Raw genomic sequence first — 132845 nt, 5'->3', positions numbered from 1 at the left:
AAATGGCAGAAAGGATGAGCACCTCTTAAAAGGTGTGTTTTGGTTCTGCTTTGGTTTTATTGCACAAAACAGAGTTTTGTCTCGGAGGTTATACACGACCGGATCTCCTTCCATTCAACCAAATGATTTTATATACAGCCCGATGAATTTTGTCCCTAGACAGAGCAAAGCCTAACAGAGCAGTTTTCTAGAGAAGTGCTCTCCTAGGCAGATCTGGCTGCTGTTTATAGTTTATTTGCTTTTATCTCATAATTTGTTAGATTCAACTTTAATTTGACTAAATCAATTCACTTTTATAATAACTCTCAACTCCCTGTCTTCTATTCGCTCATTGTTATAGTAACTTTCGACCCCACGTCTTCTATTAATTCATTATTGTGAATAATTTCCGACCCCGCATCTTCCTATCTCTGTTATTTCTATGCTTTCCATGTATGTTCTAAAGTTTCATATTTTATTTATCATATTTATGCTTTGCATCCATTTTTCATGCATAGGATTTCCTTCATCTAAATTTGTGGAATTCGTCAATTTTAAACGGGTGATTTTGTGCGCTATGTCATGCCTAGAAATGATATGCATGTCACGTGTTAGTAGTTGAGTCCTTAGGTACATTTTGTGTACGTATTGCATTAGCAATTAATTCATTGGATCATGCATATACTTCTAACACGTTCTTTTCGCTTACCATGGAGGAGTACTAAGTGAGCAATTTTTTTTTTTTTTTTAATTTTAGCATCCTGCATGTACATGTTACTTACTATGTCCAACATTATACCATGCGGCCACGTGCTTAAGTGGAATATCTGGTCGATTCTTGTGCTTTTGAACTCCTTGTTATTGTGAGTTGTACAAAAAGGTTTTCCAAAATGTATGAAATCAAAGCAAAACCAATATGAGCGACACAATCTATAGTTGCTTGCTCCACATAGTAATGATAGCATTATTAAAGTAATCAGAACTTGAGTATATAAAGATTATAAAACTCATATCATGACTTAGTAGAGACCGATCCTTTGATCAGGCAAGCGAAGGTGCTTAATTCATGACATTTCCCTTCATACCTAAGTTCCTAAGTCGAGACACTTTGGTTATGACGAATAGTGGTCGTTGGTAGTGGCCGTTGGTACGAGTCACGGATTTCTTAGTTTTCTTACAAGATTAGGTGGCGACTATAAGATCTGGCGATGTAGTTCATTTATGGCAAAAGTTTTGCAATAAATGAATTTTCTGTACAAATTGTCAGATCTGGACTCTCATTTATGTTTTATATTGCATTGTGAGACTAGATCAGGAGTTCAAACTGTTGGGCACACTCGGTAACCCCAAAAAGCATCCTACTGTACCTTAGTTTCCAAATCTAGATTATTTGCTTGTGATGGATTAGGTCTTTTGCTTAGTTTTCATTGTTAAAAGTTTCTTAATTCCCATAAAAATTAATGGTGACTCTATCGGTTAAAAAAGCAAGTTAATACAACACTTGTGTGGAAACGCACCTAATATCCAAAAAGACACAATGTTCACAAGTAGCTGGCTGGGAAGCAGTTTCTTAGTCATTGAGTTTGAGTAGAGTTGTTATTCTACAAAAAGTTTTTGAATGAGAATCAGTCACTTAGACATTGTATTTGAGTAGAGTTATAATTCTACAAGTAGTGTTAGAATGAGAGACAGTTTCCTAGACATTGAATTTCGGTAGAGTTTTGTATTTACAAGTGATATTTAACTAGGTGATAGTTTCTTAGTTATTGATTTTCAGTATAGTTTCGATTTTACCGGTAATGTTTGAGTGGGAAGTGATTGCCTAGTCATTCACTTTGAGTAGAACCCTAACTCGAATGGAAATCTTTTTTTTTTTTTTTTTTGGATGAATAGAATGGAATTTGACTGGGAAACAGTTACTTAATTATTCACTTTGAGTAGAACTATGATTCCTTGAATGATATTTGACTAGGAGACAGCTACTTAATCTTTCATTTCAAGTAGAATACTAATTCCTCAAACAATGTCTGACTGGGAAACTATTACCTAGTCATTGATCATGAATTAAGTTCTTGTTGTATATGGTAAGTTCAAGCAGTGTTTGGCTGGGAATCATCCACATATTTCTCAGAGTTTTTGCAACCATCATTTTGAGAAAAGAAATTCTTTAATTCAAGTGGGTTCGTATTAATTATTTATCCCATACTCAAAGCAAGCCTTATCAGTCTCACTCAATTATAAACCAATAGGTCAACAAAATGAACTAGTGGATTTAACTGTGTTTGTCAAGACCCAAACCTGCCCCTAAAAGTTTGGTCCATGACTGGCCTGTACTTGGGCCTCCATACAAAATTTCAAAAATAATATTTATTCAAATACGGGGCCTTAAGCGGAAGTAGCTATCAAAATAATACTGTCCATTAACCTTGTGTCTGCATGCTAGGATCATTATACAAATTATACAGATACATATAAGCTAATCCACGCCATGTAGGTATATACAAGGGTTAGTAACCCAAACTTTTACAAAGTAGCCATAGGCTTGACAAAAGCCACCAAAAAATTTGGCAAAACATGTGATGTCAAAAGGAACCAAACAAACAGCTTCAATTGTGGAGGCTAAACACAACAGACCATCAAAAAGGCTCCTGAAGCTGACCTAGGACTGTCCTCCAAGCTATTCTCCTACATGAACATGTATAAATAAAACGAAATGAGCAGGGCTCAGTGAATAATAATAATGTAAAGAGATTCATGTGAATAAGCATGTGTCTTAGAGAATATTTATCTGACGTTTATATGTTTCCTTCGTCATATTCCAAGACGGCCTCGGGCCCACAGGAGACGGAATAGCCTAAGGCCCAACGTATGACAAAACGGCCTCGGGCCCAACATATAAACAGTTGTTCGGAACATTAGAGGGCAACATGTCTCCACCTCCCTTGGCCTTGGGCCATGTGTCATAAACAATTCATGTCATTATAGGGTAGATGGAACATTGGCATGTCTCCATCTCCCTTGGCCTTAGGGCCACGATTAATAAGTAATCCATATCATAACGGCCTCAGGCCCATCGTTATTAATAGACAAAACGACCTTAGGTCCATGCCGATGCCATTTGAGTCATTTCCATCAAACCATAACCCACATGACGTATACCATTGCAATAAACACAATTCGTATCCAACAAAAATACATGAATTCTAGCACAACTCATCCCAATATACCATTCACAGTCATAATAGGTAAACTATAGCACAATGATTCCAACATGCCAAGTACAATTAGGGTATAATAGTTCAGAAGTAGAAAATGCAGGAATAGATATACATCATTACACTATTATTACTCACAGTGATGCGGATGAACAATCTCTCCTCCGGTATGTGCCCTATACATAGCGCATAACTCGTAAGTATATCATTTCTCTTTAGTTTCCTTTTATTTCTCGTTATTTCTCAAGCATTCGATTCGTTATGTTCTATGAAATTAAATGTATTGTAGGAACATCAAATGGGCATTGTAACACATGCTGAGGGTCAAACAGAACAAAAGGAGGTTACAAAATTTCTCAACTTTGGCCGCACGTGCGGAAGTCTCAGCCGCACGTGCGGGCAGCACGTACCTTTTTAGCAGTGTGGTTTCATTCCTCTCCCTTGTTTTCCGCACGTGAGGTTATGCCTCTCGCATGTGCAGCCATGGGCCTCGCACGTGCGGTCGTTTGTCCTGTTTTCTGTAGTCCGAACATCACCAAAAAGCCAACTTCCCAAACACATTCCTAAGGCTCAATTCAAGCAAATTTCACTTTAAAACGTCATATATGATCATAGTAAGTATAAATTTCAAGTTCAATTACATCACAACTCATTTATTTCATTTCTTCATCTTTTCATAGTTTATGCCACATATCCTCATATATATATATATATATATATATATGAGCTCTAAGCATGCAAAGATGCAAGACTAAAATTAACAATAAGGCAATTGCTCATAATCTAAGTCAATGTAACTCAAAACATGAGGATCAACTCTTTAATTAATGGAATCTAAAGATCACATGCTCAATTTCATGGAATATACCCAACCAAGACTATAATTCATAAACGCTCATTTCAAATAGTGTAAAGCTTTATCTTAGGACTTGATTCTAACCAATTCAAGAAAGATTAAGAGAAGTTTAATGGATTTTCACTTACTTTGAATTATATTTTAGATTTCCTCTTCCAATTCTCAAGTCTTCAAGCTTTGATTTGTGCTCTCTTCTTCTTCTCTCTTTTTTTCTCTCTTCTTCCCCTCTCTTGGTGACTCTCTAGATTTTTTTTTTCCACTCTCCCCAAATGAGAGAAGATGGACTCAAAAGGCTTTTAGTACATAAATATGTATATGGCTAAACATGCTTGCCAAACATGCCTAAGCAAATCAGACTGAATCAAATTCCAATTTAATCTCACAGATGACTCTAAAAATTATGCTGATTGTACTTATGTATTCTGTTCTGGTTTCTGAAGCCTCTAAGGCCTTCAATTTGCAATGCAAAGTTAACCACCCAAACATACCTTAACGAATCAGACAAAATAAATTTTCAATTAACTTTCCCAAATGGCTCTAAAAATTCCCATTAGCATATTCATGTATTCAATTTCAATTTTTGAACCCATGAAGGTCGGTAATTTCAGTTTTAAAGTTGTAACTCAACAGATAATTCCTCAATTCAAACAGATATCATTAAATTAAAGCACATTAACCTATAATTAAATAAAGATAATTTCTGATACGCATTTTGGGGTCGTTACATTCTCCCCACCTCAAGAAATTTGGTCCTCCAAACTTGATTTACCTTGTTACAAGTCCAGTTCGTCTCAGATATACAATATCCCTCAATCATTTAGCAGCTTATAGTCTTACACTATTAATCTCAATAAGGTTTGTTCCATAAATCACAATTAATTTGTTATTTACTAGCCAATTGGTAACCCAAGTGATAATAATACTCAGTGACATCAAAACAGCATCTTGTTATTCACAACCCTCCTACATTTTAATTTATTGATCCATAAGCCATATACCCCAAATGGTAAAACCTTAACCCCAAGGTGTTCATAATCTAATTCTTTTTAAATATTCGTTTTCATGCAACTCGTAAATCATCAATCATAATTCAAGTTGCTTAGTTCCGCAAATAGTCCCAAATACCATAATTCTTCGAAGAATAAGGAAATATCCATTACTCAATCGTGCTCCCCTTGACACATTCATTCTACCATAATTGAACCAAAATGAACAGAGAGGTTTTGAATCAATAACTTTAGGGCTCTATGCTCACTATTGGTTTAAGTATTCACAATATCTAGATAATTCAAAGCGTCCCCAGCCTATCTACTTCCATACTGCATGGGATAAATGAGGTCTAAACTGTCTACCAACCAAAGTTAGGTTCCAGTCCTCTTGTCTCCACTTGTTATCAATGTACTTATTGATTCCTTTTACCACAAAATTTCCTTCCCCAGTCCTTGTCAATTTCTTACTTCCCTTTCCTATTTAACAATTCTTACCAATTGATTTTCTTATCATCGGAGTTTAACTCATTATCATCTATGTATAGATTATTAATCCAATTTGATTTAGCCACCAAAAATGATCTTATAATGTCATAATGATTCACAGAGTCGACTTCATAGTAGTAAAACACAAGCACATTGTTTATGAACTCATATAGTTTTGCATTACTATCTACATATTCCCAATTCATATAATTCCCAATTCATAGCTCAACCTTAAGTGCCATTCATACTTACACTCTTATTTTCCACAACTTCAAGGTAGGCTAAACATCTAACATAACCTTAATATCAGATGTAGCCTTGGTCTGCAAATTTTTTATTTTTTTTTTCACTACATTAGTCCAAGTAGTAGTTCCTGTACAACTTATATGTCTTATTGGTAAACCCATTAGGAGGGTCCGAAAGTCCAAAGTCACAAATAACTCACTTAGGCAAGCTAATAACATTTACTCACCATTTATTTCAATATTTTACATAAAGGCATTAAATCAAATCCGTATAACATTTCCCATAAAATAGATCCTTCGAGTGACAAAGAAACTTTTAACATATAGCCTGATAATCAACTCATCCCATAACTAAATGCGTTAAATAAACGAATGGATTCTATACTACTATTTTGCTCACAATAGCTCGAACACATGTAATACTGATCTTAACACATCGAAGTGTCCTTAATTATCTTAGCATTTAGCTCAAGTTTTAATTATTCACTCAAAAGAAATCTAAACACTCCAATAGTCGTTCAAGCATACATGGGAACACTAATTCCAACGTAACACTTTGTACATTCATTAAATTTCTTGTCATTGACCTTTCGTACCATAACACTTCCTAACACATTCTTTGATTCATTTATTGAATTCACAATTAAATTCTTCTTTTGGTCTCATTGCTTCTCATGACATGTTCATATAGGTTCCGTCATATTCGTAAATCGTCCTTCTACTTTATCCAATTGCCTCAACAAGGACTTAACTTCCATTTCATCTCTACTTCTCATCTTCTTCTAGGGTCACGAGCTACAGGCCGATGACACGTGGGGTATCATTTACTAGCTACAATATGGCACATAGTATCACATATTTAATCATGAAACGTAGAATCATACAATCATACGAAGATATGGGTGGAACAATTTCTTCATCTCATCAACCCATTTCCTATCTCTCACTCACATAGTCCCATACTCGTTATCAATCATCACGTCTCTCAAGTGCCATAACTCCTTACACTTTATTGATGAACAATAGTCTTAGCTTCCCAAAATTTCTCATAGTCTAATTCCACATGTAACCTATATAGAAGCCAAGATTTAATCTCTTTCACATAATGTTCCTACAAACAAGTTGATACTACCAATTTCAATATCCTTATAACACCAATATTCCACATCTTTCATAACCTTAGCCTCAATATCATACTCAACACATAAACCCATTCTTAAAATTCTACATATGGAGTATTCCATATCACACAAGTCAAGTTTATAAGTCTAATAAGTTTCTAAGTTCAGTCAGTACGTCCCCAAGTTATATCAAATGTTCAATTCCCATTCTAATTACTATGCAACCATTGTGCTCGTAATCTATGTCAATTGTTTCATTTATGCTCATAGTAAAAGAAATAGGCATCATAATAACTTGCCAATTATAGTGTGAGGGCTAACCATCCTATTCTGCATACCCACAAAGTCAAACATAAAAATTGTCAATCAGTAGAGATTCAAAAGTGTGCAATTCTAATACCATTTCGCATTAGTAATATCAAAGTGTCAAACGTAAAATCAATCATCCTATTACCATCGTGTTTCATGCCAAGGACTATACGATTTTTTTTTTTTTTTTTTTACACATAAACATCGCATATAGATAAGAGATTAATCCTATGGGGCTAACCAATCTAATACACGTGTCACAGATATCCGTATCTAATAACATCTGAAGCAAGAATATACACATGCACTAGCCCAAAATCAATCAACACATAGGCATTCAATTATGAACAGTATAAATACCTAGAGAAACGAGTTCAGTGTTCTGAGTGTTTTCCGACACAAATGTAGTCACTCAACCCTAATTAGCAATCCAAGGACGATTCCTTACCATATGATCCATTGCACCATACCTATAACAAGCCCCTTGGTGTTTCTTACCACATTCATCACACCGTGCTGTATTATTTGTAGAGTTTGAAGTGCTTGATGATCCCACCTTCTGTCTTTTAAATGGTCTTTTCCCTGTGACTTTTAACATATTCACTTGGTGTTCTTGTAGTGATGGCAACAAAGATTCTTGTCGTAACTGTAACTGATGTCGTTATCTTAAAAGCTCCACCATTTCTTGTACTATACCTTCCAGTCTATCGAGTCGGGCTATGGGAGAGTCCCCTAACTCATTTGCCCTTGTTTCCTTCATGATCTAGACAAGCTCGTATCACACTGTGCCAAGTACAGAAATAACCATAGCTACACATCGATGTATTTGCACATAGCCACACATTTTACATATTGACAAAACATAATAAGCATATGCATAACAGATAATTGTACATTTAGTAAATATCACGTGCTGATTATGTATGAGATGAGTGCACACCTAACCATATTCGCAGTCCACATATTCACCTGATTATGAAATCAAGATGCATATACGCAACCAATTATACTTCATAAGTTCACATACTTGCATCATAACAACAACAACACTTGTTTGTACACATTCACATGATGATTCATGTCTCATATTTGCATAGATGATAAGGTCAGACTCATACATGTGGTTACATAACCTTCGTATTCATGCTAAAACGGCAATCATTCTTCTACATTTATTCCACATAGTTCATGTTTAATATCAAATTAGCATAATATGAGTACATGTTCATTCTCGTTTCATTTCAAACATATCCACACAATCTACATTATGTTGCCCTTCCGTTGTCCGTTCCCAACGGCACATTTCATAACCGTAGGTTCTTTTCACATATTTCAGTTCAATCCAGATATATTCCTTCAATTCACAAGCGCTCACTTCATTGCATTTTCAGATGCCTTCACAAAAGTTCAGATAGTCGCGTTCATGACAATTCACATATGCACACATGCCAATGCAATGTCCCTAAGCCTTTTTAGGACACCCTGCAGCTCAAATGGACTCGTGTGTGAGAGAGTGACTCGTGCTCTGATACCAACTATCACGACCCAAACCCGTCCCTAAAAGTTTGGTCCATGACCGGCCTGTACTTGGGCCTCCAAACAAAATTTCAAAAATAATATTTATTCAAATACGGGGCCTTAAGCGGAAGCAAATATCAAAATAATATTGTCCATTAAGCTTGTGTCTACATGCTAGGATCATTATACAAATTATACATATACATATAAGCTAATCCACGCCATGTTGGTATATACAAGGGTTAGTAACCCAAACTTTTACAAAGTAGCCACAGGCTTGACAAAAGCCACCAAAAAATTTGGCAAAACATGTGATGTCAAAAGGAACCAAACAAAAAGCTTCAATTGTGGAGGCTAAACACAATAGACCATTAAAAAGGCTCCTGAAGCTGACCTAGGACTATCCTCCAAGCTGTTCACCTACATAGACATGTATAAATAAAACGAAGTGAGCAGGGCTCAGTGAATAATAATAATGTAAAGAGATTCATGTGAATAAGCATGTGTCTTAGAGAATATTTATCTAACATTTATATGTTTCCTTCGTCATATTCCAAGACGGCCTCGGGCCCATAGGAGGCGGAACAGCCTAAGGCCCAACGTATGACAAAACGGCCTCTGGCCCAACATATAAACAGCAGTTCGGAACATTAGAGGGTAGATAGAACATCGACATGTCTCCACCTTCCTTGGCCTTGGGCCATGTGTCATAAACAATTCATGTCATTATAGGATAGATGGAACATCGGCATGTCTCCATCTCCCTTGGCCTTAGGGCCATGATTAATAAGTAATCCATATCATAACGGCCTCAGGCCCATCATTATTAATAGACAAAACGACCTTAGGTCCATGCTGATGCCATTTGTGTCATTTCCATCAAACCATAACCCACATGATGTATACCATTGCAATAAACACAATTCGTATCCAACAAAAATACATGAATTTTAGCACTACTCATCCCAATATGCCATTCACAGTCATAATAGGTAAACTATAGCACAATGATTCCAACATGCCAAGTATAATTAGGGTATAATAGTTCAAAAGCAGAAAATACAGGAATAGATATACATCATTACACTATTATTAATAATGGTCTCCTCCGGTATGTGCCCTACACATAGCGCATAACTCGCAAGTATATCATTTCTCTTTAGTTTCCTCTTATTTCTCATTATTTCTCAAGCATTTGATTCGTTAAGTTCCATGAAATTAAATGTATTGTAGGAACATCAAATGGGCATTGTAACACATTTTGAGGGTCAAACAGAACAAAAGGAGGTTACATAATTTCTCAACTTTGGCCGCACGTGCGGAAGTCCCTGCTGCACATGCAGGCTGGTGCGCTGCATGTGCGGGCCGCATGTGCCTTTTTAGCAGTGTGGTTCCATTCCTCTCCCTTGTTTTCTGCACGTGTGGCTGTGAGCCCCGCACGTGCGGTTGTGCCTCCCACACGTGCGGCCATGGGCCCCGCACGTGCTGTCGTTTTTCCTGTTTTCTGTAGTCCGAACATCACCAAAAAGCCAACTTCCCAAACACATTCCTAAGGCTCAATTCAAGCAAATTTCACTTCAAAACATCATATATGATCATAGTAAGCATAAATTTCAAGTTCAATTACATCACAACTCATTTATTTCATTTCTTCATCTTTTCATAGTTTATGCCACATATCCTCATATATATATATATATATATATATGAGCTCTAAGCATGCAAAGATGCAAGACGAAAATTAATAATAAGGCAATTGCTCATAATCTAAGTCAATGTAACTCAAAACATGAGGATCAACTCTTTAATTAATGGAATCTAAAGATCACGTGCTCAATTTCATGGAATATACCCAACCAAGACTATAATTCATAAACGCTCATTTCAAATAGTGTAAAGCTTTATCTTAGGACTTGATTCTAACCAATTCAAGAAAGATTAAGAGAAGTTTAATGGATTTTCACTTACTTTGAATTATATTTTAGATTTCCTCTTCCAATTCTCAAGTCTTCAAGCTTTGATTTGTGCTCTCTTCTTCTTCTCTCTTTTTTTCTCTCTTCTTCCCCTCTCTTGGTGACTCTCTAGATTTTTTTTTTCCACTCTCCCCAAATGAGAGAAGATGGACTCAAAAGGCTTTTAGTACATATATATGTATATGGCTAAACATGCTTGCCAAACACGCCTTAGCGAATTCGACTGAATCAAATTCCAATTAAACCTCACAGATGATTCTAAAAATTATGCTAATCATAATTATGTATTCCGTTCTGGTTTCTGAAACCTCTAAGGCCTTCAATTTGCAGTGTAAAGTTAACCACCCAAACATACCCTAACGAATCAGACAAAATAAATTTTCAATTAACTTTCCCAAATGGCTCTAAAAATTCCCATTAGCATATCCATGTATTCAATTTCGGTTTCTGAACCCATGAAAGTTGGCAATTTCAGTTTTAAAGTCGTAACTCAACAAATAATTCCTCAATTCAATCATATATTATTAAATTAAAGCACATTAACCCATAATTAAATAAAGGTAATTTTTGATACACATTTTGGGGTCGTTACAGTATTGCTTCAGAAAATGGCTTTGGCCTAGGAGGACCACAAAGATTAAGCGAATGCCATGGTAACTGACAACTGCCTAGTCCAAATAGAGGAAACAATGCCGATTGAAGAAGGTATCTGGTGGAAAGATGAAAACCTTTATCTAGCTCACACTGAGACTTGGGGGGTGTTAAGTCAGACGACACCTGGTATATGGGGGAAGTGGACTACCTCACTCGTAGTAGATAACATTTTAAATCCTCATTTCTTGAGCAATGTGAAGTTTTAGACATATCCAAAGGGAAATGTAAGGAGCATGAGGAAGACTGTTTGCTTCGACAATTGATGAAGATTCAAGCAAACATCTCCATTTGGGGTCTTCTGATGGCCTCTCATGAACACAACCATGCTTTCCTAACTACTTTGAGCAAGCCCAAATTACCCATGGATACAACTTTGAAACAGCTAGTGGTGATGCCCGCACCTGTGAACCCTGTCGTCTCTTTCTTTGACAAAGATTTGCCTGCTGAAGGGGAAACTCACAATTAGCCCCTTTATGTGTCCTTGAAGTGTTAAGAGAAATGGGTACCAATGGTTCTAGTTGACAATGGTTCAACCATAAATGTGTGCCCAATCAGAACTGCCTATGCTTTGGGCCTATGACTTGGAGATTTCACTGCAACAACACAAGTGGTCAGAGCTTATAACAACACCAAGCGAGAAGTTCTAGGAACGGTAAAATTGAGGGGCAATGTGGGACCAACATAGCATGATATGGAATTCCATATCATGGATGTCCCAGCTTCATTTAACATGTTGGGAAGACCTTGGTTGCACCAACTTTGAGCCACATCTTCGACTGTGCATCAACAAGTTAAGTATATCAAGGGAGATGCTGTGATCACCATCTATGGTGATACTTCTATACACCCACAGCCAGATGTGACTACCCCATTACTTAAAATCCAATGTAGAGATGAAGACATTTTCATTTCTGGCTTCACTCTGGCTGAAGCCTAGTTGGTACAATCCATTGTGGCTAATAAGAAGGATAAATATGTTAGTTCACCTTCCATTCTAATGATGAACAAGTAAAGGTATATCCCTGGTGTTGGTCTACGAGAGAATAGCGAACAAGGGGTTACGAAAGTAGTAGAAGTTAGCGGCCATCTATTCACTTTTGGACTAGGTTATCAAGCGACAAGGGAAGACTTGATAGCGAAAGACAGAGCATGAGCAAAGAGAGATGGCAGAAAGTATGAACTCAAATACAAACCCCCTAGCATCAAAATTGGACTGTGGAAAATGTCTTGTTTATGAATATGATAGTGAGTCTAGTAATGAGTCAGAATTTCACCTATTAGATTCCAACGCGTCTTCTAAATCAAGTGACCTAGAGTTTATAAATCTAGGAGTAAAGGTGGAGTCTAAGTTTTTTTTTGTTTTTTTTTATTTTGAGTTTGAGTCGGATGTAAGCATCCCTTTAATCAATAATATGGCTAGTGATTCTGAGTACTTCGCGATGCCAATAGTTAATTGTGTTGATCCCATAGATTTCAAAAATGAAAATGGAAAAATTGATTTCAAGGAAGAAATTCCTCAAAGTATAAAAGATTTAATTGAATGGGAAGAGGAAAGATGAGTTAAACCTGTAATGGATGAGATTGTGTCAATAAACCTAGGCAATGAGGAAAATCCTCGCATGGTCCATATTGGTTCCATACTATCTTCATAGGAACACAAGCGCTTAGTTGCTCTTTTAAAAGAATTCAAAGATGATTTTGCATGGTCCTACGAAGATATGCTTAGAATTGATCTTGAGATTGTACAGCATAGAATCCCTTTAGACCTTGAGACTGAGCCAGTAAAGCAGGAACTAAGGAAAGTTCACCCTGATAGGGCACTTACAATTAAAGAAAAAGGCACTAAACAAATCAATGTTGGGTTTCTATTAGTGTTAAAATATCAAACATGGTTAACAAACATAGTTCCGGTTCCTAACAAAAATGGTAGAATCAGGGTCTGTATTGACTTTAGGGATTTGAACAAGGCTAGCCTAAAGAATGATTTTCCACTACGTACATCAATAAGTTAGTAAACTTCACAGTAGGACATGTACTCCTATCATTCATGGATGGATTTTAGGGTATAATCAAATTATGATGGCACCAGAAGACAGAGAGAAAACAACTTTCACAACGCCTTGGGGCATGTACTGCTATAGAGTTATGCCATTTTGGGTTGAAGAATGTCGGGGCTACCTAGTGCTGTGATTATGCAACCGCACATTATATTCCACAAAGAGGTCGAGGTATATGTGGACGACATGATCGTCAAATCCAAAGAAAGGGAAGTCAAGACAGTGCACTAGAAAAGTTCTTTGAGAGAATCCGTGAGTACAGACTAAGGTTGAATCTGCAGAAATGCACATTTGGGGTAACTGTTGGAAAGATGTTGGGGTTCTTGATTACACAAAGAGGCATAGAGGTAGATCCGTCCAAAATCCAAGTTATCTTAGAAATGCCTCCACTAAAGACTAAAAATGAGGTAAGAAGCTTTTAGGAAAAATGCAATTCATAAGTTGATTCATTTCAAAATTGACCTTGATTGTGAACCACTGCTTAAGCTTTTGAAAAACGAAACCAATTTCATTGGGAAGATAGATGTTAGTTTGCATTCAAACATATCAAACACTACCTTCAAACTCCACCAATGTTGTCACCACAGAAACCCGAAAAACTCCTAATTTTGTACTTGACAGTGACAAATTTGACCATGGGATGTATGCTAGCACAAGAATCAGAATCGAAGATAGAAAAAACCATTTACTATATCAGCAAGAAAATGTTAGACTATGAAGTCCGGTACACATCACCAGAGAAGACCTGTCTCGCACTAGTGTGGGCCACTAGAAAGTTATGACATTACTTGCTTGCTCACTTAGTGGTGTTGGTTTCGAGATTAGACCATGTTAAGTATCTCTTTGAGAAACCAGCACAAATTGGTAGGTTAGCACGTTAGTTGCTGTTTCTAGTTGAGTTTAACCTCAAGCACATAACCAAAAAATCGGTAAAAGCTAGAGCAATGGCAGAATTCGTGGCCAATGGACCAGTTAACGGAGAAGACTACTCAAAGTTCTTGTTCCTAAATGAAGAAATCATGCAACTATTAGAGGAAACATGGAGGCTATTCTTTGACGGAGCTTTGAACCAAATGCACTATGAAATAGGGGTCCTTCTCATAGCCCTCAATGAATCCCATGTGCCTTTGATTTTCAAGCTCCACTTCGAAGTTTCCAACAATCAAGTCGAGTATGAGGCATGTATCGCCATATTAGAAGCAGCCCTTAAACTAGAGGCAAAGCGATTGGATGTCATAGGTGTCTCAAATTTAGTAGTCTCACAAGCCAGGGAAGATTGGAACCAGGGGAGATTGGAAGGTTAAGGAAGAGATAATGAAAGTTTACCATCAAACTCTAGATTGTCTGCTACCAAGATTTGTGAAAATTACCTTCACCACACGCTAAGAGAGAACATCTGGTTTGCCAATGCCTTGGCTACCTTGGCCTTTATGGTTGACATTCTTAAAGGAGTCTGAATGAGCCTATCATCATTGAACAGAGATATGCACTTGCTTATGCAATGATTGCCACATCCAAAGAAATTCAAGATGGACATCCATGGTATTATGACATGGAAACTTCATAGAAAAGGATGCCTATCCTCAAGGAGCAACATAAAAGGACAAGAGAGTGGAGAAAAGTTGTACAAGAGAGGATACCTGGGAATGTACAAGTTATGCATGGATGCAGGAGAACGGAAAAGGATCATGGAAGTTGTGCATGTTGAGAATGTGGAGCTCATGTAAATGGAGTGATGTTAGTAAGGAAGATTCTTCGATAAGGGTACTATTTATGAGATTCACACCAACCTCATGAACATACCACCGTCATAGTTACATAACTTGACATCACCTTGGCCATCTCTGTCTAGGGCATCAATGTAATCGAGGCAGTCATGCCAAATGGACCGAATGGACATGAGTACATCCTGGTTGCTATCGGCTATTTCACCAAATGCTCGAAGCAACATCTTACTCAGTTCTTAAAGCCTCGCATATGACAAAATTAATCATAAACAACATCATCTATAGATTTAGAGTGCCAAATGAGATAGTGTGAGATCACGGTTCCCATTTCAAATGAGAATTGACCGATTTGCTTGAAAAATACAAGGTGACTCTTCATAAGTCATCACTTTACTGACCGCAAACCAATGGAGCCGTTGAAGCTACAAACAAGAACGTTAAGAGCATTTTGCGAAAGATGATTGGCAAATACAAAGACTGACTGGACAAGTTGCCATTCACACTTTGGGGATATCAGACATCAATTAGAACTTGAACTGGGGCAACTCTCTCTATTCCTTAATCTATGGAATGGAAGCTATCCCACCTATCAAAATCAAAATCCCTTCACTGCGAGTGTTGGTTGAATGTCAAATTAAAGAGGGTGAGGCCTCGTTTGCGAACAAGCTATTTTAGTAACTTTTTGACTAAAATATGAAGTAAAAAAAACTTATATATTTGAAATGATTTTTTAATTTTTTACAAAAAGATGTGCAAAAAGTAGAGAGAATGAAATCTTTAATTTTTTGGTATAGGTTATAGGCTTTTTGATTTTTTTAGTAACTTTTTGACTTTTAGGCTAAAACTATTACTTTCCAAATAAGGCCTGAGTGGCAAAAAAGCAGATTTGAAGAATCGATACTATTCAATGAGAGAAGACTTCAAGCATTGTATTATGTTCAAGGTTATCAGCTCAGGATTGCTTGAGCATTCAACAAGAAAATAAAGGCTAGGAATCTGAAAGAGGGAGATTTAGTGCTCATGGAGAACTGAGCTCTTATACATGAACCTTGGGAAAAATTCAAGCTGAACTGGATATGACTGTACATTATCGAGAAGATCGTGACAAAAGGAGCAATCATTTTGATAGATTTGGATGGGATAGAATCCATGCAACCTGTTAACTTAGACAAATTGAAGAAATATTACCTTTGAGAGAGCTTGTTGAGCTGAAAACTCAGAATGGTGGCCCAAGCAAAATTTAGAGCATGAAAAATGAAAAATAAAATAATGAAATCTCACAAGGTTGAAAACCTAAAAAGGCCACTTTAGCAAAAGTAAGAGCGCAAAAGGAGAGAGTTAACACTCAAGTGAACCTTCGCCTGAATTACGAATAGCTTGATTGCCTTATTCGAGATACATAGGCAACTTCACATCGAAGTTTGACACTATCTCATCCAGATTCTATCATTTGTCAATATCAATACTAGTTGTTGTCTCAAGCACATAATGTCAGAGCATTAAGGAATTTTAGTTGTACAACTCCTGAGATTCGATTTCAAAATTGTTTAACTGACTGATTTGCAAAAATGTTGTTTGAAATGTTTTTAATGAGAAGAGTAACTTTTTTTGATTAACCAATTGTGCATAGTAGTATATATATGCATACTAAGCCAAAAATCAATACATAATCCCTAATCTCATATTGTTATTCTATACATACTGAAATATTTTGAAGTATATATATATAGAGAGCGAGAGACAGAGCGAGAGAGAGAGTTGGCATACTCTATTCCATTTTATTTTGCTTCACCAACTCTATATTTTCATCTCAATTTTGCTTAAAAAAAAATAAGTTTCAGGATATCACCATTCAGTCGTACAAAAATTAACTGTCACCTCGTAGCACAATCAAGCCTTCTTCAAGGCTGAAATAATAATCAAAGTAGTTAGTTAATATCCTGCCTGCAATAGCTCATTATATGAAGAATGTAAAACTTGCACGGACCCCCCCCCCCCCCCTCTCTCTCTCCAACTATAACATTACAAGTCTAATGAAATCTACTTCCTATACATTTCAAAAAAGCTTTTATTTTGCTCGTCCTGTCTCTGTCCACTCAAGTTTTTACCCTCAATATCTGCAAACCTCCTTGAATAATAAACTCATTAAAAAACTACTCATACCAATGTTAAATTTCCCATTTGGGAATTAATCCAAGCAGATTTGTAAAGGCAGTGAATTAGAGTTCAAAAACAGCACTGCAAATCAGACATCACTGACTACCCAGACTAACGAACCAATGTACTGCAAAACTGGACATTATGTTATTCTAAATCAGAGGGTAGAACAAGCAATAGCAGTACAATCTTTGAAAGGGAAGGTGCAAGCAGTTTATAATTAAATATCAAAATGTTGCAACTTGGAACGAGCGGGGTACTTCTTTCTCTCTCTCTCTCTCTCTACAAGTCAACACGGTCCCAGTCAATTGTTCTATCTTCAAATAGCCTGTTTCGAGCAAGCCTGCTCATCACTGCAAGACCTAAACATAAATAAAAACAAATTTTAGTCAGGAAAAATCATTAAAAAGTTCTTCAGTAAATTCTCAATTTCAATTTTTAATAGCACCAGGAAAATAAATATTATTTCTAAGGTTTTACTAAAATGGTTAATGTATCTGAGGATATTTAATTTGTACCTTCAACCATTTTGTAGAGAGATGACCACCATCTATCGCTAGGAACCTGGTACTGATTAAGGGTCTCTTCAATGACCTTGTCATGCTTCCCCTCCAAAACTCCCCGCAGAGTTATAACTGCATCTTTTGTTTTTGTGAGAATATTGCTCTCATCTGCAATTTCCAACTGTATAAGGTCATTGTGTGACGAAGTGAGGCTGACAGCAAGAGCATACTGGGCAGCTGCAGCCCAACGAGAAGAGGCAAGCCATCTTCTCTGCCCATCTAATTGCCAGCTCTCTTCTCTCTCCACTCCGTTCTCTCCTTCCCCACTGAGTACTAAGCTGCGCAAATACTGAGCATTTGCGGCGCCAGTACTCTGAACCATCTTAGAGAAAGCACTCTCGTCATTTTGAAGCAGCTCCTCAGGGGTTGCATATTCAAGAACCTGGACATAAGGCACAGAAACACAAAAATAACAAATCAACAGAAAGTCGCACTAAACCAAAGATCAATCATCAATTTATGTCTTTCGATGGATACTGTAATGTGAATTCAAATTGGGTAAACTTCTAACTAAGACAATGCGAGGGAATGATAAAGTAAAACATACCCGACCAGCATCGAGCAGAATAATTCGGTCACAGTCAATGATGGTATTAAGACGGTGTGCAATAATGAGCATTGTACACGATTTGAATTCTTCCCGAATAGTCTTCTGAATAAGAGCATCAGTTCTAACATCAACAGCAGCAGTTGCTTCGTCAAGAACAAGAATCTTTGATCTGCGAAGCAATGCTCGAGCAAGACTTAACAGCTGCCTCTGTCCAACACTGAAATTTTCCCCTGCCTCTGAGACCTGGACACACCACAATGAGAATAGTCTAGTTAAAAGTTGAAATTTCTTTGAAATTTTGAAGCATAAGAGTTTATATATAGCTGACCTGCATATATTGTCTAATAAATCCATGTAAACTATACTGATCATAATGTATGATCAATATTTTTAGTGCTAAATTGATGATGAAATGAAGTTTAGCAAAAGTTTTTTGACATGATGGATCGGTTCATATCCAAATTAATAAGAGAAATAACTTAACTACGCTAAAATAAATCTTGCCTCCATCAAACATATTTCATCCAAATTCTTTTTGCTGCATCTTATTATATACAAACGAGTTTTGAAAATTAAAGGAAGAAGCTCTTTTCAAAACATTTGGGTGAAAAGCAATATTGAAGACTATCTCTGTTAATATTGTTAACAAGGGGTCATTACCGGCCCAATCCTAAAAGCTCAAGCTGCCGAGCATGAGAACTCAAATTTGAGTTCAAGGGGTCTACTTCTCCCAGCACCTGACACTTGCAGGACTAGCATTGAGTAATGCCCCTATATTTGTTTATCAATAACTTGGTTGTGGTATTTTTCCTGTCAAGACTAACCCATGAAAATAGATGCAGCAACGCAAAACACAGTGGCAGGTATCAGCAAAATTAAGGTAGGGTTTGGTTTAGTTTTAGAATCATGATTTGAGAATGAAATTGTATTTTGAGTTTGTAAGTTGTGGAATCATGATTTGAGAAGAGAAAATTTGTTTGGTTATGAGTTTTGAATTTTTGAAATGAGTTTTGAAATAAGAATAATTGTTTGGTTATGAGTTTTAAAAAGAGATTATAAACTTAATTCAAAAACTTATAATTCATAGCCAAACACACAACTCAAAACTCTATTGAAAATTCTATTCAAAGCTCATAACCAAACTTTTTTTAAAATTCAATTCAAAAAAATAATTATTGCAAAAAATAAATTTTTTATTTAACAATTCAAAACATTACGAAAATATTTTTTATTTAAAATATTAAATATATATATATATATTATTTGTTGTTAAAAAAAATATTCAGCTAGTGCTTTAAAATTACTTTTGATTATATATTTGATTGGAAATTTTTTGTTAATTGTCTTGTTTAAAAATGTATTTTTTTATTTTTTAAAAATTACTGTGACAAATTAATTTTTATTTAAATTTTTTTTTGTTAATTTTAAATAACTGGTCAGATAATTTGTCATTTTGGTCAAAAAAAATAGGGGATTTTTTTTTAAGATCCCTAGTATTAAGATTTTATAGCGTAAAGGACATTCAATATTTTCATAATGTCTAAGGTCCCTCAATATCAATCCAGAGAAAATTCGATCCAAAGAAAATTTGATCTAGAGAATTTCTCTGGACAAATCACAGAGAAAATTCCGAATTTCTTTGGACACATCACAGAAAAAATTCTAAATTTCTCTGGGCAAATCATAGAGAAAATTCCAAATTTCTCTGGACCAACACCAAATTTCTTTGGACACATCACCAACACCAAATTTCTCTGGACATATCACAGAGAAAATTTTACACACCACCCACACCAAATTTCTCTGGACACATCACAGAGAAATTTTACACATCTCCAATACCAAATTTCTCTAGAAGAGAATCTGAGAAAGAGCACAGATTATGATATTACCACCACAAAAGAAGAGCTGAAGAAGAACCCAACCCATCAAGTAAATTGAGAGAGAGAAAGAAAGAGATCTTCCAAAACAACTTTCAAAAAGTACCCATAGATATCTGTAAAAGCTCTCATCAACAATGGCCTTTTTTAATTTTCCCTTCCAACCCAGAGAAATTCACAAAAACCCAGAGAAAATTCCTTCCAACCTAGAGAAATTCACAAAATCCTAGAGAAAATTCCCTCAAACCCAAAGAAATTTACAAAAAACCAGAGAAAATTCCTTCTAACCTAGAGAAATAATATTGTGAATCAAAGAAAACTCCTATTACATGTCCAAATATCAACTAAACACTGTAACTTTAACTTTGGATGTCCAATAACAAGCATTTTGTGGTAAACTCAAAACAACAGGACAACAACAGTCATGGAGGCACATTATATGTGCACAATGCTGATTTTGATACATTTAGGGATCCTTGCATTTATGTACGGTGCAACACAATACAATAATTAACTTACCATATCCTTCCACGGAGATGGTTTGCAAATCCCCTCCAAAATATCTGGTATATAAGCGGCTTATTGGAATCCCATATCCATAACCAGCCATTGTTGCTACATTGGTTGTTCCAAGTTCTGACCACTCATCCATGGGATTTTTGGCAGTACTGTAAAGATATGTAAACATTTCTCTGGATTCTTAGAATTTCTCTGGAGGAAGAAGATGATGAAGGCTTGAGTTAAAAATTTATCTAAGAAGTCTCGAATTTATCTAGAGAGAAATTTCTCTTCAATTTTCTCTGAACAAAGTCAAAGAAATTTGTGAACAAAGGCAGAAAAATTTCAATTTTCTCTGAGTAATTTTCTCTGCCTTGTTTAAAATTGTGAACAACACAGAGAAATTTTTCCCTGGTTTGATTAAAACAATTTCTCTGAACTCACTCTTCCCATAACCCATTTTCTTTGCTAAGAAAAAAGTTTCTTTCATTGCAACAAGGGCTTTGCTCTTAACTTCTAAAGGAATAGTTTTAAAGGATTTTCATAAAAGAAGAACTCACAAGGTATTTTTCATGAAAAGGATTTTCATGAAAAATGACACAAGAGCAAGCAAGTAACCCCCCCAATGTCACTTTCATCACTCTCTCTCTCTGTCCTTCTCTGTTTAATGGCAATTTTGTGGCCTCCCTTCCTCTCCTTCTCTATTTAATGGCGATTTTGTTGTGGCCTCCGTTCCTCTCATTATCACAATCTCACACCCAGAAGAAAAAACCCATCTCAGTCTCATCATTAATCTCTTACTATTATATATATATATATACCCACATAAATGGACTTACCCAATTCTTTTCACATGAATGAATCGCTATAAGGATTCTTGACTAGGGTTTTGGATTTTTTTCAGGTTGGGTCTTTGACTTAATTGTTGGTTATTATGTACATACGTATACGAAGATATGAAAGTGTTTATATGATTGAAAGTTGGGAATTGGGTGTATTGGACCGAAAGAGAAGACATTGTCCAGGTGTCTTTAGTGAGTGAAAGCCATGAATTTCACTTGCTTTAGAGGATTCAAAATTGAGGAAGGAGGCTCGCAAGATCAATGGCGATCTCGATGTCAAGCTCTCTTCTTACGCAAAGCTCGACTCTAGGTTCTCTCATAGAGATTTCCTTCTCTCTCTCTCTCTCTCTCTCTCTCTCTCTCTACATATACATACTTACATATGTATCTATTTATGCATCTTTGATTCTCAGATCTTGCCTTATGAATTCAGTTTGCAAATGAGGTTTGATTTGAGTCAAATTTCTCTATAATATATGGGTGTGGGAGTTAAGGGACCTTAGACATCATAAAATAATATTGTTGATCTCTTCCATTACTAAAAATGAGGGGAGGACCTTAGACTAATTTACCCAAAAAAATAATATCTATATTTTAAACATATCAAAAACAAATATAATTTTTTTTTTCAAATAACAGGTGACAATTGCAACAACAACAAAAAAAAAAAACACTATTCCGATCAACCTGCTGGACGTCCCGAAGGATGTCCAGACGGATGACCGGGTACACCCAAAAATTCAAAAACTGTCCGGGAGGATGTCTGGGCGGACGACCGGATAGACCCAATTTCAAAATTCAAAAACTCACTCTACCAAACATGTTCTGAAATGAATTTTCAAACATGGATGTGGAATCAGTTTTTGAAAACTACATCCAAACACAGAACTGAAATAGGAGGGTGGAATTATGATTCTACCGCTAAACCAAACACAACCTAAATCATTCTAGATCTGGAGTATTTCATTATAAATATTTGAAGTAAATACAAAAAATGAAAATTACTAGATATTTCAGCACCTAACGATAGGGTTGAATGTTTATTATCTCTAACACTCTCAATCAAGATGAGCATAGGTCCCAAACAAATGCTTAACTCACTTGACTAAGGTTTCTGTTAAACAAAGAATAGCAATTATCTGGAGCTTGAAAATAATTTTCTGACAAACCAAACATTGCCTAGTAAACACTTCTCTTCCGCATGCATCCTTATTTTTCACGGATATCTTAATTATAAAAATATCTATACATAGGATTGAGCACATCAAAGACTATCATCTTTTTTTTTTTTTTTACAAAAAAAAAAAAAAAAAAAAAAGAGGGTAAAATATATAATACCACATAAAATTCCCAACTGTGTAGAAGATATAAGATATTATTGAAATAAATGCCCAACTCCAACAGACCAGACTTAGCAGAAAGAATCAAGGATTACCCAAAAAAGGGGGAGGCACAGAAAATAGTGCACCTTCTGTGGTCTACATTATGCATTAGACAAGAATGACTTTCAGTCCCCAACAGTAGATCCATGAGGTCTAATGAGAAAACGAGGAAATCCATGGACTATTCGAGCAAAAGTTCTTCCTCTAGAATAATTCAGCTGAACAATTAAAAGAATATACTTTAAGCTGCTGACTCACCATGGAAGAAAGGGAAAAGGGATGGGAAGGGTACCTCTAAGGAAAGGAAGCTGCCTACCCTTTTTTTTGTTTGGTTTAGCAAGGAAAGAAAGAAGTGATGTATGCTTTCACCACTATCTTCTTGCATAGTTAAGAAGACTACTTTTCAAAGGTTAAAAAAAACATTGCTTTCCTCCTCTTCTCTTCAATCTTTCTTTCCATTCATCCACCCTACCGAACAGTGTAAAAATGACATACAAGTAGAGAGCAAAGGATGGACCAAAAATTGAAACTAATATCATGAAACCACCGCAATTGACAACTGTAACTTTCAAGTAAAGAAATTCTCCATAACCTTCAAGCAAAGAATGTCTGCGTATCTTCATCAATAGTTCATAATAACCAAAAGACAATAGAATCTGGATGACATGTCAATTAACATCATTCATGGATGGATAACTATTGAGAAGAAATTGACCACACCAAACCAAAAATTATAAAGCTTTAGTGAAGCAAATATATGAGCATATACCTCAGCATCCAGCCCCAAAGAATTCCTCCTGATGACATCTTTCAGGTGTGCCCTTTCTAAAGCCTCCCAAAGGTCAGCGTCATTGTGTTCGCTGAAAGGATCAAGATTAAATCTCACAGTTCCTGAACAAATTTAAAAAAAAAGAAAGAAAAAAAAAAGGATCACATATACAATACAGGAATCATCATTTAAACATTTTTGTAAAATCATGACGACTTGGAAAGATATATATATTTTTAAATCAATTGACAAGGAAACTTAAGGATTCGTGTAGCCGACCCTATTTGATGGGACTTAAGACTTGGTTTGGTTTGGTTTTAATTGTCAAGGAAACTTAATATTATTATGGAATAAATAATTTGGCATGGATGCTTGGACCTAAGGAGTAACTAAAGATCAATACAAACTACTCAATAGTTTATAGGCTTCAGTTTATTTGAGGAAGCAAAGATGATAGAAGGTTTTTCACCAATATCTTAGAATGATGTCAACACAAGGGCTATCAAACCTTTTCTCATCACAATAAATACAAACGAATCACAGGTGATCTCTAAGGCAAAATACATACAGATAATGCAAATAGAGGTTAGCAGAATACTACAGTAGGTGTGGAGTAGTTGACATATAAGGTTTTATTATTTTTATGTCTATATATATTGTCTTTTCTTCCTTTCGAGTTTTCACGTAAGGTATTACAGTAGGATATTATAGTTCACAAACACATTCCTCCAAAACAGGTGGCCCCTTGTTCTCAATCCAAAATTTGACAAAGTTGGAGCTAATTCAATTCCAATCCACTCCCATAAAGTTGGCAGGAAAATCGAAGGCACCTGTACCGTACTCTTAATATATTGACCTTAATATTTTACAAAGTTTCTCACTCGTGCTTCATGTCATATTATTTTTTAGCAATTAATATGGACAGACATGTGATACATGACATGTATGGTATATTCATGCATGTATAGACATCCATGGGATCTAGATACTTCTGGACACCAAGTTTCTAGAAACCTCCGCCCTCATGTTCCCAACTAAGTATAACTGCCACTTTGGTTGCATTACATAACAATAAAAAATCAGTAACAGAATCAAATTTCTAGCTTAGTTGATAAGTGCCTGGAGCCATTAAAATTCTGCAGTTCCCTATTAAGATTAACAAATATTCAAAAGAAAACCATATCAAATACAATGATAGAGAAGATGATACCATATCAAATCAAGTTACACAAATTCAGAAGGTTGACTAACTACAAAGGGTAACTATTCCAATGAACCCACAATTGACGAGAGTCATACCTGAAAACAGAACAGGTGCTTGTGGTATTATACCAAGAACCTTGCGGAGATCTGTCAATCCAAACTTTGCAATATCATAGCCATCAATCAAGATTCTACCTCTTTCCAGTTCTACAATCCTAAATAAAGCATTGAGCATGCTAGATTTCCCAGCCCCAGTTCTCCCAACTATTCCCACTTTGTCACTTGGAAGTACTGTGAAGGACAAACCATGCAAGACTGGAGGAAGTTCAGGTCTATAACGGAGGACAACATTCTCAAATTTAATGGATCCTGAGGAAGGCCACCCAGGAGGGGGACGATTGCTCTCAATAATAGATGGACCCTCAGAAGGCAAATCTATATAGGTGCCAACCCGCTCAACAGCATTTAAACTATTCTCAGCCAGACTTGCAAGTCTCAGCACACCAGTTAATAAACTTGTAATATTTAAAGCATAACTGAGAAGCAGACCCATTGTAGAAGCAAATGCCTCCTGGTTTTCTGCTCTTCCATTCTGCATGACTGCAAACGTTGCAGTAAGCCAAATCATGAGGCCTCCTAATGTTTCCAGACGGATTGCAAGCCAGCGGTTTGCACTCATGTTCACAAGAGTGTATCTGATATTGTTGTCCATGGACTTCCCATTAATGTTGGCCATTTGATCATATGCTTTGTATGCACGGATAGTTGACAGACCGTTCAATGCTTCTCCAAATTGTGCATACACTGGAGATCTAGTAATAGAATCTAAGCGCTTCACCTCACGGGATGTAGTCTACAAGAAAAGAAAAAGCTTAAGTGGAAAAAAAAGAAGCAATATTTTCAAGGGCTTAGTGATTTTGACTTATAGACATGGTAAGCAGATAGTGTCCCAAAGCATATGAATCACACATTTGAAGAAACCACATATAGCCATTTGTGACAACTGTGAACTGAATAAGACAAAATCAAACCTTGTATTCACACAACACGTACACAAAAACAAACCGTTAGGAAATGGACCAAATAATGTATATCAAGCTATCTAACACCTTCCCTCACGTGCAACCCGGTCTTGTACATAGAGAGAAATAGAGAAGCAAACAGCCAACAAAGAGGAAGAAACCAAATGGAGACATGATACCAAATGCTAACAGAGAGAGTTGAACCCAAGACCTCTCCTAACCAAAGTTCTGATACCATGTTAAGTCAACAATTTTTCCAAAAGCCTAAGCTGTTAGGCTGTGTTTGGTTGGGGGATTTAGGGAGGGATTTGGAAAGGAAAATGGAAAGGGAAAAGGTAGGTGAAACGTGAATAAAATATACCTACATTTCATCTAGTTTCACACACCTTTTCCCCTTTCCCCTTCCCTTTCCAAATCTCTCCCCAAATCCCCCAACCAAACACAACCTTAGGAAATGGGCCGAACATGTATATCAAGCTATCTAACAAGGTCAAGCTTACCAGGCCACTCCATGAAATTGAAAGCAGTCTACAACCTTGTTCAAATTTATTTACAAGTGTGCGAAAATAAGAATGATGAAAGGGATAACTGGTAATACGGTAAAGTTTAAGAAATAAAAGCTTCAAGAGAAGTTGTATGATGTAGTAATTTAGGAAAAGGTTGGAAAATGATGAGCAAGATAATATTTTTGGGGGGCAAATTATAATAACAAAAACTCTAGAGTTTGACCTTGTAACAAATTTAACCCTAATTTTTTAATGTTTTCAATATAAAACCTCTTTGGACTTGAAAACAATTGCAATCATCTGTCTCCATCCTTAAGCTTGCTTAAGGAGGAAAATCTTACTTCCCCTCTTTTCCTTCCTCTATCCTCACATGACTGATCTCTTTCTCTTCCTATCCTTCTCACCCCTTTATCTTCTTCTATTTTTCTTTTGTAATCCATTGTATCACCACTTCACTACACCATATCTGCTACACCACAATCTCTCATGTGCCACCACCTTCCACCAACCCTCCATCAATACCCTACCTACCTCTCCCTACTCCACTTGCAGCACCAAAAACACCAAGAAAGCCGCCCACCCCTCCTCCACTACCACAACCCCCCACCCCATGTTCCACCACTACCATAACCCCCACCCCCCATCCTCTGCAACCCGAAAATAAATTTAATAGAAATTGGACACCAAATTCACACAATCACCACAACAAAAAAAAAATTACACAAACATGGACCAAAAACATATTTTTGAGTGGCAAAATCATAATAAGGAGACAAATTTGACATATATGTTGGACCATTTGGTAAAGTGAAGTTGCATGCCATGGAGACCAGTTCAACTTTTTTTTTTCTCAATTAAAATAGATTTGCATTGAAAGAAGACCGAAAATTGTTAGCTGCATATAGTATTTTCTAGAAAAAGTGAGTCATTATCAAATGGGTATATCTCCTTGGTACAAACCTAAATTTGAGAAAAAAATAGAATCTAAATTAAAGCTCTAAAAGTTTAGTTTCTAATAGGGCTGTTCAAAAAATTAGACAACTAGGTCAAACCAACCGACCCAAACCGAACCACCATCTCGCAGTTGATTTCACTACTTTATTATCATTCAAAAAATTGAGTCTTTGTTAGAACATTGGATTTGGCATATTTGACCTAATTAACACCGGACCGACCATGAACATTTATTACTTGAATTTTGAATAGCTTCATAGGTATGCTTTCACCTACAGAGCCATTCCTCCTCGTTTATTATGCCACGCTCGATTACAGAGCTTCTCAATTTATCATTCACAAAGAGCTCTCTCTCTCCCTCTCCCCTCATTTTGTATCTTCTCCGTATCTTTATTTTTTTGGACCAATATCTTCTGTGTCTACCTAATATGAGATGGTACTGACGCTAAGCTCACAGCGGAGACAACAATATTGAACCCCCATACCCTCTGTATGAGATGGTGGAGATGGCTCTAAGATCGCAGCCCCGATAACGATATATTCTCTCCCTCTAATTCTTCCTTCCCTCCCTCTCTAATCTTCCTCTCCCAAAACCCTCATCCCCTCCCTTCCCTAAAAACCCCCACCCCCCTTCTACTTCCCTTATGGTTTCTGTTCAGTTGAGGAAGATGGAAGAGTCGCAATACCAACTGAAGGCTGACCATTTATTTTGCAACCCAAAGACATTTCAAAATATTATTTGGATGAGTTTGGTTGATATGTTCTTCAAACGGACCTTCTCATTTCAGGTGATGGCTGGCCGAAAAAAGCGATATGGTCTGATTTGATCCGCAAATAACCCCGGTTTCTAATTGGTAATAGTGTCACACCAAAATTCCATTTATTTTAGACTCTATTTTTTCCTAAATCCAAGTCTGTACAAATAAGATATGCCATAGTGTGCACAAACAACAATTTTAGGTCAACTTTGAGTGCAAATCTGCTTTAATTGGGAAAAACAAATTGTATGGCCTAAACCATTGATAAACATATACAAATCTAGTTTCTAACACATAAAACGAAGCTTGATTTCAATTTTTGTAGTGAGAGATATGGTTGTTTTACTAAAGGCTGTCAATGCTGCATGCACAGTTCGAATTGAACTAAAATGGATTCAACCTCTTTTTCTTCATCCAATTCAACTCCAAATCAAATGCAATTTAACTCTAACATGTTTTGGGACGTAAGCACGGACTTAAGCAACATTTTTGAACATTGGCATTGTTAAGTTACCAATTTTCCCAAAAAACTAAGTTGTTAGGAAATGGGCCCAACAATGTATATCAAACTATCTAACAAAAATATTTTTTTTTTTCTTTTTGATAAATAAACAAATTTTATAAATTTAAAAAAAAAAAGAAGCATCAAGACGATGCAATGAATACAAAACCAAGGCCAAAAATAGGCCGAAGCACTAACTAATCAAGCTATCTAACATATATACCTTAAACAAATTAGTTTAAGGAAATGAATTTCCCTATTGAATCAAATTGCTCTAACTTTGTTGAAATGAATTGTGTACCAACATGTATTGCTTAAACTCATGTAGGCCGATAAACTTTGAGGTGAGTAGTATTCCAGAAAAGTTACGTATTGAACCCTATTTTAGAATTCCAATTATGTTATGCTATGAACTACATTTAAATATTTGATATGAATGGATATCCTATGTTATTTACATTTGAAAGTATATAAATGGCATCGTTGGTCAATCCCTGCAAATAGGAGATAGCAAGTATACTAGTATCAGATATTTGAGATCTCTTTTGCGATATGCATGTGGGTTTATTTAACTTGAGGAAGAATGACATGCTTTAGGCTTTCTAAAGGAAGAATGTGATGTCAAGATCATTGTATATAGTTGGCTTTGAAAGATAAGATGTACTTTTCTTTCTAATTGCAATAGGTGATAGTTTAGTGGTTTCATCTCACTTATTTACGCACCATCTATAAATGTATGGGGTAGGATAATTGGTTAAATAATTTAAAGACTTCAGTTATCAAATCAAATTATATCCAAAATTTTAATTTTACAGGAGCACTACATGTCTGTTGAGTTAAGCCTTCAGTAGTCTTTGACTATTGGCCAGTTACTACTCTATCTCACTTTGTTGTGGGATATGGTTATGACAGAGTTGATACATATATAAATATATATTGACGAATGGGTTTTTGTTTTCGGCACTAGCACTGGTTTCAAACTTTGAATATGTCAAATTGGGTGAAGGGGAAGGGATGGAGCGACGGTGAGTAAGGGAAGGGTAAGGGGGGGCTGATTCAATGCAATTAGGTGTATGATAGGATTGAGATGGGTGGTTCAGATAGTTGATAAAGGGTGTTTGTGATTTGGAGTAGTTAAATTGAATTTGGGATTGGCATCAATTAGAAAGAGGGAATGAGATGATGCCACATGTATTGCAAATTTTCCTCTTTTAGTGAATGTAAAAGAAGATGGACAGATGATTTGAAATGGAATCAGTTTAGCAATTCAAGGTTTATAGTGAATTTTTTGTAGGGTTTAACTTATTACAAGGGTCGAACCCTAGAGATTATTTATTTATTTTTCTGTTTGTTGATGGGTGCATGAGGTGAAAACGGGCTATGTTCTCAGAAAAGCATAAAAACACAAACAAATAAAATAATAACTTTTGCATACCTGATAGTACAAATAGGCTGCATAAAACAAAAGTAAAAGTGGCAGTATCGCCCATAAGGACATGGTGCTCACAATTCCTATCAACACAAACGTTGACAAGAGCTGTGATACTTGGTCCAGAAACATATTCACAAACACTGCAACATTCCGATCTATGTCACCAAGATCCTTAGCAAATCTGTTGATAATCCGTCCAAGGGGATTTGTGTGAAAGAAGACCATTGGAGCTTGTAGAATAGCATTAAGCATTGCATCATGCAACCTTTTTGCTGCATAAAGGCTTGAGGTGATCAACCAAAATGAATTTGCCAGAGTCACCATAACCTGAATCCAAAAAATGTATAATCAGCTATGACATTATGCTTTCTTTGCAGCACTAAAATTTTAAATCAAGGCACCAAAGTTATACAAGAAACAGTAGCATTAGAGAGTTGATGTCAGAGTCATAGGATAGGTCAATTGAAATTTAATGACAATTAATTTGAAATCTAAATAACACAAATTAACATCCGACTGAAAGACATACTTGACCAAATGATAGAAGTGCATAAATCAGATTGTAAAAACCAGGCCCGTAGCGCTTTGAACTGCTTTGATCTGTCCACTTACTTAACCATGTGCTACCGGAAATTCGTAGAACTTCTGTTAGGACATAGCACGTGAAGAGTATCATAACTACCCATAGGCCTCCCAATGCATCCTTATACCTGCAAAAAAGAATATCGAGATTGACAAAATCAATAGACAATTTCATCACACAGTCAATTGAATCGGACATCTCACAACATTTGACATTTGCGTCAACAAATTTAACCACTAGCATTACTAATATATTAAACAACATCATTTTGACACCCATCACGGCATCATGAAACTAAAAGATTAAGGTATTTTTTACTAGTTTCTGATGCAGCAGATGTAGATAAGTTATTCAGGCACTGCACATCCTAGGAAGACCAAGCTAAAAGGTCACTTTAATATAATCGGTCCATAGTCCTCTCATTGGGACTTTGTGTCTTTTAGTTCCATCAGATATCTAGTTTTTCTATGCAGAACCTATACTTAGTTTAGTGGGTCAGCTGCTTAACTCTTAATTAGGGATTTTTTAGCCTCAGCATTTTTTTTTTTAAATTTATTTAAAATAGGTCATGTAATTTTAATTTGGGACGTAGGATCGTTAAAGACAAGTTTCATTATGTTAGCCTAAATTGTTTAGTTGGACAGAATAAAATTGCTTAGATTAGATAAATAAAGCTGAGATTGCTATTTTGTTGGGGCTACACTGTGAATTGTAGTTTATATTTTTCATTAAGGATAGTTTAGTCCTTTAAGTTGTTAGTGTTTCATTCTATTAGATTAGGGTTTTATATATTTGTTCTTCGATTGATTAATTGTAAGACAAGGTTTTCTTATCAATTATCATGGCATCAGAGCCAAGTTACAAAGGTTAGCATACCTTTCGCAGATCATCATTGATCATCGCAGCCCCTGTTCTCTTCGTTTCGCAGATCATCATTGATCATCGCAACCCCTGTTCTCTTCGTCGCACTTCGAAGCTTGATCATCGCAGCCCTTGTTCTCTTCGTCGCACTTCGAAGCTCGATCTCTCAACTGCTTCATTTGGTTCGATTGAAGCTCTCTACCTCTGGTTCGATCGATTCTCTAGGTGACTCTAATAGGTTCAGTTCTCTCTCTCTCACTATGTGCTTTGCCTTGGTTCTCTCTCTCTGATTGCTATTTGAGGGTGATTGGGTTTGGTCATTATACGTTTGACCTTGGGTCTGGTTATTATAACTTTGGCCTTACGGGCTCTTTAATTATAGCAACAATAACTCTAGTTTTGTGATTATCTCTTTGCTTTGATTTTACTGTGTTGCTTAATTATAGTCTCATGGCTGATAATAAATTACAAGCTATCACTACTAAGTTAGATGGTACTAATTATTCCTATTGGTCTCATGTAATGAAAAATTTTATAATGGGTAAAGGCATGTGGAACTATGTTATTGGTGTGACTATTAGACCTATGGAATCTCAAAAAACTGAGGCCGATGTTGCTAAATGGGATAAGGAAAATGCACAAATTCTTATTTGGTTTCATAATTCAGTTCAAACTACCATTGGTATGAATTTTTCCAGGTATTCTACTTCTAAACAAGTTTGGGACTATTTGAAAACTATGTACCTTGAGTCTAACTTTGCAAAACAGTATGAACTTGAGATGTCTATTCGCAGTGCTAGTCAGAAAGATAAGTCCATTCAGGAGTTCTACAATGAGATGACTACTTATTGGGATTAGCTTGCTTTGATGGAACCATCAGATTTGCAGTTACTTGACAGTTACACCAAGTATCGGGAGAAACAACATCTGGTTCAATTTCTTATGGCCCGTCGTGATCAATTTGAGCCACTTCGGGGAGCTATTCTTCATCGGTCTCCTTTGCCTTCTGTGGATGGTGCTGTCCGTGAACTTACTGTGGAAGAAACTCAGTTTAAGGTTGGCTCATGGGGCTCCTGCTTCCCAGTCAGTTTTTGCCACTCATCCGCTCTTGCCCACCCCACCTTCTCCTTTATTTCAGGTTACTGGTAAGCCCAAGCCTCGGGTTTCCATGGACGAGTGTAGCTTCTGTCATCAGAAAGGCCATTGGAAACATGCTTGTCCAAAACTTTTGCAGCCCAAGGGTTGTTCATTTGGTTCACCATTCGCTAAGCCAACTTTTTCAAGATCTCGCTCATCTGCAGCCTTTTCTGTACCAGTTATTGAGAATGGTCCATCTTCCAATATGTAGTCTATGTTTGAGCAGTTCAAATCTTTCATGGTGGCCAATCCAGATCTTTCGTCTCAGGCCTCCGCTATGATTACCATTCAGTTAGGTTTGTCTGGTTCATCCTCTTCAGGTAATATCCACACTTCGTGGATTTTTGATTCTGGTTGTTCACATCATATGACCCCTGTTGCATCTCTCCTTAGTAATTGTGTCTCACCTTCTTCTTCTATCACTATTGCTACCACTAATGGTTCTTCTATGCTTGTACACTCTATTGGTTCTATTTCTTCTTCCCATTTGTCTCTTTCACCTGTATTTTATGTGCCTCACCTCTCACTCAGTCTTATTTCTATTAGTCAATTATCTGATTCTGGTTTTGATGTTTTTTCTTTTTCTCATTGTGTTGTGCAAGATCGGGTATCCAAGAGGCAGATTGGGATCGGGCGTAGAGTTGGAGAACTATATATCTTGGATAGTTTGCATGTTCCTCCAGAAGCGTCTTCTACTGCATTGTCTTCTTTTTGTTTAAACAATAAGTCCTCTTTATTTTATATTTGACATTCTAGGTTAGGTCATATGTCGAGTAATCATTTGAGGATGTTAGTTCGGTCTGGACATGTAGGCAATTTTCCCATTGATGATATTTCTGAGTGTTGTGGTTATATATTGGCTAAAATGTCTGCTCTTCCTTTTAATAGAAGTAGTTCTATTTTATCTTCTCATTTTCAATTGGTTCATACTGATGTTTGGGGTCCTTCCCCTATAGTTACCAAGGGTGGTTCGCAATATTGTGTGTCTTTTGTGGATGATTACAGTCGATTTACCTGGGTTTATTTGATGACTAGAAAATCTGATTTTTACAAAATATATTCTAATTTTCACTCCATGATTCGCACTCAGTTTTTCACCACCATTAAAGTTCTTCATTCTGATTTGGGGGGTGACTTGTTTGAGTTTGAGGACTGTTTAGCTACTCATGGCGCTATTCATCAGTCTTCGTGTTCTGACACTCCTGCACAAAATGGTCGAGCTGAGCGCAAACATCGCCATCTCCTTGATACAGCTCGCTCTTTGTTGCTCTCGTCTTTTGTCCCTTCTGTTTTCTGGGAAGAAGCTGTGCTCGCTACTGCATATCTTCTCAATCGGATGCCTACTCTTCTCTCAGGCTCATCTCCTTATGAGCATCTTTTTGGTGTTACTCCCAATTATTCTCTTCTTCGTATTTTCGGTTCTGCATGCTTTTTGCTCCTTCGTAAATGGGCGCGCTCTAAGCTTAGTTCCCGTTGTGTCCTATGTGTCTTCTTAGGGTATGGCATTAATCAGAAAGGTTATCGGTGCTATGATCCTACCACCAAAAAACTATATGTGTCTAGGCATGTCACCTTTTTAGAAAAGCTACCCTACTACACTATACCTTCCACCCCTGTCCCTATTACCAAGGATGAATTGGTTTATGTTGACCAATTTCCTCCTGATGTTTCTCTTGATGAGTTTGTTTCTGATCTTGAGGTCTCTGCTTTGGCTCTTACTAGCACTTTTGATATCTCGTCAGCTACTTCCTCTCCAGCTCCTGCTTCCCCTGCTCCTCTTCTTGTTTATCAGCGCCGCAAAGCACTTCCGAGCTCGCCTGTCTCTCGCTCTATTGTCCCTCCAGCTGTTTCTTTGGATCCTGCTCCTCCTGCACACCGCTTTCCACAGCGAGACCGTCATCCTACGAACTGGTATGGTTTTAGTAATACATGTTTTTCCCTTTCCTATTAGTCTTTTCTTTCTTGTCTTCATACATATTTTGAGCCCAGGTCCTATAAGGAAGCTTGTCATGATCCCAATTGGATTGCTTCCATGAATGACGAGTTAACTGCTTTGGCTAACACTCAGGCTTGGGATTTGGTTCCATTACCTCCTGACAAGAATGTTGTAGGCGGTAAATGGGTCTATAAGGTCAAAACGCTTTTTGATGGGTCTTTGGAACGGTACAAAGCTTGTTTGGTTGCCCAGGGCTTTTCTCAGGAGTATGGGATTGATTACGATGAGACTTTTGCCCCTGTTGCCAAGATGACTACTGTTCGCACTCTTATTTCTGTTGCCACTGCCCATCATTGGCCTTTGTTTCAACTAGATGTCAAAAATGCTTTTCTAAATGGGCATCTTGCTGAAGAAGTGTATATGCGCCCTCCACCGGGTCTCTCTCACCCTCCTGGTGTTGTTTGTCATCTTCGTCATGCTCTATATGGTCTCCAGCAGTCTCCTCGTGCTTGGTATGAGCGATTTCACTCTGTTGCACTTCAGCTTGGTTTTCGCCCTAGTCATCATGATTGTGCTCTCTTTGTTCGGCGCACTTCTGTTGGCGTTGTTCTCCTTCTCTTATATGTGGATGATATGATCATCACTGGCTCTGATTCTAGTACTATTGAGGAGGTTAAGCATCAGTTGTTTCAGGAGTTCGAGATGAAGGATTTGGGGTCTTTTCGGTATTTTCTTGGTATTGAGGTTGCTACTTCTCCTACTGGATATCTTCTTTCTTAGACTAAATATGCCCATGATATTCTTTCTCGTGCCAATCTCACTGATGACAAAATTGTCAACACTCCTCTTGAGTTGCATGCTAAGTTTTCTGCTTCTGATGGCGTTCCTCTTGAGGATCCTACTTTGTATCGCGAGTTGGTTAGGTGCCATGTTTATCTCACTGTTACTCGCCCGAATATCTCCTATGCTGTGCACATTCTCAGTCAGTTTGTTTCTGCTCCTCGTTCCACACACTAGGCTGTCTTACTTCGTACTTTGCGCTACCTTCATGGCACTTTGTTGCAATGTTTGCTGTTATCTGCCTCTTCAGACTTGACTCTTCGTGCCTATGTTGATGCTGATTGGGCAGGTGACATCTCTAATCGCAAATCCACTTCTGGTCTTTGTGTTTTCCTCGACGATTCTCTCATATCCTGGAAGAGTAAGAAATAGTCTGTTGTTGCTCGTTCCACTGCTGAGGCCGAGTATCGTGCCATGGCTCATGCTACTTCCGAGATCGTTTGGCTTCGGTGGCTTCTTTCTGATATGGGTGTCTCTCTTTCTGATCCAACTCCATTGTATTGTGATAATCAGAGTGCTGTCCAAATTGCCCATAATTCAGTCTTCCATGAGCGAACCAAGCATGTTGAAATAGATTGTCACTTTGTCAGACAGCATCTTCAGGCTGGCACTATTACTCTCCCTTTGTTCCCTATTCTCTTTAGTTGGTCGATTTTTTTACGAAGACTCACACTGTTGCTCATTTTCGTTTTCTTCTTGGCAAACTTTCGATACTTTCTGCGCTCGCATCCTCAGTTTGAGGGGGTGTGTGAATTGTAGTTTATATTTTTCATTAAGGATAGTTTAGTCCTTTAGGTTGTTAGTGTTTCATTCTATTAGATTAGGGTTTTATATATTTGTTCTTCGATTGATTAATTGCAAGACAAGGTTTTCTTATCAATTATCAACACTAGTATCATACAAAGGTGGTTCCAGAATAATGAGTCATGAGTCATACTGAGAGAATCTAGAAAGGACTTCATGCTGAGGCATTAAGAAATTAATGCAATAGATTTTGAATTTATTAATTGGTCAAATGAAAAACCTAAAGAAAATGTCGGAATGGCATTCAATTGCATGATTACCAAAGCAAAAATAAAAAACTAAATAATCAGTACCAATATATGCAGACTAGTTATGTTCTTGAAGCAAACCAAGTACAATCACTGTAATTGCTTGATCCACCAGTTGCACATGGACATTTTGGAATGGTCAGGAGTATAGGAGAAGGTGAACTGATACCACCATCATAAAGTTAGACAAAGGAATTGTGACAACTCCGTTCCATATTATACTCGTAATTGTACTTGTGATTATATACTTTATGTGATCTTGGATGCTAATCATGTGATTATGTATGTTTTTGAATTCATATATGTTCATCGTGGGAAAATATGTTATGTATTCTGTAATAAATTGAAATTGAGGGCTGTGGAGGCATTAGAAACCGAAATTGAATAGGCCATTGTGATTACCATAATTTTTAGAGCCTACAGTGAAATTTAATTAAAAATTGATTTGGATCAAATTAATTAGATCAAATTGATTAAACTAAGTGTAATTAATTAACCTTAAGCATGTTTGCTTAGTCTAAGCTAATTACCTTATATAAATATGAAGAGTGATGAGCTTAACTCATCTTTAGAAGCTCACAAATCTGCTGAGATTCATTCTAGAGAGATATTGAGTCAATTTAGAGAGAGAAAGGAACTCAACTTGGAAGATTGCTTAGTAGATTGAAGGATAGTGAAGATCAACTCAAGAATTGTTAACACAAGTGTCATTCAAGCTCTAGGTAAGCTTTTGAATCTTAATTTATGAGCTCAAGTCAATAAGTATGTGTATTCAAGACGATAATGAACCAAAATGCAAGAATTGAGCTTGGAATGCGGAAATTGGTGATAAATCATACATGCATGCATGAATTTGTTATGTTCTCTCATATTTCTTGCATGAACTTTGTAATCCATGTTGAATTGGGAGTTGTCACTTACACATGCATTCATGAATCATAAAGTTATGTAGATTAATTCCATGTTCTGAAAGTCTTGGAAGGGAATTGCGGTTGAATTGATGCATGTATAGAAGTTTTGATCTCAATTTTGGCAAATCAGAACACTTTTGAGCTCATGGTTTCAACTTGAGCTCATACATATGTATTTCCATGTAATATCAAGAGTGTGGTTCAAACATGCAAGCTTATACAATTTGGAGTTGAGTTTTGAGAAAAGAGTTTGAAAATCTTGCATCCGTGAGAGTTTTAAGCTCAATTTTGCCAAATTGATGAGATTTTAAAGCAAATGGTTTTTATGCGGTCATGTATATATGTATTCCCAAGGCTTTGAATTTGTGTTTAGAGCTCAAACTTTCTATTTTAGAAACCCATAATTTCACAGATGGCTTAAGCGATCAAGTGGTGGCTCAAGCCAACATTGCGAGCTCCTAGTAATTTTCACTCTGCAAAAGTTGGCTCGAGCGACCAAATGATGGCTCAAGCGATGATGGCTCCAGCGACGAAAAGATGGCTCTAGCCATCAACTCATTTTCAGCATGTTTTCAAAAGGCGTTTTGAGTTCATATCTTCGCTCCTATCTCTTTCCGAACATTCTTAAGCATGAATTATGACTTATTAAGAATTAATAAGCGAAGAAAAAACATAAGTAAATGATTAGAAAAGAGAGGAAAGATTCATTCGTTTTGAACATTGAGTTTCATCCTTTGAGCATGAACCTTGTAATCCATGTTTTTGAAAAAATTTCCAAGTATGCGTTGAAGTTGTGGATAAGCCCTGGAAGTTCATGATTTGGAACTATGTGTTTGAAGTTTAACTCTGTTCTAGGAATTCTAGAATTCTGCCTCACCGCTCGAGCGAACAATTTGCCGCTCGAGCAAACTTTGCATGCATCCAGTACCTTTGCAGACCAAGGGGTTCGCTTGAGCGACCAATGTTGCGCTCGAGCGAAGTGCCTTGTTTCAGGAAACTTTGAAAAGTTGTTTTATGTTTCAATTTCCGTTCTATTTTATTTCTGAGCGTTCTTAGACATACATTAAGCATTCCAAATGAACAAAAGAGCTAGAAAGAAGCCTAAGAAAGATAAACGAATTAAAGAACAAACTGAATTGTATTGTGACCCAATTTCTATATATGTTACGAATTGTGTAGGGTTAACTCTGAAGACAAATCAGCCAACTGAACACTGTGAGAAATATCTTAGTAAAGATATTTTCATGTATGTTATTTTCTAAATACTGCCTATGTGGTAAGTTTTCCGAACCCATGAATTTGTATTATGAATGAGTATTCTACCTGTCTAATTTGTTAAGAATCTATAAAGTGATTGATAAGTACGAATACAAAGTGGGCCCAAAGCCGTTTGGTATGTTTAATGAGAATATAAAATGGGCCCAAAACTGTTTGGTATGTTTAATGAGAATATGAAATAGACCCAGGGCCGTTTGGTATGTTTGATGAGAATATGAAATGGGCCCAAGGCCGTTTAGTATATTTGACAAGGACACGGAATAGGCCTAAGGCCGTTTAGAATGTTTGACAAGATAGACCTAAGGTCATCTTATATAAGAATTGGACCGAAGATCATTTTGAATATGAATACACTCAGAAAATATGAGGAAGAAGAACTCCGAAAATATGAGGAAGAAGGAATATATTTATGTTATATTCAAAACTTCTTATCTTACAAGACCAAATGACACTCCTTATATAGGAGATATTACAAACATCATCATAACCCATTATATGCCACTTACATATTATATATTACCACTATCTACCACTATCATATTATATCCATGCCACTATCTACCACCAACACCACTATCATATTCTATACATGCCACTATCTACCACCAACACCACTATCATATTCTATACATGCCACTATTTACCACCAACACCACTATCATATTATATACATTAACATAATTTCCAGCACTCCCCCTCAAGCTGGTTTGAAGATATCTTCCATGGCCAGCTTGCTAGTCAGCTTATCAAATTGCTTCTTGTGTAGTCCCTTCGTTAGCACATCAGCTAATTGTTCACCTGTTGGAAGGTAGGTCATACAGATTATGCCAGCATTGATTTTCTCCTTGATGAAATGTTTATCCACTTCTATATGTTTTGTGCGATCATGTAGAACTGGATTATGAGCTATAGATATAGCTGCTTTGTTGTCACAATAGACCTTCATAGGTGTCGGGTGAGAAAGCTTTAATTCTTCAAGAATTCTTTTAATCCACATTACTTCACAGATTCCATGGGCAACAGCTCTGAACTCTGCTTCTGCACTACTTCTAGCTACCACATTCTGTTTTTTACTCCGCCATGTAACTAGGTTCCCACCTACAAAGGAGCAGTATCCGGATGTTGATCTCCTGTCTGTAACACTTCCTGCCCAGTCTGCATCTGTGTATACTTCAACTTGAAGATGTCCATGTTTCTTGAACAGTAAGCCTCTCCCTGGAGTTCCTTTCAAATATCTTAAGATCTTATAAACGGCCTCAAAGTGCTCTGCCCCTGGTGAGTGCATGAACTGACTTACCATGCTGACTGCAAAGGCAATATCAGGCCGCGTATGAGACAAGTAAATCAATTTCCCTACAAGTCGCTGATATTGTTCCCTCTCTTTGACTTCTTCAGCCTTAGCAGCTTGTAACTTCAAGTTAGGCTCGATCGGAGTCTCCACCATCTTACAACCAAGCATACCTGTTTCTCCAAGGAGATCAAGAACATATTTTCTCTGATTAACGAATATACCTTCCTTGGATCTTGCAAATTCCATTCCGAGGAAATACTTGAGGGCTCCCAGATCCTTAATGTGAAATTCTTTTGCGAGTTTCTCTTTGAGGGCTGCTAACTCTGCTTCATCATTACCAGTTAAAATGATGTCATCAACATAAACAATCAAAATTGCAATTTTACTGTTTTTTGAATGTTTATAAAATATTGTGTGATCTGCTTGACTCTGCGAGAAGCCACAACTGATAACTGCCTTCCCAAAGCGTTCAAACCACGCTCTTGGTGATTGTTTGAGTCCGTATAATGACTTGTTCAATCTGCATACTTTGTCGCTTCCAAGTCTCTGCTCAAATCCCGGCGGTAGGCTCATGAACACCTCCTCTTCAAGATCACCATTGAGAAATGCATTTTTAATGTCAAGTTGATGTAGAGGCCAATCTGAATTTACTGCAAGAGATAACAGTACTCTGATGGAATTTATTTTAGCAACAGGAGCAAACGTCTCCTGATAGTCGATCCCATAAGTTTGAGTGAAGCCTTTAGCCACCAATCTCGCCTTGTATCTCTCAACGCTTCCATCTGCGTTACATTTTATCGTAAACACCCATTTACACCCAACTGTTTTCTTGTCTTTGGGTAGATCAACTATCTCCCAAGTACCACTTCTCCTTAAAGCATTCATCTCCTCCATGACTGCTAATTTCCAATTCGGATCATCCAATGCTTCCTGTATATTCCTTGGAACAAACAAGTGTGAAATCCTAGATGTGAAAGCTCTATGTTTTTTAGACAGTCTTTGATAGGAGAGGTAATTTGCAATAGGATGTTTAATGCAATTTCGGACACCTTTCCTAATTGCTATAGGAACATCAAGGTCGGAAATAGAAGGAATAGGATTACCTAAAATTTCGATGCCAGAACTCGGGTGGACATTCGGGTCATTAGGATGGACATTTGGGTCATTATTCCTCAGATGAAATCGCTTCCTAGTATAAACCTGAAGCTCAGGATTTAGATCATTTTGTAGTACTTCTCCCCCTAAACAAGAATCTTCTTGACTAGGCACCATAGAACTTGGTTCTCCTAAGTGATCATTATCAGACAGATGTGGTTTTTGTGTAGGATAAATGACATTGGGGAGCGGGATAGAAATATCCCAAAAACGGTCTTCTACTCCCCTTGTCTCCCCCTGAAGAGAAGTGTTGGGGAAATAGGATTTTGTTTCCACAAATGACACATCCATACTCACATGAAATTTCTTGGTTTGAGGATCGAAACACTTATACCCTTTTTTGTTTGAGGAATAACCCAAAAAAACACATTTTATAGCACGGGGGTCAAGTTTTGAACGAAATTGACTGGGAACATGAACATAGGCAGTACATCCAAAAACTTTGGCGGGTAAATCAGAAAACAACCTCGTGTCAGGAAAAAAAGTTTTGAGACAATCAAAAGGTGTTTTGTATGTTAACACCTTTGTAGGCATCCTGTTTATCAAATAAGAGGCTGTTAAAATTGCTTCACCCCATAAATATTTAGGAACATGCATGTAAAACATTATAGCACGTGCTACTTCAAGTAGATGTTTATTTTTTCGTTCTGCAATGCCATTTTGTTGAGGGGTATCCCGACATGTAGATTGATGAAAAATCCCATTTTTTTCCAAAAACTCACCTAACTGCTCATTGAAATATTCTGTTCCATTATCAGAATGTAAAATACCAATTTTGGTTTGAAATTGGTTTTCAATCATATTGTAAAAATTTGTGAATAAATTTTTCACGTCAGATTTTTTATTCATCAAATAAATCCAACATAAGCGGGTATGGTCATCAATAAATGTAACAAACCATCTTTTACCAGAAAGAGTAGTGATTTTAGAAGGGCCCCAAACATCACTATGAATCAAATAAAAAGGTTTGGAAGCCTGGTAAGGTTTTGGCAAATAAGTAGAGCGATGAAATTTTGCAAAAATGCAACTTTCACAATGAAAAGAAGAACAATCAATCCCTTTAAATAATTCTGGAAATAAATGTTTCAGATAAAGAAAACTAGGATGTCCTAGCCTATAGTGCCATAGCATTATTTTTTCTCGAACAGAGATTGAACTAGTACTATTAAAGCTCTGAGCTTTTTTATTACTAACAGGTATTTCATCAAAGTAGTAAAGACCTTCAAGCATCCTAGCACGCCCAATCATCATCCCCGAGTTCTGGTCCTGAAATTCACAATGGGATTCAAAAAATGTAACACGACAATTAGAATCCTTAGATAGTTTACTGACAGACAAAAGGTTACAGGCTAAGTTGGGGACGTGAAGAACAGCATTGAGATTAATTTTCTCAGTTAGTTTAATAAATCCTTTTCCTGCAATAGGTGAAAAACTACCATCGGCTATTCTGATTTTGTCATGACCAGAACAAGGGAAATAAGTACTAAATAAATGAGAAAAACTAGTCATGTGATCGGAGGCACCGGAATCTATGATCCACGGAGAGAAGTTTAGGCAAGAGAAGGCTTTAGGATTTCTACCTGTTTGTGCCAACAAAACACTAGGAGTACCGGATGAGGAGTTGGATTTTATCAGCTTTAAGAGTTGATCAATCTGCTCTTTGTTGAAGGGACCTGAATCGGCTTCATTAGCGGTAGGAAAGCCACGATTCTTCTCTCCTTGTTTGCTGCTTTTCCAGTTGACAGGTTTGCCATGGATCTTCCAACACGTTTCGCGTGTATGGCGAGGCTTGTTGCAAAAATCACACCAGACCCGTGGCTCGGCAGGGGTTGAAGTGGTTTCGGACGTAACTTCCGACATGACTATGACGGTTTTAGGGCTGCTGTGTTTTTTTGTTGCTCTGATACCAACTCAGAAAATATGAGGAAGAAGAACTCCGAAAATATGAGGAAGAAGGAATATATTTATGTTATATTCAAAACTTCTTATCTTACAAGACCAAATGACACTCCTTATATAGGAGATATTACAAACATCATCATAACCCATTATATGCCACTTACATATTATATATTACCACTATCTACCACTATCATATTATATCCATGCCACTATCTACCACCAACACCACTATCATATTCTATACATGCCACTATCTACCACCAACACCACTATCATATTCTATACATGCCACTATTTACCACCAACACCACTATCATATTATATACATTAACATAATTTCCAGCAAATATGAACATGATCATGATTATCAAAATGACCAAGAAATTGATTGGACCAAAGGTCGTTTGAGTATAAATACAAATGTGAACATGATCATGCTTATCAAAATGACCACGGAATTGATGGGACCAAAGGTCGTTTGAGTATAAATACGAATGTGAACATGATCATGACTATAAACGTGCGCACGAAAAATGAATTTGAAAATGGACTTGAGGTCGTTTTGTACATGTGTTTTGAAGGACCGGATGGTCATTTGTGTATGGATCCATTAGACCTGAGGTCGGTCTATGAATGAGTATTGGTCCCGAGGTCGTTTTGTATAGATGGACCCAAGGTCATTTTGCATATAATGGACCTGAGGTCATTTTGTATATGGGTATGATGTACTGAACTCGAGGTCGTTTTACTTTGTTATGATCTATAAATCTGATATGAATGAGAATAGTATTTCGAATGTTTAAATTATAAGTATGATTTATTTATGTAAGAATCTCATTCATTAACCTCTTTACTCTGGGTATTATTCACTGGGCTTTAGCTCACTCCGTATTTATATGTATGTAGGTGAGCAGCGGGATGTCTAGCCCTAGATTGTAAAAGGTTACCGAGGTTTTGGAGTTAGCCAAGGTTGCCTGACGGACGAGGCTTTTGTTTTGATTTTCTTTTGCTTACTTTCGAGATGGTCATGTAAGACCAGGCCTGTCTATAAACCTTGGTTTTTAGTTTGCCAGTTTCTGAATGGTCTTGGACATTTATAATCTTTTGTGTTCTGTTGGGTGTGAGTTATTACACATGTGAAAAGTTTTTGTTATGCCATATATGCACAGTTCAATAAACAAAATTTAAAGTTTTGCTTCTGCATCTGGCCCCATATTATTAATTTTTAATTGATTTTTGTCTGAGGCCGTACGAAATCTCATGATTATTAGCCGGTTATGATCCTAACCTATAGGGGCCGGTTTAGGTCGTGACAGGAATTGTTTGAACAATGTCATTATATGAAGGCACATCTCTTAACAAATTCCTATTATGTCAGTAAATTGAACAAAAACCTAAAAGCTATTACTATTTTTAGGCAAGTAAAAATTTCATCAGAATTGACAAAAACTAACGAGCAGCAAGTACACAAGGGGCTGTACAACAACTCAACTATGTATCCACCAAAATGATGAAGCACCTAAAAACTAAAGATAACAATATAGAAGATTGGAGAAGCCAATGACAACAATTTTTGAAAAATGCAAGACCGGGCACATGGGGGACACTCAAATTATATAGTTGTATATATTTGATATATATCATATATATGAATATATCATTCAAAGATAATAAAAACGCAATGTGACACTAATTTTCTAAAGTTTAATGGAGGAGGGATTAACAATTTAATAGGTCAATAGGTATAAATTTACATTAATTTTCTTTTATCATTGTATACCAAGTTATTTTGTTAGAAGTTATAATTTGTTATGCATGTCTAAACTATGGCCACCTGTGTCCCCCAAGTGTTCGAAGCGTGTTAGAGAATTAAAAAAAAAAAAAAAAAATCAAAAAATAACAGTACATGTTTAATGAGTGTCCGGCATGTGTTAGGAAGGGTACGACACACACAACACTTTCTTACAATTGTCCGTGCTTAGCTAATAGTTTAGACTTTAGAACAAGCCGGGGCATGTTGGTAATTCAAAAGAAACATTTTTTTTTTTAGGCATCAGTCTAAATTATAGCAGATAAAAAGAAGACAAACAAGAGAGTGTATTTTGGTGTACATGACAAGTTGCTCATTGTCTTACCTCTTCAAAACTTTTCGGCTGACAACACCCGTTTCCCTCTCTTCCTGCTTAATAAGAATAGATTTTCCTTCTTTTTTCTTTTCTGTTTGGGCTGCATCTTTAGGCAACTCATTGGTCAATCCACTAGCAACAGGCTTTGCGGTTTCATGACTGGCTTTTTCATCATCTTCCTTTTCTTCCACATATTCTTCCATTTTTCCCGCATTTTCCATCAGTTTTTGGAAGAGCACACCATTATTTGAGAGGTACTCAAAGGTTCCTTCCTCTTTCACCATACCTTCATGGACCAGAATAATTCTATCAACTTGTGAAAGAAAATGGAGCTGGTTCGTGACTAGAACTCTTGTTTTTCCTCTTAATTCTTCTTTAATGCATTTTTCAAAAACCTGCAGGTGCAAATGACACTGGTCAATGACAAAGGAAAGTGAAGAAAAAGGAAAAAGAAGTTACACTACATCCATACAACAACTCCTTCCACGCAGCAAAAATTTCATAATTATAGTTTACAAAGAAACAGTTAACATCAGTCATACAGTAGCTCTTTACAAGGGTTTTTACTTAGGCTCCATTTGGTTTAGTTTTGGAATTATGATTTGAGTGTAGAGTTGTGATTTAATTGTGGAATTGTGAGTTAAGATTTGAAAAGAGAAACTTGTATGGTTATGTTAGAATTTCCCATCTTTACCTTCACCTACTCCACTACACACTCCACTTCACCTAACCCACTATCACCTCCACTACACCTACTACCACACCTCCACTACACCTACTACCACATTTTCTTCTATATATAGATTGTATAGGAATTGTAATTAAACAATCTTGTAATCAATCAATCAATATACATCAATTTTAACTTGGTATCAGAGCAAGGTTAAGCACTTAGTATTTTTCGCTTCACCGGCGGGCGGCAACCTCGCTTTGGCCGCCCGCCGAACCTCAACCTAGTCCACTAAAATTTTCTACACATACCTTCACTCTTCTCTGTCCTAAAGTCTGATCTTTCATTCCGATCCGATCCGACCAGCCCCATCTAGACCCTGGCCAGACCACCCTTGAAGACACTGCTTGGAGCCTTTGGCCTATGAATCCCTCTCAGGCTGGTACATCCAATTCCACCCTTCGTCCTGCTGGTTCTGTGGGGTTACATATGAGGTCTACCTCACGAGTTGCAAATGACAACATAGCAAACGTACTTGCCATGGCCGAAACCGTACGGGAGGTGCTTCCCCACATCCCAGGTGAATTAATTTTCCAGGATTTGCAGCGTACAAATTCTGTTACTGTTACCGTGAATAATCTGCTCCCAAGACCAGGCTTCCCACTCTATGAAGCCCGTGCTGCATTTAGCCATCTTGAAGTCCGCCACTATGATCTTCTTCCAAAGAAAGGTTGGGAGGTAGATCTTGATGCAGTTGAAGCTCTAGCAAATGAAAATACTGTCGCTATGGCTATTATTAATCCTGGCAATCCTTGTGGGAATGTCTTTACATATCAACATTTAAAGAAAGTTGCTGAGACTGCAAGAAAGCTTGGAAGATGGTTCTCTTCCAATCCCATATGATATTCTTAAGCTGAGGAAGCTCAGATTCAAGAGTGAGGGATGCGGCATAAATCTGAGGAATGCCAGCACCGAATTGGTACTCTGCTCACAGTTCTATTGTCGCTTTCACGAAGACGTATTGGGAAAACAAGTGTGAGTGGATCTGACACTCACTCTCCATTCCATTAATCAACCCTTCTCACAGCTCATATTTTATTAATCTATTAACATATTCTCCACCCACATGCCTTCTCTCTCTCATCTTTTCACTTTCCAACCCACTTTGCATCCACCGCCACTTTCCCCACTTTCTATATTATATATATATATATATATATATATATCTCTTTTTTTTATTATTATATATTAAACAAAAAAATAAAAAATAAAAAAATCATCTCTCCTCTGTTTGATTTCACACTCCATTATTTTTATTTATTTTCTCCAACCCACTTTCCTTATTTCCCCCATCTTTCATTTTTGATTTCAAATATATTTTTATTATTTTTCTTTCCCATTATTTTTAATCTCTTTCCAATTCCATTCATCCCATATAGTTTTGCACACCAACCATATTTTATTCATCTCCGGGATCAACCCCGATCACACTTTTACACCAAAAAAAAAAAAAAAAAAAAACAGAAACAAACCAAACAACCACATCCACAGACGGAATTTTTCTCTACTCTGCCGCCGGTCTTTTCTTCTTGCCTCCGTCTTGGGCGGTCCTTGCCGGTGTTGCCTCCGTGTTTCCCACTCCACTGGGCACGATCACTACTCCCTGCTCCTCCACTGCAGCATATGGCGGTCCTCCAAATCGGAACATCACGGTGGCCTTCCGCTTCAGCTCCTTGTTTTCTGCCCTTAGCACGCTTATCTCTGCTCGCGCATCCTTATACATGCTTTGGAGCAGAGCCAGCTGGGAGTTTAAATGCTGCACCTCATTTGTCCTACTCTGCAGCCGGTTCGACAAATTTGTGACCGCCGTCATGCTTTCCACACATACCTTCAAAGTATACTGATTGGCCTCCACATCCGACAGCACTGCCATTCTTTGCTCCACAGACCGCATCGGAAAGTTCAACGGAGTATACCCAGCGGTGTTTGGTTGAGGTTCCAGTGCCACCGCACCAGTTCTCTCTCTCGTTGACTCGTTGAGGTCGGGAAAGAGGGTGAGCAGTCCACGGGAAGACGAGGACGAGGCCATTTTTCTGGGCAACAGAGTGTTACAGCGTATTACAGAGTTTCTCTCTCAGCACAACAGTGTTACAGCCTCTCTCTCTCAGCACAACGAAGAGTTTTACAGAGGATTTCGCAGTTTTTTTTTGCTTCTGCCTCGGCCTCAGGCTCTGTCATGGTTAAATAGCCGAGGCAGCCACGCGCATCGCGCGCCTCTTGCCGCCCGACACACTGGCACGCCTTTTCATGGCACATCTTTTGATAAAACAGGCACACCTTTTGATGAATTGGGCACGCCTTTTGATGGCACGCCTTTTTGACAACTTTGGGCACACCTTTTGAGGGTGCAACTTTTTCAGGGGTCCGACAAGACTCTGTAAACTGTCCCGACATTGATTCCGGTTAGCTCCTTTATGGGTCCGACAAGACTCTATAAACTGTCCCGACATTGATTCCGGTTAGCTCCTTTATGGGTCCGACAAGACTCTGTAAACTGTCCCGACATAGATTCCGGTTAGTTTCTACAAGGGTCCGACAAGACTCTGTAAACTGTCCCGACATTGATTCCGGTTAGTTTCTACAAGGGTCCAGCAAGACTCCGTAAACTGTCACAACATTGTCTTCTACAACGGTCCGACATGACCCCATAAACTGTCTTCTACAACGGTCCGACATGACCCCATAAACTGTCTTCTACAACGGTCCGACATGACCCCATAAACTGTCTTCTACATCGGTCTGACACCACCATACAGTGTCCTCTACAACGTTATGACACCCCATACAGTGTCTTCACCAACGGTCTGACACGACCATACAGTGTCTCCTATCCTTTTTTATTTTTATGTATTTTCTTGTTTTGTTACTCTCTCCAAACTCAAGTTGGTTAGTTTCTCTCCTCCTTGAGTTTGCGGGGGGCTGTTAGAATTTCCCATCTTTACCTTCACCTACTCCACTACACACTCCACTTCACCTAACCCACTATCACCTCCACTACACCTACTACCACACCTCCACTACACCTACTACCACATTTTCTTCTATATATAGATTGTATAGGAATTGTAATTAAACAATCTTGTAATCAATCAATCAATATACATCAATTTTAACTGGTTATGAGTTTTGATAACTGTTTTGAAAAGAGTTTCTGAATTTTGAAAAGAGTTTTGAGTTTTGACTTGAGTTTTTGAATTTTAAGTTGTATTTTGAAATTTTTTGGATTTATTTTTTTAAAATATTAAAAAATGTTTTTAAAAAAATTATTTTTTATTTAATTTTTTTTATTTTAAATATTTTATTTTATTTTGAAAATATTTTAATTTTTTTAATTTTAATATTTTAAACTCAAAATACAACTTCACACTCAAATCGTAACCAAACATACAACACAAAACTCAATTCAAAAATTATTCTCAAAACCCATAATCAAACACATAACTCAAAACTCCACACTACTTGCAAAACTCCACACTCAAATCATAACCAAACACATAGCAAAAAAATTAAAATATTTAAAAACATATTTATAAAATAAAAATTATATATTTAATATAAAAATATAAATGTTTTAAATTTTAAAAAATATTTCAAAAAAAATACAACACACAAATGTATGGAATATAGCGCACATTAAAATAAATAAATAAATATTTAAAAATATAAAATATTTGCCCTAAAAAAATAAAAAAAAAAAGAAATTTGTTAAATATTTATAAAAAATAAATCCAAAAAATTTCAAAATATAACTCAAAACTCAAAATATAACTCAAAACTTTCTTGAAAACTCTTAACTAAACAAATTTTATCTTTTCAAAACTCAACTGAATTCTCAAAACTCAAAACACGACTCCACACACAAAATAAAAAAAATGTTGAATTTTTATTTTTAAATTTTAAAATAGAGTTTTGAAAAGAGTTTGGTTTGAGTTTTGAGAAGAGTTTTGAGTTGTGTGTTGGTTATGAGTTTTGAAAATAATTTTTGAATTGAATTTTGAGCAGTTTTGAGTTGTGTGTTTGGTTGTGAGTTTTGAAATTTTTTAATTAGAATCATAATTCCAAAAGAGAACCCAACACAACCTTAATCTCTCACCAGAGACATTTCCATACACATACACATAAAAATCATCTATATGATGCATTTGCGTTAAATATATAAACTGAATAACTTGACTGAAAAATGATTGCCCAGAGGTCAAGGAATAATGTGGCTGTAACATAACAGCATATTGCAAAATTAAGAGTCAACAAGTAGAAACTATATGCAACAATGATAGGTGATTTGAAGTGATTATAATATTATTAATTAAAAACAAAGTAATTACCTGCCGACCAACATGAGCGTCCAGAGCACTTAAAGGATCATCAAATATGTAAACATCTGAATTAGAATATACAGCTCTTGCCATTGATACTCTTTGCTTTTGACCACCGCTAATATTAACCCCTCTTTCACCAATTTCAGTAAGATCACCTCCCTAGTAAATAAGGCACGAGAGGCACACAAGACATTAGGTTACAAGCAACTCATCAATAATAATATAAGACTACTGCGCATTCATGAGAGAAGTAATAATACTCTGCATTTGTACTCACAGGAAGCAATTCAAGGTCATGCTGTAATGCAGTAACATCTATTGCCTTCTCATATCTTGCAGACTCAAAGACAGACCCAAATAATATGTTCTCACGTACCTGAAAATGAAATTGAATGTCACAAACTTATAAGATATAGAGCCCTTAACACCAAGTGGACAACATACTCTATATTGCCTAAATTGTTTAAAAAATAGAGATCATTTTCCACTTGAACCATGTAGGTTACATATTTATAACTTCTGTTGGCTTGGTGCCATCACCAATGACTGATCAATCACAGAACCCAGGAAGTATTAAAATGGCAGATATTTTGCTTTGACACTTGGATCAGTACAAAACAAGCATGTTTTTTTTACTTACGGTTGAATTGAAAATCCATGAAACTTGTGGGACATAAGCCACTGTTCCTCTGATAACAACACTTGCATCTGCTACTGGAGGAAGCTCTCCAAGCATTGTCGATACAAGTGATGTCTTTCCTTCTCCAGTACTTCCGACTACAGCAACCAAGCTACCCATTGCTATATCCAAATTAATATTTGACAATGTGGGATTCTCTGCCTGAATTCAAAGTAAAATAAAAAATTAATAAGCAGAGTTAACCATTGTGTAGCATTTCAACAAAAATATATATATATGTATTTTAATAAGTACAATTTCATTAAATATCATTCTTCCAATAGACCAAATTGAATCCCATCTAAGTATCTACAGGGACATACAACTCTTCCAAAAAATCAACAAATTTGTGCAACAAGAATGGAAAATTGTCCATAAACCACAAAAGAATAAATAAAAGATAATAATAAATAAAACAAACAGGGGGACAACCAAAGTGCCTTCCAAACAAAAATAGACTTCTCACAATTATCAAAACATCTCTGATTCCTTTCACTGCATAAGAAGCACATGAGGCAAAAAGAAGTCACCTTCCACGCCCTTCGATATCTACCTCTCGGACAACCACCACTCCATAATGCAAACAGATACTGGACTGAGCAAGGCATCACCCATTCCACTCCAAAAATGAAGAACACAGAGCTCCACACCTCCCTAGCTACTAAACAGTGAAGGATGAGATGATTAACACTCCCCTCACCTTTAATGTAGCACCAATCTAAGTTCTCCCACACAAATTTACTCATACATCCAAATTATCCATCGTCAAGATGGCTTCCTTGAAAGGAGCCTTGGGTCTCCAAATCCTCTTCCAATGGAAATTCATAACACACCCTCCAATCAAGGAATCATAGAAGAAAAAGACCCCCAAAAAACCATTCAAGGTCCCTTTCCAAACTAACTTGTCCTCCATGCCAATTCTCACCTGAGAGTCTTGAAGAATACGAAAGAATGTGTAGATTTTAAGGTGTTAGAGGTGGTTGGTTGTTGACCTCTAGGAAGATAGTAGGCACTTCAATAAAGAAGTCCAAGGTAGCATTAGAGATATAGAGAGGGTGGGCCTTTCGTCCTTTACTATGTGTCTGTTTAATAGGAGAAAGCACTTACTAATGCATATCTTCACAGTGATTTGGAAGAAGTGATATGGATATCCCTCCTAGTTTTTCATCTCAGTCTACTGAAGGGAAGGTTTACCAATTGAAAAAGGCATTTATAGATTGAAACAGTTTCCTAAAGCTTAGTTTGACAAACTTCTTAAGGCTATGCTGAGATTTGGATATAAGCAAAGCTATGCAAATTATACTATGTTCAACATACAAGATAGAGATAAGATCACTGTTTTTATTGTGTATGTGGATGACATAGTTGACAAGTAATGATATGAAGGAAGTGTCTCAGCTCAAAATACTTCTAGCCAAGGAGTTTGGGATCAAAGATCTAAGTCCATTGGAATACTCTCTTAGGATTGAAATTTCTAGATTAGATAAGAGCATTATTATCTGTAAAATAAAATGCATCTACATCTTTTTGAAGAAATAGGTATGTTAGGTTATAGACCAACGGATACTCGTATTGAGGACAATCATTAACTCAGTCGTAGTGTGTGTTGGTGATCTAGTGGATAAGGGAAAGTGCCAAATACTTGTAGCGAGATTGATATCTCTCTCTCACATACTCAATCGGACATTGCATATGCAGTATGGGTTGTTAAGCAGTTTATCCATAATCCTCATATGGTGTGTCTATATTTTCATTCGATTACCTTAAATTCACTTTAGGTAAACGAATCTTGTTCTCCAACCATGATCATTTGAGGCTAGAGGCTTTTACTAATGTAGATTAGGTAGGAATATTTGATGATAGGAGACCTACCTCTGCCTATTGTACTTTTGAAGGAGGGAATTTGGTACTTGGCGAAATAAGAATCAAGAAGTGGTGGCCAGATCCAGTGGCTTATGGAATGTGCAAGCTTATGTGACTTCAATTTTTAGTGGGAGACTTGGGAGTGAATGGTGATGGACCCATGAAGTTGTACTATGATAATAAGGAGTCCATCAATATTGCTCATAATCAAGTTCAGCGTGACAAAACCAAGCACACTAAGATAGACTAGATTTATTTTGTTATTTTGTTTTTTTTTTTTCCCAGCAAAGTTGAATAAGGGTTTGATTTGTATGCCCTTTTTTGAATCAAAAGATCAATTGCCTAATGTAATCATTTAAGGGCTTAGTGGCGAAGTTTTTCATCCCGATGCACGCAAGTTAGACACGAGATATCTGTGCTGCAACTTAAGAAGAGCGTTAAGCTGTGTTATGAGGATATTTGATGCAGAATATAAGAAGCTCAAGGAAGGTGTCCTGCATTAGTATTTTTGTATTTTATCCTTAATTAGTATAAATACATTTATAAGGGAGAGAACCTATATTCTGGCTATCTCTCTTCATATCGTATTACATCATTTTTCTCTTCTATGTCTATTCTTCCTCTTCTCTTTTATTTCATTTTCTTCATTACACTGAATTTAAGTTCCTCCAAGGTTGAGATCACATATCATATTTATCAATTAAGAACTTGAACTAGCTCGACAAGGGCTTCACATACATGTGATAGCAAACCATTAAGAAAAGATCATATTTTAAAAATTGAAAAATTAAATTGATCAATAAAAAAGCAACCTTACTCCTAGAATAGGACTATGTATACATGTATTATATGTGTGTGTGAGTGTATCAATAAAAATCAATAAGGTTATAAGGTTGACCTTTGAATCCCAAGAGAAATATCCGTCTTTGACTGAGATGGCCGGAAGTCCCAGTTCAATGGGTGGGTTGGGTAAAAGAATTCTCTCTTCAGCTAAGAGAAGTTCCTCCAGACGTTTTAAGGAGACATTTGCATTTACAACCTATAAAATTACAATGGCATCAAATGCAAAAACACATAATCAGTTTTTATAAGGATTTTTTCTCTAAGAAGAAAGTTTTGACCAATAAATCGAGGAAAGGATAAACGTGAAAAAGGTATACAAGAATAGATAAACCAAACCAAACCAAACCAAACCAAACCAAGTCTTAAGTCCCATCAAATAGAGTCGGCTACATGAATCATTCTTCTCCACTTGACTCTATCCAAGGTCATTTCGTTAATCAAATTAAGGAGGCTTATATCTCTATTTACTACACTAGCCCACGTCAATCTAGGTCTATCCCTTCCCCTAACAATTCCATTTACCGTCATTATATCGCATTTGTTCACTACCGCTTCTATTGGTTTCCACGGTATATGACCAAACCATATCAATCTATTCTCTCTCAACTTATCTTCTATCGATACTACTCCTACTCATTCCCGAATATACTCATTCCTAACTCTATCTTTTCTAGTATTGCCACACATTCACTTAGCATTCTCCTTTCAGCAACACTCATTTTATCTATATATTGTTTCTTTGTTGCCCAACATTCTAGCGCATACAATATCGTTAGTCTAATAGTTATTCTATAGAACTTCCCTTTTAGTCTAATGAGTACTCATTTATCGCATAGTACCCCAAACACACTCCGCCACTTAAGCCACCCTACCTTAATTCTATGGCCCACATCCGCTCCAATCTCCTTAGTTGTTGTTATCATCGATCCTAAATAATGAAAATATTCACTCTTAGGTAGTTTTGGTTCTCAATTTTCACTTCTCCTCTATTTCTGCTATTACTGTTACTAAAATTATACTCCATGTACTCTGTCTTAATTCTGCTAATCCTAAATCCTTTAGATTCAAGTTCTTCTCCCCAAGTCTCCAACTTAGTGTTAACTCCTTCTCTAATCTCATCCACTAACAAGATATCATCTGCAAAAAGCATACACCATGGCATATCATCCTGAATATTTCTCGTCAACTCATCTATAACTAAAGCAAAAAGATAAGGACTTAAGGTTGATCCTTGGTGTAACCCTACAGTAATTCAAAATTTACTTGTCTCTCCAGCAGGCGATCTAATAGTGGTCACCACACCTTCATGCATATCCCTAATCACATCAATGTAACCTTTTGTCACCCATTTCTTCTCTAACACCCACCAAATTATATCTCGAGACATTCTATCATATGCTTTCTCAGGATCAATAAAAATCATATGAATGTCTCTTTTCTTTTCTCTATACTTTTCTATTACTCTCCTCAAAAGATAGGTAGGTCCCTTCCATTGTTGGCCTACCAGACATAAACCCAAATTGATTCTCTAACAACAATAGATAAAAAGGAAAAAAAAAAACACCTACCGATTACTAAAAGCTCAATAAAATTTTTTGAAATTAAAATTCACCCATGAAAGGCATGTAAACTAAATTCTAAATCTTATCATTACATCCAAAAAAGGTAGATCCTATTCAAAGGAACTATATCGAGAACAACTTATTAAGTGATGGCTACTGCAATGAAGGTTGTATTAATCAAGCTGAGTCTTCAACCAAAAAGAGCTAGCTAAGAATATTATGTATGTTCTAGTTACCACCAAAGTTTAGAAGGGGTTTTATTCTAAAAGAATAAGCTACACCTCCAATATAACTTGCACTTTCTATGGCTAGTAGACATTAAACATTAAAACCTTATCATCCAAAAATGCTATGTTAGAAGTTAAGTTAGGGAATCAAGGCACCAAACAGTTTCAAATACAAAAATAAATAAATAATAGGGCACTTACCAATCAGTCTTGTTAACTAGACTTATTTACCTACAGGTCCTGAATGATAAATTTATCACTGTAAATTTATTCATAAAAACAAGAGAGACTGATAAATTTATCAATAGAACTTAATGGATAATAAGTCCCAAAAGTAGAACCTATTGGTAATTTACCCTAATAATAATAATAAATACATAGAAAAAAAAAAAAGGCTAGCTTCATTAATGCTTAATCAAATTTATTGTTGCAAGAATTAACTATGTGAGTGTTTAAATTTGATTGCAAAGACGGACCAACATATAGAAAGAACAATTAGAATTGTTGGGAAACAAAATACTCCAATCTAAAAAGGCTCTCTTCCAAGGTGTACCTTACTAACAAGGGTTAAACAACCACTTGTTCTGAAATCTTAAGTTGTTAGGAAATGGATTGAACAATATATATGAAGCTCTCAAACCTTCCCTTAAATGCAACCCCCTCTTGCTTTTCAAGGAGCGGATTGACCAATGTGCACAGAGACAAACACAATGGGGGAACAAATGTGAACAAAGACTTGAACCCAAGACTTCTCAAAATCAAAAAGGTCTGATAACATATTAAACAGCCATTTACCCCAGAAAATTGAGCAGTTGGGGAATGGGGTGAGCAACAAACATCAAACTGTCATAACAAGTTATGGGATAAACAGAATTAACATAAAGTAAACTTTCCCATGAAACAAATTATATAACCCTCCAACAATAATAAGGATGCGTAAGATAGCTGATAAAAAATAAAAATAAAAAAGTAAGATATTTCACTGGTGGGTGAGATGATAACAGAAAGTCAGAAACCTAAGAAACAGTCAGAACCTGAGTTATTATGCTGGGAAGCATGAATAGTGGAAACCGTAGCACAGCAAACAAAGAAAGTGATGTAAATGCCCTTGCAGGTGTCAGATCTCCTCCAAGCAAAGTGAACATCCCAAACGAAATCACAATCACAATAACTGGAATGGTGTTTAGTATGAAACTGTTACACTGCAAAAGAAGAGAAAAAAGCATGCAGAAAATTATTACACCCTTAGTCACAAAATGAGGGTCATGACTGAAAAGGCACAGCTCAAGAAGCAACAATAAATTCACATCACTTGACCTTTTTGGCACAGCTCATCTAACATTCCCATTAGCAAAAGTGAAGTACACCAGTTTAGTCTCCACTAGATGGGGGTCTAAGAGGGTAGATTGGGTATATAGACTTCTGGCATTTGCAACGTATTTTGTCGTGAGGTGTACCATAGGAAAACAAAGGATGTTACTTCGAATTTTCCATTTTGTACATCCAAAAATAAAGCAAGACACACATTTTTAGGACAGAATGAAAAATATTTAGGAAGTCAGACAAGGAAAAATATAGGTCAAACTGTGAAAACTTGTATACCTTGTATAAAAGTAGGTTCATGACTTGAGATTCTACCTTCCCTGGACCATTTTTCCCTCAAACTTTCTTTGTTTATATAGGTTTACCATTTCCTTTTCTTCCCTCCATTACCAATAAAATAATAAGTCCCTTAAGTGTCCAGATTCATGTTCTGAGTACATATACCAGTCTATGTACTCTATAAAAGAAAAAGCTGAGACTTGTAGTTCAAACTTTATTTTAACATCTACCCTTCACTATTTTACTTAATTCCAAACGAGGCCTTAGTATAACTTCCTTCTTTATCAAGGTTTTTAAAGGTGAATATGTAACGTGAGGCGTTTTACCCTTCGTTAGGCAAGGCATAAACCTTAAGGCGTCAAAGCATAAGCATTTCGAATTTTAAATTTTTATATTTAGTAAATAAATTAAATATTTTAAAATAGTAAATTTTATTAAATATTAAATATAAAAAGGTGTAAATATTTTCTCCTCGAGGCCTCAAATATTTCACTATAGAGAAGAAAGTTTTCCCTTATTAAAAATAAAATTGATATTCTTAGTTTTAGTGATCGAACTTCTCACTTGAGGTTAACTTTGTGTTTTTTTCTTGATTATTCATTTACTTAATTTTTTTTTATGGAATATAGTTGCAAAAGAGGTTCTTTTTTATTTATTTTTATTTTTTATGTTTAAACCATCTACTAGACTAATTTTAACAAGAGCCTAGGATAAGCTCTTTATATGCATACTCATATGCTTATGTGCAAAGAAAAATGCTAAATATAATCCAATTTCTTACCTTATTTTTTCACTCCTAAACACAAGTGAGTGGTCCCATGTGCATTTATTAATGTGGGCCCTATTGCTTTGTGTCTAGGAGTAAGAAAATGAGGTAAGAAATGGAATTATGTATAGCATTGTTCATGCACAAAAAGCATACAACGTGCAACTAAGCCGCATGCCTCAAACAATGATGTGCAAGCCTTTGGGAAGTATAACCCAAAAATCAAAGCCTTGATGTGTTTTACCTTAGCCTTGCCTCGAGGCGAGCCTTGGTATAGCTTTTAAAACTTTTTCTTTATTTCTTTAATCTTTGTAATCTTTGTCCCTCTAAAGATCCAAGCTTTAAACAAGTTTAGTACATGAATGAAACACAGAAGATTCTAAGCTCAACAGAATTAGTCATTCTTATAATGTGTAACACTTACATACACATACATATGTGTATATAAATTATTCTTTTATTCATTGCTTATTTGCAGCTTCGAATTGGTGGTTGATGTAGGTGGAGAGAAAAATATTTCCATAGTGATGAGGGCTCCAATGCTGTGGTAGATAGGTGGCGAAGAGATAGAACAAAAGGTCAGGGTAATGGTAATGCCAACAAAATGAATTTGATGATTTTGTACCACGTGCGGAGTGGCTAGTCATTGAGTTTGCTGTTGGAGCAGTATGGAGATTTTAATTGTGCTGCCACATTTACAATTAGTACTGAGGTCGCCATTGATTGGTGGAAATAATAGCAGTAGTAGATGCTCATTGGTGACATTGTGCTCATTTTGTGATGGTTCAGGCCTCAGAGAGAGAGGGGTGGTTGATTTTTTGGAAAAGGAAGAAAAAAGGGAAAAAAAAAAAGAAGAAGAAAATTTTTGAATGTTACAAACATCGGACATGCAAATTTACAACTTATCCACAACGCAAGAATCACTGCCAGTATCAAAATTTTATATTCCAAAACAATATGAATTCAAAAAATATATAAATATATACCTTTAATATATGAATGATTTATCAAAATTGAGAAGGAAAAAACATAAATATTACGAGTATGACATTTGCAGATGCATTAAAGATTAACCTCTCTCTATATCTCTCTACTTGTTGTGTTTAGTCATAGAACCTCCAAGTGCACATGAGGCGGGTCCAACTAATGAACAAAAGAAGGGGGGTGTGGAGTGCAAGCAGAAAGATAACAATTCTACTGTCTCTGTGATCAATGAAGCCATGAAATAAATATATGCATGTTTGTATGTATGCGAACGTGCATGTGTATATTGCACACATAGAGTGTGCATAGAAAGGGAGAGGGATGGAGAGAAGATCAAATATTAAATTTTAGTAGGGTCAGTTAACCCATGACTAATGCATATCATATTAAACACATGCTTCTTACCATGGAGTTCTTAATGGAATAACTAAACTAGCAATACTATTTCAACCTAAATACTTGCTAGGATCCTAATCATTTAATCAATTTATTTGTTCTATTTGCTTTATAAGTTGTGGATTTGCTATCTCAACAATAGTGATTACATTCTACATTTGTAAAACTACTTTTCAGAAGCAACAAAATGATGGCTGACACTGAAAACTTGTATCAAAGCTGTAGTTCCTGAAATAAAAGGACAAGGAATCTGGAACCACACACATGTATGTGCATGTAATTGCATGTCATGCAGTAGATATACCAGATCCTAGTGATATTAATAACAATGGTTCAGAGGAGATTGTATTTCTTTGACAGTTGATGATACCGTAAAAATATGTTACATATCATTGAATAATACCATATACATAATCCTTATCCTTCTAAATGACACTAGAATAAAAGCTAACACATCATTCAATTTGACTAAGGAAAATTTATGAAATTTTCGGTGAGTTTTGCCATACCGCTGCCAATAGTTGCGCTTTCCAGAACCATGCCAGCTCATCAGTCCGAACACTTTGAACTTTGGATTGGAAACTATTCTCCCATGCATAACATCTGAAGCATTTATTAAACAAAGGTTCAAATGATTATTTCAAGATTCCAATTTGCGCAAGTCTCAGATAAAGTATTCACAAAATGAACTATACTTCACAGTGTCCATGGCAGCCAAAATTTCATTCATGAGGCCAATTCTCTTGTCCGTACGTTGCAATCCTTCCTTGGAGAGTTTCTGCATTTTGCTTATCACAAAGGTCTGCCCCCACACGATAAAATTCAAAAGTTAGAGACAACATTATTCAGGATAAAATTATATAATAAAATGGGATAAAGTATAAGTCAAAATATCTTGAATATACAAAAGCATATTTATATCAGAGAAAGAGAATTCGAAAATACATTTTGTAACAACAAACTGAATTAAGGCACTACTTCACTGAAAAATTTAAGAGAACTAAGACAAAGGAGAGACTTATTCCACCTATGTTTCTATACGTTAGAATCCACCCTATTGAGTTAGGGTTGGAAGACAAACAAGACTTTTGACACAATAGGGCAACCTCATTGGATGAGCCTGACATGTATTTGCATGTGTGGGGGTTCCTATATTGTAGGGGAATTTTGTTGGTCTTTCCTCTCTTATGTATAAGAGATTAAGGGTGGCACACCCTTGGTACTTTCTCTAATACAATTCTATTTGCTTATTAAAAATAAATTAATAAATAACCACTCGGTAAAAAATAAATTCTAACCGAAGTTCACTCATATGGGACTAGTACAACATCAAATCTCATTCATTTTCTCATAACCCGTGAAAAACCATTCCCCAATAAATGACCAAAATGCCCAAAATATAATGTGCTCCACTCAAGGGCCTCTATAAAGAGACCTCCCAGCTAAAACTCCAGTCTCTTATCTACCAGCAACAATCACCTCATGCAAGTTCGATTTAAGCAAAAGTTCATGTTTGTGAAGTGAGGTAGCCACCTAGGCCTTTTTTGGCGATAATGTGACGATACTACTGGAGTTTTTGTCATTTTTCGAGGTAAGGTGAAGAAATCAACCCAAACCTCCTTTTTCTCTATATATAGATAGATAGATATATACAGATATATAGATCAACTATATGTGTGAAAGATATGTAAATGCTTTCATGATAATAATAATTTGAAAAAAAAAAAAAAAAATCATCATGTGTTTTTTGAAGATCAAGAAGTGTGATTAGTTGCTTAATACAAAATAGCAATTTAGTTGTGTTTGAGTGGTTGGATGGTGGTTATGTTGTGAGATTAAACAGGAGAAGAAGGGCATTTGAAATTTATTTGGTTCAAATTGGTTGCAGTGGTTGGTGCCATGGTGTGAGGGAAGGATGTTCACGGGTCATGAGGACCAGAATAAGTTACAGGTGACTATGATGGGCTATGTTACATAGGCTAAATAAATCAAATACCCGTGTCAGTCACTCGACACTTAGACAAGGGTTTGGCCTATATGCTTGTTACTTCGGATACTTCTTGTGATGTCTGAGGTCGTTGACCAGACTTGAATGCACCTATTCGGACTTATTGTTTTGTTTTCGGAGTTTTGTGCATGCGTAACGTTGTAGTGATTGCGGTTCGTACCTTGCCTAACCTTCTTAATGTTTTGTTGAGTTCAATTTTCGAGTTTCAAATGTAATGATGGAACTGGGAGAGTGTGGAATTGCCTTTGGTAGATTTTTGGCCAGCAGGTGTCTCCGCATGTGCGGCCTTATGCAGTATGCATTTTGGATTCCAGGCATTTTTCTGCACGTGCGGTGGGAGGGGCTTCACATGCAGCAAGGGTCCTGCAGGTGTAGTCAGTGGGCCCGCACGTGCGGCGAGTTGGTTCAGCAAGAGACTTAGAAAATATGAGGAAGAAGAACTCCGAAAATATGAGGAAGAAGGAATATATTTCTGTTATATTCAAAATTTCTTATTTTACAAGACCAAATGACACTCCTTATATAGGAGATATTACAAACATCATTATAACCCATTATATGCCACTTACATATTATATATTACCACTATCTACCACTATCATATTATATACATGCCACTATCTACCACCAACACCACTATCATATTCTATACATGCCACTATCTACCACCAACACCACTATCATATTCTATGCATGCCACTATCTACCACCAACACCACTATCATATTCTATACATGCCACTATCTTATTATATGCATTAACACAAATTTCCAGCACTCCCCCTCAAGCTGGTTTGAAGATATCTTCCATAGCCAGCTTGCTAGTCAGCTTATCAAATTGCTTCTTGTGTAGTCCCTTCGTAAGCACATCAGCTAATTGTTCACCTGTTGGAAGGTAGGTCATACAGATTATGCCAGCATTGATTTTCTCCTTGATAAAATGTTTATCCACTTCTATATGTTTTGTGCGATCATGTAGAACTGGATTATGAGCTATAGATATAGCTGCTTTGTTGTCACAATAGACCTTCATAGGTGTCGGGTGAGAAAGCTTTAATTCTTCAAGAATTCTTTTAATCCACATTACTTCACAGATTCCATGGGCAACAGCTCTGAACTCTGCTTCTGCACTACTTCTAGCTACCACATTCTGTTTTTTACTCCGCCATGTAACTAGGTTCCCACCTACAAAGGAGCAGTATCCGGATGTTGATCTCCTGTCTGTAACACTTCCTGCCCAGTCTGCATCTGTGTATACTTCAACTTGAAGATGTCCATGTTTCTTGAACAGTAAGCCTCTCCCTGGAGTTCCTTTCAAATATCTTAAGATCTTATAAACGGCCTCAAAGTGCTCTGCCCCTGGTGAGTGCATGAACTGACTTACCATGCTAACTGCAAAGGCAATATCAGGCCGCGTATGAGACAAGTAAATCAATTTCCTGACAAGTCGCTGATATTGTTCCCTCTCTTTGACTTCTTCAGCCTTAGCAGCTTGTAACTTCAAGTTAGGCTCAATCGGAGTCTCCACCATCTTACAACCAAGCATACCTGTTTCTCCAAGGAGATCAAGAACATATTTTCTCTGATTAACGAATATACCTTCCTTGGATCTTGCAAATTCCATTCCGAGGAAATACTTGAGGGCTCCCAGATCCTTAATGTGAAATTCTTTTGCGAGTTTCTCTTTGAGGGCTGCTAACTCTGCTTCATCATTACCAGTTAAAATGATGTCATCAACATAAACAATCAAAATTGCAATTTTACTGTTTTTTGAATGTTTATAAAATATTGTGTGATCTGCTTGACTCTGCGAGAAGCCACAACTGATAACTGCCTTCCCAAAGCGTTCAAACCACGCTCTTGGTGATTGTTTGAGTCCGTATAATGACTTGTTCAATCTGCATACTCTGTCGCTTCCAAGTCTCTGCTCAAATCCCGGCGGTAGGCTCATGAACACCTCCTCTTCAAGATCACCATTGAGAAATGCATTTTTAATGTCAAGTTGATGTAGAGGCCAATCTGAATTTACTGCAAGAGATAACAGTACTCTGATGGAATTTATTTTAGCAACAGGAGCAAACGTCTCCTGATAGTCGATCCCATAAGTTTGAGTGAAGCCTTTAGCCACCAGTCTCGCCTTGTATCTCTCAACGCTTCCATCTGTGTTACATTTTATCGTAAACACCCATTTACACCCAACTGTTTTCTTGTCTTTGGGTAGATCAACTATCTCCCAAGTACCACTTCTCCTTAAAGCATTCATCTTCTCCATGACTGCTAATTTCCAATTCGGATCATCCAATGATTCCTGTATATTCCTTGGAACAAACAAGTGTGAAATCCTAGATGTGAAAGCTCTATGGTTTTTAGACAGTCTTTGATAGGAGAGGTAATTTGCAATAGGATGTTTAATGCAATTTCGGACACCTTTCCTTATTGCTATAGGAACATCAAGGTCGGAAATAGAAGGAATAGGATTACCTAAAATTTCGATGCCAGAACTCGGGTGGACATTCGAGTCATTAGGATGGACATTCGGGTCATTATTCCTCAGATGAAATCGCTTCCTAGTATAAACCTGAAGCTCAGGATTTAGATCATTTTGTAGTACTTCTCCCCCTAAACAAGAATCTTCTTGACTAGGCACCATAGAACTTGGTTCTCCTACGTGATCATTATCAGACAGATGTGGTTTTTGTGTAGGATAAATGACATTGGGGAGCGGGATAGAAATATCCCAAAAACGGTCTTCTACTCCACTTGTCTCCCCCTGAAGAGAAGTGTTGGGGAAATAGGATTTTGTTTCCACAAATGACACATCCATACTCACATGAAATTTCTTGGTTTGAGGATCGAAACACTTATACCCCTTTTTGTTTGAGGAATAACCCAAAAAAACACATTTTATAGCACGGGGGTCAAGTTTTGAACGAAATTGACTAGGAACATGAACATAGGCAGTACATCCAAAAACTTTGGCGGGTAAATCAGAAAACAACCTCGTGTCAGGAAAAAAAGTTTTGAGACAATCGAAAGGGGTTTTGTATGTTAACACTTTTGTAGGCATCCTGTTTATCAAATAAGAGGCTGTTAAAATTGTTTCACCCCATAAATATTTAGGAACATGCATGTAAAACATTATAGCACGTGCTACTTCAAGTAGATGTTTATTTTTTCGTTCTGCAATGCCATTTTGTTGAGGGGTATCCCGACATGTAGATTGATGAAAAATTCCTTTTTTTTCCAAAAACTCACCCAACTACTCATTGAAATATTCTGTTCCATTATCAGAATGTAAAATACCAATTTTGGTTTGAAATTGGTTTTCAATCATATTGTAAAAATTTGTGAATAAATTTTTCACGTCAGATTTTTTATTCATCAAATAAATCCAACATAAGCGGGTATGGTCATCAATAAATGTAACAAACCATCTTTTACCAGAAAGAGTAGTGATTTTAGAAAGGCCCCAAACATCACTATGAATCAAATAAAAAGGTTTCGAAGTCTGGTAAGGTTTTGGCAAATAAGTAGAGCGATGAAATTTTGCAAAAATGCAACTTTCACAATGAAAAGAAGAACAATCAATCCCTTTAAATAATTCTGGAAATAAATGTTTAAGATAAAGAAAACTAGGATGTCCTAGCCTATAGTGCCATAGCATTATTTTTTCTCGAACAGAGATTGAACTAGTACTATTAAAGCTCTGAGCTTTTTTATTACTAACAGGTACTTCATCAAAGTAGTAAAGACCTTCAAGCATCCTAGCACGCCCAATCATCCCCGAGTTCTGGTCCTGAAATTCACAATGGGATTCAAAAAATGTAACACGACAATTAGAATCCTTAGATAGTTTACTGACAGACAAAAGGTTACAGGCTAAGTTGGGGACGTGAAGAACAGCATTGAGATTAATTTTCTCAGTTAGTTTAATAAATCCTTTTCCTGCAATAGGTGAAAAACTACCATCGGCTATTCTGATTTTGTCATGACCAGAACAAGGGAAATAGGTACTAAATAAATGGGAAAAACTAGTCATGTGATCGGAGGCACCAGAATCTATGATCCACGGAGAGAAGTTTAGGCAAGAGAAGGCTTTAGGATTTCTACCTGTTTGTGCCAACAAAACACTAGGAGTACCGGATGAGGAGTTGGATTTTATCAGCTTTAAGAGTTGATCAATCTGCTCTTTGTTGAAGGGACCTGAATCGGCTTCATTAGCGGTAGGAAAGCCACGATTCTTCTTTCCTTGTTTGCTGCTTTTCCAGTTGACAGGTTTGCCATGGATCTTCCAACACGTTTCGCGTGTATAGCGAGACTTGTTGCAAAAATCACACCAGACCCGTGGCTTATCATCAAACCTGCGCTGGTAATTTGCAGCCTTGTTGGCCGCAGCATCGCTAATTAAAGCAAAAATTTCAATTGATTCACCAGTACCTTTTTTCTTAAGCATGACGCTCCTTCGGCTCTCTTCCCTTCTGACTTCGGCAAATACTTCGCCAATGGATGAGAGAGGAGGTCTGCCAATAATTCTTCCTCGCACTTCATCGAACTCAATGTTGAGGCCGGCAAGAAACTTGTAAATACGGCTGTCTTCCACAGTTTTCTTGTGGTGGTTGCAGTCGTCAACCGATTTCCATTCGTATGTGTTGAAGATGTCAAGATCCTGCCACAACCTTTTCAACGAATTGAAATATTTGGTGACGGAATCATCTCCTTGACGAATCTCTCCCAACTTCAAAGTTAATTCGAAAACTTGAGATTGATTTCCTAGGTCAGAATACATCTGACTAACATTATCCCACAATTCTTGTGCAGTAGGATAGCACATGTAATTAGAGCTTATATCCTCCTCCATGGAATTGACCAACCATGTCATAACCATGGAGTTTTCAGCGTCCCAACTGTCAAACAGCGGATCATTAACAGCAGGAGCCTTCTTGTCACCAGTGATGTAACCGATCTTTCCTTGCCCACGGATATACATCCGGACAGATTGTGACCAGCGGAGAAAATTATCACCATTTAGGCGGATGGTGGTGATTTGGACAGAGTGAGAGTTGGACGTTTTCACCGGAATGGCAGCGGCAGGGGTTGAAGTGGTTTCGGACGTGACTTCCGACATGGCTATGACGGTTTTAGGGCTGCTGTGTTTTTTGTAGCTCTGATACCAACTTAGAAAATATGAGGAAGAAGAACTCCGAAAATATGAGGAAGAAGGAATATATTTCTGTTATATTCAAAATTTCTTATTTTACAAGACCAAATGACACTCCTTATATAGGAGATATTACAAACATCATTATAACCCATTATATGCCACTTACATATTATATATTACCACTATCTACCACTATCATATTATATACATGCCACTATCTACCACCAGCACCACTATCATATTCTATACATGCCACTATCTACCACCAACACCACTATCATATTCTATGCATGCCACTATCTACCACCAACACCACTATCATATTTGTTAAAATCCACCTACTCTCCACCTACTTCACCCACTTAAACCTACTTCACTAAACCTAACCCACTACACCACTACCACCTCACCTACTCCACTAAACCTTCACCCACTTAAACCTACTCCACTAAACCTAACCCACTACACCACTACCACCTCCACTTCACCTACTCCTCACCTACTACACACTCACCCTCTCCTATATATAGGAATCATTGTAACCATAACATTAATATATCAATCAATAATAATACATACAATTTATTCTCTCTCTTTCTCTATACATTATTTCTTACATGGTGTCAGAGCTGGTTTAAAACCTAGTATTTTCGCTTCCCCGGCGGGCGGCAACCTCACCTTAGCCGCCCGCCGGACCTCAACCTATTCCGCTGATAAAATCAACAAAGATTTGTGCAACTGTAGCCATGTGTGAGGCTGATGGAGAAGAATTCTTCACCTCATATGACGAGACAGTCTGGAACTGGAAACACTGCAACATTCTGCTCTGGAATTCTGCAGCAGCTAGATTATAGCTTGGTTGAGTGCCAAGCTTTGGTTCTTCCACCCACTCTTGAACTTGCCCAGCAAAGTGTGAAGGTTCATGCTTGTGTTGGAGGGACTAGTGTGCGCGAAGATCAGCGCATTCTCTCCAGTGGGGTTCATGTTGTTGTTGGTACTCCTGGTCGTGTGTTTGACATGTTGCGGAGACAATCACTTCGCCCTGTTTACATCAAAATGTTTGTCTTGGATGAAGCTGATGAAATGCTGTCACAAGGTTTTTAAAAATCAGATCTATGATATTTTCTCAGTTGCTGCCACCCAAAATCCAGGTTGGGGTGTTCTCTGCCACAATGCCACCAGAGGCTCTTGAAATCACCAGGAAATTCATGAATAAGCCTGGAAAGAGAAAAAGCTCATGCTAGGATTTGCGAAGTGATTCGCTGCAGGAATTTTGGCTTTGGATGAAACCCTTACCATACTCCACTCATTCTCTCCAACTGTTCTAACTTTTTATTTTTATTATTATTATTATTATATCAAATAATCAATGCACTCATGTTCCCCACTAACAGTGTCCACTTTTGACCCAAACCATTTTCAATCCATCATTTCTCCTTCACCTTTTGCACCCCACTCACCGACTCTCTCTCCACTTTATCACATGGGTTTGTCCCTCTCTCTCCTCCATTTGATTTCAAAAATCACTTATTTTTATTTATTTTTTCCAAGTCACTTTTCCTCTTTTTTAAATACCCCACTTTATTTTGAAACAATCGCACTGATGTTTTTCATATAATCCATCTATAAATATTTTTTATCTATTTTCTTTCTCCCTTGTTTTCTTTCATTTTATTTTTATTTTTTCAACAAAACACTCCCAAAAAAAAAAAAAAAAAAAAAAAAAAAAAAAAAAAAAAACAACATTTTACAAACTTGTCATTTCTTCATGCCGGGGATCAACCCCGATCAGCATTTTACACCATAAAAAAATAAAAAAAATAAAAATAAATAAAAATAAAAAAACACAAAACAAAACAAAACACAACCAACACAAATCGGAACAGTGGGATTTTTCTTCTCGCCTATTCTGCCGGTCTTTTCTTCTTGCCACCGTCTTGGGCAGCCCTTGCCGGTGTTGCCTCCGTGTTTCCCACTCCACTGGGCATGATCACTACTCCCTGCTCCTCCACTGCAGCATATGGCGGCCCTCCAAATCGGAACATAAAACTGGCCTTCCGCTTCAGCTCCTTGTTTTCCGCCTTTAGCACACTTATCTCTGCTCGCGCATCCTTATACATGCGTTGGAGCAGAGCCAGTTGGGCGTTTAACTGCTGCACCTCATTTGTCCTACTCTGCAGCCGGTTCGACAAATTTGTAACCGCAGTCATGGTTTCCACACATGACTTCAAGGTATACTGATTGGCCTCCACATCCGACTGCACCGCCATTTTTTGCTCCACCGACCGCATCGGAAAGTTCAACGGAGCAAAACCAGAGGTGTTTGGTTGAGGTTCACTGGCCACCGCACCAGTTATTTCTCTTGTGGACTCGTTCAGTTCTGGAAAGAGCGTGAGCAGACCACGGGAAGAGGAGGCCATGTTCTGGGTAGCTGGACGGGAAGAAGAGGCCATGTTGCTGAGTGTTTCAGAGACGGGTTGGTTACAGAGTATTACAGAGTTTCTTTCTCAGCAAAGGAAGAGTTGTTTTCAGAGGATTTTCAGAAGTTTTTTTGTCTGCCTCAGCCTCAGCATCAACCTTGGTTAAATAGCGAGGCAGCCACGCGTATCGCGTGCCTCTTGCCACCAGACGACAAAACGGGCGTGCAAGCCAAGGCGCCCACGTGCCTCGCCATCATGTCCGGCACGCCTTTTTATGGATTGGGCACGCCTTTTGATGGCACGCCTTTTGAAAGATTGGGCACGCCTTTTGAGGGTGCGACTTTATAAGGGTCCGACAAGACTCTGTAAACTGTCCCGACATTGATTCCGGTTAGCTCCTTTATGGGTCCGACAAGACTCTGTAACCTGTCCCGACATTGATTCCGGTTAGTTTCTACAAGGGTCCAGCAAGACTCCGTAAACTGTCACAACAACTGTCACAACATTGTCTGCTACAACGGTCCGACATGACCCCATAAACTGTCTTCTACATCGGTCTGACACTGCCATCCAGTGTCCTCTACACCGTTATGACACCACCATCCAGTGTCTTCACCAATGGTCTGACACGACCATACAGTGTCTCTTATCCTCTTTTATTTTTATGTATTTTCTTGTTTTGTTACTCTCTCCAAACTCAAGTTGGTTAGTTCCTATCCCCCTTGAGTTTGCGGGGGGCTGTTAAAATCCACCTACTCTCCACCTACTTCACCCACTTAAACCTACTTCACTAAACCTAACCCACTACACCACTACCACCTCACCTACTCCACTAAACCTTCACCCACTTAAACCTACTCCACTAAACCTAACCCACTACACCACTACCACCTCCACTTCACCTACTCCTCACCTACTACACACTCACCCTCTCCTATATATAGGAATCATTGTAACCATAACATTAATATATCAATCAATAATAATACATACAATTTATTCTCTCTCTTTCTCTATACATTATTTCTTACAATATTCTATACATGCCACTATCTTATTATATGCATTAACACAAATTTCCAGCAAAGAGTTTTCTCCACTGCTTTGGCCTGCATGTGTGGCCGGGGGGCATCGCACATGCGAACCACATCTGCAGCCAGGCGCGTGAAAGCCTCGAATTTTGTGTGCCCATCAGCTTTCTATTGGCCTTTCTGTCCTTTCCTCTCATTCTATCAACCCTCTCTCTCTCTCTCTAAACTCTCTTTTTCTCCATTTTCTCTCTAAAAACTCTCGTTGAACCCTACTAAATTCATCATACAAACAAATCTATCAAGATTAAGATATGGTCGAGATGGCGAGGATGGGGAATGGAGCAATTGGCGATGGCGAGAGGGGAGCGGGGTTGTTATTTGTGATGGTGGTTGGTGACGGCGGTTGGAGGCAATGGTGAGGGAGGATCACGAGCAACGGGTTGGAGGAAGAGCGTGACGATGAAGAGCGGTGATCCAGTGGTTGATGGAGGCGGCAAGAGTAGAAGGAGGTTGTGGAGGGGCGACAACCGGAGGCGAAGAGCTGTGACTGCGGCGGTGGCAGCAGCAGCAGCTATAGTCAGTGGTGGTAGTAATTCAGGTTAGGGTTTGGGTTTGTTGAAGAAGAGGGTAGTTTGGTATTATTTAAAAAATAAGGGTTTATAGTGAGATAAAATTAGACTTTTCAATTTAGTTGTGGTGTGAACTAAGAAAATATGAGAATATGGTGTGAACTGAGAGGTTTAGTGGTATATAAATAGAATTACCCATAAATTTATGACAAGATTTAACTTAAAATAAGACCAAAGTGTGGGAATTTCCACCAATTTTCCCTAAAATAAACATAATCACCAACAAGACAAATTAGGTTCTTCATGTATAAATATAATGCCTTTCTGGATAAGAAAATGCTACATACTTCGTAATACCAAAGAAAGAATCACCTTCTAGGCAAGGACTTAGGATATTTTCTTCTATGAATTTCCATAGTCATAGGTCAATTTCAAGTAAGATTTAGGATTATTTCTACTATGAGTTTCAAAAGCTCACCAATTTCCATAGTAATAGGTCAATTTAAAGTAATACTTAGGATTATTTGCAATGCATTCAAATATCACACCTCCAATGTGTTTTATCCCCCATCTTTTGTATATAATCTCCACAAATCTTTTTTGATGAAAAAAAAATCATTCTAACCATACATTTCTGTCTAGTGTTATCATGACTAGTACCTGGAGTTACTTATTACTACAGTGAGTCTTCTAATTGATATATAAACATTTTTTTTTGAAAAGGCACTAATGCTAGCCACAACACTGTCCAAAAAGAATGCAATTCATTTATTGAACTATACATTGTAAATTTAACCTCACAAATAAGTCGGGAATTAAAGAAGGGCAAAAACATGCTCCAAAGATCACGATTTACTGCTCCTTTATTAGTACTTGTAATCTTTGTATAAGTTAAACTCCAATGTTTTGCCCTAGTTTTTGAAATTTTGATAAGAACCAAGTCCAGAACATCTCCAAAAATCCTTAATTTCCAGCTTAAATTGCTTGCTTAAACAAATACCTTGTCTGTTGCCAAAAGAGATAAAAGATCAATAAACAAGGTGAACCTAGAACAATGGGATTCACATTTACAGTAATGCTAAGAGGGGCCAAACAAATAAATATATTTAAAAAAAAAATTAAAATATCATTACATCTAATATGGCACTGTATTTTTCCAAAATATACCATAAAAACAAAAGAAGACGGACAGACAGAGAAAGAGAGAGAGAGAGAGAGCCATATACCTGTACAGGAAACAAAAGAACTAGCATTAGTGCTCCAAGAAGAGAAGCAACGCCCAACTGCTGGTAAAGCAGAAACATTGCGATGATAATACGAAAGGGAGCTGACCACAAAGTGTGAAGTGATTGGCATATTTGCTGCAGGTAGAAAAAAAATAAAGACTCAGCCTTAAAGATGATCAAGAAACTTGGGTACATATGTAGACAGATTGAAATATTACAGATACGCATCAAATGAAGGTAGACCACTCTAATATTACAGGTGACGTTTTCTTGGTGAATATTCACATTATTGACTCCACATTAATTTTTTTCAAAGTGAGAATAGAGCAATCATAGTGTTACCAAAGTGAATACAGATTAATCTTAAGCTACTTAATATATCTCCATACTAGTTACAGAATGTAAATTTAACAGAACTCTGACAAAGACAATAGGGTTCAGTGTAACTCTGACACGTGTTGGGGAGCGCATGTCTGTAACCACAAATCATAGGATTCAGTGTAACTCCGAAACCAACTGTTAGCTTTTTTTTTTTGGGTGAATACCAACTGTTAGCTTGAATGCACTGCCTTTAACTTAAGGGGAGGTCCAGTGTTTCAAGTCCCAATTGAGACATGTATGTCAAATAATAATAATAATAATAATAATAATAAATAAATAACGTTTGAGAGAGAGTGAATGAGAGAGAACGAAAAGAGATTGAATGCAACTCCAGATAATATTTCACAGATGAAGAGGTCGTAGTGCTATAGTTTCCCTCCAAGTTTGAAAAGCTTCATCAGCTGTGTAACTTACTGCCTGCTGTAATGCTTAATCAGCAGATCCTCCCACCCCAACCCAAAACCCATGTTTCCTCTAAGCCTATAAAGACCGACGACAATAGTTTAAGTTTCCTTACGTCCATCATGGGTGCTTCTATTTGCACACAACAAACTCCTCAATTCACACAATTTTGTCATTCAAATATCAACTATCAAACAAAAATTAATAGTTTGGATATCAATTATCAAACAAAAGCTCAGTTCGGTACTTGATGTTCAAACAATTAGTTTTTGTTTATTAGTTGATGTCCAAACAATTGGTTTGTGTACAGTAGTTAATATTTGAATTTACAAAATGGTGTGAATTGAGAAAAAGGGTGGTGTTCATATCTTCAAGAGTGACCTTACTTTTTATTTAGTGCAGTAGCCAACCATAAGTCCTCATGTGAACCCTAAAAGTTCTCAAACATTGAACAAAAGCCGCACCCCCTCATTTCCATTTAGAACATCCAATTGTACGAATAAAACTTCCATATTGTGCACAAAACAAAATAAACCGCCCTCCAGAAACAAAAGGGTAGATAATAAAAGAAAAAATCATAAAAAAGCTATTCCTTAATATTGGTCCATATTTACCAAGGATTTGTGGAATGGTGGATCGCATCCAAACCTACCGCTTGTCATTATGTCTAGACTTGCGTTTTCATTCTTTGCAGCCAAAGAATTTACCATTGTGCCAAACAACAGCTCCTAAGAGAAAGGAGCTAATGAATAATATTAGTAATTCCTAAATGATGCATTTCTAAAATATGTATCATCTAAGAAGCACAAACACTTCTATGAAGATAACAATATTGTGTCATATAAAGAGAAATAATTATTATATGTCATATGAATATTTAAGTCAAAGATAATAATTTTGAAATCTAAAGGATGAGAATAAGTATAAATTATATATATTTGTTTAAGCATTGGATCTCAAGTTATTTTATTCAAATTTGTAATGCGTTTCTTGTGTGTGCAAGTGTTGGGAAGTGTCCAACTCGTGTCATGTTGGTATAAAATTGTATATTTTGCACGTGTTCCCCACGTGTCGCATCCTACATTTTTCAAAATTTTCTATGTTGGCAAGTTGGTGTCATTGTGGGATCTCCCGGAGTGTATCCGAGCGCGCTTGACAATTCAAACCCCCAGTCTGGTTAAACGAGTGCAATGTGAAACAAAATGAGAGTCCAAATCTGGCAAATATGTAAAAAAAATCCACTAATCACAAGATATGCCAAAAATGGACTACATCACCAAACTTAAAGTCGCCACCTAATCTTTTGGGAAAACTAGGAAACCCATGACTCATGTCAAAGGCCACTATCTGTCACAACCAAAGTGTGTATGAGGGGGGAAAGTCATGAATTTAGCACCCCCGCTCACTCGATCAAAGATTGGCCTCTACTAATTCTTAATATGGGATTCATTACCAATATATGCCCACGTTCCGATTATTAATGATAAAATTACTATGTGAAGCAAACAAGTATAGATTAATCACTTATTTTGAAATGTTTTGATTTCATGCATTTTGAAAAAGAGTTTTAAGAATGTGCAACTCAAAGAAAAGACGAGTTCACATGCATAGAAATAACGTCCATCCACCGGCAATCATAGAGATATCTCAACTAAGCAAGAAGCCATATGGTAGAATGTTAAACATAGTAAGGAAAACACCATAATCGGTATGGAAAGATGAAAGAAGCTCACTTAATACTCATCCGCACCAAGCCAAGCGCAAAGGGCTAGAAAAATATGCATGATCCTATATGCAAAGAAGCTAATGCAATACATACACTTATAAGGCCTTGTTTGGAAACAGGCTATTTTAGTAACTTTTGACTTTTTACGAAAAGATACGCAAAAAAGTAGAGAGAGTGATGTGACAACTTATAGTGACTTTTTGGAGAGAGTGATGGTTCATATGATATATGAACCATCTCAAAACATGGGGTAGTGCACATAATCACATAAGAAAAATAAATAGGATGAGTAAGATGACCCAAGCCTTATACATGAAAAATGAATGCAAAACATAGAAAATGATGAAATAAAGAAAACGTGATGCCAAGATAGGGAAAGCTACAAATAAAAAAGATAGAGAAGGAATAGAGGAGAGATGAATATACATGCATTTAAACTAGAGGAAACAAAATAATAAGAATCATAGAAGCTAAATACACTAACAAAGCTACCAAATGAAAATGGAAAAGCTACTAATTAAAGAAGCTAAGAAACAAGAAAATGATAAAGAAAATGAGCCAAAGTGCTTCTCTAACATATGAATATAAGAAAGAAGCACTAATTCTCTTAGAATGTCACTAGAAGCTAGACATCATGAACTCATCCTCAGTCATCATGAATAATGAGAGAATTGAATCCATCTAAGCCAAGAAAGCTTCACAATGAACATGATAAAGAATCTCAATCTCAATCACCACCAAATGAGAGAGAGTAGCAAATGATGAAGAAAATAAAATCTACTCTCCCTATCATGAAGATAACCTAGGAAGAGGTAGATTAGCTTCAAAAATCATCAAGCAATCAAATAATGAAGAATAAAGAATCAAAACAAGCTAAATCCACCATTCTCATCATGGAAGAGATGAGACGGTAGTCTTCCATAATCATAAAAAATACGAAAGATCCATGATGATCATAGAAGAAAAATCATGAAACTAAACAGGAAGCAAATTAAAGAAGTGAATATGAATTTACATCTCTCATGGAAAAGAGTAAATGAATACCCAAATCCATGTTAAGAGTAGATGGAGAGAGTAGATTACAAATCACTTCTAGGTAGAAATCATGTTTGGCTTCCAAGAAAATAGAGAAAAAATGAGAGAGCAAGAGAAAAGGAGAGAAAATGTAAGAAAAGCACTCTAATCACCAATTTAAACTTCCAAATCATCCAATTAACGCCACAAGACAATTACAATAGTTCATACGAGGATTGAATTATGAAAGTCAAACTTGTTTGGATGGTGAGAAAATAGGTGAGAGCGTGAGAGAAAACAAAAGAAAATGAAAAACAAACAAAAGAATTATGAAAATAAATCATAGGGTAGGACTAGAACCCTCTATACAAGTCCATATCTAATCTAAATAAGCAAGAAAAACTCAGAAAATAAAGTGTTTGGAAGGTGAGAAAATGAGAGAGAAAGTGTAGGAAAACTAGAATTCAAGCAATCCAATTAATCCTATGGAGGGGTGGCTAATTCCCTCCACCATCCACAAAGCCCAATCACATCTTAAACAATAGATTTCAGAATTATAGAGTGTTTGGAAAGAGAGAAAAGAAAAGAAAATATGAGAGAAATTGATGAGAAAGTTCAAGAGTTTACCTCAAGTAAAGAAGAAGAGCTCCTTGACTAGCAAACTCCACTCTAGGCACCCTCAAGCTTATGAAATCTTCTTTGAATCTCCAGCAAGAAAAGCTTCAATCCAAACTTCAATGGTGGTGTATCTATAGGTGTATGTATAGAGAAAAATTGAAGGTCCAAAAGCTTTGAGATCGAAGATGAGTGTCTCTATGTTTTGGTAAACCTTCCAAAACCTTTCAACCTATTTTCATCTTGAAAGAGGTGTGTCTTTATTGCTCCGCAATTCTCGCACCTCCACATGCATAGGGGACCATCTTCTAGAAACCGTCCTATTTCTCGACTAGGGCTGCAAAGGAGCCGAGTTGAGCTTTGCTAAGGTTAAGCTCAGCTCATTTGCATATCAAGCTCATTTATTGAGCTCGAACTTAGCTTGTTAATTTTTTTTTTTTTTATTTATATTATTTAAATAAAAATTACTATTTATATTATTAATACATAAATAATATATTTATGCTATTATTTATATATTGTTACATGATTACTTTAACTCCGCCGGGGTTGTTAACAACTCCGCCAGTCCCAAGCCCGGGTTGTGTGTTAGGTAGCCGACAGCCAACACGTAAAAAAAATTGCTAGGATCCCCTATGACAATGAATCCTACTTTGAATCGTTTAAATGCTAGGTCATTCCCCTCAAGTGACGCTTTGCGCCTGCCTTCGGGTGTTTCGAAAAGTAAACAAGGGGCGTTGCATCGACGCTTGGGTGCGGTGAAAAATGGCAAAATTTCCCGCGCTTTTTTGGACGAGCGCGGGTAAGGAAGCTTGTCCAAGACTACAGGTTTAGGGTAGCCACTTGGAATATAGGAACCTTAACTGGTAAGGCGATGGAAATGGTAGATGTTATGATTAGGAGGAGAGGTAGTATAACTTGCGTACAAGAAACTAAGTGGATGGGTGAGAAAGCTAGGGAAATTGAGGATACCGGTTTTAAACTGTATTATAGTGGTAAGGATAGACACGGAAATGGGGTAGGAATCATACTTGCCAAGGGACTTGTGGAGAATGTAGTGGCGGTCATTAGGAAAAGGGATAGGATTACGTTAGTTAAACTAGTTATTGGAGGGAATATAGCAAACGTTATTATTGCATACGGCCCTCAAGTAGGATTAGATAACCAGACTAAGAGGGATTTTTTGGGAGCAAATGGATGAGATCTTACAAGAGATACCCGTAGGAGAGAACCTGGTTATAGGTAGAGATTTTAATGGCAATGTAGGCATAGATAAACTAAGTTATGAAAGGGTTCAAGTTGGATACGTTTTTAGTGACAGAAATGAAGCTAGAGAGAGTATCTTAGATTTTGCGTTGGCTTCTGACCTGGTGGTGGCCAATACTATGTATAAAGAAGAGGGAGGAGCATTTGATAACCTTTAAGAGTGGGTCAGTTAAGAGCCAAATAGATTGTTTCTTAGTGAGAAAAGTGGGCTGTCTAAAATGCAATGATTGTAAGGTGATTCCTAGAGAGAGCCTGGCCTCTCAACATAAGATTTTGGTACTACATTTATGTTTTAGAGGGCAATACCAAGCTAGGAAGGATGGTGGACATCGTAGAACGAGATGGTGGGACCTAAAAGGGAATAAACTGGAAATATTTCAGAATAAAATGGATAAGGAAGGTACTTGGAACTTGGAAGATGATGCTAACACTATGTGGAACTCGATGGCCAACTATATGAGAAGAATCTCAAGGGAAGTGCTTGGAGAGTCAAAAGGAACGGGACCCAGCTCTAGGGAAACTTGGTGGTGGAGGGAAGAGGTTCAAGCGGTAGTTAAGGCAAAAAAAGAGTGCTTTAAAAAGTGCAGAAGGATAGAACTGAGAAAAACCTTAAGAGCTATAGATTGGCTAATAAGGAGGTCAAAAAAGTGGTGAGAGAGGCTAAGTTGAAAGCTTATGATGACCTATACACTAGACTAGATAGTAAGGAGGGAGAGAAGAGGGTATACAAACTTGCTAAGATACGGGAGAGGAAAACAAGAGATTTTAATCAAGTTAAGTGTATCAAGAGTGAGGATTCTAAGGTATTAGTGAAGGATGAAGAGATTAAGGCCTCATTTGGGAATAGACTAATTTAGCAACTTTTTGGCTATTTGGCTAAAATATAAGCTAAAAAAAACTAGTATGTTTGGGATGACTTTTTGGCTTTTTATGAAAAGATGTGCAAAAAGTAGAGAGAAAATAGAATTTTTGACTTTTTGATATGGGTTGTTGGCTTTATGGCTAATTTAGTAACTTTTTGACTTTTTGGCTAAAATGGAAGGTTTCCAAACGAGGCCTAAGGAAAGATGGAAGAACTATTTTGAGAAACTATTAAATGAGGAACATGGAGATTCGGCAATAGGGGAAGAAATAGCCAGTAATACGATAAACCAAGACTATAGATTCTATCGCAGGATTGGGAACTTTGAAGTGGAGATTACACTTAAGAAGCTGAAATCAAATAAGGCTTTAGGACGCGATGATATCCCTATTGAAGCTTGAAAGTGTTTGGGTAAAAAGGAGGTTGCTTGGTTGATTAGGTTGTTTAGCAAAATTTTGTCAACTAGGAACATGCCAGATGAGTAGAGGAAGAGTATTTTAGTGCCAATCTATAAGAATAAAGGAGATGTCCAGAATTGCAACAACTATAGAGGAATCAAGCTAATGTGTCATATGATGAAAGTGTGGGAGAGGGTGATGGAATGCCGATTACGAGATATAATAGAGGTGTCAGTAAATCAATATCGGTTTATGCCTGGTAGGTCAACAATGGAAGCAATTTATCTTTTGAGGAGAGTAATAGAAAAGTATAGAGAAAAGAAAAGAGATATTCATATGGTATTTATTGACCTTGAGAAGGCATATGATAGAGTGCCCTGGATATAATATGGTGAGTGTTAGAGAAGAAATGGGTGACAAAAGGTTACATTGATGTGATTAGGGACATGTATGAAGGGGTGGTGACCACTATTAGATCGCCGGCTGAAGAGACAAATGAATTTCCTATCACTGTAGGGTTACACCAAGGATCTACCTTAAGTCCTTATATTTTTGCTTTAGTTATGGATGAATTGATGAGAAATATTCAGGATGACATGCCATGGTGTATGCTTTTTGCAGACGATACTGTGCTAGTGGATGAGACTAGAGAATGAGTTAACACAAAGTTGGAGATTTGGAGAAAAACTCTTGAATCTAAAGGATTCTAGATAAACAGAACCAAGACAGAGTACATGGAGTGTAAATTTAGTAACAGTAATAATGAAAGTAGAGGAGAAGTAAAGATTGAGAATCAAAAACTGTCTAAGAGTGAATATTTTCATTATTCAGGGTCAATTATCACAACAGCGGGGGAGATTGATACGGATGTGGCCCACAAAATTAAGGCGGGATGGTGTAAATGGAGAAGTGCGTCTGGGGTACTGTGCGATAAACGAATACCCACTAGACTAAAAGGTAAGTTCTATAGAATGGCTATTAGACGAGCGATGTTGTATGGGGCAAAGTGTTGGGAAACCAAGAAACAACATGTAAATAAGATGAGGATGCAATACTGTAACGGTAGATGGGAGTGTTAGGGGACGGGGCAGGCCTAGATTAACATTGGCTAGTGTTGTAAATAGAGATATGGATCTACTTAATTTGACTAACGAAATGGTCTTTGATAGGGCCATATGGAGAAGAAGGATTTATGTAGCCGACCCCATTTGATGGGATTTAAGGCTTGGTTTGGTTTGATTTGTTACATGATTACTTTTTCTCTACAATAATGGGGCGATTTTCAGCGTAATGTTCTCGGCAGAGCAGACAAGCGGCCCTCATCGGAGAATTCTTTTCTTAAGGGGCCGTTCTTTTGAACTTGAGGAGATTGAGGAGGATCGGATTGGACGGCGACATCTGTCGATTGTGGAGCGTGGACAGGGGCTTCGGAGGGCACTAATCATTGGGGGTGTTGAAGTGGGTTGGCTTGTTGAGAAGCTCCGGCAGGCGTCACACAAGATAGGCCGGTTGGCGTTTCTTGGTAGACTTATTGGTGGCTGTCGTATTGTGGCAGTTTGGGTCCGAGGGGAAGAAAATGGCGGCTCTTCAATGCAGATAGTGGCTACGATAGGGACCAAACGGAAACAGATTTTCTTCCCAGATTGTGGTTATAGAGATGGGTAGGAGGGGCTTGCTTTGGTTATTAAGGGGTTTGGTTTTGGTGATGGCTTAGCTAAACATAGGTAGCGGTTGGAGATTGAGACGACAACAGAGGGATTGTCTCAAACGCAGTTCGCCATATCTCAGGAGGGTAACAACACTGATGTGGTGGTACCAAGAGAAGGAGAAGGGGGTTGGCTTCATGTGTTAGACAAGGCTCTGGTGGGTAGGGTAGGGAAGGAAGGAAAGAAGGGGCTGGGGGTTTCCTCTGTGACTGAATGGGTGCACCATTTGTGGAGCACATCAGAGAAGGTGGAGGTGTCAGGTGTTGGAGGGAAATATTTCTTGTTTGTCTTCGTGTCGAGGTAGGAAGGAGAGTTGGTACTGTGACGAAAGTGGACAATTGCTGGGCGCAATCTTCTTCTGGACTGGTGGTCACCAACAACTTTTTGCTGCCATCAGGAGTTGCCAGTGAAGTTACAGAGTCAATGGATCCAAGTGTTAGGCCTACCTCTTCATCTCCGTGGGTTGTCTACGTACCAAGCCATTGGGAATAGGTGTGGCGGCTTTCTGGAAGTGGATGAAACGTTAGATCTTTTAGGTTGTGATCGATTGAGGGTTCAAGGGCTGTCGGACGGAATTCCATCACGGATTTCGATCCAGCGGGGTTCATGGCGTTACTTTTTGCCTATCTAGTCGGAGGTAGGTCCAACGGTGGCATCTGTGTTACTGACGGCAACGCGTTGGGGTGGTGGTGGAATGAGAAAGGCAGGTGGGGCTATGGTGCAACAAAATCACCGAAATTGGCAGAGATTTGGGGATCGGCCAATTGGGGCGAGATTTGGGGGATCGATTTGGGAGAATCCATACAGTTATAGAGAAAGGTCAACTTTTAAAGGCCTGGACTAGGGCAAATAACCCAGAGGTTTGGGCCTAGTGGAACCCGTATTAATAAAAAGGGCACAAATATAGGCTCCTAAGGTTTATGCTAGAGAGGGAGATCATTTGGGCCTACCTTTGTTAAGGCCCAACAATGTGGCCTCGCTGGATGTCTCTGGGCATGGACTAAATTATGGGCCTTGTGGGTCTAGGTCCCCATTAACGGGTCAGGCGGTGGACGCATAGTACGTCGGGTCTTTCAAGTCCTAAATCATAGTATGGGTTTCTCTCTACCCACCAATGGTCTGACTGCTAGTTTGACAGTGACAACAGCACTGAAGGAAGAAACAACTCTGGCATCTGGTTCGCAGCTGCGACAGGCTGGGGAAACCTCGATGATTAGGCCTGATGGGTGGTCGGCGAAGGCTGGGTCTAGTTTGTCGGCGATCTCAAGTGATGTCGATACTGCTATAGACGTGGCGGAGCAACTGGAGCCGCTGGGTGTGGTATGAGGGTTAGAGATGGTGGTGCAGAGTGAGCCTAGTGACACAGTGGTTGACTCGGGGTGCCCTTTGGAGTCTTATAGGTGTCGATTCCGACTTGACTTTCCAGTTTGCGATGATGGAGAGGATCGACCTGGATGGGGGCAATTTGATGGGTTGTCTAAGGAAGGTCGGGTCAACTTGTCAATAGCCGTGCAACCTTTGGGTGTGGAAATGGGTGACAGGGGGATCTTCACAAATCAACATCCACAGCTGTCCCACAGTGTTGATGATTTGGGCAGGAATGGAGTACCTTCGGCTGAGGAGGTTTTCGATTAGGTGTTAGAACGAATTAGTGATGTTAGCCGCTTATTGGGATTGTCTTTCGAAGGGCATGAGGAGGAAGCCATGCATCTTTTCTCAGCAATGGAGGAATCGTGGCGAAAAGGGGCTCCTAGTGCAGAGGCGATCACTCCCGCGGGAAGTGGTCGTAAAGGGATACGGAAGCTTAAGAATCTGGCATGTTCCATTAATTATAAACATGGTGGGTCCACGGCAGGACGTGTTTCTCATAGGAATCGTGGCACACTGCTTATGTTGAAATGAGGACTAAAATTTTATCTTGGAATGTGCGGGGCTTGAATGATCGGGATATATAGTTGGCAGTAAAAGCAGTGTTGCATAGTGTGAGGGCTGATGTAGTTTGTCTTCAAGAGACAAATGGAAGCATTAGGAGAGGAGGTGATGCGTGATATTTGGGGAGGGAGATTTGTGGAGTGGCTACACTTGCCGGCCGAGGGTACCGCCGGTGGGATTCTTCTATGTTGGGACTCTTGGGTAGTGGTGAAGGAGGAAGAGGAGGTGGGCGGTTTCTCTGTGTCTTGTCTGTTTCGGTGTGTGGAGGACAAGTTTCGATGGGTGTTTCCTGGGGTGTATGGTCCACTGCAAGATGCCAATAGGGGTGAGTTTCTCTTAGAATTGGAAAATGTGGCTAGTCGTTGGTCAAAGCCTTCGTGTGTGGGGGGCGATTTTAATATGGTGCGTTGGTCGGCAGAGAAGAGGGGAAGTACTAGGGCCTCGAGGTGGATGCAGACTTTATGTTACTTTATTGACGAGATGCAGCTGGTTGATTTACCTCTCTAAGGGGGAGCTTTACTTGGTCGAATGGACAGAGCCTGTCTCAGATTGATCGCTTCTTGATTTCTACCGGTTGGGAGGAGCATTTTTTAGATGTTATTCAGCTTCGGCTACCTCGCCCAGTGTTGGATCATTGGCCCATTTTAATTGATAGTGGGGGGGTTCAAAGGGCTCCAACTCCTTTTCATTTTGAGAATATGTGGCTGCACTCGGATGGTTTTTTGGAGAGGGTCCGAGGGTGGTGGACTAGCTATATGGTTACTACTCTACCTAGTAGTGTGTTAGCTCAGAAATTGAAATTGCTTAAACGGGATCTGAAAGGTTGGAATAAGGAGGTGTTTGGTTGGTTAGAGGGCCAAAAGGCGGAGGTGGTGTCCCTGCTCCAGTCCTTGGATGAGCTAGAGGCTAATGAGGGCTTGTTGCCTGATGATATTGCTCCCAGGGAGGCCGCTAGGCAGGATTTTGTTCGTATTTCTCATATGGAGGAGGTGAGTTTTAGGCAGAAGTAAAAGGATGGGGATCGAAAAACAAAGTTCTTCCATCGGATGGCTAATGCACATCGACGGGTAAATCAGATCAAAAAATTGCAGGTGGATGGTCAAGATTTGGGCACGGATGAGGAAATCAGTGAGGGGATTGTGGGTTCTTATCAGTACCTGTTTTGGCCGCAAACAGGGGAATGGTAGCCAAGGATGGCTGGGGTTCAGTTTGATATGATCTCGGTGCAAATAGGGAGGCTTTGGAGCGTCTTGTTACCGAAGAAGAGGTGTTGGGGGCTTTGCGGATGATGTGTGGAGATGAAGCGCCTGGCCTAGATGGCTTTAGTATGGCCTTCTTTCAGCTTTGCTGGTGTGTGGTTAGAACAAATGTGATGGCAACTTTGGAGGCTTTCTTTGTGTCAGGGCATTTTGAGAGGAGCTTGAATATGATGTTCTTGGCTCTGATTCCAAAGAAAGGGGGGGCGGAGGATATTCGTGATTTTCAGCCCATTAGTCTGCTTGGTAGTGTATACAAGCTTCTTGCTACACTTTTGGCAAATAGGCTTCGGCAGGTTCTGCAGGCAGTGGTGTCTGAGTCCCAGAATGCTTTTGTGGGGGGTCACCAGATTCTGGATGCAGTGTTGGTGGCTAATGAGTGTGTGGATTCTCGATTTCGATAGGGGCAGCTAGGTTTGATTTGTAAACTGGACATTGAAAAGGCTTATGATAATGTCAGATGGGAGTTCCTGTTATATGTTTTGGAGCGTATGGGCTTTGGAGAGACTTGGTGTCAGTGGATTCGGTTCTGTATTTCTACTGTGCGGATGTCGGTTCTGGTAAATGATACTCCAACAGGTTTTTTCCCGACCTATAGGGGTCTTCGTCAAGGGGATCCTCTATCTCCACTACTGCTCATTTTAGTGATGGAGGTGTTGAGTAGATTGTTGGATAAGGCGGTACAGGAAGGTTTGTTGGAGGGTTCTATGGTGGGTCCTATTACGGGACACCTATTTCTGTTTCACACTTATTGTATGCTTATGATGCTTTGATCTTTTGTGGGGCGGTAATGGAGCAGGTGGGTTATTTGAGATGCGTCCTGTTGTGTTTCGAGGCAGTTTCAGGCCTTCGAGTGAATTTGAGGAAGTCAGAGATGATCCTGGTGGGGACTGTGGACAGATTATCGGTTTTAGCGGCAGTGTTGGGTTGTAAGGAATCGGCTTTGCCAACTAATTATCTAGGTTTGCCTCTAGGGGCAACGTTTAAGGCCAAAAGGATATGTGATGGAGTGCTAGAACGGATTCAACGCCGGCTGGCAGGTTGGAAATGGCAATATCTTTCCAAAGGGGGTAGGCTGACTTTGATTAAGAGTGTGCTAAGTAGCATTCCGACGTACTTTATGTCTGTGCATGTTATTCCGGTGTCGGTGGCGCGGCAGACAGAGAAGCTCCAGCGAGATTTTATGTGGGGTAGTGGGGGAGATGCTTTCCATTATCATTTGGTGGATTGAGGGCGGATTTGCCAACCAAAAGAGGTCGGAGGATTGGGGGTTAGGAATATGGATATGTTCAACAAAGCTTTGTTGGGTACGTGGCTGTGGCGTTTTGCGTTGGAACCAGACCAGGTATGGAGACAGGTGGTGGCTGGTAAGTATGGTTTGGGGAAGGGGGAATGGGGGTCAGGAGAGGTGGTTGGTTCTTATGGGTGTGGTTTATGGAAAGGTATTAGTTTGAGTCAAGTGGAGTTTTAGAAGAGGGTAAGGTTCTGGCTAGGTGATGGGCAGAGGGTGCGTTTCTGGAAGGATAGATGGTGTGGTGAGGCATTGCTGGCGGATCAGTTTGCTTTGACTTTTCGAATTGCAGGGGAGCAGGAAGCTATGGTGGCATCATATTTGCGGGCTGGGGATATGGTGGTTTAGGATATTCGTCGTCGTCGGCGTCGGCGTCGGCGTCGGCGTCGGCGTCGGCTAGTCCAAGATTGGGAGGTGGATCAATTGATAGATTTATGGGATTTCTTGTATGGGTTAGGGAAAACTGGGGTGGGGGAGGATGTTTTGGGCTGGAATGTTGTGGGGACTAAGGGGTGCTTCTCTGTTTCGTCTTACTACTGGAGCTTGGTGGGGGAGGTGAGGCGGGATTTCCCTTGGAGGTGTATTTGGGTCCCGGGGGTTCCTTTTAAGGTAGTTTTCTTTATGTGGACGGCGGCTTTAGGATGGAATCTCACGATTGATAATCTGGTGCGACGCGGTCATTTTTTAGTCAATCGGTGTTGTATGTGTTGCGCTGACACGGAGTCAGTGGATTATTTGTTTTTGCATTGTTCGGTGGCTAGTCGTCTGTGGGGACTCATGTGCTCTCTTTTTGGGATGGCTTGGGTTCAGCCGCACAAAGTAGTGGATATGTTGTGGAGTTGGCGTGGAGCTCGGGTTGGTTGGCGGCAGCGACGTGTGTGGTCATTGGTGCCTTTTTGTTTGATGTGATTGGTTTGGTTGGAGCACAACAGGCGAACTATTCAAGAAGTCCACCACAGCGTTTCGTGGCTTGGGAGTCGTCTTCTTACAGTCTTGTATAGTTGGATGGACGAGAAAGTTTAACCTAATTTGTTTAAGTTGTTAGATTTTTTAGATGTTATCATTGGTTAGGTTTTGGTAGTTTCCTTTGCAGTTTTGTATTCTTCGCATCTTGATGCTTCAGCAATAAAGTTTAATTATTTATCTAAAAAAAAAATATATTAATATATATTTATATATTATATAAATAATATATTTATTATATAATTTAAATAAAGATAAACGAACCAAGCTTATTCGAGCTCGAACTCGAACTCGGCTCATTTACTAAATGAGCCTAATATTCGAGCTCGAGCTTGGCTCATTTAGTAAATCAGCCGAGCTGAGCTGAGCCGAGCCGAGCTAGCTCGCAAACAGTTCGGTTCATTTGTAGCCCTATTCTCGACAGTATTGCTCAACCAGACAAAATATGTCTAGCCATCAATTTTATGTCCAGCCCGTACAAATTTGTACGGCCAAGCATAAAATTTGTACAGCTAGGCATGTTTTGTACAACCAAGTCAAAAATGAAGAGAAAATAGAATTTTTCTAAAGGATTCTCCTCCTTTCCACCCATTTCCACTTTGTCCTCGCTCAATTAGCGAAAAGCACAATATTCTGATTGAAAAGTGAGCTTGAACATTATATGAGTGATTGGATTCTGCATGGCTAAAAACATTTGGAAAATGATTTTAACGGTCTAAAAACAATTGGCCAAAATGGGTATAAGGTTGGGATCCGCTTTAAGATTGCTTTCTGCTAGAGAAATGAAAGGATTGCTTTTTAGATGATTATTCTAGTGGGAAAAGTAGCTACAAATACAAGGCAAAAGAAAGACATCATCAAAGTCAAATAAAAGAGAACAAGCGAGATAATGTTACAGTTATTGTATGAACCGCATGTGCCTATTCTTCCTATTCAAATTTGATTGATTTCCATTTCAATTTATACACCAATAAGAGAGGCCTTTTTTTGTTATTACTACACATCTTTCCACTTAAACTATGAAAATATAATGTTAGATTTCATAAACTTCTGTAATTTCAAAACTGAATTAATTATTGTTGCAAAATAATAAATTTCTACCATGATATTAATGTTTATTTCATATTATTCTCAAACAAAATAAGAAATCAAAAACTAAAATATATGCACAACATAAAAATTTAAAATAAAAGGTCCTACTCAGGCACCCACAAGATAATTTGCAAGTCTTTTAGTTACTCAAAGGACGCTTATTGTGTTTAGATCTAAACAAACATCTTGGCGTCTGAGTAAATTTTATAGAAATATAAATATACATAATGTTAACTTTTGAACAGTATACTCATCATCCAGCAAAAGGATAATTGCATCATTATGAAGCACATTAGATATGCAGATTAATTGCATCATTATGAAGCAAATTTGATAAGCATATACATAATCATAGAGCAAAAATATACCTGGAGTGCTTCAGCATCAGTTGTCATCAAGTTAGTTATTTTTCCAGATGCAAACTTCTTGCGACTCTCGTGGGTTAACCTTAAAGACTTGCGGAATACAGCAGCAACCTACAAATGAAAGGAGTTTCAATTATCGTGTCAACAATATGAGCAGTGCTGATGCATTCATGCAGCTGAGCGGGAAAAAAAAAAATGGTTAGCAGAATAGCTAGACCTAACAGAAAATATTACAAAACTCGTTAATACACCTGAACAAAAGTCAATGAACCTACTTTACTGACATGAAGTTGAACTGTATAGTTGAAATCTGAACTCACCCAATCACTCTCTGCCTTAACCTTTCAGGCCCAACCCCACCTCCCAAAAATAAAGAAATATATATATATATATATATATGTACATGTTAGAAGACTAAACTGAGGATTTTCTGGGTAAGTAGGCAATTCTATGCTTCTAATTACCAACAAATTATGACCCACTATGAACAACCAAAATGATTGCCAGCTCAAGAACCACACCAGTTCAAATCTTATGACAACTTCAATTTGGAAAGAGGAAATAATAAAAGAATTATTTAACAGAATGTTAGCAAAACTTAAAAATAAAAAAGATTACCAGAGTTGATCGTAACCGGTAACCAACACGCATAACGTTTTGAAAGTACTGAGCTTCACACAACACTCCCAATACCTGAATCAAGTTATAAGCATCAGAAATACTAAATGCTTCGTGATCAACAAGCATTTGTTCAAATCAATTCAGCGAAAAAAGAAGTTCAGTGAAGTGAGGATCTGCCCATTAAGCAAAGACTTTTCAGTTCACTTCAAAAACCAGCACAGAGCTATTGATCATAAGGACTAATGAAATGTAAAATAAAAGGACAAAATTATGAGATGCTTGTTACTTCTGCTGGATGGAAAAATGAAATGAAATTGTATTGAGGGGCAGAAATATGAACGAACAAAGTGATCAAAACAAAAATTCACCACATATAATAAACATATCATGAAACCATTGAACTATAGAACTGCATAAACATTCTTTGCACATTCTTTGCTTTCAGGCTCTGACTGAAATTCAAAAGCCCTATCTTTCATTATTCGCTAAAAAAAAACCCAATAAATAAGAACTTTTAAACAGATACAATCACCAAAAGTCTGAAGAAGATAGTCATAACAATTTGAAGGTCTTGTCAATTAACGCCAAACTCACATCATCAAGCATTATCTTAAACGCCTAGTTTAATTACATCAGTTGTTTAATGACAGTACATAAATGTGTGTAATTATGCAGTAACACCAGACAGCGTGCTAATTATTCATATTTCATAGTTCCTTGTTTCATTATAATTTTTCAGATCAGCAACAGAAACAAAGGCTAAGAAAAAGTGCAAAATACACCAAGGGGGACAAGGTAATCAGTCTGACTTTTTCTCTTTCGTACATGGCTGAAGCCCTAAACCACCTTTGTAAGGCATGAGAAATCCCTATGTGGCCTTGATACAAAACTTCAACCAGGCCTGCTGCCATAAGTAAGCAACTTTCTAATGGTTATGGTCTCTCATGCAAAGCTGCCTAAATCCTTTTGGGGTGAGGCAATGAGGACTGCGGTTGATCTAATCAACCTCTCACCTTCAGCTCCACTTGATGGTGATATACCAGACACAGTTTGGACGGGGAAGGATGTTTCTTATGCGCACTTGAAGGTATTTGGGTGTAGAGCATTTGTGCATATTCCTAAAGACAAGAGATCAAAGCTTGATGGAAAGACAAAGAAGTGTATCTTCCTTGGATATGGACATGAGGAGTTCGGGACAGGTTGTGGGATCTAGTTGATAAAAAGATAGTCTGGAGCAAAGACGTAATCTTTTTTGAAGATCAAACCGTTGAAGACCAAAGTTGAGAAGCCAGTTTCCACAAATGAGTACCCAATAAACTTGGATCCAGTCTCTCCACCCACAGTGCATAATGATGATGGTGGAGATGTTCAAGAAGATGTTGGTGATACAGTAGCTGATGATGCTATGGCTTTAGAAGAGCAAGAGGAATAAGCACCTCTTGACCCACCAACAGAACCACAATTGAAAAGATCTACTAGAGAGCATCAGTCTTCAAGAAGGTATTCTCCTAATGAGTATGTGATGCTTACAAACGAGGAAGAACCAGGGTGCTATCAAGAAGCTACAACTCACAAGCATAAGAGGGAGTGGCTGAAAGCCATGCAAGAAGAAATGAAATCTTTACATGAGAATCACTTATGACTTGGTGAAATTGCCAAGGGAAAGAGAGCACTCAAGCACAGAAAAAAAGAAGAAAGGAATTGACAGTGGAAATCTTCTCACCACTAGTGAAGGTGTCATCTATATGGGTTGTCCTTGGTCTAGACGCAAGCTTGAACTTAGAGGTTGAATAACTTGATGTGAAGATAGCTTTCCTAAATGGTGACTTGGAGGAAAAGATCTACATGGAACAACTTGAGGGGTTCAAAGTGAAAGGCAAGGAAAACTTAGTTTGCAAACTAGAAACGAGTTTATATGGATTGAAGCAAGCACAACGGCAATGGTACGAGAAATTTGATTCCTTCATGATTGATCATGAAAACAAGAGGACTACTTCAGATCACTGTGTGTTTGTGAAGAAATTCTCAGATGGCAACTTCATCATTTTGCTACTTCATGTGGATGACATGTTGATAGTTGGGCATGATGCGAGCGAAATTGAGAAGTTGACGAAAGAGTTTAGCAAATCCTTTGTTATGAAGGATTTGGGTCCTGCGAAGTAAATATTTAGCATGAGTATTACCCATGACAGGAAAAATGGCAAGTTTTGGCTATTACAAGAGAGGTATATAGAAAAGGTGCTTGAAAATTTTCACATTAACAAGGCCAAGCCAGTGAGTACTCCACTTGCAAATCACTTCAAACTTAGTTCAAAGAAATGTCTAGCAAATGAAGAAAGTTCCTTACGCATCAACCATTGGTAGTTTGATGTATGCGATGGTGTGCACCAGGATGGATATATCTTATGCGGTTGGTGTTGTGAGTAGATTTCTTTCCAATTATAGAAAAGATCATTGGGCTGCAGTGAAATAGATTCTCATAAGGCATTTCCAAGATGTGTTTATGCTTTAGAGATGAAAAATCTTTGTTAGAAGGCTCCACAAATGCAAACATTGCTGGAGACATTGATTCTAAGAAGTCTATCTCTGGGTACTAGATGACTTTTTCAAGCGAAGCTATTTCTTGGAAATCCAAGTTGCAAAAATGTGTTTCTCTATCTACCACATAGACCAAGTACATCACAGTAGCAGAGGGATGCAAGGAGATGTTATGGATTAAAAGGCTTATACATTAATTAGGTGTAAAACAAGAGAAGTACGTTCTCTTATGTGACAACCAAAGTGCTATCCACTTGAGCAAGAATATGACATTCCACTCAAGGTCGAAGCACATTGACGCGAGGTATCATTGGATATGCAATGTGTTGGAGGAAAAATTGCTCAAACTTGAGAAGGTTCATACCAATGAGAATGGTTTGAATATAATGACTAAATCTTTGTCCAAGGAGAAACATGAAGTTTGTAGAAGCAAAGCAGAGTTGGTTGTGCCCCCCACCTAAGTTCGGAGGGGGAGATTTGTTGAGTGGTGTCCCTCCTAGGGGGGGCCCCACACAAAGAATTCTTGGAGTCAAAATTGTTTATTATATATTTTATTTGTAAAGCTTCTCTTGGAAGGTTTGTGCCTTCCAAGACAAAAGAAGGAAAACAGAGACATTTTGTCTCTTAACTTTGAATCTACAGAAGCTACAAACAGGGTACATGAGAGAGAGTGCGTGAGAAGGAAAAGAAAAAAGATGGTCTTTCTTTCATCTTTCAAGCCAAGAACGAATGGCCATTTTAAGTCCAAGAAGTTCTCTTGACGATTGTATACCTTCAGTTGTGACTAAAGATGAACCGTTATAATCCCATTATTTTATAGTAAAAGTTTGATTCGTAATTGGACCTGTGGACATGGGCATTTTGCCAAACCCTCTAAATTTGGCATCTTGTGATTGTTTTGTCGCCTTTAATTTTCAGCCATATTATTGCTTGGTATATTTGTGGTTTGTTTGCCCATTTCTATTCACACAAGGAAGGAAAATTCGAGGGGATTTCTCAACAAAGGCAAGACATCAGATGATAGAATTATATGAAAAAGAAGAAAACTGCATCAAGATTATCTCTAATTATTGAAGAGCTGCACAGGAAGGCCAGAGAAAACAGAGTGGACAGTCCGGCTATGAGCGTTGTATTAACTTTTTTGGGATTGGTTGTATAATTTTTGTTTTAGGTAGTTTTGTTTTGTCTTGTTATTAGGGTTTTACTCATTACTTTTCTTGGTAAACTATGTAATAGTGTCTAATTTTTGAGGTTAATAAGAGGATCATTCTTCTCTTGAAACACTAGCTAGCTGGAGCACACAATGTGAAAAGTCCAACAAACCAGCACACAAGATGCAAAGTACGACAGAATTAGACAACAAACTGTTAGAATAATATTATTTGGGTTATTATTTTGTAATTACTCTATGCCTTAGGGCTCCATTGTAATTATTAATTTTCATTAATATAAATAGGGGATGATATCCTAATCATTCCTTAATCTTGCATTTTCTAAATTTATCATGGTATTAGAGCCTAATCCTAAAACCTAAACCCATCTACCCATACAGTACCCATCGGAGCCACCAACCACCGCCGGAGACAACCCAGTTCAGCAGACAGCTTGATTGGTTGCGGCTCAAGCCTGAGGGGTTTCGGCTCACCTAGGGTTCGAAAATCACCTGGTGCGATGAACATGGACCACCGTCGACCACTGGATGACCCAGCTGACAGCTCTTAAGCCTTCGTTGGCTTCAGACGACTGCCTCACCTCTCTCAACTACCTCGCTTCTCTCTCTACTCGACTCCTGTGCTGCCTGCCTCTAGTTTTTTGTCGTCTTCCTCTGTCTATCTTTAGCCAATTGCCTCTGGTTCTTTGTAGTCTTCCTATGTCTGTCTCTCTTTCTTGAGTTATTCTTTTTTTTTTTTCTTTTTTCTTTCCTTTATAAATATATATATATATATATATATGAGTTGTTCACTCTTTATACTGTCCTAGTGGTCGTGTTTGTTTTTCCCTTCCACCACCATCCACCAGGTTTGTGATTGGCACTAGTTTTGTTGCGGGTTCAGTAATACAGTACCTATGGCAGATTCCACCGGTGTGTCCACTACTTCTCGGACACCTAGGAGTGAGAGTTTCCCTATACCTACTACTATGACTGATAACCCTAACCCTAGTCTTAAAATCACTAACTCTCTATTTAATGGTCAGAACTATCTCGCGTGGTCGCAGAGTTTGACTATGTTTTTGAAGAGCAGAGGGAAGAAGGGGTATGTGGATGGCAGGATACAAGCACCTAGCATAACTGACTCGGGTTATGACCAATGGGAGATTACCAACTCTTTGATTATGGGTTGGCTTATTCATTCGATGGTACCAGATATTGGCGAGGGCAACTTATCTATGGAGACTGCCCAGGATGTTTGGGATGCTGTGGCTACCCCCTATTCCTGCAAAGAGAATTTCTCACAGGCGTTTGAGTAACGCAGCTCTATTGAGAGCTCTGTTCAGGGGGAGCAGACGGTTCTTCAGCACTTCACTTTCCTCACCAACGGCTGGAAACGCCTTGATTACCTGTAGGACTATAAGCCTATTTGCACTGCTGATTTAGTCGGGTATAGGAAGTTCATCGCACAGGAACAGGTCTTCAAGTTTCTGGCAGGCCTCAATGTGGAGTATGATCCGGTTAGGAGTCGAGTTCTGGGTATCGACACTCTTCCTTCACTTCAGGAGGCATTTGCCTATGTACAGAATGAGAAGAGTCATCAGTCTGCTATGATGTCCCCTGTCTCTACTGACCGCTCAGCATTACTGTCTACCTCTTGAGATGGCCTCAGCCTGACTCCCATTTCTCCGTCTGCCGCCAAGGAGTCTGTATTCTGTGATAACTGTAAAAAGTTGCGACATACTCGTGAGACGTGTTGGAAGCTTCATGAGCCTCCATCCAGGAGTCGAGGTGATCAGTTTGGTTCTAGAGGAGGTCGGTCAGGCTAGTCTCCAGGACGTGGCTCCCATCCACGGGCTCATCAGTCTAGTGTCGTTGATACACTTGATGCTACTTCCGCTTCCATTGGCCAAGCTTCTAATGGTCTCTGTGGCATGACTACTCCTGAGCTTGAGGATGTTCTGCGTCACTTTCTGGACCAACGGTCTTCTATTGCTCTTAGTACATCTTCCTCATTGTTTGCCCGCTTAGGTAACTTAGCCTCTTTTCCTCGTGTTTTCCTGTCTCACAAGTCTTTGTCTTGGATTATTGATTTTACTGTCTCAGATCATATGTCTGGATCCTTTGACCTTTTCCCTGCCTATAAGCCCTCTTTAGGTCAGGACAAAGTTAGGATTGCAAATGGTACTATTTCTTCTATTTCTAGGAAAGGTTTAGTCCATGTCACTCCTACCATACCTCTATCTTCTATTCTCCATGTTCCAAATTTTTCTGTTAACCTATTATCCTTGAATCGTATTACCTAAGATTTGAATTGTGGTGTGACGCTTTTTCCTGATCATTGTCTTTTTCAGGACCTTGTCACGAGAAGGACGATTGGCAGTGGTAGTGCAAAAAATGGTCTCTACTTCCTAGATCAACCCGACAAGCTTGCTCATTCTTCCACCACGAGTCCTATTACCACCGATGATATATGGCTGTGTGTTAAAATCCACCTACTCTCCACCTACTTCACCCACTTAAACCTACTCCACTAAACCTAACCCACTACACCACTACCACCTCACCTACTCCACTAAACCTAACCCACTACACCACTACCACCTCCACTTCACCTACTCCTTACCTACTACACACTCACCCTCTTCTATATATAGGAATCATGAATCATTGTAATAAATATCAATATATCAATCAATAATAATACATACAATTTATTCTCTCTCTTTCTCTATACATTATTTCTTACATGGTATCAGAGCTGGTTTAAAACCTAGTATTTTCGCTTCCCCGGCGGGCGGCAACCTCACCTTAGCCGCCCGCCGGACCTCAACCTATTCCGCTGATAAAATCAACAAAGATTTGTGCAACTGTAGTCATGTGTGAGGCTGATGGAGAAGAATTCTTCACCTCATATGACGAGACAGTCTGGAACTGGAATTCTGCAGCAGCTAGATTATAGCTTGGTTGAGTGCCAAGCTTTGGTTCTTCCACCCACTCTTGAACTTGCCCAGCAAAGTGTGAAGGTTCATGCTTGTGTTGGAGGGACTAGTGTGCGCGAAGATCAGCGCATTCTCTCCAGTGGGGTTCATGTTGTTGTTGGTACTCCTGGTCGTGTGTTTGACATGTTGTGGAGACAATCACTTCGCCCTGTTTACATCAAAATGTTTGTCTTGGATGAAGCTGATGAAATGCTGTCACGAGGTTTTTAAAAATCAGATCTATGATATTTTCCAGTTGCTGCCACCCAAAATCCAGGTTGGGGTGTTCTCAGTTGCTGCCACCCAAAATCCAGGTTGGGGTGTTCTCTGCCACAATGCCACCAGAGGCTCTTGAAATCACCAGGAAATTCATGAATAAGCCTGGAAAGAGAAAAAGCTCATGCTAGGATTTGCGAAGTGATTCGCTGCAGGAATTTTGGCTTTGGATGAAACCCTTACCATACTCCACTCATTCTCTCCTCCATTTGATTTCAAAAATCACTTATTTTTATTTATTTTTTCCAAGTCACTTTTCCTCTTTTTTAAATACCCCACTTTATTTTGAAACAATCGCACTGATGTTTTTCATATAATCCATCTATAAATATTTTTTATCTATTTTCTTTCTCCCTTGTTTTCTTTCATTTTATTTTTATTTTTTCAACAAAACACTCCCAAAACAAAAAAAAAAAAAAAACAAAAACAAAACAAAAACAAAAAAAAAAAACAAAAAAAAACAACATTTTACAAATTTGTCATTTCTTCATGCCGGGGATCAACCCCGATCAGCATTTTACACCATAAAAAAAAAATAAATAAATAAAAATAAAAATAAAAAAACACAAAGCAAAACAAAACACAACCAACACAAATCGGAACAGTGGGATTTTTCTTCTCGCCTATTCTGCCGGTCTTTTCTTCTTGCCACCGTCTTGGGCGGCCCTTGCCGGTGTTGCCTCCGTGTTTCCCACTCCACTGGGCATGATCACTACTCCCTGCTCCTCCACTGCAGCATATGGCGGCCCTCCAAATCGGAACATAAAACTGGCCTTCCGCTTCAGCTCCTTGTTTTCCGCCTTTAGCACACTTATCTCTGCTCGCGCATCCTTATACATGCGTTGGAGCAGAGCCAGTTGGGCGTTTAACTGCTGCACCTCATTTGTCCTACTCTGCAGCCGGTTCGACAAATTTGTAACCGCAGTCATGGTTTCCACACATGACTTCAAGGTATACTGATTGGCCTCCACATCCGACTGCACCGCCATTTTTTGCTCCACCGACCGCATCGGAAAGTTCAACGGAGCAAAACCAGAGGTGTTTGGTTGAGGTTCACAGGCCACCGCACCAGTTATCTCTCTTGTTGACTCGTTGAGGTCGGGAAAGAGAGTGAGCAGACCACGGGAAGAAGAGGCTATGTTCTGGGTAGCTGAACGGGAAGAAGAAGCCATGTTTTTGGGTTGCTGAGTGTTTCAGAGAAGGGTTGGTTACAGAATGTTACAGAGAACGAAGAGGTTTCAACTGGTTTGTTATGCTTCCAAGCCTCAGACTTCGCTTTGGTTTATAAAGACAGAGACGACGAGGCCGACACGCGCTCTGTCAATCACGTGCATCGCCGCGTGTCAGGCGCCCCTTTTGATGGCTCGACGCTTTCTGTCGGGCACGTCTTTTGATGAAGTGGGCGCGCCTTTTGATGGCACGTCTTTTTATGGATTGGGCACGCCTTTTTATGGCACGCCTTTTTATGGATTGGGCACGCCTTTTGAAAGATTGGGCACACCTTTTGAGGGTGCGACTTTTTAGGGGTCCGACAAGACTCTGTAAACTGTCCCGACATTTGATTCCGGTTAGCTTTTCCAAGGGTCCGACAAGACTCTGTAAACTGTCCCGACATTGATTCCGGTTAGTTTCTACATAGGTCCGACAAGACTCTGTAAACTGTCCCGACATTGATTCCGGTTAGTTTCTACATGGGTCCGACAAGACTCTGTAAACTGTCCCGACATTGATTCCGGTTAGTTTCTACAAGGGTCCAGCAAGACTCCGTAAACTGTCACAACAACTGTCACCACATTGTCTGCTACAACGGTCCGACATGACCCCATAAACTGTCTTCTACATCGGTCTGACACCGCCATCCAGTGTCCTCTACACCGTTATGACACCACCATACAGTGTCCTCTACATGGTTATGACACCCCCATACAGTGTCCTCTACAACGTTATGACACCACCATCCAGTGTCTTCACCAATGGTCTGACACGACCATACAGTGTCTCTTATCCTCTTTTATTTTTATGTATTTTCTTGTTTTGTTACTCTCTCCAAACTCAAGTTGGTTAGTTCCTATCCCCCTTGAGTTTGCGGGGGGCTGTTAAAATCCACCTACTCTCCACCTACTTCACCCACTTAAACCTACTCCACTAAACCTAACCCACTACACCACTACCACCTCACCTACTCCACTAAACCTAACCCACTACACCACCACCACCTCCACTTCACCTACTCCTTACCTACTACACACTCACCCTCTTCTATATATAGGAATCATGAATCATTGTAATAAATATCAATATATCAATCAATAATAATACATACAATTTATTCTCTCTCTTTCTCTATACATTATTTCTTACACTGTGGCATCAACGTCTTGGGCATCCTTCCTTTTATTTACTAGCATTTATTTCTGCCTGTTTTTTCACATAATAATGTGTCTAAATTTCTTTATGAGTCTTGTCAACTCGGAAAACAACACAGAACTTCTTTTACTCCCAGTTTTAATAAAAGTTTAGTTCCCTTTTCATTTTACATTCTGACGTTTGGGGTCCATCTCGTATTGTGTCTGTGAAAGGTCATCGCTGGTGTGTTATACTTATTGATGATTTTTCTCGTACTACTTGGATGTATCTCACAAAAGACAAGAATGAGGTTTTCTCTGTGTTCCGCAATTTTCATAAAATGATTTGTACCTAGTTTGGGGCTACTGTCAAAATATTACGTTATGATAATGGGGGTGAATACATAGATTCTGGGTTAGGGCAATATTTTTCTACTCATGGCATTATCCATCAGACCTCTTGCACTAATACCCCTCAACAAAATGGGGTGGTTGAACGTAAGAATCGCCATTTTCTTGACATGGCTTGGTGCATGTGTTTTTCTATAAGTGTGTCTCGATCCTACTGGGGCGACGTTCTCACCGCTGCCCATCTTATTAATCGTCTTCCTACCCAAGTCTTGCAAAAACAAGCTCCTCTTCAAGTTCTCCTAGGTTCCCCGTCCTTGTTTTCTATTCCTCCCAAAATATTTGCTTGTGTCTGTTTTGTCCATGATCACTCTCCTACTTGTGGTAAGTTGGACCCTCGCTCCCTCAAATGTGTTTTCCTTGGGTACTCTCCTACTCAAAAAGGGTATAAGTGTTACCACCCTCCTTCTCGTAAGTGGTTTGTGTCCATGGATATCACATTCTTTGAGTCTCAGTTCTATTTCTTGTCCTCTCCGGTGTCACCGTCCTCCCTTCAGGGAGAGCCTTGGTGTGAAGTAATTCCTATGATTCCTATGGTGGAACCAGTTGTTCTTGCATCACCACCTCCTACTGGGACTACAGAACCTAATGTCACCAAGGATAGGGAATGGCAAGTTTATGTCAGGGACAAAGACCGACAGATAACAGGATATAAGAGACCACTTATGCTCTTCCACTACCATCTCCTGCTTTTGATGAGAGTCCAGGTAACTTTGAATCTCGAGTCCATTGATCTTGATGTTCTTATTGCCAAGAGAAAGGGTGTGAGATCTTGTACTCAATATCTTATCTCAAATTTTGTGTCCTACTCTCATTTGTCGTCCTCATATAGAGCGTTTGTGTCAAATATTTCCTCTGTTAGCATTCCTAACCATTTTCAGGATGCTCTTGCTATCTCTGAGTGGAAACTTGCCATGCTTGAGAAAATGAAAGCACTTAGGAAGAATGGCACCTGGGAATTGACTAAGTTACCTAAGGGCAAATGATCTGTGGGGTGCAAATGGGTGTATACTGTGAAACACAAAGCGGATGGTTCTATTGAGCGTTACAAGGCTAGACTTGTGGCAAAAGGGTTCACTTAAACATATGGCATTGACTATCAAGAGACCTTTGCACCCGTGGCTAAGATGAATTCAGTCAGGGTACTTCTCTCTCTAGCAGCTACTTTAGATTAGCCACTTCATCAGTTTGATGTAAAGAATGTCTTTCTCCATGGTCACCTCGAAGAAGAGGTATATATGGACATTCCTCCTGATTTTGAGGATTGTCAGACAAAAGGCAAAATATGCAAGCTTCAGAAATCATTAGATGGTCCCAAATAGTCTCCAAGGGCTTGGTTTGAGAGATTCACTCAGGCTATGCTTAAATATGGCTTCAAACAGAGTCGGACAAATCACACCTTGTTTGTGAAACATTCCTCAAGTGGTAAGACTACAACACTCATTGTTTATGTAGATGACATAGTTCTTACGGGCGATGATAGTGAGGAAATTCCTCTATTGAAGAAATATTTAGCCAGTTAGTTTGAAATCAAAGACTTGGGGAGCTTGAAGTATTTTCTAGGAATTGAAATTGCTCGCTCCAAGTATGGGATATTTATCTCACAGAGGAAGTATTTGCTTGATCTGTTGAAGGAAACTGGGATGCTTGGCTGCAACGCCTATGACACTCTATTGGAACCTAATTAGAAACTAGGGGATGATGAAGGAGGAGTAGCTGTTGATAGGGGGAGCTATCAATGATTAGTGGGTAAGCTCATTTACCTATCTCACTCCTGTCCTGATATTACTGTTGTTGTCAGTGTGGTTAGCCATTTTATGCATGCTCCTCATCAGATTCACTTTGAAGCTGTCATGAAAATTTTGAGGTACTTGAAATCTTCTCCTGGTAAGGGTCTTTATTTTTCAAAGTATGATCATCTTCGTGTGGAAGCCTATACAGATGCTAACTGGGCTGGATCAGTAACTGATAAGAGATCAACTTCAAGGTATTGTACCTTTGTTGGAGGTAATCTAGTTACTTGGAGAAGTAAGAACAGAATGTGGTTGCCAAATCAAGTGCAGAAGTTGAGTTTAGAGTTATGGCACAAGGGGTATGTGAGCTCTTATGAATCAAGTTATTGTTAAGTGATCCAGGTATTGATTGTAATAATAAGGCCGCTATCAACATTGCTCACAATCCAGTTCAACATGATCGGACAAAGCATGTTGAGATTAATCGCCACTTCATTAAGGAGAAACTCACTAGTGGCACAATATGTACTCTCTTTGTGCAATTTTGTGAACAACTTGCTAACATCCTTACCAAGGGAGTTGGGAAGTAAGCCATTTCATGATATCTTAGGCAAGCTGGACATGAGAGATATCTTCGCACCAGCTTGAGAGAGAGTATTAGAATAATATTATTTGGGTTATTATTTTGTAATTAATCTATGCCTTAGGGCTCCCTTGTAATTATTAATCTTCATTAATATAAATAGGAGATGATATCCTAATCATTCCCTAATCTTGTATTTTCTAAATTTATCAAACCGGGGCACACAAAGTGCAAAAACTGATACAAATAGAAGAGTGTTAGATAGCTTGATATACATTGTTGAGCCCATTTCCTACTAGCTTAGGCTTTTGGAAAAATTAGTAAGTTAACATGGTATCAAAGCTCTCGTTGAAAGAGGTCTTTGGTTTAAGTCTCTCCTTTGGCTTTGGTATTCTATCCCCGTTTGATTTCTTCCTCTTTGTTTGGTTGTTTGCCTCTTCTTTTGTTTGATTCTCTTTTTGTCTCTCCATGTGCAAGACGGGGTTGCATGTGAGGTTGCACGTGAGGAAAGGTGTCAAATAGCTTGATATACATTGTTGGGCTCATTTTCTAATAGCTTAGGCTTTTGGGAAAATTGGTGACTTAACAAAGAGAACAAGGGCAAAATTCAAAATAGATTGCATCTACAATAATACACTTAATTAAGCACAGAGAGAATAGAGCAAGCCCAGTGAGATAGATAGTGGCTCACGACACGGATAGATCAAAAATTCTCCCACCGAGAGAGCATCTGAATTGCAGTAGAGAGAGTGACCAATAAGCAAAGAGTTTCCAGTGTAGGCCATGCAGGACCGGATGGAATTTCTCCCACTAGAAGGGGCAAAAAATGTATTAGTGGGTGAGAAACATAGGTGCACCATGTGAGATGTACACTAAAGAGGTGGAATTGGGCAAAACATAGGCCAAAAACACATACAAATGTCAAAATTTGGTTAGAACCAATAAAGAACCAGCCAAGAAAACAGTGAACCAGTCTGAGAAAAATTTAGGTGGTTTCAATTGAACTAGGTGAGCCAGTAGGGGCAGGCCAACTGTAGATCAAGAACGCAATATGCATGAGAGGCAGAACCAGATTGGGTCAAGAAGTGACTCTAGGCCACGATGACAGGACCAGATTGGGTTAAGAGAGGTGACTCTAAGACACAGGTGAGACGAACAGCACATGAGCGAGTGTAGGCACGTGCGATGAGGTGTCTGCCACGTGATAGCTAGTGGAATAATAGTGGTGACTAAATCATCACATGTCGTCTTGTAATCTCTGTGTGAGGGCGTGATGTAGGAAGCTTGCTGGATTTTTAGACACAAGTTATTTAAGGACCCAAATAGTGAGTAATTAGGGTTTGAATGGTTAAATTAAAGGCTAATAGGTAGGGAAGGGATTAGGGTTGATTTGGAGGTGAGAAGATAAGGTTTTGGGACTGAGAAGTGTACTTTTAGTGGGCTGTGAATAGTAATCCGTGAATAATAACTTGGGTATGTGAGCAAGGAATAAGAAAGAGAAAGAGAAGTAGAAGTAGAAGTAGAAGTAGAACAGAGAGAAGAGGTGCTTCACCCTCACAAAAGCTAAGCTAATCACACAAACACAATCTCAAATTCCCATAACATTAACAATTCTATTGAATCATTGGGATTACACATAATTATAGGAAAATACTCTCCTACTTCTGTAAGGACTATGACTCAAATTTTGAAACTCATAATATTTGGCAAGTACCCAATTCCACTTTAATCATAATAGGAAACTTTAATAACTTCTAATTCTACTCCAACTTCAAAATAGGAAACTTGACTTTTGACCACTAAAATTAATCTAGACATGATAAAACTCATACATAATGGCCCATTTAATAACTTGACCCAAAATAAAATCCATGGAGCCCATGTCTAAGAAATTATAAAATTACTAAAACACCCTTAATTACTAAACACTACCATGGACACTTCTTTTTGGACAAAAAAGGCTTCTTGACAATCATGGGACTCTTAGACTTTGTTTTGGGCTTCCAAAGCCTATCTTACTTGTTTAGCCATCCAATAAATGTCGCATCCAGGTATTTTTTGAGATCAGGTTTACTGTGTTGAACTCATTGAGATAATACAAAGGTCATGGTTGGCTTGATATTATGATTGAAGCACTAGAGAAAGAGGCAGTTGACTGGTTGTGCGTTTCATTGTTAGTATAAAGAAACACTATTTTTGGTAATATACATTTTTTTACCAGCAACAAGAAAATTATTAAAAATACAACTGATGAAGAAGAAGAAGAAGAAGAAGAAGAAGAAGAAGAAAAAGAAGAAAAAAGGGGAGAACAAAAACAAAAAGCAAACAAACAAAAAATTAACGCTCTACATATTGCTCTACACAATCCCTAGAATTATAAAATAGTTATTGTTAGTATAAAGAAACACAATATTTTTGGTAATATACAATTTTTTTTATCAGCAACAAGAAAACTTAATAAAAATAAAAACACTGAAGTACAACTGAAGTCCACCAAATAGAAAAAAAAACATACAAACAAAAAATTGCACGCTCTACATATTGCTCTTCAATCCCTAGAAATATAAAATAGTGAAATCCCTGTAAAGGAGGAAGCCACCAACGGCCAAAAAGAATCGACATAAACCAATTTCTCCAAATAGACTCCAAGTCGGGAAATTTCTCCTCAAACTCTAGCATTCCTTTCAAGCCATAATACCCAAAAGACTACAAGAACCATGCAATTCCAAAGAACCTGAACCATGCCCTTTGTTCCGAATCCTTAGAAATCAATGGAAAACTTTTGGTAATAATATATATTACATTAGAAAGTACCCAAATGTGGGACACCCTAGCATTACTTAAAAAATAATAAAAAAAGAGAGTAAAAAGCCCACCCTAAAAGTCTCTAAAAACAATAAACAAATAATAAAAACTTAATTGGAAAAAAAAATGATAATAAGAGGGGAAGCAAAAAAAAAAACAATAAAAAGCCAAACTTCAAGCGAAACAAACAAGGCCTAAGTTTGTATAATAGCTATGGCTAATTTTATTGGGGATTTATAAGTCTATAAAAGAGGCTGATGAGGACAAAACTCTTAAACTCTATGTTTGGAAAAGGGAAAAAGGGAAACAGCCATGCAACTCCACCAAAGGACCTTTGGGTACTAAAAGTAGTGTCATGTTATTGAAAACAATTCTTGAGTAGTTTGATTGAGCCCAAATGGGTCCAAATGGCTCTAATACCTTGCAATTAGGGAAATTTTATAATTTTCACAACCATTTTTGTATTTTTAAAAGACTAGGGATGTTTTAGTAATTTTCTCTTTGCTTGGTGTCTAGTTGCTTTGTTCTTTGGTTAAGAGTTTTATCCAAAAATTCATCAATACAATTTGTTGATTTTTGTGTTCTTCAATGATGAGATGAGACTCCATTACTAGACACCCTAACGGATATACTAAGGGGATGTTTGGGGATAATCTAAATAAGTGCACTTATTTGAGTCACATTGCCTCTCTACCTCTGCGCATCTTTTCGTAAAAAGTCAAAAAGTGCACTAAATAAGCATACCCCAAACAACCCCTAAGTTGTCTATTATCTTTGTTGTCATTCTATTTTTTCTTCCATTCAATTTTCATTTGCAACACTTTTGTGCATAACTCAAAGGCAATATCCTTTAACCTAATAAAATCCCTAAAACCGCTACTTTACTTATCTAACCATCCTAAACCTAAAAACATTGGGGCCTTGTTTGGTTTGTCTCTTGAGAGACAATTTTTGAGAAAAAATTTCAAAAATTTGTTTGGTTGAAAATTTTTGAAACAAAAAATCCAAAATCATTTTCTTTCTACTACACATCAGTCAATCACCTTTTTGCTTTCCTCTCTCCTTGTCTCACGTCTTACATATCAATCAATCACTTTTTCTCTCACACCCATTTATTCAATAAGAAAAAAAAAAATTAAATCATCCCAAACTCCAAAACTATTTTAAACCATACAACCAAACAAATTTTCAAATTTTGTAAACTCTTTCCAAAAAATTATTTTTCAAAATTGTTTCACAAATACAAAACAAACATGGCCTGGATTTCCCTAAACCAAACCAAATCAAATCAAACTAAGTTGTGTCCCCAATCAAGTGGTGTCAGCAATTTATATTAGCCCTCACAAGCAAAAAGCTTAGAACTAGAGACACACGGATAAGAGATCGCCTTAGCATCCTGCAAATTATTTTTTACTACCAGATCCCATGTTAGTTTAGGTCTTTCCCTCCCTTAACATTTCCATTTATGGTGATCACATCCTTAAGGTTGCACCTACAGGTTTTCCTTGTATATGACTCTTCCTTAAAGTTGCACCTACAGGTTTTCCTTGTATATGACCAAACCATCTTAGATGTGTGATAAGACTAGGAATGACAGAATTATAGCAAGCTATTTCTTTTGATTTCAAACTAAAAATGACCTTAAATCTTAACCCATTTAACCCATGTTAGAGCTTTGCCATACAGATCATGACTGCTTGCCTCTGTTCCTCCCATCTCTCTTCCCATCTACCTATCTTTTTCTTTCTTACCGCTTCACAGGTCTGCTCTTTAAATTTTAGATTATCGATAACTTGTTATCCTAGTTAAAAATGCCAGTAACTATTAAATCAGCTTCCACTGTCAACACACATGTTCTGATTGTAGTAGCAAGCACAATATAATCCGAAGCAGTAAAACTATGAAAATCATGCATCAAGAAATATTAAAGCAGTAAGACTATGAAATCATGCTTCAAAAAATATTCCAGCAAGATAGACAACCCAGAAAAGAAAACAGGGGATTTAACTCATACCACTCCAACAAAAATTGAGAAAGCATAAATATAACCAATCCGAGCTGGATCCCTGCGCTGCATAGACTGCAAGTTGTCCACAAAACAACATCAGCGACAGAATTATACAAAGGAGAAGGAAAAAGGGGGGATTGTTATATCACAATTTGTTTTCCAGCAGTGTTCACTAATACACTCATTTTCTTATATTTTAATATTTGGAACCTTTTCTTAATAATGAGCACAAATTCCTCACATTGCAACAATGACCATTCTCGTAAAGTTAACAATGCGTCAGAAACCAGCAACTCCAGCACAACACTCACAAGGGCTAAAGACCTATTAGCAAGCAACTTTCAATAAATGAGCAAATATTGTCATTTGCATCAGTTGAGATACCATTCATTTTGATGTTGAACACCTAAAGTCAAAATGCTATCTTGTAAAGTGCCTGAGAGCATGTTTTGACGACCATTTGACATGATTAGAAATGTTGTTCTTTGAATAGGATATATTTATATGCTTTGTGTTTGTTATCAAATGCCTATAACTGTAAATTATCTATATGCCTCTTTGATATGGAACGAGAGAAAACTAAGAGATAAGAGAGAAAAACTTTCATTTTGTGTATGACATGCTTACAGATATTTCATTTCCGTCATCAAAGATCTTAATTGTTTTGGTCTAATGTGCTTGACATTTTTATGTATTATTGTGTAACAGGATTAGTAGTAATTGAGTACGATTAGTAGACTTAATCTAAATTAAATCAAGCTTAATCATAATTAATTAGGTTAAGCAAGAGTAGAGACTTAACCTTAATTAGTACTAACCTTGAGTAAATAAGTTAGTTATGTGATTGGTGAGCTGTGTAGTCGGCACACACCTCAACTTAAGGAGGTGCCACCTCCTATTTGGAGGATAGGCATAGAAGAGAGACAGAGACCAGTCACTCGAAAAGACAAAATGAGAGAGAGAGAGAGAGAGAGAGAGACTTTTTCTGGAAACAAGAGAGAAGAGGAATAAATAAATAAAAATATAGCATTAAATATGCTCTCGAACTATGAAAATGTCCGGTACAACTGCCAAGCATGAGTATCATCAATCAGAACACAACTCAGAAAACGGCTGATATAGCTGTCACGCATGAGTATCATTAACCAATCAGAATCAGCAATTACACAACAAATAAATAATCCAGCTGAGGGAGAAAATGACAATTCAAATTATATATCAAGTGATGCATTGCCAAAACAGTAACTGACCTCCAAAAGTTGTTCTAATATAAGTGGCCCCACAAACTGGGAAGCATCATTACCAATCTACAAATGGATCAAAGAAGAAAGAAATGTTATGAATTAAAATATCAAACTAAAAAGTGATAATTTAAGCATGCAAATACCAATTTTGCATGCAAATACCAACTCCAGTAATAATTATTAAGAATTCAGTGAATACTAGATACAGACAATACATCTGTACATGAATAAATAAAAATTCAGATGATAATCAACCATATATTCAGAATATTCATGCCAAATCTGAAACAGTTGGACTCAAAGAATTAGTAAAGACAGCCAATATGTATTATTAGTTGATTCAGCCAAATTTTACAGAGATTTAGTACAATGTGGGACATATCAGAAATTTTCACCAAATGGTTTAAAAATAGATTTCTGAATTTGATAATGAAAATGGGAACTTCTATTTAAATGGATTCGAATAGTGTTCTGACTTGACTCAAAATTCTCAAAGTTAAACCTTGATTTCGTTTTAAATCTTCTTTTGTTACAAAATATATAAAAAAAAAAAAACTTCTAATATATGGAAACTGAAAATCCTAAAAGTGAATATTTGTCTAATCATGATTCCTCTCAAGATGAAAATAAAATTTTAACAAAGACCTTGCAAAAAGATACCGTAGGTTTTATTCACACACACACACACACACACAAAAATAAAATAAAATAAAATAAAATTAAAAAATAAATAAATTCATGCAATACAGAATTATTTTCATTGGAAAATGGGCAAAAACAAAGATTTCAGTACCTAATGAAAATATCAATGTAAGAATATGAAAAGGTTCAAACAATTTATAAAAGGACTGCTATTTCTTAAATTTTGAAGTACGATTTAACGACTAGACGGCAAAAATAATGCAAATACATCACAAATTTGCATTAGTGCCACAGTATATATTACTATTTTTCTTTTTGTCCACATACAATGTTATGATACTAACAACAAAAGCATCAACAAAAATATTTTCATAACCATTTTGTACATGTACTACTAAATCATCAACTAGACACAGTCACCTATTAAAACAACCAAAACTGCATCGCACACAGAATCTTTACCAGGTGATTTGATGTTTAATCCACCAATTTGATCCACAAGTCATATTAAACAACAAGTATCAGTTACACAGGTGAACCATGACCAATCATTAATCACTCCAGGTTATAGAATGGTGAACCATATATAATAGTCAAGGACATGGGTCATATAGCCTAGATAGAAATTGTTGAATACAGAAACTAGAATAGAATAGGAATTAGAATATTTTTATGTTGATTGTACAAATCTCTCTTCTTGTTTATATTGTTTCCTAAAATTGTATCATGAATATGTTATATATATATATATATGGCCTCTACCTCATTCAAAGGTAAGCCAAAAACCCTTCTTTTCATCCTTTTTGTATCAGAGCAAGGTTCAGAAACCCTAGCCCTTCTCCTTCCTCCCTACCGCCATTACCCAACCACTGCCCAACCTGTTCCTCCCCTTCTTTCTTCTTCCTTAGGTGCCAACAACCCCTCCACCCGTCAGCCTCACCACTCTCTTCTACACCACCCGACAGCCCCTCCTAGCCCCTCTACACCACTCGATAGCCCTTACCCACCTGTCCTAGACCGTCAGCAGGTGGTTTCAGCCCTGCCGAGGTCACTGTTTGCTGCCGACCTGGCTGTTTATTGGCCTTAGGTGTGTCGGCAATCTGTTTAGGGCAGTTCAGGCCCTCTTTTTCCCTTTCCAGGTGTAGTGCTGATTTATTGAGCACTTTTTGGCTCTTTTTCATTCACTAGGCTACTATTTATTCGGTAGCATGTATCTGGACTACCCGTTGAGTTTTTTCCGACTTCTTGTATTTTTTCCTTCAACTGTGTTGCTGTGTGTTTGTTTTTTTTGACCCTATTATTCCACCATGACTGAGATACCTCCTATTGTTACTTTTAATATGTCCATGAAGCCTGTCCCAGTTAGTTCTGATTTTTCTCTTTCTCGTCACACTCCTGTTCATCATATTACGAGTGTGTGTTAAATGGGAAAAATTTTGTCGCTTAGAGCCACGCCCTTAAACTTTATTTAGGGGGAAAGGGAAAAGCTCACGGGCTCTTATCTTCTACTACCCAACCTGCTGCAACAGATCCTACACGTGCCCAGTGGGATAGTGATAATTGTACCATTCTGAGATGGATGTTCAACTCCATGGAGAATCATATTTATCACATGTTTCTCTATTGCGACACAGTTCCTAGTCTATGGCGTGCCTTATCACAGATGCATGCTCATGCTCATAATGATGCTCGAATCTTTAAGCTCTATCAGGATATTGCTCATGCCTCCCATCCTGCCTTGGATCTTTCTGTGTCAGAATTCTTTGGATATCTTCAAGCCCGTAGAGAAGCTCAATATGAGACATTGACTGTGTCACCAGCAGATGATGCCTCCCTTGTGTCCAAACGTCTTACTCCCCAGCATACTTACCAATTTTTGGTCGGTTTAAACTCTGAGTTTGAATCTTTTCGAACTCAGATTTTAAACATATCACCCGTGCCTTTTCTCTATGAGGCCTTTGCCACCATTGATAGTGATGAGCGCCATAGGCATCTGGTTCAGCCAAGTCCTCCTTCCCTGTCTCTGGTTTTATTTGATCAGATGGCTCTTGCTACCAAGTCTGGTTCTCAGGGTTCTACTAGTCATGTTACTTGTCATCATTGTGGTGCTTCTGGTCATGTTACGGCTCGTCGTTTCAAACTTCATCTTGAGTTGAGGCCACGTTCTTATCGCACTCATGGCACTAGCACCCCTCGCACTGTTGCTTTAGTGGAGACTACTCCTAATGTCCCTAATTTACAAGAGTTACAAACTCAGATTGATCAGCTTCAGGCTCAGCTTGGATCTCTCACTACTAGCTCTCATGGCTTATCACCTTCCACTATTGTCACCTTTGCTACAGGTACTTCTACTGTTTTCCATGTTCAGTCTACTAGTCCCTCATGGGTTCTGGATTCTGGATTCTAGGGCTAATGATCATATGATTGGTTAGTTTTTCTTTCTTCTCCTGTCCCAACTACTATTACCCAATTTATGTGTCTTGTTGATGGTTCTTCATCCTCTATTCGTCATAAGGGTGTAGTGTCCTTATACCATTACTTCATTGTTTGTTTTACATGTTCCTAAGTTTGCATATAATCTCTTATTTGTTAGTCGTCTTGCCAAATAATTTAATTGTGCTGTCATCTTCTTACCCTCTTCTTGCCTTTTACAGGACCTGAGTTCGAAGAGGATTTTTGGCAAAGGCTATGAGCGTGATGGGCTTTACTACTTTGGAGACCCACCGAACAAGCCTTCCTCTCCTTCTTTAGCTAGTTTTTAGGCCTCTGTTTTGCCTGTTTCCATGTCTTGTGTGTTTAATATTCTGACTTTAGAATTATGGCATTCTTGTATGGGCATGTTAATTTTCAATATTTATGTCAACTTTTTCCTTCATTTAATAAAGCTTGCAAAGACTCTAAATTTCATTGTGTGGTTTGTGAGTTGTCTAAGCATACTCATACTAGCTATATCCCTCACTCAGGCCCTTAGTGTTTTTGATCTTATATATTCATATGTTTGGAGTCCTTCTCTTGTCTCTGCTTTCTCTGGTCATAAATATTATGTAACTTTTATTGATGATCACAGTAAGTGCACTTGGGTTTATCTCCTTCGCTGGAAGTATGAAGTGTTTTCCATTTTTGTTCAATTTTTACAAATGGTTAAAACTCAGTTTCATACATTTGTCTAGAATATCCGTTCTGATAATAGTAGGGAATATATCTCTAATGAATTTCATTCCCATCTGAATCAAACCGGTATTCTTCAACAACTTACTTGTCCTCGGACCTCTAAACAAAATGGTGTTGATGAATGTAAAAACTGTCATATTATGTCTATTGTCCGGTGTCTTCTTCAAGGTATGGGTGTTCCCAAGTCTTATTGGCATATGGCTGTCCTTACTGCTATTTACCTCATTAATAGAACCCCTAGTCGTGTGTTGAATGGTCTCACTAGGTTTCATATCCTTATGCCCACTACCACTCTGTTTCCACTCTTACCTCGTGTCTTTGGGTGTACCTGTTTTATTCAAAATCGAAGTCCTACTCGCACAAAGTTAGATGACAAATCTATTCGTTGTATCCAATGTTTCAAAATGCAGCATTACGTAACGGTTGCAGCAGTAGGCACCACACATTACCCCCGCTTTTGCAGTGTGATTGAGATTCACAGGTGTATCGGCTGTAGCGGCTGTCGTAACGGTGCCGTAACGCACCGTTACACAATGTTATGAGCTGATTCTTTTCAAAAAAACAAAAAACAAAATAAAAAGCTGAAAAAATATATACTGAACAAGTTTTGTACATACCTTTATGGTTAAACAGATTTTGTATAGATTTTGTCTACAAAACTCTTGAGTTCTTTTCAGATTGTAAACCCGTGAACCACTTTGAAGTAAGATTCTTCAGACCCATAATCTTCAGATCAAATCCACAACCTTTAGAGTCTTTAAAAACTCTCCAATTGAGATTCAGATCTTCAGATCCACAGATTTCAACCATCTCAACTAAGTTTCTAATAAATAATATAAAAAATAAAAAATAAGCAAGTGGTTCACGGAAGAGGGATACACAGAAAAGAGGAAAAATGGAAGAGTGAGAGACAGAGAGAGAGAGAGAGAAGAGAGAAGAGATGAAGAACCTGTGTTGAAGATGAAAAAGAAGATGAATCTTGCAGTGTTGAAGATGAAGATCTAATCTACTGTGACTTTGTAAGTAAGACCCAAGTTTTTATTTATTTATTCATAGACCCAATTTCAAAGTTTTGTTCGGCTGCTCTTGGCTACCTTTGAAAGAAGTGTTTTTAGATTTTTGTTTTGTTTGTGTGGTCTCTGGCTTGCCACCAAAAAAGTTATGATCATTAATGATATATATTTAGCAATTTTGATATATATTTAACAAGTCATGGTCTCCAGCTGGTTATGGTCTACAGCTGGTGTTTAATATATTTAGCAATTTTGATTTAAAAAATATATATTTAGGTATTTATTTCAGTATTTTATATATAATAGTTAGTGATTGATTTTTTTTATAATATCTAAAAATCATAACACTTATAATTATATTACATTTTATATATGTCAGTTGTTATTGATTAATTTATTTTTTTTATTTACAGGTTATTCAAAAAGATAACAAATATTCAAGTGATTCAAGCCAAAAAAAAAAAATCATGTATGGATTTTTTTTCTTTATAATTTATTTTTTAACTTTTATATGATTACATTAGCATGTAAAATCTAGATGTATAAATAGTGGTTGCATTTTTTTTATAATCATTTAATTTAATATTTAATTGTAAATATTTTATAGTGATTTAAAAATATGAAATATATTAGATCATACTTAAAATTTATCAAAATTTATTTCAAAACCCAATAAATATGATTCTAAAAAAAAAATATGCGTATCAGTAAGTTTTTTCTAAATTGTGCGAAAAATAAAAATATTTACGGTTCCGGTTACCGCAACCATTACGCTACGGCCTTTACACTCTGCAACTGCAACCGCACACTGCCACCATTACAGCAACCGCAACCGCTTTTCAGAACCTTGATTGTATCTTCTTAAGATACTCTTCCTTGTTCAAAAGGTATAGGTGTTATGACCCTGTGTCTCGTCACTTTCATAACACTTTGGATGTTACTTTTGGTGAGGATCTTCCTTTCTTTGATACTAACCCTCCTTTGCAGGATCCTCCAACTATTCCTTCCACTGTTTGCTTGATGACCATTTTGGACGAGGTTGAGAATGAGGTTGTCCCCCTTCCTCCTTCTCAACCTTCATCTCCTCCCCCATTGAAAGTATACTCTCGTCGCCCACACACTCAGCCTCCTCCTACCGCCTCTCCAATCTCTGGATCACATAACTTTTCTCCTTTGGCTCCTCTTCCATCTCCTCGTCGTAACCCACCTCAAGATCGACATCCTCCAAATCGTTTGAGTTATTTGAGTAATACTAATCATTCCATTTCCCAGTACCTTTCCTATGATAGGGTTTCCATTTCTTACCGTTCTTTCCTTTGCAAGCTTGAGTCTGAATCCATTCCTCGATCTGTGTCTGAGGCCCTTCAGCATCCAAAATGGATAGTGTCTATGCAGATTGAGATGGCGACCTTAGAACAGAATCACACTTGGGATCTTGCACCTTTACCTCCTGGGAAGAGCACGGTTGGTTGCAAATGGGTGTTCACCATAAAGTACCTCGTTGATGGCTCAGTTGACCATTACAAAGCCCGCCTGGTGGCCAAAGGTTTCACATAGATTCCTGACAAGGATTTTGGTGTCACTTTTGCCCTTATCGCCAAGCTTACTTTTATGCGTCTCCTTATCTCCCTTGCAGCATCCCATTCTTGGCCTCTTCATTAGCTTGATGTCAAGAATGCGTTTCTTCATGGGGATCTTCTTGAGATTTACATGACTCCACTCAACTTTTGGGCTGAAGGGGAGTATTCAGGAAAAGTGTGCCAGTTACGCAAATCATTTTGTGGTCTAAAACAGTCTCTGCGAGCATAGTTTGATCACTTTAGTTCTGTTATTATATCCATGGGCTTTGTTCAGTGCCACTCAAATCACACTTATTTCATTCGCCGGAATTCTACAAGTCAGTGTATAGTCTTGTTAGTTTATGTGGATGATATTATTCTCATAGGTGATATCTCTGTTGGCATTGGTCAAGTAAAGAAGGACTTAGGCCAAACTTTTGATAAAAAGGATCTGGGATGTCTTAAATATTTTTGAGAAATCGAGGTGGCTCGCTTAAGGGAGGGGATCTCCTTGTCTCAACGCAAGTACACCCTTGACTTGCTTAAGGACACTAGTATGTTAGGGTGTAAACCTGCTTCTACACCTATGGATCCTAATGTCAAGCTCACATTAGAGCCTGGTAAGTTGTTTGATGACCTAGGCATGTATCAGCGTTTTTTTGGATGCTTCATTTATTTAACCAACACTAGACCTGACTTGACATTTGCAGTTAGTGTTGTGAGTCAATTCATACATGCACCTCGTACAGAGCACCTTGATGCAGTTCATCATATTTTGAGGTATTTGAAAACTTCTCCTAACTTGGGATTGTTCTTTACAGCTGGTCTCCAATCTGGGCTCTCTTGTTTCACCAATGCCAACTATGCAGAATCTAGGACTGATCGACGTTCCACTTCTGACTTCTGTACTTTCTATGGTGATCATCTTATCTCATGAAAAAGTAAGAAGCAGGCGGTTGTTTCTCAATCTTCTGCAAAGACTGAGTATCGGGCTATGGCACATGTAAAATTCTTTGGCTTCACGCTATTCTGGCAGAGTTGGATTTTGAGGAGACTGTTCCTTCTTCTTTATTTTCTAATAACAAATCTGCCATTATGTTATCCTCTAATTCTGTGCTTCATGAGCATATCAAGCATATCGAGGTTGACATACATTTCATTAGAGAAAATGTTCAAATTGGCATTGTGCGTGCATCCTTTGTCTCTTCTTCTCAGCAGTTGGTAGATATGTTCACAAAAACCATGGGACCAACTTTGCTCCAGCCTTCCATTAACAAGCTGCGTTTGTTAAATATCTTCACACCAGCTTGAGGGAGAGTGTTGAATATAGAAACTAGAATAGAATAGGAATTAAATTATTTTATGTTGATTGTAGGAATCTCTCTTTGTTTATATTGTTTCCTAAATTGTATCATGAATATGTTATATATATATGGCCTTTACCTCATTCAAAGGTAAGTCAAAGACCATTTTTTTCCTCCTTTTGAAATCATTGAAATGCAGGACTAGAAAGCATGGCAGAGAAAAGCCGTAAGTGCCCATTTAGGGAAAGTATAGCCCATGAAAAATTGATTTTAAGAACTAAGGTATAATTGACTATGTTATCAGAATCTTACGATTCGTTATTCAATTAATGATTTGATTCGCAATTTTTGCAAAATTGATACGAATCTATGAGTGAATTTGTTTTGGAAGTGAATCTCTAGTGAATCTATTTTGGATTCGATTCGCAATTTTTGCAAAATTGATACGAATCTATGAGTGAATCTATTTTGCAAGTGAATCTCTAGTGAATTTATGAGTGATTCTATTTTGGAAGTGAATCTATTTTGGCATTTATGTTCCTTCTCGTATGCGTACGTGGTATAATAATCATGATGCTATCTTCATTGCAAATAATCTAGTGTTTCATGAGCGTACAAAGCATATCGAGGTTGTCTGTCACTTTGTTCGTGATTTGCTACTTTGCAAGTAACTTGAGACTATTTGTTCAGTCTAAAGATCAATTGGGTGACATTCTCACCAAACCTTTAGCTCGGTCATCTTTCCACCAGTTATCTACCAAGTTGGACATGTTTGATCTCTTTGCTCTAGCTTGAGGGAGAGTGTAGAGTAGTTTTTTGTCTCTATTATATTTCTCTGTCTTGCTAGTAAGGGTATTATGGTCATTTTGTAGTTCTCACTCAAATATAAATATATGTAGGGGCCTAGATTATGCAACCCTAATCTCTATTCTCTCTGTCACTTCTCTTTTCTTCTCTCTTTCTCATTCCAACCCTAATTTTTCACATACTCTATTCTTTGACTGTATACTCCCCCATGTGCATGTGCATGTGCATGTGCATGTGCATGTGCATGTGCATGTGCAAATGTGTTAATGTTTTATCATTTATTTAATTAAAACAAGGCCCAGAAATCAAACCTATATATTTAATATCAATACATTTTATAAATTTATTAGACGCGCAATGGTAAGGCTTGTTGTTAATGTTCCTAGTGGCGCAGATTCAAGTCACAAAATCAGCCTCTTCATGAATTGAGTTAAGGCTGCATTCATCTTGCCCAACCTGCACTTTAGCAGGAGCCTCATGCACTCAATCACCTTTTTCTTTTACCATTTCATAAATATATTGCAGATATAAGATGTCTTCATACTACAGCACACTTAGTTGATAAAAACAGGTTCAAGCTTGGATTGGTTCTATTGGTTGTCAGATATTATTGCACATTAGTAATCAAGGCCTTAATCTAAACAACCTCTCTCATCTACACTTAGAAAAAGTTAATGATGTTGAGATAGAGAAATAACAAAAAGAAAAGGGGTATAATTGAATTGTAGCCCAAAACAACAAAAATGAAAAGGGAGACAAACTGTTGGCAAATGCAATTATGCATTGCTAAGTGTATTTGGACCCAAAATGCGAAAGCAAAATGAGCCTAAACATAGAACATTGCAACCAAGAAACTAAATTTGTTAAGAATTTCATAAAAACCACATGCATGTAAATACTCTGCTCCCAAATCGGATGCATGATTTTTAACTTATATAAACAAGGTCCTAATGAAACAGTTGTTTAAGGAGCTCATTACCTTCCAAACACCTCCCCACCAAAACCTACAAAAATCAGAGAACATGTCACAAAAAACATCAACCAGATTAAACTACAGTACATGCAATGCAAAAATTCTAGTAATGTAACAATATCCACACCTTCCCCCAAGGCTACGATTTAATGCCCTTAAAAGCCACGGTTTAGACCTCCGAGATTCCTCAGCCCAACATTGCTGGAACCTAAGGAGTCAACAAAAAATATGACATGAATCTTGCTATGAATGAATCCAAGTAAAAGACAAAATTAGATAAACAAGGACTCACTTGCTATTCAGTGTTTCAGTTCGGTCCCATGTGTCCAGTTTCCAAACATCCTTCTCAGTCAGGGGCCTTTTATAGCCTAGATGCATAAGTGGATTCATCCATGCAAAAGTAGTTTCTGCAGAAGAAACCATGAACCAGAATATCAATTTAAGTGAAGCAGTTCAAAGGGAAAAAGATATATTTTTGTTTTATCAAGAAGATTACAAATAGTTTCGCACTGTGCATGTGGTGGTGTAGCAAACAAATACAAAGGAAGCAAAGATTACTGGGAGGACACCATAAAGCACAAAAACAGTGTCTCAATTCAAGCAATTGACAACAGTAGGAAGGTGAACTAAAAAGGTTTGGAGATAACAGTGAAGAATATTGTGAACCAAGCTCAAAGCACAAAGTCTAATTTTCAAATCAAAGAAGTGGCCAAATCACTTTATGACCACCCTTGTGATTGTTTGGGAAGACAATCCGTAGTATAGCTGAGATGTACTGCCTCCGTCCAGTTTTATGTGGCCTTTCCATTTTGGCAGTCCCATATCATCTTTATTCAAATGGGACAAAGGGCATTTTTGTAAGCTTCACATTCAAAGATGTTTTCCAAAAAACCAATCACACCACACAAAATGGAAGGGAGGGGAGTGGTTCAAATTATTCTCATCTTAGCAACTATAATTAATATTCCATTCAAAGAGTCAATATAAGAATTCTTGAATAGCTAGCATTGCGAATGAGAACATGTAAATCCACAAAGTACGTACTGGAAAATATGTTGGCATACTTCTCAGGACAAATTTGCTCTCCTCCAGGAAGTTCTTCATATTCAGTGTCATCAACAGATTCGGTCCGTATTGGGGTGTACCCCGGATAAGGATCCATACTGGGAAAATACACCAGAAAGAGTACTCCATACAAGACCTATTTCATAAACAATAACAACATATTGAATTTGATTGTATGATGTAGCTGAATGCAAAGTTAAAGACCAAGGTTTAAACCCTGATCCACAAATTGTTCATGTTCATTTTTGTCCCAACCCCTGGTTCTTGTACTTGCCTAGAATTTGGACATCTTGGGGTGCAAAATGAGTATAAAGTTCAATGTCATTGGTTAGTAATAGCCATCCTAATCAGAAAGTTGGCACTGGTTAAGTTGGACCACAAAAAGGAGCATGTATCAAGGAAAATTTTGTCAGGTTTAAAATTTTGTCATTGGTTAGTGTTGGCCTGGTCTTGAAGGGCCGGTTTTTAGCTTTTGTCCGCACAATATTCCACAGGATGGAAGATATGAAATAAAATTACATAACTAACAACCTTAAAAAATATAAAGAGACAGAGAAGAGCACCAAACCTGGACAAAGACCTCACTGATGTACCAAAACAGAACAGATCTGCATGGATAAAACGCAGCCTTAAATTTGTACTGCGAGCATATCTAGAAATATCTATTCAACAATTTTAATCAAAAAAAACTTCCAAACTAAGATACAATATGACTCTGTACACGAATTATTCACAATAAGGAGACTTTGACACTTTCAAACTAGTAATTTGCTTAACAAGAGCATGTCTCATAATTCACTCAAATAAAATAGAAAATTGAAGTCGTTGAGAGCATAACAGTGATTGCCAAAACAACAGCATATGCATCTGAAGTCGAAGTAACTCAATTCACCCATCACAACCACCTTATCTGTGCCAAACCCCAACCTACTATTATTTGGCTCTAGTCGGCCAACTCTTGCACTCTTGAGAGTTTAGATCTTCCATTAATTGCTTGAATCCAAGAATCACACCTTTATAGGTTGATTATGATAATATATGAACATTTCGTGTACATCATCCACACAAAAAATTAGGTTAATCCGATAATGGTAGCCTATTCAATTTATCACATTTGTGTTCAATAAAATGAATGACAAGTGTATTTTTAAAAATAAATCATCCATTTTTTTGGTGACAAACACGATATATTGAATAAGTTAAGATTATCGAATTCGCCTAATTTTTTGTGTGGATGATATACGTGAAGGACCCTACAAGACACGGCTCGAATTATTGAAACGAGACCCATTTCACTTCACTGAACAGTCCTAAATAATCAATATCAATAACTGAGGTTGATACCGATTGTCTCAATCCTGAAGACACTTGAAATTTCTGGTGTATCAATGCATACAGACAAAATAGACACAACGAAGCAGCAACACACCAATGTCTACAAACAAAATAGATACAAAGAAGCAGCTAAAAAGAAATGGAAACCCAATGCAAGGGGCAACCTCACCTCAACAGCTAGTTTTTGGGTTGAGTTTTACCCAAGGTCGTGTGACACATTCCACTTTATCACAGGCACATGCACAGGCTAGCATGCGTGCGCGCGCGCACAAACATACATAGCATCAAAGTAAATGTCATGTCCAAACTACTACAGTTCTTTACTCACTGTAATCATAGTTTTAAAATAACTGTGAACTATATTATCAATGGTCATTTCACAATTAAAGATATGTTATTCCTCATCCAATATTTGGTTTTCAGATCTTCAAATGCCCATATTTGAAAATTGCATATGGGAGCTTGACAAAAGAAATTTAAGTAAGAAATTATGGAAATCAATAGCACAATCAATAAACATCATTTTGTTGGATATATGTCTTTACATGTGCAGCAGCAACAAAAAGAAGGACAAGAAGATTAAGACATACCATAGTGAGGGAGAAAAATATATATTATGAAATCAAAAAAATATCAAGAAATTAGACAAAAACTAACCGACTGTAAAACTCCTTCACCGGAAGAATGAGACTGAGCATCACAATGTCCCCTACCAAAGCATAAATGACCCCAAATCCGATGTACCACCTGAACTTACTGATGTAGACCTTTGTTTCTACACCAAGCATGACCACCATAGAGCACCAAGCAAAAGCCTCAATGATGAGTGAAACCATCTGCGAAAATAAATGAACCATAAAAAATTAGCAAGAGGTCACATGTGATGGACAATCCTCATGTGGTCTTAATTTAATTATGGATTCAAGTATCCAAAACCAAACGATCATTATAATTGGTACTTGTTTTTGAGTGTTTAGGATGAAGTTCTTGGATGTGACCTAAAAGAAAGAGGAGAGGGACGTTATCTGAAACCCATGACACAAATACACTTTAGGTGGTGAACATAACGAATCATATATTAGATGGTGAACATAACAAATCGATTCACATTCAAGCTGACCGAATAACACAAATACACTTTAGGTAGCTACTTGCAATAGTAAGCTTTTAAAGTTCAAAAATGCAAAAGGGTTGCTGCTTTTGTCTCCAAAGGAAATGAAAGGAGGTTTTGTCATTAGAACATGAATTCAATTCAACTACTGGATATTTTGAATTTTGAGCATTTCAAACCTACCTCAAATGGAGCGAGGCCGCCAGTCTGTCCATCAAGATTCAAGGCCGATATACCCATGACCAATCTGAATAAAGGTTCTGCGGTACAATAGGCAGCCAACAATACCAACATGTAGTTGTAATAATTTGACCTCAAACGGAACCTCTGGACTGTAAAATCTTTCTTAGTCAGCCATATTCGATATAAGCACAGGCCCATAAGAACCAAATTGGAGATGGAAACAACCAAAGTGTCGGTTGCGCATGGTGTGTAAGCTCCAAACGCATTTTCCACTACCTTTGCCCACACCCCATTCGCCACTGGCTGACAATACCAAACCAGTGGCTCAAAACCCATCTTTAAGCAAGCACTTAGTGCCTACAGGTCTGTCTATGGTTATATCCACTTCCACTACAAAAACATCACAGACTGTATTTGATGAAATAAACAGTGAGAATCCGGATTTGATGAAACGAAAAGGGCAGCCAGATAGAGAGAGAGAGAGAGAGAGAGAGAGAGAGAGAGAGAGAGTGTTTCACCATCTTGACGAAACAGAGTGTGTCCGACTCATCTACAAATAATACCAGATAATAATGCAACACTAATAGTGAATTATTAGATAATAATGCAACATTAATAGTGAATTATTAATAATTTTATTAAATTAATGTGATGTTTATTATTTAATTAGAATAATTATTTATTAGATTAATAATTTTGTTTTTATTTTATTATTAGATAATAATGCAACATTAATAGTGAATTATTAATAATTTTATTAAATTAATGTGATGTTTATTATTTAATTAGAATAATTATTTATGAGATTAATAATTTTATTTTTATTTTATTATTAATAATTTTATAAATTTATTAAATTAATTATTTATTAAATTAATAATTTTATATAAAAATATTAAAATAAATATAAAATAATTAAACCCACAAATTAATAATTTCAATTCCATTTTTTAATCCATCCAATCCAACCAACGTGCCTCCAAGAGAGAAGAGGAGGGGATTATACTAATGAATAGTTTTGTCACAATACACAAATTGGAGTAGCAGCCGTCAGCTACGTCACCGCTTACGTCAAATAAAAAAACACACGCGCCACATTCAAGGGCAAATATGAGTCAAACTCACGGAAAATTGTATCACACGTTAGAGGGAAACAATGGTACATAGCTTCAAATCATGGGGCTTTTCCTAAATTAAAGTAAAATAGTAAGTTATTTTTTAAATTAGGTTTAGTTTGAACCAAATTTTCAAACTAAGCTAAAATGTGATTGTGAACGACGCTTTCATCATTTTTGTAGTTTTTTGCAAAAAATTTGTAAAATCATAAAAGCGTGATTTTTTAATTAAATTTAATTTTGTAAAGAAAACGCTGTTTGTATTAGCGTTTCTAGGCAACAATATGAAAACATGTTTTCAAAACGCGGTTTTAATAAAAAAAAAAACTAAACCAGCACTCACACTCTTCTTTCTCACACTCTCTCTCTCTCTCTCTCTCTCTGTGACACACATCCACAACACTCATATCAAACACATTTAATTTTTAACATATATAAATTTTATTTTATAAAATTGAGATCAATATTAAATATATATAATAATAATTTATAATAGCAAATAATAATCAACTATATAATTTTTATAATTTTTTTAAATATAAATCATTTTTATATAAATTTTATCTTTCGAGTTGTTAGAAATAATTTTTTACAAATTAAATTAAAACAACCATACGTATGTATATAATCTGGCCAAAAGTTAAAATGATACTTATTTTTTAAATCTGTTTTATTTCTTAACCAAATTAATTTATAATTTTTAAAAAAAATCTAAAAATCAAATCATACATAGCCTAAAAATCTTTTGATAAGTCATTTCTTACGTTGGTAACTTATTTAATTATTTGTTAATTTTACAACATTTTTACCATTTGAGGCCTATTTTGTAATCATTTCGTTTTCAATTTTCAATTTATATTTACAAAAATTTTAAAAATTATCATAAAAACTTTGTTTGATATATTTTTTTGATTTATAAATGGTTGTCTCAATTTGTAAATAATTTTTTTTTCAAATAATTTTTTTTCCAATTAATTTTATTTTTTCAAATAAATTTTTTTTTGAATTAATTTGCTATAGTAAATAATTGAAAAAAATAATCAACTATATAATAGCAAATTAATTGGAAAAAAAATTATTTACAAATAAAAATTATATAGTTGATTATTATTTGCTATTATAAATTATTATCATTTTAACTTTTGGGCAGGTTATATACATACGTATGGTTGTTTCAATTTAATTTGTAAAAAATTATTTCTAACCACTCGAAAGATAAAAATTATATAAAAATGATTTATATTTAAAAAATTATAAAAAATATATAAAAATTATAAAAATTATATAATTGATTATTATTTGCTATTATAAATTATTATTATATATATAATTAATATTGGTCTCAATTTTATAAAATAAAATTTATATATATTAAAAATTATACATGTTTGTTGTGAGTGTTGTGGGTGTGTGTCAGAGAGAGAGAGAGAGAGAGAAGAGTGTGAGTGTTGGTTTAGTTTTTTTTATTAAAAACGTGTGTTTTGAAAACACATTTTCACATTGTGGCCTGAAAACGCTAATACAAACAACGTTTTTTTTACAAAATTAAATTTCTTTAAAAGCGTAGTTTGTAACCACGCTTTTACGATTTTATAAATTTTTCGCAGGAGGGCCACAAAAACGGTAAAAGCGTGGTTCACAACCACGTTTTAACTTAGTTTGAGAATTCTGTCCAAACTAGGCCTAGTTTGGGAAATAGCTTGCTATTTTGCCTTAATTTGGGAAAAGTCCCTCAAATCATGTAACTTATTATATACATTTTATAATTAAAAAAAAAAGAGTAGAATTTTATATTTTTTATGTCATAATTTGGAAAAATTTGGGATCCCTTTGGGGATGACCTCTACATCCTCAAAGTGATTCTGACCCTCCATGTATGTGTAGGGCCCACTCATATATGTGTAGGGTCCACAACATGAGTGGTTCAGATTTGTGAGAATCATGTAGGGATGGCGTCTTAATCATTGCTCTTAAATTAATATAAAAAATATCATAATTAAATATTATATAAAATATAACTAAAAATTAATGAGTCATAATTAAAATAATATTATAACTAAAAAAAATTGATCATCATTAAAAAAGAAAATTATATTAGGATATATATAATACACATTTTTCAAAGATGTGTATATTAAAATTTCCCTACGTTAGAGTGGCTTTCATGTATGTAAATAAAAAAAAATATGAATCATTAAATTTATATAAGATGAATGTTAGTCATTGGTCATTGGATAAGAAAATAGCAAGCTAGATAGAAAAAGTAAGGTAATTTTTTAAAAAATAAAATAATTTTAGTTAATTTTGAAATAAAAAAAATGATATTAACTTATCATTTGCTACAAACATTCTTACTATTTGGTATCCACTTAGAGTATCTCCAACCCTGAACCAAAGTTTTCATCAAATTTGAATAAAAAAATGACTTTTTCCTCAATCTGATACCGAGTGCTCCAACGGTTGATTTTCATCAAATTTTCATCAAATCTGTGCCGGGATAACCGGTTGGCCGACCGGCCGGTCGACCGATTAAGCCAATTTTTATTTTTATTTTTTTTGAACTTTTTGAACCTTTTAGTGGTCGACCGGCCGGTCAACCGGTTGGTCCATCGGTAAGGCAAAAAAAATTTTTTTTTTTCAACTGTTTAACCTTTTTTTTGGAACTGTTTGAACTTTTGGTGGTCGACCAGTTGGTCTTCCTCAACGGTCATGCACAGTGTTTTGATGAAATGCGGAGCCTGTCCTCATTTTGGTGAAACATTTGGTGAAATCTCGATTTGATATTAATTTGGTGAAACCGTTGAAGCATGAAAAAGTGTTTTTTTCACCAAATTTTAAATTTGATGTCAGATTTGGTTCAGGGTTGGAGATGGTCTTACTTATTATTTTATTATTAATAGACTTACTATTTAAAATATTACCTACGACATAGGTCACTTTCATTTCTTGAAAATTATATCATCTTTTGAATTTTAAATATATAAAACTAATGACACACCATTTTTAATTATTTCTCCCTATATTTTGTCTTGTTATGATTTGTAACAAGTAGAATATGATATGTAAATATTAATTTATTAAAATTTGTTAAAATTTACTAATTTTTTAAAATAGTCATTATTGTGAATTTTTAATATAATATTAAAAATAAATAAAAAAGAAATTTTTTGTAAACAAAATATTTTTAAATTGTAAGTTATTTAAACTTATTTTTAAAAATATTAATTTAAATAGTTACTCTTTTTTCTTACCTAAAACACCTCAAAATAGTCATTACTATTTCAGTTTTTGATATTCATATTTTTATTTATTACTTTTTTTTAGAAGGGTAATTTTATACATTACTTATAAATTTTGTATGTTTTATATAAAAAATATATGAATTATTGTAAAAAAATCTTTTAGAAACTTTTATAAATTCGTAATTTTTTTTTTATCAATTTAATATCTATAATGAAATATTTTTTCTTCAAAAAAAATCATAACTTTTATTCATAATATTTTTTTAATATCTAAAATATTGTAAAGCATAAATTAAAGATATAATAGAATAAAATAACTTAGAAAGATCTCTCATTTGTCAATATTTATTAATGGCAATAAATGAATACATGTCCCGTTTTTATTTTCTTTTATCTACTACACTTGAAAACATTAATTACAATATAAGAATATAGTTAATTAGAAAAATATTGAAAAACTCTCAACTTACAAAGAATAAGTGAAAGAGGATGATTTAGATTTTACAAATTGAAAACAATTTTCAAGTAATAATTTATCAATGTCTCCATCTCTCTTTCATTTTAACATTATGTGATATTTTTAATTTATAAATTTAAAATTTTGTAGGAAAATCATTTCATTTAATTAAAGAAAAAGTGGATTTTTAAAATTTTAAGTCAAGCTTAATATAATAGTAAGTATAATTGTATTGACTAGTAACTTAAGTCTATTGAAATAATATTTTATTAATTAGTAAGTCATGTTTAATTAAGTAGTAAGTGGAGTTTAATTGAATAGTAAGTGGAAACTCATTAAGTAATAACTAAAACCTAATGGAGTAGTTCATTAAGTAGTAAGTCAGGTTTAATTGAGTAGTAAGTAAAGTTGAATGAAGTAGTAAGTGAAAAATAATTGAGTAGTGTGTCAAGTCTTATGCAATTGTAAGTAGAAACTCATAAAATAATAATAATAAAAAGGTTTAATTGAGTTGTATGTGAAGCCTAATTAAATTATAATCGGAAAGCTTCTTTCTATGCTTCATTCTAAATATTTTCGTAATGTTTCGATGCTCACTTTTAAACTTCAAAATGAAACATTTTCTCAGGAAATAGAGCAAAGAGCAATGTGGAAATAGGAGGAACGAATGAATTCAGTCGAAAAATCCTATTTTAGCAAATTAGTCAGGCATTGGCCATTGTTTTGGCCAGCCGGCCAATTTATTGGCTGTTACAGCCAATAAATTGGCCGGCTAGCCAAGGTTTTGGCCAACCAACCAAGAAATTGGCCGACCAGCTAGTTTTCCCAAAAACATAGCAGCAGAATTCTTGCTAGAAGTATGTGGAACATGCTATTCCAGATATTTCTTAATACAGTCATACACGAGATACACACCTCCTCACCCTCTATTATCTTCCTTTGACCTCCATTGTCAAAAGAGCATTTGTCTCTTACCCCAAAAAAGAGCATCCAATGCAACCATCCTTGTCACTCCATCATCCTTGCCTTTTACCTTGTCCCCTCCTACTTGCTTGATTGAGCCTTACAGGGCGTGTATTTACTCATCTCTCATTGTCAAGAGAGCTAGCCTTTTCAACAAAATCCTTAGCCTTTGTCATTTTATGGGTTTTTTGTTTTCAACCTTGTCCCTCACCACCTTCTTCACTAAGCTCTTGTATTGTCTATATGAAGGTGATCATAATGTTAGGAGAAAATGATTGATTTCAAGAGAAAAGAGTTAGAAGAAGAAGAAGAAGAAGAAGAAGAAGAAGAAGAAGAAGAAGAAGAAGAGAGAAGCTTAAGCTTTGAAGTAAAAACTCCATTTACAAATATACACCATCATATACTGATATACCATCCTTGAGACACTAAAACCATCCCAAAAATTTTGATAAAGCTAATCCTTAGTAGCTTTGATCAAAAGTGAGTAAGTGCTGTTCAAAAGAAAGAAAAACAGAGAGTTGAGAAACTCTGCCACACTCTGTTAAACACCCAAAAATATCATTCACACAAGAATTTCAAATTTTCAAACTAAGAACTAAAAAATACACTTCCTAAACTTGAGGGTGATCAAAAAGAAGTTTTCTTCTTTTTTGCTTTCTTTCTTATTTTGAGCTTTTTGACTTTATTTCATTTCATATTGTAAGTTTGTTATACTCTAACTAGGAGTGGTTGGTTAAGCCACCCATGTATTGCCTACTTCTTGTTGTCTTTGTTGCTTGAAAAGTAGAAAACATGGCACGGCCTTATTGGTCAGCGCTCATCTTTTGGCCGACCGACCAACCTCACCTGGACAGAGCCCGACAATGTCCCGACATTAAGCTGAATAGTCTCCGACGGTCTTCGAGACACCCTCTGAAGCTTCCGTTTTTATGTTTTTCTTTTAATTTCAAAGAGATTTGTGAGGATATTTTGTTGTAATATTTTCTTTCTTTCCCCCTATTCAGATTTGTAATATTCAAATGTTGTAACAATTCTCCACCCTGCTTCTTTCTCCCCCATTCTTTATTTGCTTTCCATATATGTACATATGTAGTATATTTTGTTTATCATCATATCTATGATTTTACATCCATGTTTCATGCATCGTGATTTGGCTAAACTTGCATTTGTGAGTTTAATCGATTATTACGTGATTTTGTGTGCAACTTTATGTTCTTGATATGAATCACATGTCATGTTTTAGAAGCCGAATCACTAGTTGCAAATCGTGAATGAATTGCATTAGAATCTTGTCTATAGGATCATGCATGTTTTACTAACTTTGTTTTGTACCTATTTGCGGGACGCCGGTAAATATGTAAGCTTTTGTACTTTAGCATCTCGTTTGTGTGCGTTTTTTCATACTATGTTTTGCATCCTACCATGTGGCTTTGCATTTATTTGATATATCTCTATTAATGCCTGTGGATGGAGGTTGTGTTGCTCAATTTGGAACAAAATTGATTTTCATGTCACAAACTCAAGTTTCTGTCAAGTTGTTTAAAATGCTTTAAAAAATACATGAAATTGAATTGTTCCAATATAAATGACACAATCTATACTTGTTTGCTTCACATAGTAATTTTACCATTTATTAAATGTCACTACCCAAACCCGCCCCTATGGGTTTAGCATTGTAACTGGCCAGTAATCCTTGGATTACCAAAGTCCTCTTAACAGAATAACAAATAGTTAGGGGCTGCAGAAGCAAATATACAAAACATACGTAGTCGATTGAGCTGTGAAGACATACATGGGACAGATAACTTAAAACTTTTATAAACTCGTGAGTGATGTTAAAAGATATGATATTTACACATCACTCCATATACACGTTATCAGAAATCTTGTTCAGATACAAAACATAGCATAAACAGAGTCTAGTACAAATACAAAAACAACCACTAAGCTTGACTTCATCTGGAACCTCCTCAGGAGGCACAAAGGTTGGCTGACAAAAACTGAAATATAGACCATCAACTTTGGGCCTGGTCACGTGCCTGCTCACCTACATACATAATATAAATAGTGAGCGGAAGCCCAGTGAATAATAACAGAGTAAAGCTTTTACTGAGTGATATCCATATAGAAACAGAGTCTTGTACATGATCAGACATCAAATAGAACGGATTCATAGCTATAGTTACATTCGTATTCACAGGTTGTATATGTATCATATCATAATACGTGGCACATCCATTAGCATTAATAAATCCAATGACCCACAAGGGACAGCCGTGGAGGCTTTCTAATGACTCATGTACACAGAGACGTTTCCGATGACCCATAAAGGGACAACCATAAGGCATTCCGATGACCCATGAAGGGACCTGATGACCCATAAAGGGACGCATATTATATGATGCTAAGGATGCCACGAATGCATTTCAGAATCTTGGACAATCATTCATTCATTTCAAACATAGCGTAGCATTTCAAAAAACTAATCATTTCATATCATAATGTTCAAAAAATATTTAACATTGAACATAACTTTACAAAGTTATTACTCACAGATAGCTGGTAACTCCGAATAGATGGCAAAGTAGGCAATTCACCAAACCTAGGGCTCGTGACCTACATAACATGGCAGATTCATACATTGAATACACACGTTCGGATTGAACTTAACTTATTTCATTTGTTCTTAGTATGTTTCTAGCCTTTAATCTCATTATGGAGTCTTAATCATGGCCTAGGAGTGCCTAGGATGGAATGAGGATACAAAAATGTACTTGAAAACATTTGACAAAAACTTTGCTGAAACAGGGGTCTCGCTCGAGCGTAGCTTCCTTCGCTCGAGCAGACATACCAAATGTGAGTGATCGATCGAGCGCACACTTCTTCACTCGAGCAGTCTGCAAAGTATAAAAAAGTTCTGGTTGCGTGAAATTTCCGCTCGACGCTCACTCAAGCGTAACACTCAAGTCTTCGCTCGAGCGCAACTCTTGTCGCTCGAGCGGACGGCAACACACGCAAACTTCTGAGAGCATGCAATTTACGCTCGAGCTACCATTTTGTCGCTTGAGCGGAAGTGTAAAAGTAAAGGTAGTCGCTCGAGCGTGGAAGCAAAATTCTGGGTTTTCCAGATTTGTTCCCAAAGTTCAAAACTTGAATTCAACACTTCAAAACTCATTCTTTTGGGCCAAAATTCTAGAAAACATTTAGAAACTCACAAAACATCATGCTTTAAAGATAATTTCATGAAATCAAGGCCCAAAAGCATTCCAATTGTTGACAAATTCAACTTAAAACTCCATGAATGTTCCAAAACATGACATGCATGAAATGATTTGAGCTTCAAGTTTCCAAATCATGATCAAATGAAATGAGAGGATGTAAAACATAATGAATTCTTACAACTAAGCTCAATTTATGACATGCATGAGAGAATTTCCTAGTAAATATGCTCCAAATGTAATGAAATGTACATGCAAGCATGAATTGATCTTCCTTTCTACTTCCTAAGCTTGATTCTTACATTTCCTAGCTCAATTCATTTGAATTCATGGATGAATCAAATCAACTTCAAGACTAAAGGCTTGGTTTCTTACCTTAGATGCTCAACTATGCTCTATAGAGGTAATTATTAGAAGTTTTAAGCCAATCCCAAAGTTTTCTAGCAATTCCTTTGCTTGAGTTCAACTCTCTCTTAGTCTCTTTCTCTCTCTCTCTCTCTCTCTCTCTCTCTCTCTCTACACGTTTATATTAACAAAATAGTGAATTGGGAGTGCATGAGTGCACAAAGAAGCCCACTAGTGCCTTAATTAGGCTTGGGTAATAATGTTATTAATTAAGGTTAAATAAGTGGCATTAACTTAATCTAATTTAATCGTTCCAAATCAAATTTTAATTAAACCCACCATAAGGTTCTAAAAATTCCAAATAACTCATAAATCAAATCAATTCCTGTATCAAATGCCAATAAGGCCTTCAATTCGCAAACCGAAACTAAAACATGAACAGATCTTTCTACGTCAAACGGGTATAAACACAAAATAATGCAATGCACATGTAATTAACTCAAGATTTCTTCTTAATTACTTGTTAGGCATACATAAACATGAATTAGCGCTAATCATGGGTTGGGGTTGTTACATTAAATAACCGGAATATGAACATATAAAGAAAATAAAATTCATATCATGGTTTAGTAGAGGTTGATCTTTGATCAAATGAGCGGGGGTGCTCAATTAATGACCTTTCCCTCTCATATCTAAGGTTTTAAGCCAAGCAACTTTGGTTATGACAAGTAATGGCCTTAACACGAGTCACGGGTTTCCAAATTTCCCAAAAATATTAGGTGGTGACTCTAAGATCTGGTGATGTAGTTCATTTTTGGCAAAGATTTTTGCAATAAAATAAATTTCTAAAAAAGTTGCCAAATCTGGACTCTCATTTATGTTTCACATTATACTCGTGAAACTAGATTGAAAATACCAAGAGTCTGAATTGTTAACACGCACGAGTACCCTTGGGCGTATTACAGTTTCTGGTGACTCTACTAAGGATATTAAGAAACCTTGACTCGAACTCCATGATAAGAATTTTATTTTCAATTATATGTTCATTGCATTGCATGCATTGGTGCATCTAAGTCCCATGCTCATCACCTGTTATCCTAGACGGCTATTTGGCTTCAGGTCGGATAGACGGACATAGGCTCTAATATGGTGGAAGCACAAGCCTTGGAATCTGGATCACCGCATATCGCTTGATCCGCTTGATTGAGTAGGTATATCAGAGTCTCGCTGAGGTACCCTTTTTGACCAAGACTGACCTAGTGCATATAGTAAGCTTTAGCAACTCAAATTAGGACAGGATGCTACCCTGTGTTAAGATATATGAAGCCACTTGTTTGAATAGTGAAACCTTAGATCATGTCAAAGCTAGGATAGGACAACCCTACCTTTTATAGGAGTGTTTGTTGTCTTTACTGCTATATGCGATGTATGGGATTTGAGGTTCTCAAAATTCTGAGCAATGGTTTAAGCATTTCATTTTGAAGGGTTGAATTCAGTGTTTCAGCATGTTGTATAATGATCAATTGAGCCGGAATGCTGCTGAAATTCTTATTAAGGGTTCCGTTGTTTTTGCTAGGTGCACTATAGCTTCAGAAGGACTTGATATCCCTCAAGTTCTTTGTACTCATGATAGTAGACTCTGTAAAATTGTAGATTTGGTTGAGGGTCAGCCAGTGTTAGTTTCTTTGCCATCAGTTACACGCAGAAGAAGAGCAAAAGCTTCATCAACTGTCCAAGGTACCCCTTTTTCACCTGAATCAACAATGGCTCAGATCCCCAAAAATATAGTAGACATGCTTTTGGCTCTTCAATGAAGCATGGATACTATTACCAATACGGTTACCACTCGCGGTGATATTCTCGTTGAATTGCGACGCCCATCTGGAGCGTCCAGTACTATCATGACCCAAACCCACTCCTAGAGGTTTAGATCATATCTGGCTAGTAATCACTTGATTACTTCTACCTCAAACATATATACACAATAATTATAATAATGGGGCTATAAGCGGAAGCATATAACAATGATGAAATTTCATTGAGCTGTGCCAATATGATCACAAATGTACTTTGTTTCTATCATGGTACATTCACATATCTACATATCCATGCAAAACTTATGTACAAAAGAAAACCCTACACTTATAGTTTACATATCCAAAACCATCATACCAAAAATCAAATAAAAGTCATAACATGATATGAGCCAAAAGACAATAGCTCCATCTTGGAGACTTAACCGATTAGGTTCACAAAAACAATTCCCGAAGCAAAATCTAAGGTTGGGCTCCATGCTAGACATCGACAAGCTGATCACCAATATATATGTACATAATATAAAGTGAGTGAAACTCAATAAGTAATAATACAGTAAAGAGGTTTAAATGAATGAGCTCATTGTCAAAGTAAGTGTAACATCATAAATTCATAACTTTTTTATGATCATAATTGCGGAATGACCTTGGTAATATTACATAACGGCCTCAAGCCCAACATTTATCGGAATGGCCTCGGGCCCACACATAGTCTAGAACGGCCTTGAGCCCAAACATATGAACACATATTATGGAATGGGCTTAGGCCCAAACACATTAACAATTGTTTAGAACGACCTCAGGTCTAATCATGTATTATCATAACACTAACAAAACGGCCTCAGGCCCAAGCACATCATAGTAGAAATGGAATGACCTTAGGTCCCTATTACATATATCATATAACATTCATGAAACTCATTCATTTCGATCAAAACACAATTTTAGAAATAATCACTGTTCATGGATCAAAATAATTAATTAAGAATATATCTTTACAATACTATTACTCACAGTGCGTTTCATCTCGCGACATTCCCTCCGGCACACGACCTACACAACATTTCACACATACGCATTCGATAAATAATTCATTCTGTTTCATACACTTTTCTTTTAATAATTTAAATTCTTTTCAATGGGTTTCTAATCATCATTTCATTTTCTGGAGTGTTTATATAAGGTCAAAAATGTATTTAGAAGGTCAACGAGGTCAACAAAAAGGAAGTAGAATTTTTCCCTGTTGTCCACTCGTGAGGAAAGCCTCACCGCTCAAGCGATCATGTTCCGTTCGTGCGAAAGTATTAGCCGCTTGAGCGAACAGAATGCAATCCCTTATTTTGGCTCATGTTTCGCTTGTGCGGAGCTCGCGGCAGCTCGAGTGGTCTGGGCAAAATTAGACAGCCCAAAAATGAGGTTCTAAAACCAATTTTCCAAGCTCAATTTCAAGCCCAAATTCACGCAAAACTAACTCAAAAACATGATCTACTAACTAGCATGATTTTTAGAGCCTATTATGGAATTTGGAAAAAAATATGATTTGTAATGAATTAATGGGTTTAACTAGCATAAACCTTAGATTAAGCTAACCTAAGTTGTATTGGCCTAAGTTATATATATAGTAAGGCTTAGTTTAAGTCTTGAGATCACCTTATATTAACAAAACACTTACTATGGAGTTAGAGAGAGAGAAAGCTACAAGAATTAAGAAAAGAAACTAAAGATTTGGAAGAGATTCAAGGGTAAAACTGAAGAATTGGTTTAAGGTATGTAAACCTCAACTAGAACTCTTGGATTAACTCATCTTTTGTTTGAAATCAAGAATTAATTTGAAGATTTAAAACCTAAATGAGTTAGGGTTTTGAGTTGAGGGTTTGTTTGAGCTAAATTCAACAAATTGAGCCTTGATATCTTTAAATTTACTTTATTTGAGTCCAATCTTGTGAATAATTCATGAGATAAGCTCTAGATTGTTCATACAACAAAGATTGGTGCAAGGATCATCCATGTATAATATGCATTTTGAACTTGACCACGAGATTCTTGAATTTATGGAAAAGATGAGATCTTGATTTTGAATTCTAAGCAAGATTGTTGTGTTTAAGTTGAAATTACACTTGTATAATGTTAGTAGATCATGTTTTTGAGTTAGTTTTGCATGAATTTGGGCTTGAAATCGAGCTTGGAAACTTGGTTTTAAAACCTCATTTTCGGGCTGTCTGATTTTGCCCAGACTGCTCGAATGGCCGTGAGCTTCGCATAAGCGAAACATAAGCCAAAACAAGGGATTATATTCTGTTCGCTCGAGTGGCTAATACTTCTACACGAGCGGAACATGACCGCTCAAGTGGTGAGGCTTTCCGCATAAGCAGACAGCAGAGAAAAATTCTACTTCCTTTTTGTTGACCTCTCTGACCTTTTGAACGCATTTTTGACCTTATATAAGCTCTCTAGAAAATGAAATGATGATTAGAAACCTATTGAAATAAAATGTAAATTATGAAAAGAAAAGTGTGCGAAATGGAACGAATTATTTATCAAATATGTATGTGTGAAATGTTGTGTAGGTCGTGTGCCGGAGGGAATGCAGTAAGACCAAATGCACTGTGAGTAATAGTATTGTAAAGATATGTTCTTAATTAATTATTTTGATCCATGAAAGGTGATTATTTCTGAAATTGTGTTTTGATCGAAATGAATGAGTTTCATGAATGTTATATGATATATGTTGATAGGTCATTTTCATATACCAAAAATAAATGCTAAACTATACCAAATTCCTTAGAATAACGGTAAGTCCAGGTATCGATCCATAGGGACAAACAGGAAAATAAACTAATTTAATTGTTAAATTCCTAAATTAATTTTGATAAAAAGATTGAGGGATATTGTGACTAAAAGAGAATTAAATGAAATTGAGAAATTGAATTGACAATTAAAAGTAGGGATTGAGATACTAATTT

The 132845-nt window shown here is 37.1% G+C and overlaps 1 protein-coding gene across 2 annotated transcripts; it reads right to left on the bottom strand.

Annotated features, from left to right (window-relative positions):
• Positions 1–17258: 17258 nt before the first annotated feature.
• On the bottom strand, positions 17259–119302 carry LOC114291049 (ABC transporter C family member 2). Of its 2 annotated transcripts, none has more exons than XR_003639247.2 (27): positions 118729–119302; positions 118092–118270; positions 116668–116707; positions 116079–116235; positions 115327–115441; positions 115162–115242; positions 115041–115065; positions 105572–105628; positions 104328–104393; positions 87492–87566; positions 86877–86984; positions 71605–71739; positions 59886–59992; positions 59700–59793; positions 56477–56644; positions 53709–53849; positions 50909–51109; positions 50546–50644; positions 50275–50427; positions 45229–45614; positions 30677–30857; positions 30151–30474; positions 25070–25826; positions 23771–23861; positions 18397–18642; positions 17805–18231; positions 17259–17648 (listed from the first exon to the last, which is right to left on the bottom strand). XR_003639247.2 is itself a non-coding variant. In XM_028235054.2 (27 exons), the coding sequence occupies exons 1-27, from the start codon at positions 119062–119064 to the stop codon at positions 17569–17571; spliced, it is 4860 nt and encodes a 1619-aa protein (XP_028090855.2). In that variant the 5' UTR covers positions 119065–119302; the 3' UTR covers positions 17259–17568. The 2 variants fall into 2 exon arrangements, 1 of the variants encoding a protein (XP_028090855.2); XM_028235054.2 differs by having other exon boundaries at positions 23771–23892.
• Positions 119303–132845: the final 13543 nt, after the last annotated feature.

Source organism: Camellia sinensis, chromosome 9 (genome assembly GCF_055761805.1).
Source record: "Camellia sinensis isolate YWXY chromosome 9, ASM5576180v1, whole genome shotgun sequence".
Taxonomy (NCBI): Eukaryota; Viridiplantae; Streptophyta; class Magnoliopsida; order Ericales; family Theaceae; genus Camellia; species Camellia sinensis.
Note: the sequence above shows the minus strand (reverse complement) of the source record. Positions and strands in the feature narration are given on the sequence as shown.

Coding starts and splice junctions, on each gene's coding strand:
- LOC114291049 (XM_028235054.2), bottom strand. CDS start 119,064: ATGGGTTTTGAGCCACTGGTTTGGTATTGTCAGCCAGTGGCGAATGGG. Junction 59,993..71,604: donor TTCTTTTGTTTCCTGTACAG/GTATATGGCTCT, acceptor GTGTGGGGGCAG/ACCTTTGTGATAAGCAAAAT. Junction 18,232..18,396: donor TTCTGCTCGATGCTGGTCGG/GTATGTTTTACT, acceptor CCTTATGTCCAG/GTTCTTGAATATGCAACCCC.